Source organism: Puma concolor, chromosome D3 (genome assembly GCF_028749965.1).
Source record: "Puma concolor isolate L17-30 chromosome D3, mPumCon1.1.hap2, whole genome shotgun sequence".
Taxonomy (NCBI): Eukaryota; Metazoa; Chordata; class Mammalia; order Carnivora; family Felidae; genus Puma; species Puma concolor.
Genome location: NC_141678.1, coordinates 28,383,634 through 28,527,812, shown reverse-complemented (window position 1 = coordinate 28,527,812; position 144,179 = coordinate 28,383,634). Strand labels below are relative to the sequence as shown.

At 44.7% G+C, this 144,179-nt stretch overlaps 3 protein-coding genes across 4 annotated transcripts in view; all 3 read right to left on the bottom strand.

Moving 5' to 3' along the window:
* Positions 1–3,006, bottom strand: part of GSC2 (goosecoid homeobox 2) — a 4,264-nt gene extending 1,258 nt beyond the window's left edge. Inside the window, exons 1-2 of the mRNA XM_086682273.1 lie at positions 2,276–3,006; positions 1–1,733 (exon numbers count right to left, since the gene is read on the bottom strand). The exon at positions 1–1,733 is cut by the window's left edge and continues 1,258 nt beyond it. Coding sequence (XP_086538399.1) covers positions 1,629–1,733; positions 2,276–2,893 — 723 coding nt within the window. The 5' untranslated portion in view covers positions 2,894–3,006 and the 3' untranslated portion in view covers positions 1–1,628. The remainder of the gene's footprint in view (positions 1,734–2,275) is intronic.
* A 30,797-nt stretch (positions 3,007–33,803) lies between these two features.
* Positions 33,804–37,256, bottom strand: SLC25A1 (solute carrier family 25 member 1). The gene is made up of 9 exons (XM_025933258.2): positions 36,971–37,256; positions 36,523–36,630; positions 36,264–36,363; positions 36,047–36,185; positions 35,486–35,570; positions 35,239–35,343; positions 34,919–35,034; positions 34,757–34,830; positions 33,804–34,537 (listed from the first exon to the last, which is right to left on the bottom strand). The coding sequence occupies exons 1-9, from the start codon at positions 37,053–37,055 to the stop codon at positions 34,423–34,425; spliced, it is 927 nt and encodes a 308-aa protein (XP_025789043.1). The 5' UTR covers positions 37,056–37,256; the 3' UTR covers positions 33,804–34,422.
* A 483-nt stretch (positions 37,257–37,739) lies between these two features.
* CLTCL1 (clathrin heavy chain like 1) lies at positions 37,740–141,153 on the bottom strand. Of its 2 annotated transcripts, XM_086682272.1 has the most exons (33): positions 140,849–141,152; positions 129,524–129,731; positions 117,058–117,326; positions 99,818–99,979; positions 97,347–97,460; positions 92,697–92,870; positions 91,289–91,486; positions 90,074–90,274; positions 89,821–89,973; positions 89,089–89,211; positions 87,624–87,761; positions 83,943–84,107; positions 83,197–83,377; positions 81,697–81,860; positions 80,217–80,342; positions 79,536–79,678; positions 78,923–79,157; positions 76,562–76,684; positions 73,575–73,720; positions 63,288–63,471; positions 60,966–61,158; positions 60,236–60,393; positions 54,089–54,253; positions 52,636–52,743; positions 49,765–49,932; positions 49,539–49,688; positions 45,980–46,111; positions 45,502–45,612; positions 45,063–45,233; positions 42,163–42,384; positions 39,088–39,163; positions 38,495–38,534; positions 37,740–38,278 (listed from the first exon to the last, which is right to left on the bottom strand). In XM_086682272.1, exons 1-32 carry the CDS (start codon positions 140,888–140,890, stop codon positions 38,515–38,517), a joined length of 4,923 nt encoding a protein of 1,640 aa, XP_086538398.1. In that variant the 5' UTR covers positions 140,891–141,152; the 3' UTR covers positions 37,740–38,278; positions 38,495–38,514. The 2 variants fall into 2 exon arrangements, with proteins under 2 accessions (XP_086538398.1, XP_086538397.1); XM_086682271.1 differs by lacking the exon at positions 38,495–38,534 and having other exon boundaries at positions 140,849–141,153.
* Positions 141,154–144,179: the final 3,026 nt, after the last annotated feature.

Below are 144,179 nucleotides of genomic sequence, written 5' to 3'. Positions count from 1 at the left end.
GGAATTGGAGTCTAAAAGAGGCAGTGATAAAGCAAGGAGAGAATGGAGAAGAGAGGGCCATGCCTGGGTCCAGCCTGCAGGACACCTATGTTAACGGGCAGCTTGTAGGGGTGAACCTGCCAAGGAACAGCTAGAGAGAAAGGAGAGAAATCAGAAGGACAGTATAGCCACTGGCCCCTTGAAATGGAGCTCTGATCATGGCTGCCCTCTACAATGACAAAGAGCCAATGGGGGGCTGGGGTCCCAGAGATGAGGGTGTTCCAAACTGCAGGGAAGCTCTGCAGGAGGGCTGGGCAGTATCCAAGGATAAGGCCGGGGTTCGGGGGAAAAGAGCTTTGTGACAGCCAGAAGTGTGCATCCTGAGAGGTGGAGGTGAGTGCTGCTGTCCTGGAGGCATCCGGCAGTGTTAGAGCAGCACTGGCTGGGGACGTCATGCCTGCTCAGCTTCTGCACCTTTAATGAATGGACTGTGTCTCCTTTCAGATACCCCATCCCCCAATTTCTTCCAGGACCTGTGAGGAGGCAGAACATGGTCCCCAAGCCAGATGATGGTGTTAGGTGCCTTGAACCCACCGTACAGGCCTACTGGGGAGAGTGAAAGCCTCATTTTCACACTGTCCTTCACCCTAGGGCTGGGATGTTGGAGAGGAAAACAGATTTTCCAAGGCAGTGGCAGGGGGTGTGGTGCATCCTCCCCAGTCAAACCTCCTCTTGCCCCAACAGGATGGCAGACACATAGCGTGTAAATCCCCCAGAAGGAGGAGGCCAAGGATCTCTACCCGTTCAGTACCTAAAGGCCAGTGCAGACCCCCAGGGTGCCAGGCCATGATCTGTGGGGTAGTCTGCTGTGCTGGGGAGCACAGAAACTGAGGACTCACTGGGCTGTGCTCCCCAAGACCAGCTGGCCCCCACCCCCTGGATGTGGGAGTGAAGTCATGGTGGACTTCGAACTTTGGACTGCTTTTGTGCCGTTTGTAGTTGCTTGTTTATTTCCCAGTATCCAGGCAAGGCTCACAGAATTAAGGGGCAGGGTAGGGGACTTCTGGAGATGACCTCATCCAATGTCCTTATCCTATAGCTCTGGACAGGAAGGCCCAGTGCAGGACATGCGAGCTGACAACCCCAGAATGCACAGAACACCCCCTTCACCCCCTTGGCCATGTCAAGAGACCTATGTCCATGCTGAGAAGAGGCGGGACATCAGCATACCCCAGGAGGGAGAGGAGGATTCTGGGCCCTCCTGACAAGGGGATGGTTCCTGTCCTGGAGTTGGTGGGGAGTTGAGGAAGCTTATCTGCTCTGTGCCCTGCTCCCAGCAACCAACAACCCCCCACCCCCACCCCGCTGCAGCTCCCGGGGAATCTCCCCGACCCTAGTCGCTGGAAAGGAGAGCACCTGGAGATGCTCAGCGTTCCCTCCTTTCCTGGGGCAGGTGGCACAGGGGGTGGGCACGGGAGCTTCTCTGCTGTCTGGCAGAGAAGCTCCTGCCTTGAGCACTAGCTGCAGGATGCAGGAAGCCTGCAGGCGGGAAGAGGTGTCCTCTGTCAGCACCATTTCGGGTCGATCTGTCCCCTCCCTGAGCCGGCCCCAAAGGACCCGGCCAAGCCCGGGAGTAGCTCCCAGAGCCATCAGCAGCTCTCCTTTGCGGGCTTCTTGGTTCCGGGGAGGAGCCTCGAGGTCGCTGACGCGCGCTTCTGATGTCGCCACTTGGCCCGGCGGTTCTTGAACCAGACCTGATGAGCAGGAGGGACCGCTCAGATCCAGCCCTGGGACCCGCGTCCCTCCGGACTCTCATAAGTGGACCAGGCAGGGCGCTTCCCGACAGGGATACGGGCAGGAGAGGGCTGGAGAGACGGCACGGGGGCAGCGGCACCCACCGTCTCTTAACCGCTGCGGCTCGGGCTGCGGGACGAGGACCACTTTCCCACCCGGACCAGCCCTCTCTCGGCGTGCCTTCCCCCTCCCCCCCCCCCAAGGTGCTCTTTCCGAGCTTCCCAAATTCGGGCACGTGAACGCGCGTCTCATTTATCAGGGAGAATTAAAAAGTTTAAGCCAAAGTTAAAGAAAACTAGCCTTATCTCCCCTCCAGTTCTAGTGACACTTTCCGACACTAGCCTGCCCCGCCCGCCCTCGCCCCGGAACCGGCCCTGCGGCCCACTGCGGTTCCCGGGCCTCCCGCGCCTCCCGCCTTCGCGCCAGGGCCATCTTTTCAAAAGAAGGAGGAAGGAAGCCAGCCCGCTCGGACCCTCTCGCCGTCTGGCGGGCGGGCACCCACCTCCACGCGTTCCTCGCGCAGGCGGATGCGGCCGGCCAGGCGCTCGCGCGTGCCCACGTCGGGGTACTGATTCTGCATGAAGAGCGCCTCCAGCGCCTGCAGCTGCTCCTCGCTGAAAATGGTGCGGTGGCGCCGCGTGCGCCGCTGCGGGCCGGGACCGCCCGTGCCGGGCAGCGCCCCCGGGCCTCCCGTGGGCGCAGCCAAGGGCAAGGGCGCCGCGGGGCCCAGCCTCAGCGGCCACGGCAGCCGCGCGCCTGCGGGGTGAAGGCGCGGTGAGGCGCGGAGCGGGGGCCGAGCTCCGCCCAGACCGCCCCGCGCCCGGAGGACCCCCGCGCCGGCGCCCGCGCCCTGCTCCCACTCACCCAGCCCGGAGGCCGGCTCCGGGGGCCCGCGGGGCGCGGCGCGGGGTCCGCAGCAGCAGCAGCAGGCGCAAGGCGCGGCCTCGGGCGCCCCGGGCTCTCCGGATTCCGCGGGGCTCTGGTGGCCGGCGGGCTGCGGGGTGCGGGCGGCCCGTGCCGGGGGGCTCCGCTCGGGCAGGTTGGAAAGGATGTGCTCGATGGAGAAGGGGCAGGGCCGCCCGGGGCCCCTTCGGCTCACCGCGCCCCCCGCCGCAGCCATGCTGGCCTGGCCCCACGGCCACCGCCGCAGGAATATATACGTCGGGGGGAGCGCGCTGTAATCCCCGGGCCGAGCGCGGAGTCCACGCGGACTAATCCCGCCGCGCCGGCCGGGGCGCGCTAATCCTCGTCTGCGGCGGCAGGAAATCCTTACCCGCATCAGCGCGGGGGCTAGCCGGGCCGCGGGGAGGGGGCTACCAGGAAGCCCTCAGCCCCGCGTCGGTCTTCCTGGCCCCGAAAGGCTGGCAGGACTCGCGGGCACGGAGGCTCCACGGGGAAGGCGCGGAGGGCCGCATCCCCCGGCCCGCGGATCCTGGCGGTCCTCGCCCCGCTTTGGGAGCAGCGGCCTGAGGACGCCCCGACCTTGAAGGCCCCCCGCCCCCGTTTGCCCTGGCGCCTCTTGGCCCAACGCTTGGGTACTTCCTCCTGTAGCCACCGAAACCAGGGCTAGCACCTAATCCCCTTGGGGACCTACAGAGGTGTATGAGCAAGTCTGGAGAAACCCACCAAAACTGCCAATCTCTTGGCTCCAAGACTGTTAGGCTCCAACCCTCAATGGGACCCAACTCTATTGGCAACCCCATGATCCCACTGCTCTTTGGCCGCCAACTCATTTCAGTGGCTTCCACTCATTTCAGAGCTGGGTCTCAACCTCCTGGAGGAAATGGGGGTGGAGCAGGAAGCCACCTCTGCTCATCACTGAACATGAAACCCCACTGCCCGTGCCCCCAATTCTCTACCTTCTCTACTGAGTCAGGGGAGCCTTCCAGACACCATCCAAGGGCCCAGTCCAGTGGTCTGGAGCGACCTCTCCTTCGGCTTCTTATATGTCCTGGAATCCCCTCCGAAAAACATTAAACACCCCTGCCCCACCCTCTTCATAGACATGCTTCTCAAGCTTGCATGGCTTGCATGGGCTGTCCACCTCCTTACTCTTCAGGCCAGTCCGACTGTCCACACTCTCCTCCCCTGATCCCAGGTCACGCTGCCCAACATTGCTGATGACTTGTACTTTGTGAAATTCAGTGAAAAGTGTTCATTTCAAGTAAGTGGCACTGAACAGCCAGCCAGGCACTTCAGCGAAAGACCCTCTTCTCTGGACCTCTGAAAAAGGTTAGTGCTCACAGGACAGAGCAACAGACTGCCTGGTTTATATCCCAGCTGTCACTTTCTGGCCATGGGACCTTCCATAGTGTCCTTCACCCCCCTGTGCCTTGGTTTCCCAATCTATAAACTGGCATCATAATAGCAATCTAACTCAGGAGGTGCTCTTAGGACTCAACCAATCACTGTGTGTGAAACATTAGAACTTGGTTGGGCATGTGGGGGTCCCATGAATGGTGGGTGCCATTGCAGGGCAATGCACCCACATTCCCAGCCTCTCCTCCCACCTCACACATCCTTGTTCAGACTCCTTTGCTGACTCCAAGCTGGTATCAGTGAAAAGACTTTGGACGTCAGGTGGCAGAACCTGCTGGCTCAACTCCTGACACGAGTCCTAAAAAAAGGACTCTTTATCGCCCAGTTTATTTATTTCGAGAGAGAGAGAAAGCATGAGTCGGGGAGGGGCAGAGAGAGAGGAGAGAATCCAAGCAGGCTCTGCACTGTGAGTACAAAACCCCATGTGGGGCTCGAACCCACGAACCGCAAGATCGTGACCTGAGCCAAAGTCTGATGCTTAACAGATTGAGTCACCCAGGCACCTCAGGACTTGTTAATCTACATGCTCAGTGAAGGAACCGTCACCTTTGTGAGTGGCTCTGCCACTCTCAGCCTGCCTCATGGTTACAATAGGGCTGCCACAGCCCTATACCTCCCATCTCTTCCCATGGATGCTGGGGGAAACCTCTCCCAGCACAGAACCTTCCTCATAGAACCGCATGATCACCATTAGTTCAGAGAGACACATGGGGAAGCACACGGGGATTGACTACCCATCAAGCTCCCTGGAGTTCTGCCAGGATGGGGGCAACAGAGTCAGTGATCAGGAAGATTGTGCCCTTCTCCTCCCAGCCCTGGCAGTTTCTCCATCCCTCCCCATTCCCACCCTGGGTGGTCACCTCCTGCAGCCTTGAAGCTTCAGACACCACCTCTGTGACAATGACTCCCAAGTTGATACCTCTGGCCTGACCTCTCCCTCTGCTCCAGGCTAGTATCTTCCAAGAACCTGTTCTATGTCCTGGTATTTCCTCACCTTGATAAATGTGTCACCTACCCACCTATCCACCTGGGTAAATGCACCATCTCTTCACCAGTCCACCGTGGTAAAGGGGCCCACCACCCCTTGGTGCCTTCCAAACATATCCAGGAATTCCTTGGCCCTTCTCCCTTCAAGAACTGAAATCCAATTCCCTTCCCCTTGAACATGGCTGGCCTAATGACTCGCTTCTAACCTCCAGAGTGCAGAAGGTCGCAGAAGTGACACTGATTGCTGAGGCCAGATTGGACAGCTAGGTGACACCGCTCCTCTCTCTCCCTCATCTTGGGATGCTTGCTCTTTGAGCCAGCCACTGTGCTGCGAGGAGCCACCAGCAGCCCCAGGAAGAGGCACATGCGGAGGTATTCCGGCCAGGAGCTGCAGCTGAAGGGCCAGCCAATGGCTAGCACGGAGCATCGTGAGTGAGCAAGGAAGCATTAGGGGTGGCTCCCGTCCCAGCTACCATCCACTGTAGCCGTAAGACAGTCCAAACCAAGCTAACGATAGAGGAGATGGGTTATGTGTTCATAGCACTGAGTTTGAGGTGGCCTGTTGCGTAGCTCTGGATGACCAGATGGGTTCGGTACCAGAATAGGATGCTGCCGATACAAACCCTAAGTCACACGGCATTGGCCTTGGGACTGGACAGCGGGTGGGAGCAGGAAGGACCTGCTGGGACTGACAGTGGGGTCTTAGAGGGAGGTGAGAAAAATCGTACTGGAAGATGGAAGAAAGGAGACCCTTGGTGTGGAGTGGCAAGAAGCCTAGCAACATTGCCACCTGTAGTAGCACAAGAAGTAGGACAGCTCCCCTATGGGTTAGATGGTCCAGCTGAGGAGATGTCCTGTGAATGTTTAGAGGAGTTCTGTTCCTCATTGCCAAAGCCTGGAAACAACTCAGATGCCCGTCAGCTGGTGAGTGGATGAATACGCCACGGTCCACCACACCAGGGAGGGGCCCAGGGTGGCAGTGAGCGACACACGCAACAGTGCAGGGCCACGTCAGAAGATTGTGCTGAGTGGGAGAAGTGGGTCTCAGTAGGCTCCGTACTGCGCGAGTCCATTTATATAACACTGAAAATGGCCACAGGTCTGGGGAACAGGTCAGTGGTTTCGGTGGGGAAGAAGAACCGGGGGGGGGGGGAGTTTTCTGGCTAGCACCTGAGGGAGGCGGAGGGGAGGGTGAAATGCTGAGGGGGATCCTGGTTCCATCGCAGCCCGGTGGGGTCTGAGACCACCTTCAGTGAGGTCAGGGTGCACAGTCTCTCTCACTAAGGTGGCTCCCGTCTGGCCAATGCTCCAGAGAAAGGGTCACCTGCAAGTGACCAGCTCACACTGGGAACACTTACCCCAGCCCTGCCACACTCAGCCCCACATTAAGTTCATTGCATTTAGATCCCCAGGGTTCTGGTTGGGCACAATTTCTGTACATATATAGGAAAGGAAAGCTATTGGATGGGCTGTGGTCCCTGCTGCTTGAGTTAGTCCTGAGCCTGTAACCAGGTGCCATGTGTTTCCCGCCCCTCCCCCCCACCACCTTCTCTAGCTCCCCCTCTCCCAGGAGCACTTAGCACTTCTGAAGGTCTGGGTGCCTCACCTGATGACCCAGATGCTCATCCCTGGGGGCGTGAGCCCCTGGGTACCATGCCCTCCTCAGGTTGTGCTGGCTGTAATGGCCCATTCGGTGACAGCTGGGGAGGGGGACATCCAGTGGATGGGAAGATCAAACATCCCTGTTCCTAGGATCTGGATCCAGTACCCCTGCCAGCATGGGGGCCTTTTTGCTTGGTGGTATGAAGAGCCCAGAGTGGCCTGGTAGCTGTCATAGTGTATGTTTTGTGCCACTCATAACTGTGTTCCTGGTGAGATTACCCCCTTCAGAGACCCAGAACCTAACCTAAAGTTTCTAGGATGAGGACACAAATTTCCCAGTGGGGTCGATGGGAGTACCGGGGAGCAGGGTGTCCCACCTGGACCCCTGGGTCCACCAATTGAAAAGCTGCCACGTGTCACACTAGTTCTCTAGGTGCCTCTTCTCCAGACTTCCTTGTCTCTAAACTTCTCTTCTTGCTCTGTCCGCCACCCCCCCCCCCCAAAGCTACTAGCTCAACTGTTTACTGTGGCAAACAGGGCTCCGTATCTTCTTTTCCTAGACACTTTCCCCTCCTTACTACGTGGATGATACAGTGCCCTGGAGAAGCTCTACCCTTTGGAGGGCTTTCCCCTCACTGCTGTCATTCAGGGCCACAAGGGGGTGGCAGTCACTTGCTTGTGCAGCTTACCCGTGTCTAGATGTGCTCAGAGCTGATCCTGGCAATGCACCTCCATTGTACCTTAAAGTCTTGGTGCCTCTGACAGTATTCAGCTCTGATGAGCCACCTGACCATGTGGTTACTTAATAGCCCAAGGTCAGATGCTCAGTTCCTGTTGGGGCCCAGTAACATTCCAGGAACTGTTTTGTGAATGGCGTGTGGCATGGTCTCACTCGAGAACCCTAAGAGTTGGCACTGAAGCTCTCTCACTGGAACCTGCCGGAGGCCCCACTTGAAAACTTTCTCTGCCATAGCATTCGCCACGGGCTCCGCCAGACCCCTGGGCCAGGCACAGAGCTGCTTGTGCCAAAGCCTGGACCTGCTGCAGACCTCTTTCCGCTCTGCGCTCTGCGCAAAGCTGGCATGCGTGGAGCCAACAAACCGCTCATGGCAGTATTCCCAAGTACAGAACGTCAGGCCTCCCAAACCCAAAGAAACCTGCAGTGTGTACTTTCTTAGTGATAGGAGGTACAGGGCACAATTTGTCCTTTACTTTGAGGGAATGTTCTAGCATGGAACATCTAGCATAGGACCACTGGAGTCCTAGAGACTTGGTTTATCTTTTCATCATTGGGTTGTAAGAGCTCTTTGTATATTCAAGATACAAGTCCTTATCAGATATATAATTTGCAAAATCTTCTCCCATTCTATGGTAGTTTTCTACTTTCTTGACGGTGACCTTTGAAGTATAACATTTGAAAATGTGAATAAATACATTTTTTTCCTCTGCTTTTTTTTGGTTTGTTTGTTTGTTTGTTTTTAATGCTTTGGTGTTGTACCTAAGAAACCATTGGCTTGGGGCGCCTAGGTGGCTCAGCCGGTTAAGTGCCCAACTCTTGATTTCGGCTCAGGTCATGATCTTATGGTTTGTGGGATCAAGTCAGGCTTGGGATTCTCTCCCTCTCTCTTTTGCTCCTCCCTTACATGCATGCACATGTGCTCTATCTTTCTCAAAAAAATAAATAAACATTTTCAGAAATCATTTCCAAATCCTAGAGCATGAAGATTTACCCCAACGGTTTGCGGTTTTATAAAGTATATATTTTACAGTTTTAGTTCTTACACTAATTGATGTTGAGTGAATTTTTTTATGATTTTATTTTTTAAGTAATCTCTACTCCCAACATGGAGCTTGAACTCATGACCCCTAGATTAAGAGTCACATGCTCTACTGACCGAGCCAGGTAGGCACCCCTTGAGTGAATTTTTATATATGATGTGAGGTAAAGGTCAACTTCATTCTTTTGCATATAGATACCTAGTTGTCTCAGCATCATTTGTTGAAAAGATTATTCTTTTGCCCATTGCATTGTTTTTGCCCCCTGGTTGAAATTTAACTGACCATAAGTGTGAGGATTTATTCCTGGATTCTGAATTCTGCTCCACTGATCTATATGTCTATCCTTATGGCAAAACCATACTGTCTTGATAACTGTAGCTTTACAGTCAATTTTGAGATCAGGAAGTTGAGCTCTCTAACTTTGTTATTTTTCAATGTTGTTTTAGTTATTCTGGTTCCCATGAATTTCAGTGTGAATTTTAGAACCACATCTATGAGTTTCTGCAAACGGACCAGGTAGAATTTTTTAATATTTATTTATTTTTGAAAGACAGAGCGACAGAGCGCAAATGGGGGAGGGGCAGAGAGAGGGGGAGACACAGAATCTGAAGCAGGCTCCAGGCTCCGAGCTGTCAGCACAGAGCCCAATGTGGGGCTTGAACTCACGAGCCATGAGAGCATGACCTGAGCCGAAGTAGGTGGCTCAACCAACTGAGCCTAGACCAATTTGCGGAGTGTCGCCAACTTACCAACATTAATCCTTCCGATCCGTGAACATGGGATGTTTTGATTTATTTAGATCTTTAAATTATTTCATTACTGCTTTATAATATTTAGAGTATCTCGTTTTCACTTCTTCGCTAATATTCCTAAGTATTTTATTCTTTTTGACGTTATTGTAAATGGAATAGTTGTCTTAATTCTATTTTCCCATTGTGCACTGCAAGTGTATAAAAACACAATTGATTTTTGTACGTTGATCTTGTATCTTGCAACCCACTGGACTCATTTATTAATTCGAATAGTTTTGGGGGGATTCTTTTGGATTTTCTATCTACAAGATCATGTCATTTGTGAACAGCATTTTTACTTCTTCTTATACAATATTCATGTATTGTACTTCATTTTCTTGCCTAATGGCTCTGACTACAACTTCCAATACAATGTCAAACAGAAGTGGTGAACTTGGGCATTCTCATGTTGCCCTTAATCTTAGAGAGAAAGGATTCTGTCTCCATCATTAAGTATGCTAGCTGTGGATTTTTCAGACACTCCTTATCAGATTGAGAAAATTCATTTTTTAAATTTAGATACTTATTTGAGAAAGAGGGAGAGAGGGGGAGAGAGAGAGAGAGATAATGAACAGGGGATGGGCAGAGAGAGAGAGGGAGACAGAGGATCTAAAGCAGGGTCTGTGCTGACAGCAGAGAGCCCAGTGTGGGGCTTGAACTCACAAACCATGGGATCGTGACCTGAGTCACCGACTTCAAGTCGGACGCTTAACTAACGGAACCACCTAGGCACCCTGGGCAAGTTCACTTTTATTGCAAGTTGTTTTTGAGTGTTTTATCATGAAGGAGTGCTATATGATCCATCCAGTTTTTGCAAGGGTCAGACTAACGAATTAAATCGGGTTTTACTAGACATCAGCACCCTGCATCCTTTAGGTCTTTAGCCATGACATTAACCTCTGCTGTTCTTAAGATGCAGCATTAGGTTCTTTAATTTTTGTGGGGAGGTAGTTCAGGAGCTTTCACTTACAACAGAGATCTGACTCTAAAGATCAGAACCACTGTGGAAGTTCTGCCAAGTGAGAAATATGTGTGTTGCAAATATATATTCAAAAACTGGATGGGGCACCTGGTTGGCTCAGTCAGAAGACATGTGACTCTTGTTCTCAGGATCTTGAGAGTTCAGTAAATAAACTTAAAAAAAAAAAAAAAAACCTGGAAAAGTAATCAGTTCTCCATTTGTTACCTTATCCCCCACCCGATTCTAGCAGGGGGGCCATGATGGTATCTTGGGTCCCTGGTACCAGTATTAATGTGGAGCCTGCTGTAAAGTGATCTGGGTTTTCCAAGGTGCCTGAGTGGCTCAATCAGCTGAGTGTCCATCTCCTGATTTTGACTCAGGTCATGATCTCAGAGTCATGGGATTGAGCCCTACATTGGGCTCTGTGCTGACAGCATGGAGCCTGCTTGGAATTCTCTCTCTGACCCTCCTCCCCTCCTAAAAATAAATAAACATTTAAAAAAACTTTTAATGATCTAGGTTTTCCCTTTCTCCAGTATGCAACCACCTGAGTAAATGGACCCAGATCCTTTCACAGAAGGATTAAGACATCACTCCTATAGATACACTTTTCATGGTGTTTCTGGATCCTTACCCATGTGAAGGAGACTTCAGTAGATGAGGTCTGAGCCTGAGAACTGGCTGGAAATTGGGCAAAGGATTGTGACATTCCCTGGGTCCAGTGATCTCAGCCTTTTGCTCTTCTATTATTTATGTATGTTTGTATGTATGTATTTACGTATTTATTTATTTGAAGGGAGGAGAGAGAGACCAAGCAGGGGAAGGGCAGAGGGAGAGAGATAGAGAATGTTAAGCATGATCCCACAACCCTGAGATCATGACCTGAGCCAAAATCAAGAGTCTGACGATCAACCAACTGAGCCACCCAGGTGCCCCATGCTCTTCTATTATTATTATTTTTTCTAATGTGGTAAAATGTACACAGCCTAGAGCTTACCATTGTAATGATTTTTTTAAAAATTTTTTTAACGTTTTATTTATTTTTGAGACAGGGAGAGACAGAGCATGAACAGGGGAGGGTCAGAGAGAGGAAGACACAGAATCTGAAACAGGCTCCAGGCTCTGAGCTGTCAGCACAGAGCCTGACGTGGGGCTTGAACTCACGGACCGCGAGATCATGACCTGAGCCGAAGTCGGCCGCTTAACCGACTGAGCCACCCAGGAGCCCCTGTAATGATTTTTTTTTAATTTTTTTAACGTTTATTTATTTTTGAGACAGAGAGAGACGGAGCATGAACAGGAGAGGGTCAGAGAGAGGGAGACACAGAATCCGAAACAGGCTCCAGGCTCTGAGCTGTCAGCACAGAGCCCGATGCGGGGCTCGAACTCACAGACCGCGAAATCATGACCTGAGCCGAAGTCGGCCGCCTAACCGACTGAGCCACCCAGGCGCCCCCCCCCCCCCGTAATGATTTTTAAGTGCACAATTCTGTGGCATTAAGTATATTCACAATGTTGTGTAACTATAGTCACTCTCATTTCTGGCACTTTCCATCATCCCAAACAGAAGCCTTATACTCATTAAACAATAACTCCACATTTCCTCCTACTCCCAGGGCCTGCCAACTAAGGGTTATGGCTGAGTTCCACTGAATGCATATGCCACATTTTAAAATCTGTAGGTGGATATTTGGGTTGCTTCCACCTTCTGACTATTGTGAATAATGCTGCTGTGAATGTGGGTGTACAAGTATCTGCTTGAGTCCCCGTCTTCAGTTCTTTGGGATACATACCTAGAAGTGGAATTGCTGAATCACGGTAATTCTCGGTTTAGCTGTTTGAGAAACCACCGCATTGTCTTTTCATGGTAGCATCGCTGTCTTACATTGCCACTAGCAAAGCGCACGGGTTTCAATCTATCCGCATGTTTGCCAACATTTGTTATTTTCCAGTTTTAAAATTTATAGTCACTGTAATGGATATAAAGTGGTATCTTGTGGTTCTGAATTGCATTTCCCTAATGATTAACGATGAGTGTCTTTTCATGTGCTTCTTGGCCGGTTGTATGTCTCCTTGGAAGAAATATCTATTCAAGTTCTTGGCTCATTTTTTAAATTGGGTTATTTTGTTTTTGTTGAGTTTACTTATATTATTTTTCCCAATGTTTCATTATGAAAAATTTCAAACATCCAGAAAATTTGAAAGGTTTGTACAGGGAACCTCCATATCCTCACTACCTAGATTCTTGGATTAAGGTGTTTTTTTTTTTTTTAATGTTTTATTTATTTATTTTTGAGACAGAGAGAGACTGAGCATGAGCAGGGGAGGGGCAGAGAGAGGGGGAGACACACAGAATCTGAAGCGGGCTCCAGGCTCTGAGCTGTCAGCACAGAGCCCGACGTGGGGCTCGAACTCACGGAGTGTGAGGTCATGACCTGAGCTAAAGTCAGACGCTTAACCAACTGAGCCACCCAGGCACCCCTTGGATTAAGTTTTTGCTTTGTCACCTATGTATGCATGCATCGGTTACTCCACCTGATGTTTTACGCATTCCAAAGTAAGTTACAGACATCAATACACTTCATACCTAAAATCTTCAACATGCATATCATTAACTAGATCAACATTTTGCAATCAACATTTGATTGCAAACTTAAGGTAACATTTATATATAGAGAATTATACAGATCTTGAATGTACCACTTTGTGAGTTTTGACAAATGTATACCCCTGCACTATGCAAACCCCTACCAAGAGATAGAATATTTCCATAACTCCAAAAACTTGCTTTATGCTCCTTCTCACATAGTCACCATCCCCTCCCCACCCTCAAGAGGAAACCACTGCTCTGTTTTTCAACATAGATTAATTTTGCCTCCTCTGAAAGCTCATTGAAATGGACTCCTACAGTACGATCTATTCTTGTATAAGGGGCCATTTGGTTAGTATAATACATATTTTTAAACTTTTATTTGCATTTATTTTATCCAGAATTTACTCCCGGGCCACAAGTTTTGTTTCTTCAGTTTTTTCTGGGATATCTTTTTCTTCCATGCAACCTCCTCTTCTGGTTTAGGAACAATCTGCTCCTTTTCAATAAAGATCGGCTCAGTGTGGCAGGAAGAGCTCATATATGGGTCAGTCCAAACATGACCTCTGTAAGTTCTGCGCTGCATCTTGGAGTTTTGTTCATCTGAATGTGCTGCTCAATAACCAGAGAATCTACATCCAAACCCTTAAGTTCAGCATTACTCTTAGCATTTTTAAGCATGTGTAGTAAAAATTGAGCGCTCTGTTTGAGCCTCTGGTTCTGTGTCCAGCCCCACTCTTTGGCCTGGGCATACCTACCAACTCCACCATTGTAGTAACAGAATGGCACACATTGCTTCTATAAAGTGACAGTCTTCAGATACTTGGTGGCTTTTCAGATATGCATACCCTTGATGGCCTGGGCAGTTTCGCGTGTGTTCTTTCTTTCTTTCTTTTTTTAAAGATTTTATTTTTAACTAATCTCTACATACAACCTGGGACTTGAACCTACAGCCCTGAGATCAAGAGTTGCAGGGGCACCTGGGTGGCTCAGTCAGTTAAGCACCCAACTCTTCATTTTGGTTCAGGTCATGATCTCACAGTGTGTGAGATTGAGACCCGCGTTAGGTTCTGCCCTGCATGGGATTCTCTCTCTCCCTCTCTCTGCCTCTCCCCTGCTCGTGTGTATGTGCACCCGTGCTTGCTCTCTCTCTCTCTCAAATGAATAAGTTAAAATTTTTTTTCTAAAAAAAAAAAAAAAAAAAGAATTGCATACTTCACCGACTGAGCCAGCCAGGTGCCCTTCATGTGCGTTCTTAAAATTTTTTTTAATATTCATTTATTTCTGAGAGAGAGAGAGACAGAGCATGAGTGGGGGAGGGGCAGAGAGCGATGGACCGCAGAATCTGAAGCAGGCTGCAGGCTCTGAGCTTTCAGAGCAGAGTCTGATGTGGGTCTCGAACCCACGAAATGTGAGATGAGATCATGACCTGAGCCAAAGTCGGACACTTAACCGACTGAGCCACCCAGGCGCCCCTATGTTCTTAAAGTGAACATGAAGATTTGAACATCTCGATTTGCATGATTTTGTAGTTTTCTGGGTCAAGTGAATAGCGGACCATTTTCAGAGATCACCTCAGGCTGCTTATTGTGAGTTCAGTGTAATATTTTTAACAGTCATCCATCTTGTTGTGTTGTTTTGTGCCAGTCTTAGCCTATCAATAACCGTGTTGTGGATGGACCAGCTCTTATGATTGTAAGATGCTTTTCAGCAATAAACATGAGGAAACTTTGGAAAAATAAAAATGTATTGCTTACAGGACCTGGAACTTACACAGCACACCTGGGGCCACACAGCAAGGTCACAGAGAGAGAGGGAATGCACACGGACCTGGGGTTCTGGTGAATTTATTTTAAAAAAATTTTGTTAATGTTTATTTACTTCTGAGGCAGACAGAGCATGAGTGGGAGAGAGGCAGAGAGAGAGGGAGACACAGAATCCGAAGTGGGCTCCAGGCTCTGAGCTGTCAGCACAGAGGCCCACAAGGGGCTCAAACTCACAAACAGTGAGATCATTACCTGAGCAAAAGTGGGCCGCCCAACCGATTGAGCCACCCAGGCACCCATTTATTGGTGAATTTAAAACATAAGAGCAGGAATGTAAAACATGGCAAGAGTTTAAAAAAACAAACAAACAAACAAACCCCCCCCCCCAAATGGCCCAAATGGTCATTTATCAAAATCAAACAAGATTTCTAAAAACAAAGGAGCTGCAGTGGAGGGAGGTAGCCTAGCTCTTTATCTAGTTGTGTGGCTGGCAGTATGTTTATTGGAGATAGCCATCTCTGAAGAGGATGCCTCAGCCATCAAAGCTTAAATCAGGCACTCACATTACAAAAAAGAAACCCAACTGTCAGGGCTTACACTATGTGTGTGAATCAGAAATGTTTTCTTCTTATCACTGGCTAGTACTCCTTTGTTGTGAAGATAATTTCCTGTTTTCTAAAAATGTTATAATTTTACAATTTTTAAATTTTTTTTAAATGTTTATTTGTTTTTGAGAGACAGACAGAGACAGAGTGCGAGCCGGGAGGGGCAGAGAGAGGGAGATGCAGAATCTGAAGCAGGCTCCAGGTTCTGAGTTGTCAGCACAGAGCCCGATGCCGAGCTCGAACCCACAAACTGTGAAATCATGACCTGAGCTGAAGTCGGACGCTTAACCAACTGAGCCACCCAGGTGCCCCTATAATTTTACATTTTAGGTTTAGATCTACAATGGTTCTCAAATTACTTTTCGTGTATGGTCTGAGGAAGGAGTTGAAGTTAAATTCTTCCCATATAGATAACTAGTTGTTACAGCACCATTTATTGAAATAATTGTCCCTTCCTTATTGCATTTCATTGGCACCTTGTTAAGGAGTCAATGGCCATGTAACTGTGGGTCTGTTTCTAGGTTCTCTGTTCTGTTCTATAGATCTACTTATTGATCCTTATGCCAGTAGCACAGTTGATTACTGTAGCTTCACAGAAGGTTTTGAGAAAAGCATAGATTCTCCAACTTTTTATTCGTTTTCAAAATTGCTTTGGATATTTCAGGTTCTTTGTATGCCAGAAAATATTAGAGTTGTCTTGTTACTTTCTTCAGAAAATGCTTATTGGGATTGTGTTTAGAATTAGACTGAATCTATAAATCCATTTTGGGAGAATGGACATCTTAAAAATATTGACTTTCCAAATCTGTGAACTTGGTATCTTGCTCTCCATTTATTTATGTCTTATTTAATTTCTTTTAAGGTGTTTATTTTATTATTATTGTTTATTTTGAGAGAGAGAGAGAAAGAGAGCGAGTTGGGGGGGGGGGCGGAGAGGGAGACAAAGAGAATCCCAAGCTCAAACCCACAAAACCGGAAACCGCGAGATCATGACCTGAACCAAAACGAAGAGTCAGACACAACCAACTGAGCCACCCAGGAGCCCCTATGTCTTTGTTAATTTCATGCAGCAATATTTGTAGGTTGCAATGTGATGTCTTGGAGGTTTGTTGTTCTATTTATTTCTAAGTATTTTATGTTTCTTGATGTTATTGTAAATGAAATTGTTTTTCATTTTCAATTATTTGTTACTATTACATAGAGATATAGTTAATGTTTGTATATTAACCTTACATCATGACTGCATTAGTTTGCTAGAGCAGCTATAACAAAGTACCACAAACTAGGTCATGTAAAACAACAGAAATTTATTGTCTCCTCCTTCTGGGGGCTAGAAGTCTGGAAAAAAGGTGTTAACGGGGCCATGCTCTCTCTGAAGCCTGAAGAGAAATCTTTCCTTACTCTTCAAACCTCCTGGGGTTTGCTGGCAATATTTGGCAGTCCTCGGCTTGAAGCTGTGTAAGTCCAATTTTTGCTTTTGTTGCCACATTGCATTCTTCCTGTGTGTCGGTCTTCACATTGATGTATTCTTTTTTAAAATTTTCTTTAAGTTTATTGATTTTTTGAGAGAGAGGGAGAGAGAGAGAGAGAGAGAGAGAGAGAGAGAGAGAGAGAAGGGGAGGGGCATCCCAGGCAGGCTCCACACTGTTAGCAGGACTGATACAGGACTCTAACCCATGAACTGTGAGACCATGACCCAACCTGAAACCAAGAGTCAGACACTTAACTGAGTCACCAAGGCGTCCCACACTGATGTATTCTTATGAAGACATCAGTCATGTTGGATTAGAGGTCCACCCTACTCTGTTAAGACCTCATCTTGGGGCACCTGGGTGGCTCAGTCGGTTAAGCATCCGACTTCGGCTCACGGTCCGTGAGTTCGAGCCCCGTGCCGGGCTCTGTGCTGACAGCTCAGAGCCTGGAGCATGTTTCAGATTCTGTGTCTCCCTCTCTCTGACCCTCCTCTGTTCATGCTCTGTCTCTCTCTGTCTCAAAAATAAATAAAATTTAAAAAAAATTTAAAAAAAAGACCTCATCTTAACTAATTACACCTGCAATGATCTTATTTCCATAAGGTCACATTTTGAGGTATTGGGTATTAGGACTTCAACATATATTTTTTTTTTGGGGGGGACATAATTCAGCCTTGCTGGTTTCATTTACTAACTTATAGACCTCTGTAATTTGTTTTTGTAGATACTTTGAGGTTTTCTTTTTTTTTTTTTTTTTTCAAATTTTTATCAGGTCTGCCATTTATTATTTTTTTTTATTATTTTTTTTTAAATTTTTTTTCAACGTTTATTTATTTTTGGGACAGAGAGAGACAGAGCATGAACGGGGGAGGGTCAGAGAGAGAGGGAGACACAGAATCGGAAACAGGCTCCAGGCTCTGAGCCATCAGCCCAGAGCCTGACGCGGGGCTTGAACTCACGGACCGCGAGATCGTGACCTGGCTGAAGTCGGACGCTTAAACGACTGCGCCACCCAGGTGCCCCAACTTTGAGGTTTTCTATATGAACGATTATAACATCTGAAATACCATCTGTCTAGTTTTACTTTTTCTTTTACAATATTATAACTTCGATTACAATATATCTTTTTCTTGCCTTATAGAATTGTCTAGACCTTCAGTACAATGTTGAATAAAAATAGTGACATCAGGGGCGCCTGGGTGGCGCAGTCGGTTAAGCGTCCGACTTCAGCCAGGTCACGAACTCGCGGTCCGGGAGTTCGAGCCCCGCGTCAGGCTCTGGGCTGATGCCTCAGAGTCTGGAGCCTGTTTCCGATTCTGTGTCTCCCTCTCTCTCTGACCCTCCCCCATTCATGCTCTGTCTCTCTCTGTCCCAAAAATAAATAAAAACGTTGAAAAAAAAATTAAAAAAAAAATAGTGACATCAAACTTCCTTGCCTTGTTCCCAACCTTGGAAGGAAACACCTCAGTCTTTAAGCCTTAAGTGTGATGTTAGAGGCAGGATTTTCATATATGTAGCAAGGATTTTATTTTATCTTAAATGTTTATTTATTTTGAGAGAGAGAGAGAAAGAAAGAGAGAGAGAGAAAGAGAGAGTCAGGGAGGGGCAGAGAGAGAGAGGGAGAGAGAGAATCACAAGCAGGCTCTGCACTGTCAGCTCAGGGGCTCAACCCTACAAACTGTGAGATGATGATCTGAACCCAAATCAAGAGTTGAATGCTTAACAGACTGAGGCACCGGGTGCCCCAGATGCAGCAACAATTTTAAAGCAACCATTATAACTATGTTTAAGGATATAAAAGAAAATATGCTCATAATAAATGATAAGATGGGAATCTCAGCAGAGAAAAAGAAACTTCAAGAAAGAGCCAAGTGGAAATTCCTTAATTGAAAAATACAATGTTAGAAATAAAAAAATGTACTAGATGGGCTTAACAGCAGAAGGAAGGTGACAGAAAAGTCAGTGGACTCAAGATAGAGCAATATAAACTACCCAACCTGGACAGTGGAGAGAAAACTGATTGATTGAACAAATGAACAGAATCTTAGGGATCTGACAAACCCTGCAGTAGGTCATAGGACCTATCGTACTTGTTCTTGGAATCCCAGAAAAAGCAGAGGGATAATGGAAGCATGTATTAGTTTCCTATCACTGTTGTAACAATTTTTCACAAGCTTGGTGCTTTAAAATAGTACAAATACATTATCTTACACTTCTGTAGGTTAGAAGTGTACACAGGCCCCACTGGGCCAGGGGTCAGCTGCATTCCTTTCTGAAAGAAAATCCATTCCCTTGCCTTTTCCAGCTTTTAGAGGCTGCGTTGGCCCCTGTCTCATTCCCTCATCTTCCAAGAAGGGGATAGTGGTTCACTTCCTTCTGACAATTGCATCACTCTGACTTCCTCTGCCCCCTCTTCCACTTTTAAGGGTCCTTGTAATTACACTGGATTCTCCCGAATACTCCAGGATACTCTCCTTACCTCAAGGTCCTAAACTTAATCACATTTGCAAAGTCTTTCTTTGCCATGTGAAAAAACTACATTCACAGTTTCTGGGGATTAGGTTGTAGACATCTTTGAGGGGACCATTATTCTTCCTACCCCAGGGAGGAGAAAAATATTTGAAGAAATAATGGTTTTGCTTTTTAAAAACTTAATGGAAGACATACATTTACAGATTCACCAAGGTCAGCATCCCCCAAACAAGGTAAAAACAAAGAAAGCACAGTTAGGAGCATCATGGTCAAACTGAAAGCTGAAAATGAAGAATAAACATTAAAAATAGCCGGAGAAACATGGCACATTATATACAGGTGAAGGACATGAATGTTAGCTGACTTTTCATCAGAAATGATCGAAAGACAAAAGACAAAAATGGAATAGCCTCTTTAATGTGCTGAGTATGGAGAATAGACTCATACATCCAGAATTCTATTTCCAGCAAAAAATATCCTTCAAGAGTGGAGTGAAATAAAGATATTTTTAAACAAAAACTAAGGTTATATGTTATTTGCACACCTGCACAGCAAGAAGTATAAAGGAAATTCTTCAGGCTGAAGGGAAATGATAGGAGATGGAAACTCAGATCTCCATGAAGAAAAGGAGAACATCAGAAATACTAAATATGTGGGTAAGTATAAAAGACTATCTTTTTTCTTCTTATCTTAAAATGATGACTGGGGCATCTGGGTGGCTCAGATGGGCATCTGATTTCAGTTCAGGTCATGATCTCATTTGTGGGTTTGAGCCCCACATTGGGCTCTGAGCTGACAGCACGGAGCCTGCCTCAGATCCTCTGTCCCCCTTTCTCTCTGCCCCTCCCTAGCTTGCACTCTTTCTCTGTCTCTAAAAATAAATAAACACTTAAAAAATAATGTTTATAAAACAAATATTATAATTTTTACCTTTCAACTTTCATGTTTATAAATATAATTATATCTCAAAAAACAGAGGGTGTGGCAGCAAACAGAACCATGCAATCTCAATGACATTTTACATGACATAGTACAATATTAACTGCAATTAGACTGTGAAAAGTTAAGATGACATATTGGAAGTCCTATAGGTACCAGTAAAGAGGGCAAAGTGGTATAGCTGAAAAGCTAATAAAAAATGGACTTCGAAAATGTGCAAACATGAGTTAAGAAGAGAGAAGGCAGGAAAGGAGGAATACAGTACTAAAAAACAAGGTGGGGGGGGGACAGAAAACAGCAAATAGCAAAACAGCAAACAGACTTAGATTCAGCTACAGTAACAATTACATTAAATTTAAACAAAACAAACATTCCAACGAAAAGGAAGACATTGTCAGACTCAGACTGAATTCTTAAAAAAAAAAAAACAATTAAGATTTAAGTGCATGCTGCCTACAAGAGATGCACTTCAAGTGTAGACACTGATGGACTAAAAGTAAAATCATGGGAAAAAAGACATACCACAAAAACACTAATCTTAAGAAAACTGGAGCAACCAGGGGCGCCTGGATGGCTCAGTCGGTTGAGCATCAGACTTTGGTTCAGGTCATGACCTCACAGTTTGTGAGTTCAAACCCCACATGGTGTTTGCTGTTAGCGCAGAGCCTGCTTCAGATCCTCTGTCCCTCTCTCTATGCCCCTCCCCTGCTTGCACTGTCTCAAAAATAAATAAAAAACATTAAAAAAAAAAAGCTGGAGCAACTATATTTCCATCAGAAAAAGTACACTTCAAAGGGTGCCTGGGTGGCTCAGTCATTTAAGCTTCCGACTTCGGCTCAGGTCATGATTTCACAGTTGGTGAGTTGAGCCCTGCGTTGGGCTCTGTGCTGACAGCTCGGAGCCTGGAGCCTGCTTCAAGTTCTTCTCTGCCCCTCCCTTGCTCACACTCTGTCTCTGTCTTTCTCTCTCAAAAATAAACATTAAAAAAAGAAAAAGTATACTTCAAGACAAAGACTATTTATTATGAGACATAAAAGGAGATATTTCATGATGATAAAAGGGTTATTAATCAGGAAAATCTACAATCCTAAATGTGTGTCTAATAACTGATTTTTAGAAAACATTAAGCCAGAAGTGATGGAATTAGTGATATAAATAGACAAATTAATAAGCATTCTTGGAGTTCCAACTAGAATAAATCAGTAAGGTCATTAGTGATCTGAGCACCACCACCAAACTCCTGACCTAATTGACATTGATGGAACATTCCACCTAACAATGGAAGAACATATTCTTTCCAAGTACATGTGGTACAGTCATAAAGACAGATCATATGCTGGGCCATAAAAGTCTCAATAAATCTAAAAAGATTGAAATTAAAAAAAAATTTTTTTTTCAACGTTTATTTATTTTTGGGACAGAGAGAGACAGAGCATGAACGGGGGAGGGGCAGAGAGAGAGGGAGACACAGAATCGGAAACAGGCTCCAGGCTCTGAGCCATCAGCCCAGAGCCTGACGCGGGGCTCGAACTCCCGGACCGCGAGATCGTGACCTGGCTGAAGTCGGACGCTCAACCGACTGCGCCACCCAGGCGCCCCAAGATTGAAATTTTATAGAATGTTGTCTACCCAACAATGGAATTAAGTTAGAAATAGATAAAACCAAAAAATATGCAGAAAACCTCTAGATATTTGGATGCTAAACAACATACTTTTAAATAATTTATGTGTCAAAAAAGAAATCAAAAGAAAAAGGAGCTATTTCAAATTTAGTGATAAAAATACAATGTATCAAAATTTGTAGTATGCAACTGAAGTAATGTTAAAGTGGAAATTTATGGCTTTAAAAGAAGCTATAGGGACTCAGTTGGGCTCAGTGAGGGCTCAGTCGGTTGAACATCTGACTTTAAAAAAAAATTTTTTTTTTCAACGTTTATTTATTTTTGGGACAGAGAGAGACAGAGCATGAACGGGCGAGGGGCAGAGAGAGAGGGAGACACAGAATCGGAAACAGGCTCCAGGCTCTGAGCCATCAGCCCAGAGCCCGACACGGGGCTCGAACTCACGGACCGCGAGATCGTGACCTGGCTGAAGTCAGACGCTTAACCGACTGCGCCACCCAGGAGCCCCAACATCTGACTCTTGATCTCAGGGTCGTGAGTTCAAGCCCCACCTTGGGCTCCACACCTACTTAAAAATAAATAAAAATAAAAGAAGCTATAGAAATGCTTTAGAAAAGGAAACATAAACCAATGACATAAAGTTCTGGGTTAAGTACAAGTAAAACAAGATTTAAAAAATAAAGTAGAAGGGCACCTGGGTGGCTCAGTTGGTTGAGTGACTGACTCTTGATTTTGGCTCAGGTCATGGTACCAGGGTCATGGGATTGAGCCCCGTGTCGGGCTCCTTCCTGAGTGTGGAGCCTGCTTAAGACTCTCTCTCTCTCTCTCTCTCTCTCTCTCTCTCTCTCTCTCTCTGTCTCTCACTGTCTCTCCCCTTTCCTCTGCCCCTCTCCCCTATTTGCACGCACTCTCTTTCTCTAAAATAAAAAAATAATAAAGTAGAAAGAAGAAAATAACAAAGAGTAGTATCCAATAATATATAAAATAGGCAAACAAGAGAAAATTAAAGCCAATACATGTTTTTTTAAAAAAGATCAGCAAAACAAACTATACTCAACAAGCAAGAATGAACACAGATTACCCACATCAGAGATGAAAAGGGGGACATTACTGCAGACTCTGCAGACATTAAAAGGAAAATAAGGAGGGGTGCCTTGGTGGCTCAGTTGGTTGAGTGTGAGATTCTTGATTTAGGCTCAGGTCATAATCTCACGGTTTGTGAGTCTGAGCCCTGTGCTGGGCTTTGCTCTGGAAGTGCAGAGCCTGCTTGGGATTCTCTCTCATTCCCTCTCTCTCTGCCCTTCTCCCAAGCTCTCTCTGTCTCTCTCTGTCGTGTGTGTGTGCACATTCTCTCTCTCTCAAAGTAATAAACTTAAAAAAAGGAACTATTATGAACTTTAATAATAACGTAGAATTAACTACAGTTAATATTCTATTTTATGATAAAATGTTGGACAATTTTTTTCCCTTAGATCAGGAATAAGAATAAGGATGTCCACACTCACTACTTCTATTCAACATTGTCTTAGAAGTCCTAGCCAGTGCAATCAAGGAAGAAAAAGACATAAAAGCTATGAAGATCAAAAAGGGAAAGGTAACACTGTCTCTATTTGCAGATGACATATTACTTATGGTAGGAATGTAAAAAAAGAACAACTACTATAGAAAATAGTACGGCAGTTTCTTATGGAGTTAAAGATGCACCCATTCCACTCCTAGCAATTTATCCAAAAAAGTGAAAATGCAGACTTGTGTTTGAATGTTAATAGCAGCTTCAAGCAAGAAATAACCCAATGTCCCACAGATTGATAAATGAATAGAATTAAATACAATGAAATACTACTCAGAAAAGAAAACTATTGATATAAGTACAACATAGACAAATCTCATAATCATTTTGAGTGAAAGATACTGGTCCCCTTCCCCCCTAAAATAATACATACTATATGTATCTTAAAAGTCTATAAAATGAGAACTAGGAATTTTGGAAGTGATGGTTTCATGGCTGTATACATATGACAAAACTCACCAAACTATACATTTTAAATGTATGTGGTTTATAGTAGTTGGTGCCTTAGTAAAATTGTCTCAGTAAAATCATTAAAAAAAAAAAAAAGCTGTTTGCTAATTCCAAAATCTAGATCATCTTGGGGCTGGGCTTCATTGATTGGCTTTCCTCTTACACATGAGTCATTATTTTCTGTATCTTTGTATGTCTGATAATTTTGGATTGTATCCTGGACATTGTGTATGATCTATTGTAAAGATTATAGTTTCTGTTATGTTCCTCTGAAGAACACTGATTTCTTGTTTTAGCAGACAGTTAATTTGGCTGAATGAAAACTGTAAAATTTGTCACCCTGGTAGTGTAAGGCAGCGGAACTCTTTGTCCCATTATTTTAGCCTCAGCTGGGGTACTCGAAATCTGCTCTGTACATGCATAGTTCAGGCATTACCCAGAGATTTGGGCAGAATTTATATACAGAGTTTGGGGCTCTCCCTCTTTGGCTCTCTCTTTGTGACATTACTTCCCTCACTTTTCAGCTGCTATGGTTCTGAAGTCAGCCTCAAATTGAATGCCTCTCAGAAACAGTATTATCTTCCAGGCTCTGGTCATATTCTAGTCACTCTTACTGGGGACTTTCTGCTAATGGAAAACTCATGTTTTCTTCCATGTGTTGACTCCCTATCCAACACTATGCCTGCTCACTATCCAATGTCTTCAGATTTTAAAAAATATATTGTCCAGAGTTTATCATTATTATCCATAGGAGGATTGGTCCAAACCTAGTAGCTCCATGTTTACCAGAAGTGGAACTCTTCTCACTCATTTTAAATATTTTTTGAAGCTTATCTAAGTTGCTAAATACTATTCTTTAAGCCATCACTATAGATCCTGTAGTCTAAGCCTCCTTGACTATTATTCTATCTGGCAATCAATAGAATAATTTCCACTTTGCTCCTAGCAGTTAATTCAGCACCTGGCACCTGCTACTCTAGGATCCTGTCATCTCCTTTCCTACTAGGAAGCCAGTTCTGTAATGGCATCTTCCACATCACCCATGGAGGACAGCAGTGGCTTCTCACAAGTGCACTCCTTTGTGCACTTCAGGCCCTCCTGAAGATCTGGGGGAGCTCACAGGCAGCTTGTAACTTTTCTAATCATAAACCCAATTCAACATGCCCCTTTTCTGAGTCTTCTGACTTCTTCCTTTGCATTTTTTCATGGCTGTTCTAGCATCTCTCTTTTGTTTGTTGTAGACCATGACTTTTCCCAAGGGCCATCCAGGCAGCATATAGGAATAATTGTTTCTTGGGGTTCCTGCCAGAGTCTCCTATGTCACAGGAGAGTACCCATATGTTGACCAGCTCTTCCTTATCCATTTTTGTGTCCTACTCCCTTGATCCATTGCCTTCAGGATCCACATATCAAGGCATCCTCTTCTGGTTCTTGCCAGCTCTGCTCAGACAAACCTATAGCTCCCTTGCATACCATCTGTGCCCTCTCAGTGGTCCCAACATTTCAGTTAGTCTATGCTGAGATATGATCCTAGTTTGGGGTGTGGTGGCCTACAGGGGAGGTGGGGGTAGACCCAGAGACAAATGTTATCTGATAAGGTGTCTGCCTCTTCTGAGGTGTGTGCAGAGTTCTCATGTAAGGTGGGGCCATTTTATTCACCAGAGGTTTCAGGGGAGTCTGGAGTTCAAAGTGCTCAAGTGCATCCACCCAGATATCCTCACTCCATGTTAGGGTTCCATTTCTTTACCATCAGGGCCCTAACTTCGATGCAAAGAGGCTTGTCTAGGTTGAGCTACCTACTCTGCAGTGCCTCATGTTCATCTTCCTCAGGCTGCAGTCTCTTGATATGTGCCAGGTGGCCTCTGACTCTTACTGTTGATTAATATCTTTGAACTTGCCATGCTCTTTCCTCAAGAAGTCAATAATACTTTGTGACAGCCACTTAGCCCCTTAGCTTTTGTAGTTACCATTTCCTCCTTACCTCTCTAGTGCCGGAGAACTGCACCAGCTACTGCCTCCCTTTCCACTTGTCTCCCATCCCAATTCTCCCAGATGACAGTTTTCACCATCACACTGCTATTCAAGCCAAGGGCTATTAATTCTACACATGCCATGAGTGATGGTCTCTCACTGCCACCCAGCTGGTTAGTGATGCAATTTCAGAGTGCCATTGTTAGAGTCAGTTTCCTGGGACCACCCACTTCTGGTACCAACTGTTTTAGGCCAAGTTCCCTAGGAGCAAAGCCTGACATAGAGATTCTTATCCAAATGACTTATTTTTGAGGGTGTGCTCTTAGAAGGAGTGAAGAAATCTGTATTAGTTTTCTAGATCTTCCTTAACCAAGTCCCACAATCTTTGTGGCTTAAAACAACAGACATTCTCCCACAGTTCTAGAGGCCAAATGTCCAAAATCAAGGTGTCAACAGGGCTGTGCTCTAGGTGAGACTCTGTTCCGTGGCTTTTTCTTAGCTTCTAGTGTTTCTGGCAATCCTTGGTGCCCCTTGGCCTGCAGATGCATTGCTCCAATCTATGTCTATCATTACACCATGTTCTCCCTGTGTGTCTGTATCTTCATGTGGCTTTCCCCTCTCTGTGTGTCTGCCTCTGTCTCTTCTCACTTTTTTTTTTTCAACGTTTATTTATTTTTGGGACAGAGAGAGACAGAGCATGAACGGGGGAGGGGCAGAGAGAGAGGGAGACACAGAATCGGAAACAGCCTCCAGGCTTTGAGCCATCAGCCCAGAGCCCGACGCGGGTCTCGAACTCCTGGATCGCGAGATCGTGACCTGGCTGAAGTCGGACGCTCAACCGACTGCGCCACCCAGGCGCCCCACTCTGTCTCTTCTCACTTCTTATAAGCATGTCAGTCATACAGGATCAAGGGCCCACCATGACCTCATTTCATTTACATCTTAATTACATCTTCACAGACCCTACTTTCGGATAAGTTCACATTCCATGGGTACCAGGGCTTAGAACTTCAACATCTCTTTTTTGGGGGACACAACAGAAGCCTAGGGTAACCATTCTGGTTTGTGCATTGAAATTTGCCTCCTGGCAAACTCTTTAGTGTCAGGAAACTGAGATGGTTGGTCACCCTGAAAGCAGGACAGGGCAGGGTAAGGAGTGGAGAGTGCTAAACAAGATAGTGGTCTTGGTTAGGGTCAGTTTCCTGTAATCCAGTAAGGAAGCACTGGGGGCTTCACAGATCTGAATTGCCTTGAGGCAAAGCAAGGGTCAGCCTTTTATACCCTATGCCAGTCAGTTTTTGGCTGAGCTCTGTCCCCAGCTGCTGTGTGGGAGGCTCCATCACCAAGGGTAGTGTTCCAAGATGGAGGCAGCTGTGCTCCATTAGCTGCCAATACTCAAAATGGCCGGACAAGTGGGCTGACCACCAAAGGGATCTGGACAGAGCCCCAGCTGCCTCCAGGATGCCACCCACAGGCGCACACACATCCACTTGTACCCTTGGTAGATGGTCCACCTTTCTACTTACCCACCTGGATAAATGCACATCTAGACACCCGTTCACCTTGGTAAATGCACACCTGTCCATTCAGGTTAAGTGGCCCAACCATCCACTTGTGCACCTTGTTAAATGTTCACCTACCACAGAGCCATCCAATCCTCAAAGTGCGTGAGCCTGCGCAGAGGCAGCAGTGATCTCTACAAACACAAATCCAATCATAGTGCTCCCTGGCTTCAAATCTCAGGATAAGAGGATCCTGATGATTAGTCCCCTGGTCTCTGTGGTCTTTCAGCCCCTGGACTCTGCCACTTCTGTCCATCTGCCCCATTGGCCTCTCCCTGCTCTCTTGCTGCCCAGGCTCCAGGTCAGCTCCTCCAACAAGCCGAGCACACAGCCAGCTCGGCCTCTCTCAGCCCCACCCTGGGGCTCAGAGGGGTCCTTCCTGCTCACCCCACCTGCAACACTGGAGACCTCAGGTCCCCTTCCCCTGCACATGCTCCATCAACAATCCTAGACGACACTGGATGCTCTCACTTCTGTTTTCCACACTGAAGAGCAGACCCGGCTGCTTCCAGGACTGGTCAAAGCTGGTCAGTGCAAAAAGAGAAGGGCAGTTGGGGGAGCAGGGCCTTTGGGGGATCGGGAGGTGTTGAAGGAGTATCAGGGGCCATGGGAGGAATAGATCTGCAGATGAGCTGTGAGAGATCATTGGCCTTGGACAGTCAGAGACTGGAGTGCAAACAGGCCTAGCAAGGTCCAGGGTGGGCTTGGGAGTTAGGTTTCAGCAAGTGCAAAGATGGTGTGGTGTCAGAGGGGAGGGAGTATGCGGTGGCTCAGCATCCAGCAGAGATGGCAGCCAGGGTGGAAGCAGGGAGGGGGTCCTCAGCACAGCTCAGGGCTGGGGAAGACAGACTCAGAATGGAGGTCAGGAGTCTGGCTCCTTGAGGCAGCACCCCTCTCTCTTTCTCCAGCCTTTCCTCCTACCACCCCTCCCCTTCCAGGACCCCCTTTCTTGCCTCCCTCTCAGGCCAGGCAGACAAGGCCATCAGGATTCCCCTGATTGCTTTCTTTCATCCCGGTGCCTTTCTCTGCAGCAAACGCCACTAATGCCTCCTTTATCACGGAATTAGGGGATTTAGGGCCGATGGCACAAAGAGGCCCTCGATAGCGGCCGTAATCAAACGCCAATCGGCCTGATCTTGAGCGGGATGGGGAAGAAAGCGAGCGCCGGGGATTAGCGCGGGACCGAGGCCGGGCCGGTTAAGATAGTATCAGCGCAGCCACGGGGCTGAAGCCGCCGGGAGGGCCTGGCCGTGGCCGAGGAGAAAGGCCGGCTTAGTTGCTCCGCGCCAGGGATTCTGAAGCCATTAGCGGGGATTAGCGCCTGGGTTAATCTGCTTTGGCAGCTCAATTGTCAGCAGGGAGCGCGAGAGTGGTGGAGGACACCTTTGGCTGGAGTGGCCACGGGACCTCTGCAGTCCAGGCCCAGAGGCTGGTCTTAGTTTCCCCAGCTGACTGAGCTAAGCTTGGTTCTGAGGACCGGAGGGAAAGATGCACACCCCATCAGGACAAAGGGCTGATGCATGGACCTGGCTCACTTGGTGTAAGTGGAGCCAGGCTTTTGGCTCCAGCCTTCGCCTTTTCCAGGCCTCTTGGGAAACCAGGGGACACAGTCCCTGACCATCCTTTCCTCCCTGGCCACCCTTCCCTTCTGTCCTTCCCATCTTGTTTGCTGCCTCCGCCATCCCTCAACCTCTGGCCTTGATCACCCCTTGGGAGCTCTGGGTGACAGCTTCCCCACTGAGTTTGGGTTCCTTAGAAAAGCACCCTCCCCATCATGCATGGCCAGGAAGCAGGTCAGACTGTGCTGATGGAGACAGGTGAGGAGCCACTGCTTGCAGACCTTCCATCTTTCCTTTAGGGGTCCCTTCTCAAGGTATGGATCCCTGAGGGGCTTATTTGCTGATTTAGTCATGACTGATGTGATGCCACCTGCTGCCTCTCCACAGCTTATCTCCAGCCCCTTCTCATTAGCTGAGGCAGGGTGGGACTGTGTAGGCGTGGGCCTCCATAGATCAGTCCTTTGTCTCTGCTGGGGTTTTCCCCTCTGAGAAACAGGGCTGACTGAGAAGAGGAAAGGTCTGGCTAGGAGGCATCACTGTACAGTTGTGCAGCCTGTACTCACAGGTTCCTTCTGTGAGGGAACCCCCCCCCCCGAGGGAACCCCCCCATGCCCCTTCCTGGGTTGCTAATGAACAGGCCCCTGGAGTGGGAGACTCAGAGGGGTGTCTCTGACCATAGGCCTCCTCCTCCTCCATGGGGATGCGGCAAGGACGCTGTCTTATAGGAGTCCATGGCTGGCAACAGATAGCTGGTCTGAAGCTGGCCAGGCAGGCAGGATGGGGAGGGAGATAGCACTGGAGAGGTTGGTGGAGCCCTCTTGGTCCCATCCCCTGACCCTATCCCCTTTCTCATGGCTGAGAATGGGGCATTGAAGTAAAAAGATGCAGAGGGAGAAAAACACACAGTCGAAAGTCCTTTCTTCCTTCACTTGGCAGACATCTCACCAGCCCAGGCTGTGTGGAGTGGACACGGGTGAGCCACATGGGACTTCCTCACGCGCTACTATGTCAGCAGCCCTCGGCAGCGTCCAGCGTGGGCAGTCGGTGGTGGCCGGTTCTGGCGCTTCAGTGCCTCGGGAGTGGACGACGGTGGTTGGGCTATTCTCACGCCTAGTGTTGGGGGGCTGCAGGAGAGGTTAGGGCAATGGCAGTGAAATACAAGGGCCAGGGACTGGTGGCAGTGACCTCGATCCGCCTCCCGACACCCTGGCGGCTCAGACAGCACAGCCGACAGAAGCCGCTGGCCCGTGCCGCGCCCCCCGGGGAACGCGTGCGCGAGCCTACGCCAGCCGGGAGCGCGCCCGTGACGCCATCAGTAAGAGCCGCACTGACTTCTGGACGCGGGTGTTCCCGGCCTCCGGCAGCCTCGGCTCCACTTTGGGCGCGTGCGGCGTATCCTGCTCTCACTGCCTATCCTCGGGAAAGCTCCCGAGGATACTTTTTGCGCCCAGAGGCCCCTGTTCCCGGACCTCCCAATGAGGAGTGCTGAGAGAGGCCCTGATGGGTCTGCGGCCTTTAGCAGCCTGCCCGGGACGCAAACGAGTGACCATGAGTGTGGACCTTCCTCTCGGTCCTGGCAAGCACAGCCACTTTCCCGTGACCTGGTCTGACCGGCCAGATAAGCCTCCGAGTCACAACTGCGGGCAGTTTATTTACCTTGACCCCATCACAGCCCTGGGGCGGGGCGGGGGGGGGGGGGGGGGGGAAAGCCCTCGCCAGGTCATCGGCGGCGTGGGTGGGAAAGGCGCTGCGGGCTTCGGTCAGCCTGTGTAAGGGTGCCCAGGGACGGACAGACAGACTGGCCAGAGAGCTTCGGCGACCCCAACCCGATCAGCGTGGGAAAACTGCCCAAAGCCCCAGTGTCTTCAGTGCTTTTCAGCCAGGGGTTGGGTGGCAGGCTACATTTGAGCACCGCTTAGGAGCAGAGGGGGTGGGATGGTTTATCCCTTGAAGTCATTTCAAGAAGACACCCCTGTGGCCGAGCCTCCCAGGTCAGGCCTACTTAGTGTAGGATTAAGTGGGAGGTGGGTGTGGCCTGCCGGGAGACAAAAGTGACAGCGGTTGGGGAGGGTCAGGGCCTGACCCAATCTGAGCCGGGAAGGCGGGGCGGGGAGTTTGCCCTCAGGGATATTTGCCAGATAGGAGGGGAGATACATGACCACACCAGGGGCCACCAGGTTTTCCTTGGGTCACGCACATTGTTGGTCTAGGTCGAATTCATTTACAGTCCTGAATGTCGTCTGTGGCCCTCCCATTGTTCTTTCAGGCATTTCTTCATTGTGCATGCATCCCTGTCCTTGTCCCTGGGGTGTTCAGTCCCTGTTCCCAGATTTTGATGTGGCAGGAGCTTCTTAGACCCCCTGATTCTGTGCCCCTTACCAAAGACCCTCGTCCAAGGAATCTGCAAATATGTAGGAAGTAAAAGGACAAGAAAATACTCTGGCATCCTCAACTGAGATTGTGTTTGCTATAAAGGCTAAGAGCACACCCCGAAAAAACAGAATTCTCTTTGTTGGGTAAAAGGAGACAGACCTATTTGTCAGTAGTGACTGGCTTTTTTGTGTACTAAACTCTGATTGCCATTCATCACCTACACAAGGACATGGAAAAATCCAGGGGATGCCTGTGCAGTAGTGGCAGGGGTGGCCGGTGGGTTCAAGGAAGCAGGGAGCAGGGAAGACAGCTGCTTGAGGGCCTCTGACTAAAGGGTGCAGAACACTCATCTTCAGTCTCACAGTGGTGAGGACAGTGCTGGAGGTTGGCCAAACCTTGCCCCAGGAGTAGCCACCACCTCAACCTCTGCTCCCTTGCCTGGTCTCTGAGGCCATTGTCCCTCCTGGACACATTACATTATGATCCCAGGCTTGAGGCCATTGTAGATGGTGAAGGCTGCCTGTGGCTTCCAGCCAGGCAGAGGCTCTGGCTGTGGATGGGATATGGAGGAGTCTCCACACTCCTCAGCTTACCTCTCTTGATATGCAGACCCAGCCACCTCCTGGGGTCCCCTCCCCCCCCCCAGCCCCCTCCCCCACACCGCTGGTCTGTGCGCCTATGTTTGTGGAGGGCCAGGCTGGAAGTTGAGTCTGTTCTACCTCCCAGTTACTTGGAAGATCTGTACACATCTCTACCCCTTTACCCCCATTACCACAAGGGCAAGGGGCAGCTGCCATCAGCCTCCTCTCTGCAACTTATGAGGTCTTGGTTAAATGCAGCTGGGCTCCTTCCAGGTCCCTGCCTGCCTATTCAGCTGCTCTCTGCCTGCTCACTTCCCTCCAGCCTTGCTGGCCTTCTCTCAGCCTGGACACCACAAGCACTTTCCTGCACACAGGATACCCCTCCCCTCCTGTTCCCCTTCCCTCAGGTCTTTTCTCCAAGAACTGAGGCTGCCTACTAATTCAGGTGATAAATGAAGGGGGTGGGGTTGCCTCCACCAGGGTGGGTGGCTCTTTTGTAATCACAGCCCCTGGGGACTCAGATCCAGTTTAGTCTTTTCTGGCTGGGCTACCTGCTGTCCATGTAGTGCTGTGTGACACAGGAGAGGAGACCTGGATGATTGTTCATGGGTGGGAGTCCACATGCCCTACTGTCAGTGCAGCCTCAGCCCCATCCTCTCCGTGAAGGGTGAAGGCGACAGGCCTCTGGGATGCTGGTGTGCAGTCAGTGAATGGATACCATTCCTGGAGGTCACTATTGAGGTCACTGAGTCCCCTCAGGGCTCAGCTGCTGGGCTTGGCCTGCTCTAGAAACTCCTGAACTTCTGCAAATAACTTCCTGTAACCCCAAGAAAAAAAAGCTACATGTTCAAGGGTTTACGGTGTTAGACATTGTTCTAAGCACCTTATGGGGATAGGGTGGGTTCTTCTGTCAACCCAGTTCATATTAGGAAACTGAGGTTAGGTGACTTGCCCAAAGTCGCATAGTGACGAAATGAGAAGCCAGGGGTCTTTCTGTTCCCTACCACTGCCCAAAGATGCTGCCTGCTGTATATCTTCCTAGCCTTGGTGGCCTGTGCCACAGGCCAGCACTACCCATCACAACAGCAAAGTTCCTGAGGCCCAGAGCCAGTGGCTTATGGCTGAGCTTGCATGCCCTGTGTGTGGGGGAGACAGCCTGTGGCCCCCGTGGGCAGGCAAGCTTTGCTGTGGGGCCCTTTCTCCTCAGTGGTGGCCAAGATTGGTTTCTCCTGAGAGCATTGAACACTCAATGTCACACAGCCAGTCCTTCAAAACTGTTTCCCTTGTGCCCCCTAAGCCCACAACTGGCCCCCAATCTGTCCCAGATCTCCTGTATCCCCAGAGTCTAGGGATCTGGGTGTTGTGTAGATTGTGGGGGTGGGACACTCTCCCCTTAAAGGAGCAGCTCTAGAGACCAGACCTGCTTACTGACAGTCTCTGTTGGCAAGTTATTTCCCAGTCTGAGCCAAACCCTTGAATGACTCTTACCCATGGATCATTTGGACAGGATAGTGCCTTCTGCCCCCACACAGCCAGGGGCCCTGGTTTATCCCATCCTACTGTAGGGTCAGCCAGGGTAAAGGAGTGAGGAAAGGCCCCCTGCTCAGAGACTCAGGGGACCAGAAATTGGATGCCCCAAGCACTTCCCCAGAAACAGATCACTTCACAGAGAAACCATGGCGGGGGTGGGGGGGGTGGGGGGTGGGGTGGCGCGCCCAGCAGCACTCTCTCCCAGACTCAAACCCTGGTGTGGGGCAGTTCACTCTGCCCACTCAGTACTGCCTTCCAGGTGACCCTGAGGGCATGCCCACCTGCTGACCCTGCAGGACCTAGCTCACAGGCCACAAACATGGCCTGGACAGAGTCTAAATGTTTCTTGGTTTGATGGTGCCAGGTCTCTTGGGGGCTAACACTGGCCATAGGTGGCTTACCCACTGGCCTGCCTGCTGCCCTGCGTCCTTGTCAGTGTCCTCAGGTGAGGGGGTATGCCTGCTCTTTGCAGAGGCAAGGCCGTCATTATTCACCTGTGCACAGATGGGCCCACACAGGGACAGGAAGCTACAACAGGATCCGGTTTATTCGGCCTTGGGAGGGTGGTCCTGAGAGTGGCGGGTGCCACCCTGTCCCGGGCAGAGGGAGGGCCCAAGGGCCAGTTAAGGCCAGTGGCGGGAGAAGCAGGGGGCACATAGCCCCTGGAATGCGGCGAGGCCAGGCTGAGGCCCGGAGGCAGCTGTGGTAGGCCGGGACAGGTGCCCCTGCTGCCCAGGGTGGAAGGCACCGGGCTGGGACCGGGCCATGGCTACAGGGCCGTGGACCCAAGCCACATGGGCACCCCGGGGAAGCGGGGCACAGGGTCACATGACACAGAACATGAAACACAGGCACACGGCTCATGAGTAAGCACATGGACAAGTGGGCACAGATTCACAGGCCAGAGGGTCACCCAGCCTTGGCCAGACACATGGACTCAATGGTGGTGTCATACACACCACAGGGGACACACGGCACTAAGGGACATGTGGACTCAATGGCTACAGGGTACAGACCCAGGCCACGGAGTGCAAGGAATAGGGAAAAGGGGCCTTTTGGCACGACTGCACTGGAATCGTGAGACGAGGGCAGTGGGGACTGGTCTGGAGGTGCCTGGGGGCAACCCCCATGCAGACCCCCTAAGGGACTCAGTCTGTCTTCCACACTTTGTTGAGAAGCTTCACCACTTCATCATAGATGACAAACACGATGGCCACATCCAGGCAGACCCGGCCCAGGCGGGGGATGGTGCCCTTGTAGAATCTGGGGTTGGGGGGAGGTAGGAGGTGAGGAGGCAGAGGAAGTACAGTGTGCCTGGGCAGTGAGGGTGGGTCCTGACATTGGAGGGACAAGGGCAGGTGCCTAAAGGTAAGGAGCCCTAGGGGATAGCCTGGGGCTGGCAGCAGGAATGGGGTGAGGCCCGCTTAGAAGGCCAGGGAGGGTCTGGGGTGGGGACCACAGCCCTGCCCCTCCCCCACTCACGCCTTGAGCCCCTCATTCCTCAGGATCTGCAAGCCACAGTCCCATGTGTTCCGGTATTTGTGTGCCTCCAGGCCCTGCAGGACAGCAGCACAGCACAGGGCTCAGTGGCTAGCCCAGCCCCTCGTAGCAAACCCTCCACCCCCTTCGTGGTCCCACCCCCACCTGCATCCGGGTCTTGATCACATCCAGAGGAGTGTTCCCGAAGACACTGGCTGCGCCAGCAACAGCTCCAAACACTCCGGTGATCAGTGGGTTCATGGGCTTGTTGGGGTTGTCCCCTGGATGTGGGTGGGGGTTGCAATCAGAAAATGATGGGAGGGCAAAAGGGAGGGTTCTTCAGGGCTAGGAGGAGCATGGACCAGAGCCAATGAACATGGGCGCCCCAGGAGGCAGGGTCCTGGCAGAGAGGACTGAAGAGGAAGAGCCTAATTCAGAGTGGTTGGAGGTGGAGTCTTGGGGCAGCGGACCCAACAGATACATACCTCTGTACCAATTGCGCAGGGAGGTCATGACGAAGAAGCGGATGGCCTGGTTAGACCCCTGCTTCAGCACGGTGGCTGTGAGGCCCTGGTAGGTCCCCTTCAGCCCTAGGGGCAGGTAGGCATGGGAGTCACAATGGGGCCTTCGTGGGGGAGTGGCACACCAGAGCACCAAAGCAGGAAGGGGAAGTGCAGGCCGGCCTGGCCAAGGTACCTGACCCTACCTGAGGAGGAAGACATTACAGCTCACCTTGTTCCCGAATAATCTCCCTGACCCCATGGAAGAATCCTCTGTACTTAGGGTTTGGGGAGGTCTGGTCGTGGATGAACTTCACCTGTGAGAGGGAAGCAAAGGCACTGGCTTCCAGGACGCCACTGAAGGGCATACCTGGCCCATTGGCTTGCGGGCCCAGGGCCCACAGAGATCAGACCAGGGCTGGCGATGCAGCTCTTCACCTGGAAAGAGCCACCCAAAGCCACCGAGGGACACAAGGCCCCAGGAAACAAGAGGGTTGGCCTTACTAAAGAGTCTCTGCAGTTATGTTTGCTGGTATTTGCCACAGCTTAGGCAGTAAACATGTGTTATCTTATGCTTTCTGTTTATAAAAGCTTTTTAAAAACCCTAACGTCAGTTGTCCCATTGCCTTCAGGACAGAGTCCAGTCTCCACAGGAGGCCCTTCCTGCACACTCTGCCCAGCTTCTGCAGGGCACTCTCTACCTCGATGGTCTTCATGGAGCACTAGGGCAGGATGGTCCCCGCCACCCCATCACCCCTCTGCACACCTTATCATCTGCTGAGACCCTCCCCACCTTGATGGTCTCCATAGGGCACACGACCACCACGGCTTCAGCCACACCGGCACCCAGGCCGCACAGCAGCCCCCGTGTGCTGTCCAGGCGTCCCTGGGGATCTCGCATGTGGTTGCTGAGGAACTCAAACATCCCGAACCTGGGAATGGGAGGCAGTGGGATGAGAAGGGCCGCAGTCGCCGGGATGCCCTCCCTCGGCCACCGGAGACCACCTCACCTGACGGCCGCTTTGGGGATGGAGCCGTAGAGCAGGGAGCTGAGGCCTCGGTACAGGCCCAGGACGCCATGGCTGCGGACCGTCTGCCGCACGCAGTCCCCTGGAGGAGGGGGCGTTCAGCGACCCTCTACCGCCCTAGAGACCACCTTTCGCACCTCCCCACAGCCCGCCTCGTTTGCCCCCCGAGCGCAGGGCCTGGCCGTGCCCTCCGGGTGCCAGCCCTCTCGGTGCCGTCCCCTGCCAGCAGCCCTCTACTCACCGATGCCCCGGTACCGCGGCGGGTGCGAGCGCTCGTCCAGCTGCAGCTGTGTCTTTACATATTCGGTGGGGAAGGTGATGCAAATCTCGATGCCGCCCGCCAGGCCGCCTGCGGAGACCAGAGACCCGGACCCTGAGACCACCGTCTGGCCGTCGGACTGCCCCGCCCACCGCCGCTGGCGCCTCGGCCCCTCCCCCGCCCCGGACTTTGTCCGGCTCCTCTGGTGTAGGGGAGGCCCGGCAGCCTCCCCCACCCCACCCACGTTGTCCTGGCTAGGCTCGGCGGGACGACACGCAGGCTGAGTCCCCACGCTCTGGCTGAGGACCGGGGCCGCGCCCCCCGCCCGACCCGGAAGTGAGGCGGGGCCTCGGCGTCCCGGGCCCACCCGGAAGCGCGGCGGGGCCGATGGAGTGGGCAAGCCGGGGGTCCGCGTCCCGGAGGGGCCCACCTGCCAAGATCGCCTTCCCTGGGTGCGTCAGCTTGGCTTTCCCAGACGCGGGGGCGGCGGCCGCCAGAGCGCGGGGCGCGGCCATGGCAGGCGGGGAGGCGGGGCGCCCGGCGTCGGCCTCGGGTCCGAGCCTCCGGCTCTCGGCGTTCGGTCGGCGGCGGCGGCGGCGGCGGCGGCGGCGACGACAAACGGTTAGGGCCCGGGGGGCGGGGCGGTCGCGTCAGCTCCCGGGCTCCGCCTCGCGTGGTCCGAGCCGGGCCCCGCCTCCAGCCCGCCCTGTTTTGCCGGCCGGGAAACTGAGGCCGGGGCGGGGCAAGCGAGGCAGGCGCCTGGGCGGGGTCGACAGCCCAGCCAATAGCGGAGCCCAGGGTCCTTGGGAGGCGGTGCTGTGCCGGGCCTGGAGCTGTGGGTCAAGGTGCAGTTTCTAAAACCCGCCCCGGCATCAGGCAGAATCCGGCACGAGAAGGAGCAGGTCTCATTGCATCTGCCTGAACGACCGGATCCCCGGTTGGGGGTGGAGAGAAGGGCCGACCCACCCCCGGGGACACAAGGAGCTAGCCCCATCCCTGAAGTTTGGCATTCCCACACCCGACGGTCTGTGAGGCTACCACTCCCGCTACGGGATTTGGAGCTCCGTGCAGAGCTTGCAGGAAAAGACCCCCAATATACCCTGGCTATCTCCCCCTGGGCAGACGCAGGTTCTCATCCCCAAAGAGGCCCAGCCAATCTTTTGTCCCCTGCTACCCACACCAGCACCAAGCAGGGAAGCTTTGCCTTGATAAACCGACTTTAATATTCATGATCAGTAGGAGGCTCAGAGCTAGTTAGAAGGTTCGTTCAGTTGGGTCTGCAGAGTGGCCTGGAGGGGGCAATTCTGCCAGTGCTGAGTGAAGACCAGGTGTCCCTCCCACCAAGGGCAAGAAATCCTCGGGGAGAACGCCCCAGGAATGCCTGGCTCCAGCCAGAGGACCTGGAGGCAGAAGTCCACCCAAGTTGGTCTTCTTGGGCAGTGTCTCCCCTGGCCTCCTCAGGGTATTCCGGATGGCTCAGAGGCGGCCATCCCTGGGCCTCAGCAAAAATAAATAATTTCCAGGTGTCCCTGCCTCCCATCAGGGTCCTCTGTGCTTCTGCAGTGACATGCTCCTTGAGGTTAATAACCCCATAGAGGCATGTTGCCGCTGAGTGCCCACTACACGCTGAAGCCGTACACAGGAGGCTGGGCGAAGGCAGGTGCAGCAGCATATCCATAGGGGAAGCCAGCAGGGGCAGGGCCTGCAGCAGGGCCTGCTGTCAGCATCAGCTGCTGGCCTGCAGAGGGAGAAGCAGAGGGTGAGCAGAGCTCCTGCTGCCCAGGAGAGGACAGGGGCCCAAGGAGCAGCATGGCAGACCAGCCCTGACCACCCAAGGTTCAGGCACTGGAGAACAGGTGCCTGGGGGCAAGGACAGTGGGAGTTGCTGTTGTGGGGCCAGCCACAGAGGCTGGCCAGGCTAGAGGGTAAGCTAGTCCCAAAATGGGACACTTACTTAGCTCAACTGGCTGGGTCTCAATCATGCCCATCAAAATCTAAAAAAACCAGATTGACATTAATGGTGGTGGTGATAGGGGCACAATGACCCTGAAGAAGACACAGTTGGCAGGAGACTTGAGACCAGGCTCACATGCTGCGTGCTCACCACACCCTCAGGCCTTTGTTAGTCCTGCAATGCACTCCAGAACCCAAAGCGCCTTGGTGCAGTGGACACCAACCAATTTGTCTGCTCAACAGCCAGGCCATCCAGGCAGGCTCTCAAGTCAAAGCCACCAGCAGCCTTGCTGCCTGGGACCAGGCAGAGCAGCACACAGCAGCGGCTCAGAGTTGGGCAGTTGCTAGGCACAAGGAACAGGCAAGGGCACCCTCACAGAAGGCAGGTGCCCTCAGAAAATGGAGGACAATGGCCATGCTTCTTCAACATTCCTGGATACACTGACCTTCCCCACACCCAGCAGCCACGTGGTCTTTCTGTCCCCCACCCTGTCCATCCCCTCTCATCAGAGACTGAAGCCCAGTCAGGGAATCACTTTCCCTACTCTTCCCTCCCTAGGAACAGGGGACTAGGGGCAATGGGGTGCTACCTACCAAACAAGAGAGGGGTGGGCTCCACCACATGTTCCTCTTGCTTACGTAGGCTCTCCGAGGCATCCAGTCTGTCTACCTGCAAAGAGGCAAGAGCACTCGAGTGCCTGCCTGACAGGCTGCCTGCAGTCTGGGCTAGGAGGTGAATGTGGGGCCAGGAGGCAAATACACAGCCTCCAGGAAAGTCAGAGCTGAGGGTGGTTACAGGGCAGATGCTATATCTGCAGTGACCCCTGATCCACAAGGTGAGGCCTCTGTAACTGGGTAGACATGGAGTGCCCACTGGGACCCTGGTGACCCCTAACTGCTATTCCAGCCCAGTGCTTTCCAAGTGGGCACCTGGCTGCTTGGTGCACGAGAGCAATGGCCAGTGACTGCAGGCTGCACATGCAGCACAGCTCACAGGGCTAGGTTCTCCTCTGGATACAGGGGCACTGCCAAGACAATGTAGCACTTCTTACATCCAGCTAGTCCAGGCTGCCCACCCCTTCAGAGGAGACCAGTCACCTGATATCTGGGACATCCCACCTGGCAGGGAGGATGTGTCACCTTAGAGGTGGGGGCAGGGACAGCCATCAGAGGTCAGGCTGCCTCCCTGCTCTTCCTCAAGGCTTCACAAGGGGCTGTCCTACGTGGTACCCACAGGCTGCAGCAGACACATGGATGGAGAGGGAACAGAGCAAAGTGGTGCCAGGGACCTGAGGAGCAAACAGCACTATGCGAGTGGGGGCAACAGCAACTGTGTGTCTGGGACCCCCCTAAACAAGCACTCAAGTCAGAAAGAAGAAAAAATTATGTGCCCTGTGTACACTCAGGCCTGGGAGAGATCAGGCTAGGCACCAGAACCCTAACAGAACAGCCCTGTCACTGGCCCTGTACGCTCCCTTTCCCTCCCTTTCCCTCCTTGGGACCAGAGCTGAGGTGAGGAAGGAACAAGACAGTGCAATGGACTTGCAATCTATACTCTCTGCCTTCAGTTGGCTGACACTCAGGCTGAGGTCTAAGCTAGGCCTGTACCCTCCACTGGGAGAGCCAGGGGGTTTGGGCATGTGAGTTTTTCTTAGACGGATGGCCGTCAAGCTTCCCAAATGAATCAAGAGGCCCTGGGTGAAGTTCTTCAGTCAGGAAGGGGTGTGGTCTTCTTGTCTGGGCCCTTCCACCTCCGAGCAGTCTAGTCTGTCGGGCCCCAGCCCAGATCCCAGAGCTGCCTAAGAAACCCATATTGAGCCCATCCTATCCCCAACATGATAGGCACCAAGCCTGGTGCTGGTCGAGAGGCATGTGGGGCAGCAGTGAGACCAAGCGCCACAGTAGCTCTTGCCTTCTTCAAGGACTAGGGGATATGTCTGGGGACCCTGGGCCAGGGAGCAGGTCCTTCCAGCAGGAAGGCAGCTTTAGACCAAATACACTGTCCCATTCTGAATTAGCTATGCAGTCACAGTGTTGACCAAGGTGACACGGTTGCCAGGATGACCTCCATCACTACAGAGAGGGAGTGTGTTCCCCCCAAGTCCTTGGGGCTCCCTGGAGGTCCCAACCCCTGCAGCAATGAAGGTCTGAGTGGCACGAGTTCCTCTTATGTTAACTCATGGGCCTTGACTCTAGGAAGAGACTCAAGCCATATGCATCCTTCTTTATTCTGGAGCACAGCAGACAAACTGCTTCCAGGTTAAGACAACTTCTGGATGGGAAAAGCAGAAACCATGCAGCACTTTCTGAAGACAAGCTCCAACACAGCACAGACACTTCCTTTAAGGAGCTGCCATCCACTATAGTTGAGGAACGAGGGACTCTTGTAAATCCAACCAGTCTATGTCCCCTAGTAGCCTGAAGATGGTCAGCACATGGTCAGCACTATCTCTCCCCATCCCCTGAAGAGTCCTGGGAGACCTCCCACTCAGATGTGCTGTGTAAATGGGACTAGGACACACTCTGGCATTCCCTCCTCCAGCAGCAGGGAGATGGCCTTGCACCCCTTGACAGGGGCTGGGCAGCTCCCAGGAGGCTCTGCAAGTGGCAGACAGAGTAAGCCCTTATAGGCCAAAGCTGGCAGCCAGACCCCACCACCACCCCACACCTGTGCTTCTTGTTTCTTCCATAAACCCCACACTAACTCCTAGAGGCCACCCCCCTCCCTCACACTACTGAAAGAGGCCCTAGCCTAGTGGCTTCTTGGCATCGTGGGGTGTCCTTGTGGCTAGAAGAAGGATAGGTATATGGCTGGATGGGCCAGTAGGTGCTGCTGAGTGTCAGCTTTTCTGCAGCCTTAGAAACAAACCAGATTAGGTGACAAGGGTCTCTGGACAGTGCCTCAGCTAGGTCCCAGACAAGGACCTAGGGCTTCAACACACAGGGAGAGTTAAAATCAGATACTCTCATCTTGTCAAACAGCTCATCAACCTGCAAAGAAAGCCAGAGTGGGCCACCAAGGCCACCAACTGACATCTAGAGTGGCAGAAGCAACAAAGTAAGACATGAATATGGCCTCAGGACCAGGGAGACGTGGGTATGAGCCCATGTCTTCATCTATCAGCTTTGGATCCGAACCCACATCTGCAGTCATAGAGGGGATGACTACCTACCTGTCAAGGTGTTAACATTCCTACTAAGTGCTTGGCAAAAGGGGGGTTACCACGACAGGTCTGCCAATGAATGCACCCCAAACTCCACTGGAGGCGTGCTGAGAGGTAAACAGACCACACAGAGCCCATGGACCGTGTGCTGGAGCTCTGCCAGCTGGTGCCTCACTGTTCTCACCCCACAGAGCCTTGGTCTGTGGGCGAACACACCCACTGTGTGCCCTGGCAGTGTGCGGGAGACCTGATGCAAGTCCCCTGTGGGGAGGGGCTCAGTTCTACCCAGAGCCCCCAAGGTGATTTTCTAGAAGAGGTTAATATTAGGCACAAAACACTCAACTGTGAAAGCACGAGGCGTCTCTCAAAGGTGGACAGGGCTGGTTGGACAACCTGGACTGGTCCCCCAGAGGCCACGGGCCATCAGAGGACCTCTATAGACCTGAGCTAGAGTCATAGCTGTGCCACATGGTGGCAAGGGAGCCACAGCAGAGCCCACACTTACTTTGCTAAGGTACTCTCTCATCACCTGGATGAAGTAGGGCATGGCCAGGTCAACGAGGTTGTGTCTCCAGGCCAGCTCCAGCACCACATCCGGAGGAAGCAGGTCGTAGCAGGTGAAGAGAGAGGCCGCGAAGCACTCCCGCTTGCCCTCTTCCAGGAACCACTGCAGCAACTTCTCGGCCAGCTCGGCATCTCTAGACTCTGCAGCATGCTGCATGGCATCCTGCAACCAAGGCAGACGCACAGCTCAGGTCCACTCTGCCTTGTGCTACCTGAGGCACTTTCTGAGTTGGTAGGACACGGAATGGTGCCAGGCCCCACAAAGGACATCCTCGCCTGCAGAGGGGTCCCTGTGCCTCGGCTGCCCTCTGGTAGGCTGGAGTACCAGCTCCAGGAGAGCCATGGAGGGCACCAAGTGTACTCCTGGCAGCAGACTCTCACAGACCTGCCGAAATACCGAGAGGGAGGTGGCACACATGGGTGCAGGTGCCCTGGGAGACAGGCTCTGGCCTTGCAGCCCTACTGGCATGCAGAGGGGGTGCATGGGGTTGCCCATTGAAAGGGGATGGTAACAGAGCTAGCAAGGCTCCAGTAAAGGCCGGGGTTATTATGCTTGGGTCAACAACCAGCGCTACCCTTCTGGACTCAACATGCAGCAGCTACAAGGGATAAAGCCAGTGCTCAAGAAATAGCAATTTTCCCTTTCTTCCTGACATAAAAAAAGTACCTTCAAAAGTCCCTAATCGCTTTCACATTTGCAGATTTGTCTAAAACATAAAGAATCATGCCGCCTAGTGATAGCCATCAATAAATTAGTAATTTCTATTTTCTAGCCACAATGGTGAGAAATCAATGACCTAAACTCTGCCAGTGTACGCGTTAGCTCTCTACCTCATCCCCATCCCTCAACCTCCTTCCCAAACCACTGGCAGCACTTGCCAGGGCTCTGCTCCAGGTCCTTGCCCTGCCCTTCACTATCCTTAGCCTGTGACTATACCTCTGCAGAGTGTTCTTCACTCATGGGCATGAGGGCCCCCTAACCCTCACTTTCCCATGTCCTGACATGTTCCCTCATGCCCCTCTAGTCTTGTGGCTCCTCAACAGTCCCAGCCTCCCACATGCAGTTACTCTGCCAGCTCCTCAGGTAGAGTGCACACTCTCCAAGGTGGCTGCCCTGATGGCTGAGTGACCACTGGGCTTTTACACCCAACCTCTGCAATCTGGAAAGCATGCTTATTGTCTTACAGCTGTCCTAGAAGCCAGCACCGGCCACTCACTAACCCCCCAGGTGGCACACTGTGAACCACCCATCCTCCCAGGACTTCCATGCAGGGTGGGCTCTGCTGCCAAGGCATGGCTGACACTTGTGTGTAGGGTCGGGGCCTGTGCATCATAGGCTCTGTAGCACCACCTTGGCCTCCACCTACTAGATGTAGTACCACACCCTCACATGTGACAACCAATCCCCTGGGGGTCAGAGTCACCCTTGCTGAGAACAAGGGTATTGGAATGTATGCCAACATTTTTCTGCCTGTGGCTTTGTCCTTGTGGATTCTCTTCGTGGCACACGTTGCTCGGAGTGGGACTGGTTTGGAAGAGGACAAATGCCCTTTTGGCAGTTCTCACACACTGCTCACTTGCTCATTGTCCGATTGGTAGGGGTCATGCACTCAAGATGCTGGCGTGCACACTGGCAGGTTGGGGCAGCTGGGACCCCCTACCTGGGGGCAGCTTCCCTCTGGTGTGTTGGAGCCCTGCTGCCACCTCCCAGAGTCAGCGTCTGAGTACCCTGATGAGCTGTCTGTGAGCTCCCTCTGCAGGGTCCTGTAAGCACCCCACGAAGGACCACGAGCACTGTCACGAAAAGTGAAGAGATGTTACCTAACAGTCCCAAACTGGAGGTAACAACTTGGGATGAAGCCTGACATGCCCCTGATGTCCAGAGTTCTCTGGCCTCAGCCCATGTGCTATGAGAGAGAGATGCATGCCCACATCCTAGGAAGGTACTCAGGGATGCCAAGGACAGTTCTGGGATTAACACCTTTAGGTGAAGCTCGTGGCCTTGAGAAAAGGCTTCTCAGGGGAAACAGCACATGGAACCCTTGGAAATCAGCTTAGCCGCACAGCACATTACAACAATGGCCCTCTTGTGCAACTGCACTTTACCCCACTGGGGAGATGTTGAGGTCAGGTGGAATGAAGGTAATGCCTTCAAGGGCCTGGGATCTCTCCAAGCAGCCCACCCTGGCTTTCAGATGCCCAGATCCAGATCCAGACCTGAGGATGGTACTTAGCCACTGCTTAAGGGCAGACACAAGTATTTTGAATTTGATTTTCACTTTGGTGTTTTTATTCCCCACATATGGATTGATCAAAAACAAAATAGGTGCCAAGTGAATGCTGCCACACTGTTTGGGACAGAGAAACTCACAAACAACTGCCAGGAAAGATTCAACTCCATGGGAGCTATTCTTTTGATCCAAATACCATTTTAAAAAAATGTTATTTATTTTTAGAGACAGTGAGCAAGAGAGAGCACATGTGCATCCGTATACACAAGCAGTGGAGGGGTAGAGAGAGAGGGATGAGAGAATTCCAAGCAGGCTCTGCGCTGACACGGGGCTTGAACTCAAGAACCATGAAATCATGACCTGAGCCAAGACCAAGAGATGGAAGCTTAACCAGTGGAGCCACCTGGGCGCTCCTTAATCCAAATAACTTTAAAGAAGCTCTATATTAATGACAGATAAGGATCCTTAGTCTGTGTTCTAAAAACACTTCCTCCTTAACATAATCCTCCCTGTCGCCCCACAAATGTCTCCTGGTAGGGGGCTGTGACCATATCACACCCCCCAAAACATCAGGAAGCACACAGGGTGGGGAGGTCATTGGGACACCAACCTTGTAGAGATGGTCCTTCTTGCAGAGCTCCACGCTCTGGGCCCACCGGTTGTTGCCCTTGTATAGATAAGCTGCAATGCGCCTGAACTCAATCAGCTGGTGCTTCTCCAACCTCTGTGCCAGGGCAATGTTGTCAAAGTTGTCGTAGGCATCGATAGATGCCCTCAAACCCTAGAAAGATGTGGCCTTTCCGTGGGTGAGGGACATAGTGGAACAGGCAACCAGGAATTACTCACTGGCCTCAGCAAGGCCCCTCCCCATCCATCCGTGGGGCCTATGGGGCCCACAACCCTTCCTCTGCAAGGTCAGCCCTCTGAGAAGAGGGCTAGTACAGAGAAGGGCTCTCTAGTCCCCGAGTGCCCAACACTAGCTGCATGGGTCCCTGAGGCACAGGAGGAGCTGCAACTTCCCTCTGATAGAACACACACCCCACACCCACCTGGTAATCCTCCTCTTCTGTCAGTAGGTGGTTGAGGGCCTCATTCACACTCTTGTTGTTGTGGCTCTGGACTGACCGCAGGTAAGGCTTCACTAGGGGCAACTGGCCTGCCTGACGAGTCAGGAGAATGGTTAGGGCACTTGGGTAAGTCATCAGGGCACTAAGCTTGGGGCCCCAAGGCACACTGATGGGCCAGCGTGTACAGCCCAGTTCCAGGTCTCCGGGACACCTACAACTGGCATGCTCTACACACACTAACACATGAAGAGCTGCCTGGGTTACTGAGTAAATGTCAATTTCATTTATGAACATTTTGGCTGAAATACAAAGCTACATCTGAAACCTAAAAGCAGTTTGATACATTTAATATTTACATTTGCTGGGGACTGATTTAAAAAATTGATTATTAAGGTACTATCATTCACATGACCTTGGCCCAACACACCCTTCTCTGGCCCTGGAATGCTGGCTGACTCACCTTTGAAAAGAAGCCAACAGTCCGGGTATGGTCCAGCCGGGGTGCAAGCACAAGCAACAGGTCATTTATGAGCAGAGGTTTGTAATCCAAATAGAACTGCAGGGCTTTATAGTAGAGCTCCACATTAGCAACCTGCAGGTCAGGGAAGAGCTGAGGGTCAGCCCATGTCAATCCCCAGGTTGCCCCACTCACCTAAGATGCCGTACAATCCACCAGAACTTCTGGTTTTTGCCCAGGTGCACTTTATTAGTGAGGCTGGACTGCCCCTTTTAAGACCAAATGTGCCCCTTTTCCCATCTCTGTGACATTTTTCTCCTCAGCACTTGCATCTCAATGACCTAAGAGGCTGGCCTTTGTTTCCTGATTCATTGCAGTATCTGACGTGGGGTTGATGCTCAGCTAGTATCTGATGAGTGAATGCATGAGGGGTAACAAGCCAGGATAAACCCAAACACCAAAACATGGTTTTATCCAAGCAAGATTCCCCCAGTCCTCCCTGGGAAGCTCAGGCTGAGCAGCAGCAAATCCTGTTATGTTTCCACTGCTCTCAGACAAGACACCACGATGTTCAGACCAGGTACCCTGGTAGGCAGAGGAGGGCTGAGTCTCTCCAGGCTGACCCTGTGCCCCCAGGAAGGCTACCCTCCCAGGCTTGCTGACTGTAGGGCCTTGTGTTCAGAGGAGAGCAAGGTGACTCCTGCCTCCAGAAGGACTGTGCCAGGTTAGTGGTGATGAGCATGTCCAAAGGAACATACAAAGGTGCAGGGGTACACACAGGGCATGGCAACACTAGAGCCATACTGGGTGGAGGGGGTGGGCGCATGGGAGCTCTCTAGCAATACCAGGTCCAGGTGAGCTAGCAGCAATGTGGGCCCGTGACATCTGCAGACCAAATGGTGGAGGAAGATGACTGTCCATAGCTCTGCCCATTACTGGTACTCTTGCTGGTTACTGACTTTACCCTCCTCTCCCCTCCCTATCTTAGATGTGCCCCTCAGAGCAGAGCAGTCACTGTCACCACAGATTCTGACCTAGAATGGCTTCAGGGTCCCTGGTGCTGCCCTTGTGGGTGCAAAGGAGAGCAGTGCCCCCCACCCCCTCCCCTGGGCATACTGCACAGAGCTCTCGAACTGCTAATCTTCCGGCCAGGCCCTTTTACTCAGTGGTATCTGGACCCGATCAATGGTCGCCAGCCAGACTAAATGTCTAATAAGCAGAAAGGACCGTGGGGACATAAGGTGGGGTGGATGGGCAAGGGCACACTGGATAACTTTCCTTGACTTTTGATCAAGTCCTTGCAGCCTTCATTAAAGCATGACCAGAGTGTCCCATATCGTTCTGGTTGGATGGCTTAAGACAGAGCACAATTGGCCATGCTCTTCCCCCACTGCAGTGGCTGTGAAGCTGGACAAGAGCCGGCCCCACCACTCTGGGTGTCGATCAATGGACATGTGTTGTGTTGGACCAAGCTGGTGATCTGGAGGCATCTGGCACCCTCTAAAGAATCCACTGCTCCCATCTAGGGCACTGGCATCTGCACAGCACCCTCCTGTGGAGCCATGTACCAGGATGAGAGCACCAACACAGCCATACCCACTTGTGCAGTTGGTAAGGATGGCTACTACTACCCAAGGCCTAGGGACAGGGCATTATTCCTATTTTGAAGAAAAGAAAACTGAGGCTCAAGGGTGACCAGCTAGGGTGCACTGGTTCCTGACACTGCGCTACCTGTGAGAGGCACCTGCTGTTGGCTGGGCACTTGCCACTGAACACTTGGCAGGCAGGAAACATGTCCATTTTACGGATGGAGTCACCGAGGTTGATAGTGATGACACCAGCTCAAAGTGACAGAGATAGCAAATGGCTGAGCCAGGATGTAACCCTGGTCTATGTCACCCCTGCTTGGCCCTCCACCACTCAGTCCTGTGGCCAGGCTATTCTAAAGCTCTCCTGTTGTGTACCCACAGTACCAACAATGTCCTCTCTGGCAGGCCACCATGCCTGCTGGTGTCCTCCACCTCCTTTCTCTCCTCCACATGTTGAGCTCATAGGAGTCTCCCACATGGCAGACAGGCAGAGGCACTGGTGTTGTACTAAGAACAGAACTCAGCTGTCACCTGCATGAACACTGTTTTCCCACAAGACACAGTCTCGTCCATGAGCATGTGACCTGGGACCCAAGACGCCATGCTGACCTCCATCTCTCTTTAGGAATCTGCTGATCCTGACCACCATCAGGGTAGATTGCACTTGGGTCATGGGCCACATCAGCTGCCTAGACAGCTCCAACGCTCCAGACACCACTAAGAAACAAAAAGCACTGCCACCTCAACCATGGCACATCATCAACTTTAAAATGCACCCTGATAGCATTCAAGTTAATGTGAGAAAAGCACACCTAGAACTGATCAGGTATGTGTTTTCCAGCATGTTATTCATGTGTGCTAGGGCCTTCTCTTCTATTAGCCTGCCCTTCCATTAGCAACCTGCAGACCCTGTACAGGGTAGGATGTGTGTCAAATGGCCAGTGATCTCACTGATTATGCTGAATAGCACTGATGTGTGTGACCTCAGATGCTAAGACCTGGGTAGGTACCCCACCTGTCACCCACACCTCCACTCAGCAGTCATATGTGGAACAGAAGACAGATGGCCCTCTGATCCAGATGTAAGGAGCCATGCCCCCACCTTGGGAGCAACACGACAGAGACATGGTCAGAATGCTATCTTTCACTGACAGCAAACGGGAGACCTGTGGGCAAGTTATTCATGAAAAGCCACTGGAACAAAATGAGAACACTCAAAGCAAAAGACCCAGAGACTGATGACAGAAAGCTTCACCTCCTAGGCTTCTAATATACACACAGAGCTCACAAAGAAGGAGAGGCTTGGAGGCAAGGCCCACTCTGATCCCAGAAACAAAACAGCAGAGGCCCGCTTGGTACATGTCCCCAGACCTGACCTCTTCCAACAGTATCTGGCAGCTAGTGAAATAGCTTGGCAAGCACCCTGGTTTAGCATGACTAGACTATGGGAGGATAGAGGCTCCTAGGAAGAGTGGGGACCCAGAGGCCAGTAGATCTGGGCTCATGACTCCACCTCTGTCAGGAGCCTGTGTTCTCTGGAGCTGGAAGTTTTGGAGGGGGAGATATAAAGAAAAAATATGCCATAAGGTAGAAAATATGAAACAATATGATAGGAAATGATATAGACCGGGTCTGGAGGTGGGAGTCCCTCCAGAGGGCAGAAGGAAGAGCAAACGCCAGGGTCTGGCTGTCCAGGACCCTGTGTGAGAGCAGGGTGGGGAGAATGGTCCTGGACCTCACCCCCTGCCTGTTGCCTAGCTGTGGGGCCCTAGGCCAGTCACTACCCACCCTAAGCATCTGTTCCCTGTTCCCTTTGTGCAGATGGAATCACCACCACCTGCACAGAGGGCAGTGAGACTCTGACAAGATGATGGCAACATGCCCTGAGGCACACACACTGGCATTTGGCCCACCCGCCCCCAGGACAGGCTGGGCAACAGCAGGCAGGAGCTGATGCTTGGGCACTCTCTTACCTTGGCAATGACATCCTTGAATTGCCCTTCCCTCCAGGCATCAGTAGGGTGATTGATCATGGTAAGGACGGCATTATCGTACTCTTCGTACTTGTCATAGAGGAACACCAGCTCTGCCCAGAGGTGCGCCTGCTCTGCAGCTCTCAGCACCTGCAGGGACAGCCATGGGTTGGGCTTGTGCCACACATGCACATGGCAGCTAGAACCCCGAGGATGGCTAGATTACCTTTGGGATGTTGACTCGGGACCAGAAGAGCTCCAGGTGCTCTGGCATCTTCTGAGGCTTGAATTTGGAGTAGAGGATGGCCAGTTCTGTGAACATGCCCATGTGGGCCCGCTCCAGGCCCAGGGCTGCCTCCAGCAGGGAGATCAGTTCCTCAAAGTAGCCCCGATCCTGACAGACCAACAGATATGCTTGGGGTAGGGGTAAATGCACCTGGGGTGGCCAGCCTTGCTCCCTCTCAGTTATACACTCTGGTTCCAGCCTGCCAACATGCCTGAGCTCAGTCTGACTAGTTCCCATCACATTAATGCCGGAAAACCTCAAGGGTCATCCCCAGAGGGCTATTTCACACCCTCCTCACTCCCTGTCTTCACTCTGTGGATAACCTTGTTCCTGCTTCACTGAGAAATGGAAGCCATCAGAAGCAAAAGCCTATGTTGACCCTATTAGCATCTGCACCTGTTTGTGTTCCTGCTTAGGATCCAGCCAGCCTGGAACCCAGGCCCCAGCTCCTGCCACCTACTGGGGCTGCTGGGCCAGCAATGGTCTTCTTTTCTCTTGGCATCAGCTTTTCCCTCCACAGCTTGCCTTTAGCAAACATCCTGCTAATTCTCCCATCCAGAAATAATCTTTTTTAACCCCATGGTCCCTACCAGTGCCATCCCATTTTTCTACTCCCTTTTGTAGCAAGTTCCTCAGCAGGACCCTGTCTGGCTAACTGTCCCTCCCTCCTGTGCACAGCTACTCAGATGCCTTGTTCTCTGGAGCTTCTTCTTACTTTATCCCAACCCATGCTGGAGGGCCCTGGACTCGCTTTCTGCTCTTCTTTATCTGCTATCACCCCTCATGACCTCACTTAGTTGTGTGTCTTTATGTCCCATCTGTGTGTCCTATTTCATTTCTCTAGCTGGGTTTCTTCTCTAAATACCAGGCCCTGTTTCCATCTCCCACCTCTGGCACCTCTATATGAACATCCAATTGGCAGTTCAAACTTGGTATGTCCAAAACTTAATCCCTGTCCTTCCCTTCCACCAGCCTCTGCCTTTAGTCTTCCCCATGTCCACTGGTGAGAACTCTATCTCTAGTTGTTCAGGCCCGAAATAAATGGAGTCATCCTGGACTTTTCTCTCTCACCCACACACAATCCACTAACATATCAATTTGGCTGCACACTTAAAACACCCCCCAAACCTGATCGCCTGAGCACTTCTAACCCCACATCACCTGCCCCAGTGTTCTCCCGGCTGCCACCTGCCCCCTCCCCCTTTCTCCCTGCCCCAGGAAAAGTCTATTCTCAACATGCAAGCCAGAATGGCCCCTTACCTTCAGGTCCTATGTCCTGCTGTGAGTCCTTCATGATGATCTGTGTCCCCCAGGGCCCTTCCTCAAATACCTGGCACATTCCTACCTCTGGACTCTGCCCTGGCTGCTGACCCTACCACTCAAATATCCCCATGACCAGACCCCTCAATTTCTCCAGGTCTCTGTTCGGTTTTGGCCTCTCAGTTAGTATGACCTTGACGGCCCCTTCATGAAGCTCTACCCAGGCACTCCATTGTCGCTGTTACTCATCACTTCCAAACATGACGTTTGTTGCCTGTCAACCTCACTGAATGTAAATTCAACTGAATGTGGGTTTTTCTGTTATGTACACTGATACCATTATCTAGAATAATGCCCAGCACATGGCAGGTACTCCACCATTTGCTGAACAAATGAAGTATTCTGTAAGCCACCAAACTGCTTTATTACTTTCTCTGTTTATAGTTTTACTTCTCTAACTTCTGTGGAATAGGAAAGCATATGTCACTAAGAAGTCATCAAGCTTAGCTTGGCATTTTATTTTATTTTATTTCTTATTTTTTTTAAGTTTATTTATTTTTGAGACAGAGAGAGACAGAGCATGAATGGGGGAGGGGCAGAGAGAGTGGGAGACACAGAATCGGAAGCAGGCTCCAGGCTCCGAGCCATCAGCCCAGAGCCCGACGCGGGGCTCGAACTCACGGACTGCGAGATCGTGACCTGAGCTGAAGTCGGACGCTTAACCGACTGAGCCACCCAGGCGCCCCTAGCTTGGCATTTTAGACTCCAGTGGTACCCACGCTCACAAGCTCACAGGCCCCTTGAACCCTGTGACTCACTAAGTTCCCTCCAGTCCTTATTGTCGACTCAGTGAGAGAGGCTGGGGCTTGAGTTCCATGGGAACAGTACTGCTGAGCAAAATCAAACCTTTAGTCTGCTATGCTGATTCCACCAGGTATGACCACACAGTTCCAGGACTCCCATAAGCAGAGGCCCAGGCCCCAAACACACTGATGTGTGTCAACCACTTGACAGTGAAACTTAACTATGACACTGACACGGACAGCTTCCACCCTTCAAAGTTCTCCTGGGGTTCCCTCCCCTGGACTGTCACATGTCCTCTGTCTCTATGGCACCTGATAATCATACCCTCTGTGGGCCACACACTCTGGGCAACTGGGGTATAGGTTGTGGCTCTGCCATGACTGGGTCACAGTGTTCCCAGCAAGTTACCCAATGGTTATCCACATGTGCAAGCCACTGTCTGGGCTTCTGAAGGTCCAAGGACACAAGAGAAGGGGGCGTACTCCTTTTGTGTTAAAACTCCATTTGTGTTAAAAACACAAATACCAGCCAGCAGTGAGGTCCAAGAGATCTAACATACCAATGTGATTTATGGACAGCATATGGATTTATGTCTAGCACATGAAAAGGCTTTCCCATAGAGACAGTGCTTTGTATGCCTACCCATGGATGTGATAAGGGAATGAGTGTCTCTTTATTTGGAGCATTTAAGTCTCACTAATCATCTCCACTGCCAGTAGAGATCACTTCTGGCCAGAGACTAATTACCTGGTAATAGCGTATCAGCTCCTCCAGCTCATCTGCGTGAATGACAATGTGAAGACCACACAGTTGTGCAAGGCGGAACTCCTGCCCATCCACGCATGCAAAGCATACCTATAGGAAGGAAGGCCAGACAGCATGAGTGTTCCCAAGACAGGGCACAGTGCCACAACAGCTGGCTTCCAGGGATGCAACTACAATGAAGAAATAGCAGCAAACAGGGTTTTTAAAGTTAGATTCTGAGTAAGTAAATAACTGAAAGGTGAGCTGTGTGAGACTGGGAGGAACAATAATGACATTTCTAATCTGCAGGCCAAGGGGGTGTTTGAGACCAGAGAGAAGAGGGATCATGAATTACTTCTATCCCCTGAGATGTGGAGGTCTCTCTGGGTGACAGGGAAGCAAAGCTGGAATTTCAGGTTTGGGACTTGAAAACAGTTTTACAAAGCTCAAGAATAACTGTCAATGGAGCACAGTAGATCTGAGTACTGTTTATACAGGAGGAGCTTTCATAAATATTTTTTAAACTGAACTTTTGTTTTAGGCATTCTGCAGTATGGGCACTTAATGACAACAAGCTCTGAGAAGTGGAAGAACCTCTTGGGCTTCTGCTCAAAAGGACTCAGAAAGGGCCGTTAAGCTGCTCTTCTTTCAAGGCCTAAAGAGAGACCTCATACCTATAGGCAGAGCTGGCAGAAACCCAGAAAAAAAAAAAAAAAAAACACATAACCCAGCGAAAACTGGTCATTACCCTGAGACACAATTGTTACTCACTATTTTTCTTGTTATATAGCAACCACCAGATCTCTCTCTCACATACTCACAGAATGGAATTACACTTGACATTCTACTTACTACACATTTCTCACAGAATACTTGAAACCTCTTCTTCTGTAACCTCCTGTTCATTTTGGTAGCATTGCAATATGTACACTATTTAGCCATGCCCTTGATATTGGACATTTAGGTGGGTTTTAATCTTTTATTAAATAATACTTCAGAGATTCATTGAAGCTAAATCTTTTGCACTTCTCTTTACAAACATTTTTCTACTCTCAGAGGATTCTGATATCATCAGAGAGCTCGCTATAAGACAACATGCCCTACCAATTTACTACAAGAGACCAAAATGCCAACTTACATTGATTATACCACTAATAAGGTCATACGATTTTAAAAAATATTTTAAATTATGATATGACTTCTCATACTGATAATTCCATGCTATTAAGACAACTTCTGGGAGATGATTGGTCGAACACAGGGTTCTCTAGGGCCTTTGCCTCAACCACAAATGCTAGCTTATGAGGGTCTCTGAGCCTTCCTGAAGACTCAGAATCCTGCCTGGACAAGACAGGCATCCAGACACATCCCAGCTGGCACAAGGGTGTGGAGGAAGGAAGGATAAGGCAGGAAGGCCTGGGAGACTAGTGGTCTCCTGGAGACTTCCTATGCTTACCTCCTTCCACGTCCGGGTGCTGTTGGCTTTGCGGCTGCTGTCCACGGCTGCCTGATACTCTCCAAGGTGGACCAGGGTGGAAGCCAGGCGGGCAAAGTTAGAAACACTGCTGTAGAGCAGCTTGGCAGCCTCATACATTCCCTCCTCATAACAGCGGTCTCCAACCTATGAACAACCGAGTAGCTTTCTGAGCCCTTCTTAAATGGTAAGATTCTCTAGAGTTGGTTTAAAGTTTCTAAGTGACAGGGGTGTTCTCAAAGAACACGGGTATTCTGTTTTCAAAGAAGATGAGTATCTTTCTGATTACACAGCAGCCTGGGCCACCACAGAACTTCTGAAGAAGGAAGTGTGCCACTGAGCCTGTGGTCTCCACCTACCTGCTCCTGTGTATACTGGCTGTCATCTCCCACATCTGTACCCCAGTAGGCCTGGCCTCAGAGCTGTGCTCCTTGCTGCTTCAAGGCCAGTCCCCTCCTCCCCACTAACAGCTGCCCACCAGAGAATAGCCTGCCAGGGATCACACACCAGCCCTCGTTCTTGCTGTCATCCACAGATCTCCCTCATTTCGAGAGGGCTTTAGCTTTCTTTGACTACCTCTGCTCTGAGGACCTGTGTTCCTCATGGCAACAGGGGGTTACTATCAGGTGCCACCCCTGGGAAGCCTAGCACAAGAACCCATTCTCTGCCTGCCACCTCCCTTCCTTTCCAGCTTACCGCCTCCAGCACCCCACCACTCCCATCTATACCCTGCCAACTCTCCTCCCAGCTTGCCAGCTGTTGGCAAGCCATGTGACTCTCCCCTCACTCCCTTGGTTATACTTGGCTTTGCTCACTCAGTCAAACCCCAGTCCTATTCAGAGTGGTTCTCTGTCAACTCCACACCTGGGACTGCAGAGCTAAATTCAAACAACTGAACCCCAAAGTGCTGCCCAGGCTCTCTTCAATTTATGACATGATCCCAGAGGAGCTCCCAACACTAGCAATTCTCAACCCAGGTACTTACTCCTTGTACACCATTTCCTATCTCCCCTCCCCAAATCCAGCAGCTCAAGCTGAGTGCCTGGCTTCCCAGCCCGTGAGGAGACAGACACAATCAGAAGAACCCTTCCATAAGCACTAGGACTGAGCCTTTCCCCTAGCTGCATCTGTGGCCCTCACCTGGCCACCAAATCCAACTCCATTGTGCACATGACCCCAGCCCCTCTCCTCTGTAAGCCCTGGCAGAGATTTCTCCCTCTGTACTAAATCACTCCTACAAGCTTAAGGAATCACTGTTGTTTTCCCCAGCTCCAAACCAAACCAACCAATCTTCACTGAGATCTGAGTCCAGCTATCAGCTACCATTCTGCTTCTACTCTTTCCTTCTGAGCCACATTTCTTAGAAGAGATGTTTCTTAAGAGTTGTTCCCAGTTTCATTCTGTCCTCTTGGGCTTCTGCAATTAGGCTCTTGCCGACTCCCTAACAGGGTCACCGCTGCTGCATCTCCAGCTCAGGATGCACAGCATCTGGCTTACCCATCACTCTCCCTGACAGACCCCTACTTGCTTCCCTGTACAACCCCTTGCTTTTGTGTCCCCACTCCCAGCCACTTTCCAGCTCAATTTTTCCCTGTTGGGGTGCCTGGTCTCAGGCCTCAGCCTCTCCCCACTGCACAGTGTCAACTGCACACTGAAGGCTGCTACATTTATAGCTCTTGTCCCAAATTCTCCTTGGAAATTGTACTCCTGTACCCAGTTGGACAGATGCCCATGGAAGCCGAGATCGAACTTGTCTGCATGAGTCCTGACTGCCCCCAAGGCAGGCTCCTACATGGCCCCCACCTCAGTAGGCACAAGTCCATCTGTCCAGGACTGTCTTATGCCCCACATGGCATAGTTGCCTCACTCCCCCTTCTCACTCACACTCCACCAGCAACCCAAGCTTACCACCAGCTCTCTGTCACTCACCTTAACTCATTTCTCTGAGTGGCCATTGATTCTGGCCTGGGCTACTGAACAGCCTCTTATCTCTCTCACTGCTTTTGCCTCTGTGCTTCAGTCTGTTTTCAGGACAGCAACCAGAGGAGTTCTATTAACCCTTAAGACCAGATCATGGTCTCCTCTGCTCAGAGTCCTCTGGTCTCACCCAGAGTGGAATCCAGAATCCTGCTGGTGGCCCACAAGTCCCGACGTGCCATGCCAAAAAACCCACCTCTCCCCTCTTTGGCTTGAACTGTGAGCCCGTGTTTGACTGTACTGCCTCAGTCACCTGGACTACCTCTGCTCCTGCAACACACGCAAACACGCCTCAAGGCACCCCTGCACAGGCCGTTCTCTCTGCACTCAGGCCTCCTCCCCCAGAGGGATGCAGACTCAAGAATTCACCTGCAGGACACCTTCCTAGCCACCTGTCTAGAAGGGCACCGCCCACCTTACCACATCACCTGTTCTACACTGCCCCACCTCCCTGCTGCACTTTTCTTCTAAACACATACCATTTAACACATCACAAATTTCTCAAATGGATCTTAAGATCCACAAAGGGAGAAATCTGACTACTATTGTCACACCTGCATCCACAGTCCCTACCCTGGCATATGGCAGATGCTCAAGAAAAGTTTGTTGAATGGATGGATTAATGAAGTATTGTGTCAAAGTTTACAATCCTTTAAGACTGTTGTTACTACCAATTTATAGACAATCCAGGGAAAATGAGTTAATTGACATCATGGGAATGTAGTCAGCAGAAGCCAGACTGTGGGAAACATAAAAACAGGTGGTGGGCTGGATCTGGCTGAAGTGTACTGAGCCCACCTTGGAGGACTGTGGAAGGCAGGGAACAGGGCCTTAGGGCCGCCATGTACAGAGGCGAAGAACAAAAAAAGCCATCTGGGCTTCCCAGTCTGGCCAGCTTCCAGTGGGAAATACCTTCTGTGTGACCCAGGGCAGCATCTCTGGCTATGATATATAATAGGCTCACTAGCCAGGAGAATTCTATTATGAATTCAGAGGGAGATTCTGGACAAGGTTTCATTTTTCCTTTTTTTTATGAATATAATTTATTGTCAAATTGGCTTCCATACAACACCCAGTGCTCATCCCAACAAGTGCCCTCCTCAATGCCCATCAGCCATTTTCCCTCTCCCCAAATCCCTCATCCACCCATCCACACCACTCTCTGTATTTAATAGTCTCCTGTGGTTTGCCTCCCTCCCTTTCTGTTTGTATTTATTTTTTTCCCCTTCCCTTCCCCCATGGTTTTCTGTTCAGTTTCTCAAGATCCACATATCAGTGAAAACATATGATATCTATCCTTCTCTGACTGACTTATTTCACTCAGCATAATACCTTCCAGTTCCATCCATGTTGCTGGGGACAAGGTATCATTTTCTAATACCTTTATTAATTTTCTGATCATAAAGGTAATTATAAAAGTTATGGTCACCGATTAAAACAAGACTTGGCAAACACAGGCAAGTGAAAGGAAATGGAATAGTACTGCCCAATCCGTAACCCTGAGTTCTTCACTATCACCACCTGGGACATTTTTCTAGGCAGGTAGATACGTTCATCATATTGTACATGCAGGATTTCACTCAGCTGGAACTTACTTTGAAAGGTTTTTCTATCACAAACAAGGCTCTAAATACTTGTAATGGCTGTATTATATTCCATTGGTGGATGTTGTTTACTTATTTTCTTTTTTCGGACACTGGCTTTTAATTGTTAATAGTATAAATCATGCTGCAATAATTAAGTATTTATATGTAAGGCTCTGTGGGCCTTTTCTTCTTTCTTCGGATTTATTTTTACATCTAGACCTATGAGGCCCATGATTAGGAATATACATATATTTAAAACTTTTATGCATTAGATGAACTGATACTTTCCTTTGTGCTTTCTTTCACTGCTTATATTCTTTTTTTTTTTTAATTTTTTTTTTTTTAACATTTATTTATTTTTGAGACAGCATGAATGGGGGAGGGGCAGAGAGAGAGGGAGACACAGAATCGGAAGCAGGCTCCAGGCTCTGGGCCATCAGCCCAGAGCCTGACGCGGGGCTCGAACTCACGGACTCCAAGATTGTGACCTGAGCTGAAGTTGGACGCTCAACCGACTGAGCCACCCAGGCGCCCCCCACTGCTTATATTCTTAAAAATTCCTTCCTTACACAAAGATTCAAATAAATATTTAAAACTTTTTTTAAGGAAGAACTTCTCAACTTTTTTTTTTAACATTTTTATTTATTTTTGAGACAGAGAGACAGAGCGTGAGTCAGGGAGGGACAGAGAGAGAGAGAGGGAGAGGGAGACACAGAATCCAAAGCAGGCTCCAGGCTCTGAGCTGTCAGCACAGACCTTGATGTGGAGCTCGAACCCACAAACCGTGAGATCATGACCTGAGCTGAAGTTGGATGCCTAACCGACTGAGCCACCCAGGTGCCCCAAAACTTCTCAACTTTTACCTTTCATCTGGAATTTTAATTATAAAATTACATGATGAACTTTTAAGCCCTTTTAAAACCCCAACCTAGGGGCGTCTGGGTGGCTCAGTCGGTTAAGCGGCCGACTTCGGCTCAGGTCATGATCTCACGGTCCGTGAGTTCGAGCCCCGCGTCGGGCTCTGTGCTAATAGCTCAAAGCCTGGAGCCTGTTTCAGATTCTGTGTCTCCCTCTCTCTGACCCTCCCCCGTTCATGCTCTGTCTCTGTCTCAAAAATAAATAAACGTTAAAAAAAATTTTTTTTTTAAATAAAACCCCAACCTAATTTCCAGTTAATTGGTTCTTACTCTGAATTAAAGAATCAAAAGTCCACTTTTGTGTTATTTCAGTAAAGTGTGTGTTTTCTTTTAAGAGGGGTTAGAATACATTCCATTATCCCTTCATCTCTATCACTTTTTCTAGGGGTAACACTTTACCTGAGGAAATAGCAGACTTTACAGTTCTTCAGATCTTTTTTTTATTTAACATTTTTCCTTAAGTTTAAACATTTTTGTGTTATTCATTTTTTTTTAAAGTTTATTTATTTTGAAAGAGAGACAGAAAGGGAGAGAGAAAGGACGAGTAGGGAAGGGGCAGAGACAGAAGGAGAGAGAATCCCAAGCAGGTTCTCTGCTGCTCTCACAAACCATGAAATCGTGACCTGAGCTGAAATCAAGAGTCAGATGCTTAACCGACTGAGCCACCCAGGCTCCCTGATGTTACTCCTACTTTAAAAAATATTTTTGGGGTGCTTGGGGGTTGCTTAGTCAGTTAAGCATCGGACTTCAGCTCAGGTCATGATTTCAAGGTTTGTGGGTTTGAGCCCCGTCGGGCTCTGTGCTGACACCTCAGCAGTCTTGACACTGCTTTGGATCCTGCATCTCCCTCTCTCTCTGCCCCTCCCTTGCTCATGCTCTATCTCAAAAAAATAAACATTAAAAAAAAATTTTTTTTTTAATTTTTTTTTAAGTTTATTTAGTTTTGAGACAGAGAGAGACAGAGCATGAACGGGGGAGGGTCAGAGAGAGAGGGAGACACAGAATCGGAAGCAGGCTCCAGGCTCTGAGCCATAAGCCCAGAGCCCGACGCGGGGCTTGAACCCATGGACCGCGAGATCGTGACCTGAGCCGAAGTCGGACACTTAACCGACTGAGCCACCCAGGTGCCCCTAAAAATTTTTTTAAAAATATCTTTGGGGTGCCTGCGTGGCTCAGTTGGTTAAATGGCCAACTTTCGTTCAGGTCATGATCTCACGGTTTGTGAATTCGACCCCCACATCAGGCTCTGCACTGTCAGTGCCTGATTGGGATTCTCCCTCTCTGCCCCTCCCTGACTTGTGCTCTCTCTCTCTCTTAAAATAAATAGACTTTAAAAAATATTTTTCCCATTATGTTATTTGATAATTGCTGACATATGGAAAAGCTATTAATTTCCAACATATCTGTTTTACCTGGCCAATTGCTCAGTTCAATTTGCTCTCCAGCAATAATAGCTAGAACACTGGCACATAGTCCTGACACTTTCTTCTCTAGGAGAATCATTCTGATGTGCACAGCCAGTGGCCTTAACTCCCATACCAGTGACAGTAATAAAGGACTTAATTCACTGTGTGGCATATTTGAGCCACTCTAGGGAGAAATCCCTGAACCTATGTGCAGCAGTTCATGGTCCCCAGGGCATGACCTACCTGTTGGATGTGGGCATTGTTGGGTCCATTAATACAATCTTCTAACTCAGACAGGCGACCAGTTTTAGCCAGGGCAAAAATAAGTTCAGTCTCTATATAGGATTCACGGCCCTTTTTCCTGGCCATCTGTAGGAATTTCACCAGATCTTCCCAATTGTCTAAAGACAGAAAACAAAAATAGGTTAATTCAGAGCTGCTAAATTTAAACAGGAGGCTCAATTCATCCCATTCTGTCCTCAGCTAAGACGTGTAAACATCTTTGTTTGCCTGATAAGTAGAACTCCATCCCAGGTGGGAGAAACAGAAAGGGCAGAACCACATGGGGGCTGACCCTGAGGATGGGAACTTCCATTTCACCAAGTAAAGACCTCACCAGGAAACAGGATGCTTATTCCAGCCCCTGGAGAAGTGAGCACCACAGTCAACTGGAAAGGCCAGAAGAAGCTCTGGGTCTAAGTTTCTGACCTTAAGATTACCACGATAATGCTATCCATTGTGCTTAAACTGTCTAGTCAACCAAAGAGCTAGTATCTAGTTAACATTCAACTGAAGACTAGTGTCATTAACAGAATTTAACAGTTATTTCAGGTTCTTTCGAAAAATTTTCATTCAGCAGTGTCTCCAGTATCTCTAGATGTATAATATGTGCAGATTCCTGGGAGGGTGACATCCTTGTCTTGCCAGGCTTCACACCAGTGAGAAGCAGAGCCCTGGGGAGAGGTTAACTTACTGCTCCTACTGGCTGCCTGAACGACTTCCAAGTAAGAGGAAGGGTCGTCAGCTCTGATGTAGGAGTCGATGGCTTCCTTCACCAAGTCTTTCTGGAGCTGGGCGCAGGCCAGCTGACTCCACACAGCAGGTTCATTGCATCTCTCCGCAAACTCGTATGCTCGGTCTAGGTTTCCAATGTGCTCAATCAGGACCTAGGGGTTACACAAGAGGGTTCTCGTTCTCCACAACACACAGTCAGCTCCATGGAGTAGATGGATTTTTGTTCAGTTCTACATTTTGCCTAAAGCTGCATGACCATTTCAATTCAGTCCAAAGCAACTGGGCATTAAGTATTTCTTAGATGATGAATGGAGGGAAAGGACAAGATCTATTATATAGGAGGAATATGCCATGCAGAGAAGAGACACTCCAATGAAAAGGCATGAAGAAATGGACAGCCAAGCTAAGCTTTTTGGGCCAGGAAGAGGACATGGAAGTTGCCTCCTGATCCTGGTAAGATAGTACAATGGGACATATAGGGTGGAAAAAGGCTCAAAGAGCTACTATAGGGAGTGAGATAGCTCATCAGGCAGAAAACAGGCTTCAAAAATGAACTATTGGGACCTCATTAAGATAAAAATCTTCTGCAGAGCAAAGGAAACAATCAACAAAACTAAAAGGCAACTGGCCCAATGGGAGAAGATATTTGCAAATGACATATCAGATAAAGGGGTAGTATCCAAAATCTATAAATAACTTATCAAACTCAACACCCAAAAAACAATTCAGTGAAGAAACAGGTAAAAGATATGAATAGACACCTTTCCAAAGAAGATATCCAGATGGCTAACAGACATGTGAAAAGATGCTCAACATCACTCATCAACAGAGAAATACAAATCAAAACCACGATGAGAGACCACTTCACACCGTCAGAATGGCTAAAATTAACAACTCAGGCAATGACAGATGTTGGCAAGGATGCAGAGAAAGAGATAACCTTTTGTACTGCTGGTGGGAAAGCAAACTGGTGCAGTCACCCTGGAGAAAAGTACGGAAGTTCCTCAAAATATTAAAAATAGAACTACCCTACAACCCACCAACTGCACCACTAGGTATTTATCCAAGGGATACAGGTATGCTGTTTCAAAGGGGCACATGCACCCCAATGTTTATAGCAGCACTACTGACAATAGCCAAAGTAGGGAAAGAGACCAAATGTCCATTGACTGATGAATGGATAAAGAAGTTGTGGTATACACATACATACAATGGAATATTACTTGGTGATCAAAAAAAATGAAATCTTGCCATTTTCAACAGCGTGTGTAAAGCTAGAGTATATTATGCTAAGTGAAATAAGTCAGAGAAAGACAAATATCATATGATTTTACTCATATGGAATTTAAGATACAAAACAGATGAACAAAAGCGAAGGGAAGCAAAAATAATATAAAAACAGAGAGGGAGACAGACTGTAAGATTCTTAAATACAGAAAACAAACTGAGGGTTGCTGGTAGGGTGTTGGGTGGGCACAAGGCTAAAGGGGTGAGGGGCATTAAGAAGGACACTTGTTGGGATGAACACGGGTTGTTACATGTAAGTGATGAACCACTAAATTCTATTCCTGAAATTATTATTACACTATATGTTAACTAACTTGCACTTAAATGAAAAAACAAACAAACAAACAAGAGAACACAGGCTTGAAGGACAGTCTGGAGGGCTGGGGTACAGCAGTTGCCCCTCCCCACCACATATAGTTTTGATCTCACAGCAAGGCCACAGACCATGTATGAACCAAAAAGGGGGGCTTATAGATCTGAGATTTCATAAGGAGATACAGAAAAATGGTAAGGGAAGAGGCAAGGACATAGAGAATTTTGGTAAGACAGCAACTAAAGTGATCTGTCCTGTGGTTTACAATCCATTTGGAAATAAAACCAGAAAAGGCCAACAGACTGGGAGGAAAGGGAGGAGGGTTAAGGGAAGGGCTCTTGGTGGGGTTGAAAACGGGCAGGAGGGCTGGCAGGACTGCTCTAGGGAGTTGAGGCAGCAGAGGGTGAAGGACTGCAGCAGTCACGTGTGAGGGCCCCTGACAATCAGAACACCTCAGTCACCAGGGCTGACCACACAACCTTGCATCAGGAACCCAAGTCTAGGGGAATGACCAGGAAGCGGGGATAACTGCCAGACAGCAGGAGCACCTAACAGAGAAGAAGCCAACAGGCTGGGAAGATGGGTTACTGTTGAGGAGCAGAAAAGAGCACAAGAATCTGAGAGACATATCGGACAACCAGAAGGCACTAGGGTTTAACATGAAAGCACTCAGCAGCTCACCTGGATTGCTGATGCATTCACATCAAACTTGCGAAAGATGGTGAAGGCCTCCTCATACAGTGCGCTACTAACGGCGATGTTCGCAATGTCTGGGGCATCGTAGTTGTCCAGGCGGCTGATGTATTCCATGACCCGCGTGCGGTCTGCCTTGATGGCAGTCAGGATCAGCAAATTCTGGAGATTCCTGAGAAGGGGTGGTCAGCACAGTATCACAGGAATGAAAGCTGTACACAACACTCTTTCGAAGGTTGACCAGCCCAAGACCTCCAATTTAAAAATATTTAAGGGGTGTCTGTGTGGCTCAGTTGGTTAAGTGTCCGACTTCAGCTCAGGTCATGATCTTGCAATTTGTGAGTTTGAGCCTCGTGTCAGGCTCTGGATAGCTCAGAGCCTGGAGCCTCCTTCGAATTCTGTGTCTCCCTCTCTCTCTGCTCCTCCCCCATTCACACTCTGTCTCTGTTTCTCAAAAATGAATACATGTTAAAAATAAATTTAAAAAAATATTTAAAATACACACACATTATTGGTGAATAGATACAATAGAATATTTATGAAGTATATGTGGTCCAAAGTCTTGAGAAAGCACCAGCTAGGAGAAATCAGAGCACCCCAATCACTGGAGGGCGGCTGTGGGTTCTCTAGGAGCTGCCTCTGCTCCCACTTCACAGATGCCTATTTTCCTGAACTGTGCCTCTATTAGTTCTTTGTGGTTCTTTATAGTTCTACCATATAAATTGTGTATATAAACAATATAGGTGGTTTTTCATGTTTTTGAACTTTAATCATACTAAATACATTCTTATAAAACTTGTTTTCTTTTGCCTTATTAAAAAATGTGGGAAAAATGAATGTAATGCATATTAAGAATCATAAAAAGAAAAATAGCATGATTATCATTAATTGATTCAGAAAAAGCATGTGACAAAATCCAACACCCAGTAATGATAAAGACCCTCAGCAAACTAGAAATATAAGGAAACTTCTTCAATCTGATGAAGGCCATCTACAAAATATCCACAGCTCTCAATAGTGAGAGACCAAATGCTTCCCCCTAGGATCAGGAAGAAGACAAGGATATCCACTCTCCCCTCTTTTATTCAACATTCTACTGGAGGCTCTAGTCAAGGCAGTTTGGCAAGCAAAATAAATAAAAAGCATCTAGATTAGAAAGGAAGAAATACAACTGTCCCTATTTGCAGGCAACATGATTGATAGAAAATTCCAAGGAATCTATAAAGAAAAAAAATTCTAGGACAAATAAGTAAGCTTAGCAACATATCAGGATACAAGGTTAACCATTAAATTAATTGGGGTTCTATATACCAGCAATGTACAACTGTAAACAAAAAAAAACCCCTGTACCTATTTACAATAGCTCCCAAAGCATGAAATATTTAGGTATAAATCTAATAAAACATGTACATGATCTAGATACTAAAAAATATAAAATGCTGATGAGAAAAGTTAAAGATCTAATGGAGAGACATACTGTATTCACACTAAACATAGTAAAAATAGCAACTGTCCATCCCCAAACTGGTCTACAGATCTCATGCAATTCCAATAAAAATTCCAGGTTTCCCTGTCAATAACAGACAAGGCTAATTCTGAATTTTGAACAAGAATAAAGTTGGGTCTTTGACAAAGCAGGAAAGAATATCCAACGGAAAAAAGACAGTCTTTTCAACAAATGGTGTTGGGAAAACTGGATGGCAACATGCAGAAGAATGAAACCGGACCACGTTCTTATGCTGTACATAAAAACAAATTCAAAATGGATGAAAGACCTAAATGTGAGACAAGAAACCATCAAAATCTTAGAGGAGAATACAGGCAGCAACCTCTTTGACCTCGGCTAGAGCAACTTATTACTAGACACATCACTGAAGGCAAGGGAAACAAAAGCAAACATGAACTATTGGGACTTTATCAAGTTAAAAAGCTTCTGCACAGTGAAGGAAACAATCAACAAAACTAAAAGGCAGCCTACAAAATGGGAGGAGATATCAGGAAGTGACATATCTGATAAAAGGTTAGTATTCAAAATCTATAAAGAATTCATCAAACTCAACACCCAAAAAACAAATAACCCAGTTAAAAAAATGGGCAGAAGACATGAATAGACACCTTTCTAAAGACATCCAGATGGCTAACAGACACATGAAAAGATGCTCAACATCACTCATCAACAGGGAAACACAAATTAAAACCACAATGAGACACTACTTTACACCTGTCAGAATGGCTAAAATTAACAACACAAGAAACAACGGGTGTTGGCAAGGATGTAGAAAAAGGGGAACCCTCTTGCACTGTTGGTGAGAATGCAAACTGGTGCAGGCACTCTGGAGAATAGCATGGAGGTTCTTCAAGAAACTAAAAATATAATTACATTATGATCTAGCAATTATACCAGTTGGTATGTACCCAAAGGATACAAAAATACATATTCAAAAGGGGTACATGCACCCCAATGTTTATAGCAGTATTATCAACAATAGCCAAACTAGCAGATGTGGAGTGATGGGCATTGAGGAGGGGCACCTGTTGGGAGGAGCCCTGGGTGTTGTATGGAAACCAATTTGACAATAAAATTGATAAAAAAACAAAACAAAACAAAACAAGAGCCAAACTAGGAAGAGAGCCCAAATGTCCACTGACTGATGAATGGATAAAGAAGATGTACTATGTGTGTGTGTGTGTGTGTGTGTGTGTGTGTGTGTGTGTGTGTGTATGCGTATATCTTTTATATACACATGCGTGTGTGCGTGCGTGCACACACACACACACACACACACACACACACACACACAGGAATATTACTCAGACATCAAAAAGAATGAAATCTTGCTACTTGCAATGATATGGATGGAGCTAGAATGTATTATGCTAAGTGAAATAAGTGAATCAGAGAAAGACAAATACCATATGATTTCACTCATATGTGGAATCAAAGAAACAAAACAGATGAACGTATGGCAAGTGGGGGGAAAAGAGAAGAGAGGGAAACAAACCACAAGAGACTCTTAATGATAGAGAACAAACTATGGGTTGATGGAGGGAGGTTGGTGGGAGATAGGCTAGAAGGGTGATGGGTACTAAGGAGGGCACCTGTTGTGAGGAGCACTGGGTTTTATATGTAAGTGATGAATCACTGAATTATACTCCTGAAACCAATACTGCACTGTATGTTAACTAAAATTTAAATTAAAAAAAAGAATAAAGTTGGAGGAATCACACTACATGGCCAAGTGATTTTTGGCAAAGATGCAAAAGGAATTCAATGCAGAAAGGACCCAACAAACAATGCTGGAATGACTGGATATCCACATGTAAAAAAATGAACCTCAAGCTTAACTTCATACATTGTTGGATGCCGGACCATAGATTTAAAGGTAAAATGTAAAACTATAAAACTTTTAGAAGGAATCCAGAAAGAATCTTTGACCTAAGATTAGGCACAGAGTTCTAAACACCAAAACACAATCCATACATAAGAGAAAAGTTTATGACGTGGACTTGATCAAAATGCAAACTTTTAATCTGCAAATGGTGCTATTAGGAGAATAAAAAGACAAGCTCCACACTGGGAAAATATACTTGCAAATCCCATATAAAACCAAGGGGTTGAATTCAGACTGTTTAAAGAACAAAACTTGGGCGCCTGGGTGGCTCAGTCGGTTGAGCAGCCGACTTCAGCTCAGGTCACGATCTCGTGGTCCGTGAGTTCGAGCCCCGCGTCAGGCTCTGTGCTGACAGCTCAGAGCCTGAGCCTGCTTTCGATTCTGTTTCCCTCTCTCTCCCTGCCCCTTCCCTGCTTACACTCTGTCTCTCTCGAAAATAAATAAACATTAAAAAAAATAAAGAACAAAACTTAACACTGAAAAACCGAATAACCCAAATAAAAAAGAGGTGAAAGATTTAGAGACTCTTCACCAAAGAGGATATATGGATGGCGGGTAAGCACAAGAAAAGTTGTTTAACATCATTACCCATCAGGGAAATGCAAATTAAAACCACAATGACATCCTGCTATACACTTATTAGAATGGCTAAAATTAAAAATACCATTAATACCAAGTGCTAGTGAAGATGTAGAGCAACTAGGATTCTCTCACACTGCTGGTAGGAATGCAAAATGGTACAGCTACTCTGGAAAACAAAGTTTAGCAGCTTCTTAAACAGTTAAACATACATATAACAAATGGTTCAGCAACTGCTAGGTATGTGCAAACAAAAATCTGGTCACAAACGTTTATAGCAGCTATATTCATAGGCACCCCAAACTGAAAGCAATCCAAATGTCCTTTGATCTGCATATCCAAGCAGATATGCAAACTGTTGTACACTCATACAACAGAGCACTATTCAGCAATAAAAGAGAACAAACTATTGATGCACACAACAACTTGGATAAATCTCAAAGGTGTGAAAGAAGCCAGGTCTCAAAAGATTACACAGTATGTGATACCTTTTACATGACATTCTTGGAAAGGCAAAACTAGAATGATAGTGATAAATGACAGATGGTGACTGTCAGGGGTACAGGAGCTACAAATGTAAAGGGCAGCTTGCACAAGTCAGTTTCACAGAGTCAGGGAACTGTTCTGTACCCCAACTATGGTGGTTACTTACATGAATCTAGGCATGTGTGAAATTCCTAGTACTGTACATCCTCACAAAAGGCCAATTTTACTGTATAATAATTAAAAAGAAGGGGGGAAGAAGGGAAAAAAAGTATTAAAAATTAGGTCCAAGATTCACCCATGCTGTTGGATAAGCATTAATTTCCACTGTGACAAGGTACTCCACTGTACGACAGTACCACAGCCCTTTTACTGATGGGTGTCTGGACTGCTCTGAGATCTTTGCTACTGGAAACTGTGCTGTTTTGTGCATTCTTGCATATGTCTCCTGATACATGTGAGCTGAGTTTCTTCAGGGTTCAGAACCAGGAGTGGAAACACCTTCTAACACGTACTGCTTTCCAAGAGGAACAAAACATTCCCAACAGGGCATATAAGAGGCCCAGCTGCTCGACATTCTCATCAAGGCTGATTAGGAGAGCTAGATCCCCACTGCTCTGCAGGAGGAAAGGGGCAGTACACAGCGGCCAGACTGTGCTTCCTTGATGATTGATGAGGCTGCAGTCCTGCCTTAGACTCACGGGGCTATCTCTCCTCTTGCTGAAGGACCATTCAAGTGCTTTGCTGAGTTTTCTATCAGGTTGTTATCAGGAGTTTTTCTTTTATTGTATGTTCTGTTTCTGTTTGTATGCTAGTTTCTGTTGGTTCTGTATGTTGCAAATGTCATCTCTGCTTGTAGCTTCCCTTTTTCTCATCTTAGTATGATAAAGTTCTTAAGTTTAACATAGTCCTATTTTGCAAGTTTTTCACAAATGGTCTATATATTTTTGCAACTGACTTAAGCATTCACAAATATATTCTTCTTTTAAACGTAAACTCTAAAAACATTATAGTTTTAACTTTTATATTTAAATCTTTACAGAGTATAGGATAGGGGTCCAATTTTAACTTTCACCCACATGGGTAATCAATTGTCCCAACATTATTTACTGAAAGGTCTATTACTTCCATCTGCACAGCCAGATGTTACAAGTTAAGTTTTTTACATATGTGTGGGCATATTTTAGGGTTCTTTGCTCTACTGTTATGGTCCGTTTTTCTATTCCTTGCACAAACCACCATGTCTTAATTTAATTTTATAATTATTCTAGATCAGAGTAAGTACCTTGTCATCCCAAAACCTACTCTCACATCTTGGGTGATCTATTATTTGTGTTAGCAGCATCTTCACTATTCTTGGCCTTTTATCTTTTTGATTTAAAATTTATTCTTTTTGAAAAATTTTAAATGTTATTTATTTAATTTTGAGAGGGAGAGTGAGAGACAGAGAGAGAGAGAGAGGAAGGGGCAGAGAGAGAAGGAGATAGAGAATTCCAAGCAGGCTCCGCACTGTCAACACAGAGCCTGATACAGGGCTCAAACTCAGGAAACGCGAGGTCATGAACTGAGCTGAAACCAAGAGTTGGATGCTTAACTGACTGAGCCATCCAGGCACCCCTGATTTAAAATTTAAAATCTTCCTGTCAAGTTTCATAAGTAAACAAATAGAGTGTTTTAGGGTATTGCAATGAATTTGAGTGATGTGGGTAAAACTAATGTCTTTCAAGATGATGTGATCATTCATGAATTTACATCAAGTTGTTTATAATGGTTGAGTGGACAGATTGTAGAAGTTTGCTCTTTCATTTATTTGTCTTCTGATTTTCTTTAGTAACCATGTCTACTTGTTGAATATATGTAAATTCATTCCAGTAAGCTTATAATTCATATTTTTATTTTATTTTTAATTTTTAATTTTTTGATTTTTTAAAAAATCTTTTTTTAATGTTTATTTATTTTTGAGAGACAGAGACAGAGCACAAGCAGGGGAGGGGCAGAGAGAGAGGGAGACACAGAGCTCAGGCTCCAGGCTCTGAGCTGTCAGCGCAGAGCCTGACACGGGGCTCGAACCCATGAACCATGAGATCATGACCTAAGCCAAAGTCAGACGCTTAACCCACTGAGCCACCCAGGCGCTCCAATAATTCACATTTAGAAAAAAAGTTTACTTATTTGAGAGAGAGAACGAGCAGGGGAGGGACAGAGAGAGAGGGGGACAGAGGATACAAAGCAGCTTCTATGCTAACAGCAGAAAGCCCAATGCATGGCTCAAACTCGAGCCATGTGAGATTATGACCTGGGCAAAAATTAGATGCTTTAACCAACTGAGTCACCCAGGTGCCCCAAGCTTATAATTCACATTAACTGTCACTAGTTATATTGTTTTTATTTACTTTAAGAAATATATTTAGTATTGTCTTTATACTTTTTAAAAAACAATTTTTTTTAACATTTATTTATTATTGAGAGACAGAGAAAGAGCACGAGTGGGGGAGGGGCAGAGAAAGAGGGAGACACAGAATCTGAAGCAGGCTCCAGGCTCTGAGCTGTCGGCACAGAGCCTGACACGGGGCTCGGACTCACAAACTGCGAGATCATGACCTGAGCTGAAGTTGGACGCTTAACCGACTGAGCCACCCGGGTGCCCCTATACTTTTTAATACACTCATTTTTTATATATACTTAAAAAAACCTTTTTTCAAGTTCATTTATTTTGAAAGAGAGACCAAGCAGGGTAGAGACAGAGAGAAAGATGGGAGAGAGAATCCCAAGCAGGCTCCACACTGCCAGAGCAGAGCCCTGACCTGAGCCGAAATCAAGAGTTGGATGATTAACCAACTGAGCCACCCAGGAACCCCTTATGTATACTTCTTAATATACTCATTTTTTAAAAAAGCTTGGCCCCTCAACGCAGGGCCCAAACTCACAATCCTGAGATCAAGACCTGAGCTGAGATCAAGAGTCAGATGCTTAATGACTGAGCTATCCAGGCACCCCTCGTATATTCATTTTTTAAGCTAATTGTTCTATTAATTACCTGGAGAGGTATGTTAAGATCTCCCCATATGGTGAATTTGCCTGGGTCTTCTTGCAGATTTGTCACTTTTTGCCTGACATATTTTGAAGCTCTATTATTAGGTATATACAAGTTCAGAATTATCTTTCTGGTGAACTGAGTATTTCATCATTCTATACAGTAGTCCCCCACATCTGTGGGTAATACATTCTAAGATCCCCCCGTAGGGGTTTGAAACCACAAACAGTACCAAATCCTATTTTTTGTTATTTTTTCCTGCACATACATACCTATGATAAACTTTATTTTTCTTTCATTAAAAAAATTTTTTTAATGTTTATTTATTATTGAGAAACACAGAGATAAGCAGGGGAGGGGGCAGAGAAAGGGGGAGACACAGAATCCGAAGCAGGATCCAGGCTCTGAGCTGTCAGCACAGAGCACAACGCAGGGCTCGAACCCACAAACTGTGAGATCATGACCTGAACCGAAGTCGGTCACCTAATCAACTGAGCTACCCAGGTGCCCCTGATAAACTTTATTTTATAAACCCCAGGCACACTAAAAGATTAACAACAATAACTAATAATAACATAGAACAATTATATCATAAATGAAAGTTAGTGAATGCGGTTTCTCGCTCTCAAAATATCTTATTGTACTGGACTCAGCCTTCATCTTGTGATGAAGTAAGATGATAAAATGCCTAGGTGATGAGATGAAGTGAGGTGAATGATGTAGGCATTGTGACACAGTGTTAAGCTACTACTCTACTTCTGACACACTGTCTGCTTTCAGACGGACCATGGTTAACCATGATCACTGAAACCATAGGACGTGACATCACAGGTAAGTGGGGGACTACTGTACTGGCTCTTTTTACTTCAACAATGGTTTTTACCTTAAAGTCTATTTTGTATGATACAAATAAAGACCTTATAGTATATACATATAAACATAAAATGTCATAGTATATTAACATACAATGTCAGTATAATACCAGAATTTTTAGGTTTGCATTTGCCTACCTTTATTTTTTTATCTCCAACTTCTCATTAACCTTATGTTATACACTCTGAGCCATATCATCCCATATCCTTTGGCTTCTACTGAAGCTGCTCAGAAGTCTGCTAATTCATATTTCTTTATAGGTAATCTATCTTCTCTCTGGGTGCTTAAAAAAGTTTTTGTTTTTGTTTTTGTTTTTTGATGTCCCACAGTTTTGCTATAATGTGTGTAACGGTGGTTTTAAAAAATTAATCCTCCTAGGGTGCCTGGGTGGCTCAGTTGGTCGAGCTTCCGACTCTTGGTTTCAGCTCAGGTCAAGATCTTGCAGTTCATGGATTTGAGCCACACACTAGGCTCTGTGCTGACAGCATGGAGCCTGCTTGGGATTCTCTCTCTCCCTACCTCTCTGCCCCTACCCTGCTCACACACTCTCTCTCAAAACAATAACTTTAAAAAAAAAACCCTTAAAAAAATTAATCCTCCTTGGGATTTGCTGGTCTCCTGAATTTGAGAACTAAACTATCAGTTCTGTTAAAATCTCCATCATTTTCCCTCCAAACAGTGTCTCATTCCCTGTTCTCTCTGAGGCTCTGATTAGGTCTTCCTTGAACCTGTGCACCTCTTAAACTCTTTCACATTTTCCATCTGTGTGTCTTGGCTACATTCTTACAATTTCTTCACATCTATCTTTCCATTCATTTATTCTCCAATGCCACTAAACCCATTTAGAGTTTACTTCAAATCCAACTATGTAAATTTATTTTTATTTATCAAAGTTATCTGGCATTTTAAAAAATCTTCTTGATATTGTTTTTGGTACTTAAACACATTACATTCAATTTTGTATTCTGTGCCTGATAATTCCAATACCCATAGTCCCTTTAGGCAGATCTGAGTCTACCCTGTTTTATTGCTAGTTCTTACTAATAGAACCTTGTTTCCTTATGCATTTTGTCAATATTTTTACTATTAGCTCATTATTTCTTGGAATGTTATCTCAGAATTCTCTGAAGCCTTGCTACAAGGCAGGCTCTTCTTCCTCCTTTTTTTTTTTAATGTTTACTTATTTTTGAGAGAGAGAGAGAGAGAGCATGAGCAGAGGAGGGACAGAGAAAGAGGGAGACACAGAATCCAAAGCAGGCTCCAGGCTCTGAGCTGTCAGCACAGAGCCCTACGCAGGGCTTGAACTCACGAACTGTGAGATCATGACCTGAGCCGAACTTGGACGCTTAACCAACTGAGCCGTCCAGACACCCCTGATAATGAATTTTAAAGTGGAGATAAATGCTGGATGTGACCATACTGAAGCACATTTTATTACTTCCAAGGTGTCTGTCCTTGCTGTTGTTTCGGCCTAGAATGTTCTTCCTACCCAAGCTCCTACTCATCATACTTCTACATTACATCTCCAGCAAATCTTCCCTAATACATGCCCAGATTTAATTTTCTTGACATTTGCTTTCAAACTTTTGTTCATGATTTCAAGAGTGTAACATACTTGGGACATAGTAGCCCCTAATGAATATTAGTTCCCTTTCTTAGCAGTGAGGTTAAAGAACAATGCAGGCCAGAGCAGCAAGAGGAAGGACAGTGTCCTGGAAAAAGCAGGATTTAGGTTGGGTTAGAAGATACAGGTAGGTCTGAAGATACAGAACACAGTGAGAAGACTGGCTACATGTCTGAGGAGCAGCCAATAAGGCTGGGCAGATAAGGTGAGACAAAACTGTAATGAAAAGTGAACATCAGGCAGGTGCTTGAATCTGACTGAGTTAGCAGCTACCCTCAGCATACCCTCACCTGTGCTCACTAAAGACTGAGTTATCCAGAACAATCTTCTCCAGCAGCTCAATCAGTTCATTAGGCAGATCAGCTGTCATGAAGGCCTTGACAGTGACTGAGACCTCTTCAGGATCCTGTGTTTCTGACAATGCTGTCTGTACCACCTGGTTTTAAAAATCATTTGAAAGAACTTGGTTAGTTAAGTCAATTCAAGACTATCCTTGAAGTTAAACAGAAGAGAAGGATACCTCCATGGTAGTCTGAAACAGACATAGGAGAACATAGGAGATTTCTCAAGGCAAAAAGAGAAGGTTGTCTAAAGGCATTAGTTTCAGGGATTCTGTTTGCTTTATTTTGACAATTAGTTTTTCTCTAATTGGGGTTAGACTCATCTCTGCCCCAATGACCATACTGTAAATTTACTCCAAAGCCAGTAAGAGTGCACTAAATAGGTAGCTGAAATGCATGTTTGCTTTCATCTTTGTTTGTTTGTTTGTTTTTTTGGTCACTGTTCATAGCAAAATGGCTTCCATTTCTGTAATGAAGACACCACTCTTTTTTTTTAATGTACTTTTTTTTTTCTTTTTTAAATGTTTGTTTATTTTTGAGAGGGAGAGAGTGCAAACGAGGGAGGGGCAGAGAGAGGGGGACAGAGAGCCAGAAGCAGACTCTGCACTGACAGCAGTGAGCCCTACGAAGGGCTTGAATTCCCAAACCACAGGATCATAATCTCCTAAGTCTGATGCTCAACTGACTGAGCCATGAGCCACCCAGGCACCCGTGAAGACACCATTCTAATGAAGGTCTTGCTAGCCTAGAGCACCACACTGCTGAGGTCCAGCCCACTTCCAGGCATGAAGTAGAATGTACCCTGCACTACAGAGCCCTCAGAAACACGCCCTTAGAGAAAGACTGACAAAAGCCTGGCCATACACCCCTCATCCAATTATGGGTGTCTCACCTACAAGAAAACTCACAACTGGGGGAAAAGACGTTTCTTTCTTTTTTTCCTTTTAATGTTTATTTATTTATTTTGAGGGAGAGAGAGCATGAGCAGGGGAAGGGCAGAGAGAGGGGGTGAAAGAATCCTAAGCAGGCTCCGCGCTCTTAGCACAGAGCCCGATGTGGGGCTCCAACTCATGAACGATGAGATCATGACCTGAGCTGAAATCTAGTCAGACGCTTAAATGACTGAGCCACCAAGGTGCCCTGAAAAGACATTTTTCTAAAAAGTACACTTCCCAAATAACAGCAGGCTAGATGGCCAGCTTGTTCTCCTTATGTTTTGTGCCAGGGGCCTTTGGTGACTTCGGGATCAGTTTTGCCAAGTTTCTGGTGTTCATCAGGGGTAGGGAATAGCAATGCATTAATGAGAGAGAACAGACAGCTCAGAGAAGGTATGACATAGCTAATATGACATCTCTGGCCACAAACTTTCACACTGCAAACAGGAGGGCTGCAATGGAACCAGAATCAAAGTCAGCCCAGTTCACCTTGCAAGTGGCCACTGTATACTAAATGGCACCATAAAATACAAAAGTTCTTCTGAGGAGTTTATAACAATCCTAACAGTTATGCAGAGGAGTTTGAGAAAAGGGGCTATCAGAGAGATAATTAAAAGGGTATACTTGAGGGAAAGGAGAAGTGTGACAGCACACAGAATTCATCCAGAGTAGGAAGTACCATTTCCTGCCATCATGGTATCTGCCCATTCTTAAAAACCTTAAGAGTACTTTAAATACACACTGGTTGTTTTAAGGGCAAAAATATATTTCTACCACCTATTTGAGTCAACAGGATGCCTAACCTAAGTTACCTCAGGAAGTTGCTTTTTCTAAGTAAACTTTCCATAATAAGCTTCTACTACAGACCAAAAAGCAGTCTGCCACTGCCATCATGTGGTCCCTCTAATTAGAGAGGCACAGTAGGTGAATGCCTCCAGGAGGCGGCTATGAATATTCAGTCACAGCAGATATAATGAGAGCACCAGCAGCTTCACAGACACAGGGAGACCAAAAGGTAGCTGCTGGCTTCAGTTCAGTGCAGTGTTAAAGCTGCTCATCCCTGTGCCAATGCAACATGACCTACAAGACATGCCAGGTCAACACCTGGAGAAACACCTGTTGTCTGTGAATTTGTAGATCTCTAGCAGAATCTAAGCCTACTCTGTCCCAGGCCCTTTGCTGCTCAATGTCTTTGTCAAGTCTCAATGAATCTGAGAGATGGGTAAGTCCAAAGTTGATATAATAAGATCCAAAAGAACACAGGCTTCTATCCATCTAAAAGTGTTCCAAAATAAAGTTGATTAAGAAAAGGATAATGGCACAGACATGAGGAACAGTGGACAGAAAACAAGAAGGTGAATTCAGTGGAGATACAGGTGAAGCCCAACAAGTGCACCTAGTGGTTGGTAATGCATACAAAGGAGTTGGGGCACTTTAGCTGATCCACTCAGGACTGGAGCCCACTTGTTGGGGCCAGGATATTGTTCCTACTTTGATCTTAGCCCACTTCCAAATAGTGTGCCCAGCAGACGGTGAGGATGGTGAAGTACCATCTGCTACCCGAAGCTTCAGGAAGCCCAGTGAAGCCTGCCAGGCTGCACCCAGGAAGAGCCCTGGCCTTGGCATTGTGCCCCAGCTCCAAGAAGGTGCTGGATGGTCACAAGGGTGCAGGGGTTCCTCAACAAAGGCAGATCTAGCTGAGACAACCTTGAGAGCCACTTACCTTGTGTCAATGGGGACTGAGCTAAAAAAATACTAAGGATCCAGCATGCGGTCATGCCATTAGATATTCCTTTTACTGGGGTAGCACATTCCCACTTTGGAGATCAGGGCCAACTCTACTCTAATCAATGAACAACTCCAGAGAAGATTCACAAGATTGTCTGGTCATGCATCTAAAGATGTTTCAGACATAACGTCACAACTAGTCACTTTGGCCACATGATAATGAGAAGGCAAAACACATGCATGCATATATACACTCCCATTTCCATTCCTCACCTGGTCAATCAGCTGTCGCCTGGAAGGGTTGGTCTCCTCAAGGACATGAGCCCAGAGCTCTGGATCTTTCCTGCGCACCAGGTAACGGGCCTCACTTTTGAACAGAGAATTCTCATTGCAAACCTGAAATGAGCATACTAGTGTGTGTAATGCAAACAGCCAACCAATGGACAATTCTGTGGGGGACCCACTCCAGTCAGTTCCCTCTGTCCCTGACACTTGTTTGGTGTCAGTTGGAACCCAAGCGAGTAATAGGACTTTGACACAGGATGAGCAGCATCCCAAAGGGGTGACAATGAACTCCTCAGAGCAATATGTTACCTCAAAACATGAGTTTCTCAGTTTACAACAACTTAAGAGTGGGTATGGGTGTGTGGCAGCTCCTCTCAACATCAACCTGTTGCCCTAAAGTGGTGCTGCCCAGAACTTTCTGAGACAATAAAAATGTTCTAGGTCTATGCTACGGAATGCAGTGTAGGAAAGAGAAACTAAGTTTTTAATTTTTAGCTAATTTAAATTTAAATAGTCACCATCTCTAAAGTGTTATCAGAATAGCCCAGAACTGGTATAAAACAGCATATATGCTACAGTATTTCAAGGCCTATAAACTTTCTTTTTTTATTTTTAGAGGGAGAGGGAGAGGGGGAGAGAGGGAGTGCACACATGCACAAGTTGGGGAGAGGGGTAGAGGGAGAGAGAGAATCCTAAGCAGACTCCACACTTAGCACAGAGCCTGACATGGGGCTTCATCTCACAACCCTGGGATCATGACCTGAGCCAAAATCATGAGTTGGATACTTAACCGACTGAGCCACTCAGGCATCCCAAGGCCTATAAACTTTAAAATATGCTTTCATTGATCGAACTTGAGACCCTTTTTTTAGTGCTCTAATACATCTCCAAGAAACCAAACACCCACTTGGACATTTCTTTTTTTTTTTTTTTAATTTTTTTTCAACGTTTTTATTTATTTTTGGGATAGAGAGAGACAGAGCATGAATGGGGAAGGGGCAGAGAGAGAGGGAGACACAGAATCGGAGACAGGCTCCAGGCTCTGAGCCATCAGCCCAGAGCCTGACGCGGGGCTCGAACTCACGGACCGCGAGATCGTGACCTGGCTGAAGTCGGACGCTTAACCGACTGCGCCACCCAGGCGCCCCCCCACTTGGACATTTCAATGTGTGAGACACTTGCTAAGGCCTGGTGGGAATCAGACTGGCTGGGTACCAGATGCCAGGCACAAGGCTAAGTACTGCGTGTGTGTCCACGGGCTGTTCACACATGCATGGCATGAGGCCAAGAGCAGGCCTACTCTGGCCTGCACTAAAATCTTACTTCTCCTTCTGACACATCAGACCTTAATGAACATTTTTTTTCTTGTCTGAATTCTGCCTTACTAAAAGGCTATGTCTACTGTGTATCACCAGATAGGACAGATGGGTGCAAAGATCCCTGAGAGGTCACTGAACTGAGCTTTAATAAAAAGGTGGTAAATTCAGCCAAAATGTGGCTTATGGTATCAAACTAAAGTCCCAACTTCACACAAACCTGCTCCCTCGAGGCAGGTGCTATGTCAACCCAGCCTGCCACTTGCATGGCCAGTGTCAAAAGCCAGAGCAGGATGAGAAACTGTTGCACTGCTCTTGAGTTTTGGCTCTGTATGCTTGACTCTCCTTCCCTGGTTGCTGAGTTTCTACCATGTTGTCAGATATTCTGAGATGCTCAGAGCAAACAGACCAACTGCCTATGGATCTTACAGTCAAACAAACATTGGGTGCACCTACATGAGATTTCTGGAGTTTTAGGTCACTATTTGATACTTAACTAACTGAATACATGTAGATGCAAGCCAGGACTAAGGAAAGTAGACCTGGGGGGTTGTTCCAAAGAGGGGCCAGAAAGAGCTCTGAGGTTGGGAAGAGTTGGTGAGGGCACGTGTAAGAAGCTGCCCTAAAAAGAAGAGCAGGTAGTGCAAGGGCAAATGGGACAGAGGCATCCAGGATAGAAAGGCAAGAGGGGAGGCAGTCAGACTGGCGAGGACAGGGTTGCAGTTCACAGAGGACCTCCTGAGTCAGGCTAACAGGTTGAATTCTGCCCTCAGGACATTAGGTAACAAGGAGGACTGCAGCAGAAGGCTGACAGGTCAGACTCAGGGCCAGCCACACCTATAAGTACAATATACAAACAGGGCATAAGCAGGTAGCAAACAAGGCATCTGAATTAAAAAGAAACCAAGTTGTTCATGGAAATGTAACAAATGACCTGCAATTGTGGGGCTCAGAGGAAGCCCTCATGAGCCCCCACAGAGCCTGCATTTGAAGCCAGAGCAAAACCTGGCAGTTAAGTCTATCTGCTGCCTACCTTGATGAGCTCAAGGTCACACTGCCCCCGCTCATAGGCAACGCAGGCCAGATGTGGGTCCCGCTTCTCACAGTAGCGGCCCACCACGCGGCTGTCATAGTAAGCATTTTCTCTCAGGAAGCGCTCGGGGCTGTTGTTGCTGTCGATGTAGATCTTGGCAAGAGCATTGTGAGTGGCAGGCTCTTCACAGCCTTCGTGACTCCGGGACTCCAGCCAGGGAAGAAGCAGCTTTAGCCTTTGAAAGAAGGAAGAACACCTTAAGCGTCTCAAAACTAACATTCAAAACCTCCAGGGCAGACCCTGAACTGTGAAGGTTGCTTCTAGAAACAAACAAAAATCTCATTCCATTAACCTCAGGTTGTTCTAGGGACCAAAACAGACTTGAGTTCCAAACTGATTTCAATTGTTAAGTTTTTCCCAAAGATCTGCAATACCAATAGCAAGTAACTCACTACTGGATCTAAGATTTGTTACAAGAAAGACCAGCTACAGAGACAGTCAGTCTTGGGGCCTGGAGGCTAACTGAAAAGGGCTCTCAGGAAATTAGTCATAGGCTTAACCACAAACACTAGAACCCAGGGGCAAGAGAAGATACCGAGCTAGGATCCCTTACCTGTTTCTTTTTTCTACTTCAGCCACCAGCTCATCAGTGGAGAACTGTCCTCTCACCACCATGATTAAGTTTTTAATTACTTCCTCAGAACAATCCACATCAAGCAGCCCTCCAACCACAGCAGGGATCCGGCTAGGGTTGACCTAGAATGGTCAAGGTGGTGACTTCAGTGCTGCAGGCACAGGTCACTGATACAAGTCCCCAAAGATTTGGACAATGTGGCTGTCTGAAAGGGCTCTTGTGGTAGATGGAATGCAAACTGTGAAGCTCTAGTCCCTAATGTGACTGTATTGGAAGAATGGCCTGGAAGGAGATAACTATGGTTCAGTAAGGTCAAAACGGTAGGGCCCTAATCAGAGAAAAGGCCATATAAAAAACACAGTGAGAAGCTGGCCATTTGTAAGCCAAGGAGAGTGGTCTTAGGAAGAACCAACCCAAGGTGGTAGGGTCAGCACCTTGATCTTGGATGTCTATATTCTAGAATTGTTAGCAATAAATATCTATTGCTTAAGCCACCCAGTCTGTGGTATTCTGCTATGGCAGCCCAAGCTTAGATACCACCAGTCTCAGATACATTCAGGGGTCAGAGGCAGCCTCTCAGGTATAGACTATTACCAGCAACCAAGGCACAAAGGCAGCCAGGTGTCACCTGGGAGCCGGCAGTGATGGTCTCAGCAGTACCTTCTGAATGTAGATTTCGATGTACTTCTGCAGGTTGTTGCGGTATAAGTACAGGACGAGGTCATGTACAAAGTCAAACCGATCACACACGATGATGAGAGGAAGCTGGTCTGTGAGCTTGGCCTCCTGTGTAATGGAAAGCACAGAACAAGGCAGGCAGTGAAGACCCCACAGAGCTAGATTGCAGGGACCATGAATCAGCACAGAGATGGCACTGCTTCTGTTAGCAGAGTGGCCCCAAGGAGACTCAAGGGTGAGACTTTGTTCTAGACATGCTGCTATTTTAAGGTACATGTATTTGCTTTTGGGGATAAGGTGTTTGTCTTGGGAAACAAGTAACAGAAAGACAGTACTATTTGGTTAAAGAAGAAAAGAGCTCTGCTAAATTTGGCAATAACATTCCAAATTAGTCCAAAAGCCATTATCTTTTGGGTTAAGACAAGCAGCTCACTCATTATGTATAAATCTGACCCAGACCAGGCACCAGAAAGAGGACCACTTTTGAGAACACTTGCTGGTAGGGCTGCCTTTCTGGACAAGCTGCCATACTCTATGGAACATCGGCTGCCTGTGCAGGGCGCTGCTGCCTACCCTGCAGTCCACCACAATAATGCCTCCCCTCATTTGGCCATACCTACATGACACTTCTCAGGTTCTCTTGCACCCTTGCAGTTCTGGGCGTGGCCATGTGTTTCCTCCAGTGGAATGAGAATTGAAATGGCACATGCCACCTGCAGCCTCACCCATAAAAACCACCTATGCCAGGGGCGCCTGGGTGGCTCACTCAGTTGAGCATCGGACTTCGGCTCAGGTCATGATCTCACGGTCTGTGAGTTCAAGCCCCGCGTCTGGCTGTGCTGACAGCTCCGAGCCTGGAGCCTGCTTTGGATTCTGTGTTTCCCTCTCTCTCTGACCCTCCCCCATTCGTGCTCTGTCTCTCTCTGTCTCAAAAATAAACATTAAAAACATTTTTTAAAAAACCACCTATACCAGCTTCTCTGAATTTTCCTTCCTTCCAGTTGACTAGGAAGGCAACACTCAAGGTGGTAGGCTGAAGATGGCAAAATAGCCATCAGCCTAGTCCTTGAAAGATGGTGGGAAAGCCACCCACTTACCTCTACATCCACCCTAATCTGTGCATCAGGAAGAAATACACTTCTTGCTTTTTATGCCACTAGCACTGAGTAGCTTATTTGTTTCTGTAGACCTTCCCAACCTAATTAACAGGGGCACAGTTGGGATGTTGCTGAAACATAATGCATCGATAAACTAACTCCCTCTATTCACACAACAAATAATTAAGAGTACAGCCTCAAGGGCTGTAAAATGAGCAGTGGACTCCTATAAGAATTTTAGGCCAAAGTAGAGCTCTGCACTAAGGATCCAGGGAACACTGGTAGAGACAAAGCCAGCTTTCCAACTCTTGGGCAGCTGGCTGATGGTTTGCTCAAGGAAGGAGGCGATGCCAGGACACACTCACCTTCAGAAAATTCTTCACCCGCTCTGCGTTGTAGCAATTACTCTCCCGGCATATCCTCTCCACCTCCTTGATCTGTCCTGTCTTACAGGCAGCCTGAATGTATTTCAAGTGCACATCTGGATCTTGGCTGAAGTTCACAATTGAGCCCAGGAAGTAGAAGAGGCCTACAAAGAGAGACTGTTCCATCTTATGCCCTCATAATATCCACCTGCTTTCTCCACAGTCACAGGCCACTTGCCCTTGGCAGCCCAGCCCACAACAACAGTGCTTCAGTCTCCCAGCACCCATTACCCACTCACAACTTACAAAATCTATGTGAAGTTCTTTTGCTTTGGCATCTCCTCCAAATAGCTGGTCAGATTTCCATCAAATTTGGGAGGAATGTTCTTGTGTGAAATACTGTGTGCATATGGAATCCATCGGGGGGGGGGGGGGGGCGCCAGGCATACCCTAGGTGGTAATCTTCAAGAATAATTCAAATAGGCAACTTAAGAGGGCTGTGTGACTGCTGCTCTAAAAATAAATGCCAGGGACAGGAAAGCAGAGGCTTCCAATGGGAGTCTCCAAACAGAGTCTGCTCCCTGACATTGAGCTGATGGCACACATGGAGCCACTGCAGACTGGGGTGCATGGTGAGTCACAGAGCAACACTGTTCATCAGAAGCTAACCATCTCCTAACTGTCACAGGAGCTGGCCAGGAGGTACTGGTGACAACAGCAGGACAAGATACACCAGAGAAGACCACTTTCCCTGAGGAGGAGGTCATCGGTTATAACCTGAGGAAGGAACCAGAACCCTGAAGGCAGACAGTTCCCACTAACCTTACTCTATTGCCATCTCCCCGCCCAGGGCAACCTAATTCCTGCTGCAGCCTTTCCTGCAATGGTGTCTTGTGACAAGGGCAGCTCCCTGAAGGCAGCTCTTGCCTTCACTCCTCTAACATCCCAACCTCACTGGGCACAGGGCAGTGGCTTAACACCTCACTGGACAAATGCTCTGCTTCTGTCGCTGCCCCAGCCTGTCCCCAACAGACCCTCATCTGGGAAAGCCATCCTCCTACCAGCAAATTCTTGGTGTGATGCCCACAAGAGGGCAGGAAGCCAACCACAATCAGGCCAGCCAGCCTAGCAGCCACACATTGCTCAGCCACCATGGGACTGTTACTCAGGGGAAGCCAAAGGGGCCACCCCTCAGAACCATGCATTCTAGTGCCACTGGCTCAGGCTTATTGGTGAAGACTGTGTGACAGATGCTCAGTTCTACAGAGGCTCCAGGGACACATGGGGGATTCTAAGTGTCCCCACCCCAATGCCAACCAACTAAATGCTTCCTTTGCAAATGCCAAAAAAGCTACCTAAGCTGGGTAACACACTAGACAGCAAAAATCTTCTGCCATTGACCAACACATTGGCTTGGCTTGAAGGAAGTCTGTGAGGTTGGGCAGGCAGACACCAACACCTGAGCAGAAGGTGCAGTCGGCTGGAGGGTGTGAAGTTTACCTTCGTAACTCTTGAAGGATTCAAAGAGCTCCACCAGGGACTGTGTGCCCAGCTGCTCATGGTACTTGGAGGCTACCTGCACACACAGCTGAAGGTTCTGTCTGATGCTGGCAGACAGCAAAGCATGAAGACACGCCAAAGAATCCTCCACTGACAAGGAGCCAAAGAAGCTGACGAGCCACTAGGAAGCAAGGAAGAGTTAATCCACAACTAAGTACCATCTTAGATGTTTCCAACACTGGCAAAATAACTGGATCAATTTTTCCCACTGAATGTCAAAAATACAAAGAATTTTCACTTAAAAGGACTGTGGTAAAAAAGTAAGAGCTGGGAGTAAACTCAGGATAACTAACCTTAATAGTCATCAAGCTGTCACACACCCTGCAAAACCCCACAGGTGATACTAAAACTTATTCTGTAAATGTAAATGTAATACCTATTAGCTTCTGCTAATAGTTTCAGACAATCCTGCTAGAGCTGTCAATGTTAATAGGTTTTCTCTGTTAGGCTAAGTCAAAGGTAGAAAATGGAAAGAAAGAGGTAACGTGGGTCCAGATGCACGGGTGAGCAAGTGAAGCTTGTGTGTGGGTTGAATGAAAACTGTGTATAGTAGTGATGAGGCTCATGCACAGGGAATACACATGCCATAGTCCCACAACCACGGACACAGGAAATTTCAGGAGCATGTGACCCTAATGACAGATGTGTGCCAATCACAACAGGAGTGCCCCAAGGGTGCACCATACCTCGGGATTGAGGAGGTGAGTGTGGACCACAGCCCTCTTGATGTCATACAGGTCAGTGTAGTGCTCCAGCGCACGCTGCAGGAGGCCTGCCTTTTCACAGAGCTGGGCAATGTGGGCCCGATCATAATGGGTAAACATCTGATTTCCAAGAATGGCATCTGCAACCTATGAAATGGTGACGTCAGGAAGAAAAACTGAACAGTGGCAATAACTTTTTAAGAACAGCTGCTCAACACCCCCACGACACAGCTCCAGAACAGTGTTCATGAAACAGAAGGGCTTCAAAAGGTCTAGATCCTTGCCCACCTCTGAGCAGAGCCCTAGCCATCCTTCCAAGTCACCTGGGCCTCTTCGAACAAGGCTCTGTCCTCCTAGGTGCAGAGTCAGATGTGTATAATAAGGCTGAGGCCTTGCCCTAAAGCATGTTACTGGGATCAGTCCAGGCTATTGTTCCGACTTTTCAGCCATCACATTTGTACAGTTTTCTGTGGCAAGGTCATGGTCAATGTGAGGGCGTGAGTCTATGAAGGCCTCCTTCTTTAATGAGCTCAATCCTTGGACTAGCAACAGTCACGATTAGACCTGGAAGTAATAAATCCTACTGGTGTTCACAAAATTTCTCCACTTGGTTAAAGGCAGAATTAGGTGTGAGTGGGGATGTCTGAAAAACAACTAACCCTCCTGGACAGAATTTTGATGAGGCTTAACATCATCTTTAAATAAGCAACCTCTGGACTAAGAATGAGTGGGTCAACAACCAAACTTGACTCTCAGTATCTAATAAGTAGCTAGTCTTGATGAGACACACACTCTTTCCCATTTCTTCCAGGATATGGAGCACAAACCAAGTACATGGTGACCACAGACCTAGCCTAATACCATGTTGTTCCAGGATAATGTACATTCTGGGCTCTCTGCAGAGGAAATCCACACCAAGTGCTGAGAGCAGGGTTTTGTAATATCTGATGCTTATCTGATGCCCCCACCCTTTGTTTCCTTAAGACTTGTCCTTACTATCCTCTTTTTTAAAAAAGGTTCCCCCTTATTATAGTAATAGTGCAGTTTAGAGAACTCAAAAAACACGGAAGGGCCAAGAAAGAAAATATCATCCAGCCTCTGAGATCCAGAGAGAACTGCCCCAATGTTTTGGGCATTGTGCCCATTTAGCCTACCCCGCTTTAGGGTTTGGGCTCTTCTTAGGGTCTATCTGCTCAGTTCCTGAATGGTGCTTAGTTTCTGTTTCAAAGCTTGCTAATTAATTAATTAAAGTTTATTTATCTTGAGAGAAGGGAGAGAGGGAATCCCAAGCAAGCTTTGTGCTCCAGCAGAGAGCCCAATGGGGGGGGCTCGAACTCACCATGAGATCATAACCTGAGCTGAAATCAAGAGTCAGACAGTTGGGGTGCCTGGGTGGCTCAGTCGGTTAAGCATCCGACTTCGGCTCAAGTCATGATCTCACAGTTTGTGAGTTTGAGCCCCACATTGGGCTCTGTGCTGACAGCTTAGAGCCTAGAGTCTGCTTGAAATTCTATGTCTCCCTCTTTCTCTGCTCCTCCCCCGCTCATGCTCTGTCTCTCTCTCCTTCAAAAATAAATAAAAACATTAAAAAAAAAAGAGTCAGACACTTAACCAACTGAGCCACCCAGGCACCCCTTTCCAAGCTCATTTATTAAAAACTATCATCACACATAATCATCTGGTCATAAGAGTTCAACAGGACAGCAAACAGCAAATTAATAACACTTTTGTTTCCTAGAGGTGGGATATGACCCACACAACAGCAGCTAACTTGTGGATTTGAATAACCTGAAATCACAGAACAATATAATTAACAATTATTGTTTCCTAATCAAAAAACAATATATGATTATACACAAAAAGAAATCGGAAGACAAGTGAGTAAAGAACAAAGTGAATGACAATCCTGTCCACTCAGACAACTGTGGTTAACAGCTTGATGTGAATTTTTCAAACTCCTTTCCTGCATACATATCCAAAATTAACCAAAAAAAGAAAAGGCATATACATGTGATTTAAATCACAGCCCTCCTGCCAATTTTCAGGTCAAGAAATGCACTGCCACAATGAGATACCACTTCACACTCATTTAGGAGAGCTATTTTTTTCCAACTTATTTATTTTTGAGAGAGAGAAAGAGCTAGACTGGAGGAGGGGCAGAGGGAGGGGGACAGATGATCTGAAGCTGGCTCTGCGCTGACAACAGAGAGCCTGATGTGGGGCTTGAACTCTCAAGCCACGAGATCATGACCTGAGCCAAAGTTACATGCTTAACTGACTGAGCCACCCAGGTGCCCCATATAGCTATTATTATTATTTTTTTAATGTTTATTTATTTTTGAGAGAGAGAGACAGAGCATGAGCAGGGAAGGGGCAGAAAGGGAGACACAGAATCTAAAGCAGGCTTCAGGCTCTGAGCTGTCAGCAGAGAGCCCAACATGGGGCTCAAACCCATGAACCATGAGATAATGACCTGAGCTGAAGTCAGATGCTTAACCTACTGAGCCACCTAGGTGCCCCTAGATATTATTATTTTTTAAACATACACAGAAAATAACAAGTGTTGGCAAGGATATGAAGGAATTGGAATACTCATATATTGTGGTGGGAATATAAAATGGTGTAATGCTTGAAATATAGTATGGTGGTACTGCAACAAGTTACATACAGAATTACCATATAATTTGGCAATTCCACTTCTGGATGTATGCCCCAAAGAGCTGAACACAGGAACTCAAACTGATACCTGTATACCAATACTCCTAGCAGCTCTATCTGCAACAGTTACAGGGTGAAAGCAACCCAGTGTCATCAACAAATAAACAGGTACAGAAAATGTGGCATACACATATGGTGGAATATTATTCAGACATAAAAAGGAATGAAATTCTGATGTATGTCACAACATGGATGAATCCTGAAGACAATATACTAAGTGAACAAGCCAGAAAAAAGGACAAATATCATATGATTCTGCTTATATGAAGTATCTAAAATAGGCAAATTCATAGAAACAGTAAGTGAAACAGGAGTTACCAAGGGCTGAGGGAGGGAATGGGGAGTTACTGCTTAATGGATACAGATTTTCTGTTCATGATTATAAAAAGTTCTGGAAATATACAGTGGTAATGGTTGCACAATATTGTGAATGTACTTAAGGTCACTAAATCATGCACTTAAAAATGGTTAAAATGGTAGGGGTCCCTGGGTGGCTCAGTTGGTTAAGCATCTGACTCTTGATTTTGGCTCAGGTCATGATCTCACAGTTAGTGGGATCAAGTCCCATGTTGGGCTCTGAGCTGATAGCGTGGAATCTGCTTGGGATTCTCTCTCCTGCTCACGTTCTCACTCTCTCACTCTCTCAAAATAAATAAACATTTTTAAAAAACTCCAAAAAAATGGCTAAAATGGTAAATTTTGTTATGTGCACTTTACCACAATGAAGAAAAGAAAAATGAAAAGAAAAGATATCCCAGGTGCAAAAGTCTCTATGAAAGTTTTGCACCATGGATTCTAGAACTTTCTTGCAGGAAAGTCTTAGAGAGTGCCCCCTGAGGCATGAGCACATCCCAGCCCAAAGCCACTGTGTTCAGGTGTGCAAGTCCCACAGAGAAATAAAACAGGCGCTCTGTCCTATGGTTAGAGCCTAGAAATGTCACTTGCCTGGGGTGCGTGAATCAGGTTCATCTCCAACAGGCGCGTCTGGAGGTGCCCCTCAGCTGGGCGATTATTTTTCAAGGCATCCAACAAGAAGGAGGTACACTGCTGAATTAAACTGTTTTCCATGAAAACGTCTACAATCTGAAACAGATTGAAAGCCACATATTTACCCAAAGGAAACTATTTTATTTTCCTATTCAGATAGCTCCTGAAATTGAATCTCATTTAGAAATTCAACCATTAGTTCCTTCCTTTGCATTTTCTCTCTCTTTTTTTTTTTAGTTTTTATTTTAGTTTTTTAGTAATCTCTACACCCAATGTGGGGCTCAAACTCACAACCCCGAGATCAGGAGTCGCATGCTCTGCTGACTGAGCCAGCCAGTTGTCCTGCATTTTCTCATATTATCAAAATTCAAGTAATTCATAGCCATTACTTTTTAGGTAATTTTGTGAAATTATTATCACCCATATCATCCTCACCAACAGGGCATTTTTACTCAAGTAAATCAAAGGAAGTACTTTGAAGGGATTCAAGCAATCTTAACAATCTGTTACTTAATCAAATCCTAGAGGCAGTCAATACCTGGTGTCTAGCCCTTATACTCTCATTATTCAGGCACAGTTAGGAAATTGCAAACACTGACTTAGACATCGATCATTAAAGTTAAATAGAAGTTAAAGAATAAGACTTAGTAAGAAGTGATATATAGGTAATGAAGTTACTGATTGTGTAACTGTTTCCATATTTAAAGTACAGGAGAAAGTTTTTATTAAAAATACTTTAGAAATATGAAATATAAACCAGATGTAATCTGGAGTCTTCTTTCCCCTTGGTATCTATGTAAATTTGGCTCAAACCCTTTCAACATGATCTCCAAACTACCTGCAAATTCCACTATGTATCAACCCAGTATGAATGCACTTATATCTATACAAGCTGTCGGTTTTGCCTTGCTTCAAACTTTGTTACATATCTCTCTGTATTACCCAGAGCCCATTGTACCCAGTTTACTGAAGGTAACTTGACATGTGTTTATGTCTACACACTAAGTGTGTTATGCTGAAATAATGGTCTCATGTTCACCTAACTCCAGGTGAGCCGAACACCCACAGGATGAAAGTCTACAGACCGGAGAGCACTTACCGTAACCAGTACACAGAGAGAGTTCAGGTGGCCTTAGTCAGCAGAGGATAATGAAGTGGGGCTACCGTTTTAAAATGACATCCTTGCTCCCCGCCACCAACCACCACACAAAAGAAATAACATTCTCACAACCTGACAGATGAATCCTCTAAAATACTTCAAAATAGAGGTAAGCGACAGTATTCAAATAATAAAAGAATAGAAGACAAAATACATCAGATTTTTTAGACTGGAGGACACTGGTAAGAGAAAAACAAATAAAAAGGCATCTTCTTGACAATTATACAAAGCCATAAAAAGCTATCCCAAACAACTCATGCTCACCTGGTCAATATTGGCCAATGGCTCCTCATCTCGCACTAGCATTTGAGAAAACTGCAGGCCCTGGTCTGGACTGATTCTCATCACATTCCTCAGTAAAAAGATCCAGTCTGGGGTATAGCCAACCTAGAGGCAAGGGAACACCCATCAAAAAAATAAACAAAACACCTTGAGTATTTAAGAAAAAAAGCTCCCATCCTTTGTTTTAAACCTGTGTTTACAAAGAAATGAGGAGCAATATTAGCATGCGTATGTGCAGTATCTCTGCCAAATACAACATCCACTTCAAGGCGCTGCCATGTATGCAGAGACACAATCAACTACACAAACAGCCTGGACCATAAAGAAGTCATCCAAACCAGTGTGCAAGCTCTGACTAAACCCAGCACGTCGTCCAGTGAGCTTTGGGCACAAGCTGCAGTGGAAGCCCGCCAAAACATGGATTTAACACACAGACGGTGCTGAGGGGCACGAGGGAGAAGGGAGAAAAAGAAAAAAATTACAGGAAAATCCCCAAGTGGAAGGGAACTGGAAGGACTGTAAAAATAAGACAGGAAAATAAAAAACTGAAGAGAATAGAATCATTATCACTGAATGACAGATGCTAGCAGCAACACCGACAACTCACACCAAAGCACTTCCAGAGAAGGAAGGGTATTTTATAAACTTCAGAATCAGCAACCACCTACCACAAATTAATTATCTGTGAAATGCTAATGGTTAGGCATGTATTACCTTTTTGGCATAGAGGACAATTTTCTGGAATTGGCCTGTTTCTGCAAAACACTGGATAACCTTGCTTGGCACATTTGCCCGAAGATACACACTCAGAGCAAGTGTAGGGTCAGCAGTTTTGACCAAATCTCCAAGTTCTTCTGAACACTCCAGCTGTGGTGTGCCAAAGAGAGAGGGCAAGATTAGGACCAGAGGAACCTGTGATCTAGTTTAATAACTGTGCTGAGGGCTGTGATTTCATAAGTGTTTGTACCTTATCTTCTTTCAGCCACTTTTCTAAGAGTTGCTTGCGACCCTGCTGAAGCACTGGACGGCAAAGTTCTAAGGATTCAAGTTTATTGAGCTGACCCTGGTCAAGGAGGATTCCAAAGTACTGGAGCAAAGGAGAGGCCTGCCCAGGCTGGGCGGGAATACTTTGGAACTTCCGAACTGTGTCACTGGTACGCAGGACTCCCTATGACAAATAGAAATGTAGGTTGTTATGCTGTACTCAAAGGCTGTCCCTTTACTTAACTCCCTTGTATTAAAAAAAAAATTGCTGGGGTGCCTGGGTGGCTCAGTTGGTTCAGCAGCCAACTTCAAAGTTTGTGGGTTTGAGCCCCATGTCAGGCTCTGTGCTGACAGCTTGGAGCCTGGAGCCTGCTTCGGATTCTGTGTCTCCCTCTCTTTCTGCCCCTCCCCAACTCACCCACAGTCTCTCACTCTCTCTCTCAAAAATAAATAAATATTAAAAAAAATTTGCCGATGGAAATTCCACACAGAATTGTCAGGGACAGAAAGTCCTCTACCAAGGCAATGGCTTCCACCTTCAGCAAAAACCACAAGCACAGCGAGTCTCAGTCTCACAGGTGATTTCTAGGAAGAAACTTCCTCCCCAGCATGCTGCAGTGAGAATTAGGCTTTTAAATCAGCCTGGCAATAGTGAAGTTCTACCATTATTATGTTCTAATTCAAAATACTCAAAAGTCATGCGTGAAGACTAGAAATGGTTTGTTCATAAGTATCCCTTGAAAGAAGAAATCGTTTCAACGAAAAGCAACTCAAAACCCTTTATTTACTTAGGAGCAGATCTAGGCCTGGACAATTTATCCTAATGAAATAAACAGAAAAAAATGCCCTCAGCAGTACTGTTACACTCTAGATGAGCAGAGAAAGTCGAGAGCAGAACATGACTAAATAAAACAGGGTACAACTACTTGATGTATAATACAGCTCTGTATTTCCTAAGCTAAGAAGCTGCATGAGAAATATGCATGTATGTACGTAGATGAGAACTGGAAGAGAATAAAAAAATGTTGTTGCAGCAGGATTGTGCTTTTTGTTGATTTCTCATTGTTGTCATGCCATTGGCACAAATTTTAAAGCTAAAACAACTAACAAAACAGCAAGACACTCCAACATCAGTAGTGGAATGCTTTTATAATTTATTTCACACTCAGATTGGTACACAGTGTTGTAGGGCCATTACCTTTGGTGCAGATGCTGCTACTTTGGCGGCTTCAGCATAGCTCCCCTGTGCAAAGAGGGTAGTGAATTTTCTCACGAATAACTCCTCCGCCCCAGCCAAGTTACTACGAATGGCCAAGCGCAGACCAAGGTCTGGATTTTGAAGCACACTGGTTGCATAATTCACAATGTTATCTTCCTCGACACAAACTGACAGCACCTATAAAGACCCAACAAGTGAGACTGGCCTAGCCTAGAAAAGTGCTCCATATACACATACTACTACATCCTGCTCTCAGGTACTGCAGTATCAGCAAAATTCTAAAGCTCAGGCTGAGTATGCCTAGAATGTTGGCTCTAACAGTGACAGAATGTACAGGAGCCAAACACCTAATGGCAACACAACAGAATATCATGGTAGAGACACAGCATGGGATTCCATGTAGTTATTTTAAAAGACTATAAAAATACCAAGTGAGAAAAAAAATAAAGTTGCATGGACATTGACCAGTGATGTGTTCAAGATGATCACTCTGCCAAAATGACCTATTTGGGGGTGTGGAACCGACAGTTTTTCTTCTTAAATGTTCTTTTTTTTTAAAGCACAGATTTTCAGGGCGTCTGGGTGGCTTGGTCGGTTGAGCGTTTGACTTTGGCTCAGGTCATGATCTCTCAGTTTGTGAGTTTGAGCCCCGCATCCGGCTCTGTGCTGACAGCTCAGAGTCTGGAGCCTGCTTCAGATTCTGTGTCTCCCTCTCTCTCTGCCCCTCCCCTGCTCACACTCTGTCTCTCTCCCTCAAATAAACACTAAAAAAAAAAAAAAAAAAAAAAAGCACAGATTTTCTTCTATTAACTGTTTTTTTAAACTTTAGTTGAGAGGGGTGCCTGGGTGGCTCAGTCAGTTGAGCATCCAACCTCGGCTCAGGTCATGATCTCGCGGTCTGTGAATGCAAGCTCCATGTTGGACTCTGCTGACAGCTTGGAGCCTGGAGCCTGTTTCAGATTCTGTATCTCCCTCTCTCTCTGCCCCTCCCCCACTCATGCTCTGTCTCTCTCTCTCTCTCTCTCTCTCTCTCTGTCAAAAATAAAACAAACATTAAAAAAAATTTAACTTTAGTTGAGAGAGGTAATTTAGGTAGCATAGTACTTGCTTTTCAACCCTCCCCAATCAGTATGTGTCTGGCCTGGTGTGTATCAGAACTGCTGCTTCACTGAGAGAAGCTTCATGCAGTAAGGGAGCTACTCTCTTCTCAGAATCGATCCTGTGTTAGGAGTGATATAAAGTAATGGCAAGAAGTAGAAGGGAGACATGGGTATAAGTTGAATAACAGGAGGTAACTATACTTGACCACTGTCTTGGAGGAGTAAAAGTTAAGCTCTAGTCCCTAGTGAATGGAAAAGGTGGGAGATGAACCCTCCAAGTTCCATACCTGTCCCTTTTTGTTGACACCAATAATTCCAGAAGTAGATTCATGTGGAGCAGTGACAAATATCGTGTCAGCACTGATACGGTTCATGTAGATGCACACGCCAGACTCTAGGTCATACATGTGAAGATAGCCATATTTCGTGATCAAGTAAATAACACCATGTTTAGCTCCAATCTATAGGAAGATACAGAACAGATAGAAAGAAGCCAAATAGGGCAAAAGAGCTCACAAATGATGAAAGATCTTGAGTTATTAAGCCCAAGAGATCACTTACTATTGGTGGGGAGCATTATGCTGCTGAGATGTAGATCCCAAGTTGATTCCAGTCAAGTCCTACCCACTTGAGAATAGTTTTATCTTTTTTTATTTTATTTTTTTAATATGAAATTTATTGTCAAATTGGTTTTCATACAACATCCAGTGCTCATCCCAACAGGTGCCCTCCTCAATGCCCGTCACCCACTTTTCCCTCCCTCCCACCCCCCATCAACCCTCAGTTTATTCACTTGAGAATAGTTTTAAAGCCAATACTTTGGCCAACTCTTCTCAAATAAAGGTCCAATAAATTAGGCTATTCATTTATCCTTCAGGTATAACTATCCTCTCCTTACTTCCTTACCAAATCCTTTTAGAAGAAGCTGCAAGTTCATAAAATCAGGGGAAAGTTCTGGAAAAAGACCTCATACACTGTGTTCACATTTCAGCTTGCCCTCCACCACCATTTAGTAACCTTTGACCTTTGCCAAGTTGTATTAACTCCTACAGAAGATTTAACACATGAGAAATTCTGAAGGGGTGGGAGAAAGACTGATTAACTTGCCAAATTAAATTATTGTATGGGGCGCCTGGCTGGCTCAGTTGGAAAAACATGTGACTCTTGATCTCAGGGCTCTAGTTCATGAGTTCAAGCCCCACGTGGGGTATAGAGATTACTAAAAACAAAATAAACTTTAAAAAGTTATTATAAGGGGGCTGCCTGTGTGGCTCAGTTGGTTAGGCATCCAACTTCAGCTCATGATCTCACAGCTCGTGAGTTCAAGCCCCATATTGGGCTCTGTGCTGACAGCTCAGAGCCTGGAGCCTGCTAAGGATTCTGTGTCTCCCTCTCTCTCTGCCCCTCCCCCACTTGCACGCTTGCTCACTCGCTCTCTCTCTCCCCAAAATAAGTAAATGTTAACAAAAAAGTTATTATAGGGGTGCCTGGGTGGTTCAGTTGGTTAAGCATCTGACTCTTGATTCTTGCAGTCGGTAGATCAAGTGCCCCACTGGGCTCCACACTGAGTGTGACCCCTGCTTGGGATTCTCTTTCTCTCTTTCTTTCTCTTTCTCTCTCCCTCTTGCTCCCTCCCTCTGCCCCTCTGCTCCCCCTTGCTCCTCTGATTGTGCTATCGTTCTCTCTTTCTCTCTCTCTCTCTCTCAAAAAAAAATTATTATGAAACCTACAGTAATTTTATTTGTTTGTTTATTTTAAAAATTAAAAGATCTCGGGGCACCTGAGTGGCTCAATTGGTTAAGCATCCAACTTCAGCTCAGGTCATGATCTTGTGGTTCATGAGTTCGAGCTCCATGTTGGGCTCTGTGCTGACAGCTCAGAGCCTGGAGCCTGCTTCAGATTCTGTGTCTTCCTCTCTCTCTCTACCACTTGCTGCTCACACTCTGTCTCTCTCTCTCAAAAATAAATAAACATCAAAAAAATTTTTTTTAATTTAAAGATCTCCACTGCAAGATCAAGAGTCACAGCCAGCAACTGAGCCAGCCAGGCGCCCAAAACCTATCATTATGTTACTTTATTTTATTATTTTACTCTATTATTTTTTTTAATGTTTATTCACTTTTGAGAGAGAGAGACAGAGAGTGAGAGGGAGAAGGGCAGAGAGAGGGAGACACAGAATCTGAAGCTGGCTCCAGGCTCTGAGCTGTCAGCACAGAGCCTGACATAGGCCTGAACCCACAAACCATGAGATCATGACCTGAGATGAAGTTGGAGGCTTAGCCAACCAAGCCATCCAGGCACCCCTCAAAATTATAGTAATTTTAAAAGTATGGTAGGGGTGCCTGGGTGGCTCAGTCAGTTGAGCGTCCAACTTCAGCTCAGGTCATGATCTCGCAGTTTGTGAGTTCGAGCCCCACGTTGGGCTGTGTGCTGACAGCTCCGAACCTGGAGCCTGCTTTGGATTCTGTGTCTCCTACTCTCTCTGCCCCTCCCATGCTCATGTAGTGTCTCTCTGTGTCTCTCAATAATAAATAAACATTAAAAAAATTTAAAAAATCAAAGTATGGTAGTAAAAAATAAAGTGGGGTACTAGCATAGGAAGAAATAAAAACAAACAGAACTGAGAATCTTGAAGTAGAATCAAACATATAAGAATTTAACATGAATGAGTAGGTATTTCATATCACAATGTTAATATAACCAGCTGGCTATATGGGGATACAGGATGAGGGTAAAGAATTGGCTCTCCATCCTGTTCTTTATCAATGTAAATCCCAGATGAGTCAAAGATTTTTACATAACAAGCAAATAAAACTGGGGTTCCTGGGTAGCTCAGTCGGTTAAGCATCCAACTTTGGCTCAGGTCATGATCTGGCAGTCTGTGAGTTTGAACCCCATGTTGGGCTCTGTGCTTAAAGCTCAGAGCCTGGAATGAAATATGGCCTTTTGTAGCAACGTGGATGGAACTGGAGAGTGTGATGCTAAGTGAAATAAGCCATACAGAGAAAGACAGATACCATATGGTTTCACTCTTATGTGGATCCTGAGAAACTTAAGAGAAACCCATGGGGGAGGGGAACAAAAAAAAAAAAAAAAAAAAAAAAAAAGAGGTTAGAGTGGGAGAGAGCCAAAGCATAAGAGACTGTTGAGAACTGAGAACAAACTAAGGGTTGATGGGGGGTGGGAGGGAGGAGAGGGTGGGTGATGGGTACTGAGGAGGGCACCTTTTGGGATGAGCACTGGGTGTTGTATGGAAACCAATTTGACAATAAATTTCATATATAAAAAAAAAAAAAAAAAAAGCTCAGAGCCTGGAGCCTGCTCCGGATTCTGTGTCTCCATCACTATCTGCCCCAACCCCACTCACACTCTGTCTCTGTCTCTCAAAAATAAACATTAAAAATAATTTTTTAAAAAGCAAATAAAACTAAGAAAGTAATAGAAGAAAATATGGTGAATATTTTCTTCACCTTGGGGTGTAGAATTCTTTTTAAAACATGACACCAAAGCCACATAAAAATGCAAAACTTCTACAAGGTGGAACACACTCAAATAAACTTCTGTTATGACTATGAAAAAATATTTATTTGAAATACATCAGGCATTAGTATCCAAAAACTACAGAGTTCTTACAAGTAAGATAAAGACCCCCAAGAGAAAAACTGCCAAGATCAGGAAGAGGTAATTAACAAGATGCATATGAGTGGTAAACTCATTCCACCTCGACATTAACCACAGGAAGGACATGAAGCTCATTGGACACTGTCCAGCTATCAGGGAGGTGGTGGCAGGAGTAGGAACTGGCCAGTGTGGTTGTACACATGCCCCTGACGCAGCAATTTCACATGTGGCAGTTTATCCTTGGACTGATGCACAAAGATATATGGATAATAATGCTCCTAGAAGCATTCACTATAAATACCCAATGGGGGATTGTCTAAATCAATTAGGGCACATCTACAGAAAAGATAATATAGACATTAAAATATTATATGCATTTTATTGGAGTGGTGTTGGTCTGCAACATAGTGAGAAAAGGTCATAAAGCCCAAGGCCAGTGCCAAGCCATTTCATAAGACTCTATTTGCATATATGTTTGTAAATGTATGCATACAAAGATACTTCCAAAGGGGGCAGTCACAGTTATCAGTGGGGTAGGATTTCAGTGGATATTTAATTCTACTATTATGTTTATTGATATTATTGGAAATTAATGGACAATATGTATTTTTGTAAGATAGAGAAAAGGTCAATTTCACTTTGTGGAAAAAAAACTGCATTTGATCACATACTATTTCTAGAAATCTAGCTTAAAAATATTAAAAAATTAAAAAAAAAAGCATCATTAAGTATTGTCAAATATTTGAGAACAGAAAAAAGCAAATAACTAAACTATCCTACAATTATACTACATCCCTAAAAATAAATGTTTACTTCCCAAGATATTAACAAAGAATGGCATACCTTATAGAAATGTCTATGATGTACTGAGCAAAAATGGGGGGGGGGGTAGACTGTATGATCTTACATATATAATGTGATTCCAATTTTGTTCAGAAAAGATGTATCTAACTTTTTAAATATAATAAATAGTGAAATCTTTGATATATTTTACAGCCAATTGGTTCAGCTAGAGAAGACTGTTTTCTTCTTTATATTTTTGTACTACAGTGAACATTTAATCTTTCATAATAAAAAGGGAAAGGTCTGGGACTTCGGTATGTGTCAGACAAAGTCCTGTTTGTAGAAAAGAGTGCTCTTTCCAGACTGTTGTTAAGGCAGCATGAGTTAAAACATGAACACTGACATTATCTTCTCTGTGTTCTAATGTATCTATTTGGGATTCTTCTGAAGCACAGGAACCTATTAACTGCTGTTCCCCTCCACCCAAGATCTGTGATTTGTTCTAACTCACGTAGCAGGCAGCACATTCATACCTGCATAGCCACTGGGAAATCAGTCTGAGCCTCTGGAGGGAAAAACACATCCACAGCTTTCTTTACAAAAGGCTGGTTTCCTGCTGCAGGCTGTCCGACTTCGATTATGTGCAACTAGATAAGAGATTTAGGTCAATCCAAGGAAACATATTGGTGGCAGACTAATGCTAACTAATGTACAGTTAAGTACAGCCATAGTCCATGCTCTGTAAGACTAATGATAAAAGTTACATTCAAACAAGACAAGAAAATCTCTTGGTTGGAGTGCTCATGCTATTCACTAACCTACTGCCCGCTACCAAGGACAATAGGAAAAACCAATGCCAGGAAACCTGAGCAAAGTTTAGTTCTAGCATGTTGGCTGAGTCACTTGCCCCCTCTCTGGCCATTAGTGTGAATGCCCATGAAACAAGGGGCTCTCCTGGACATGGGCTCAGGCTAACACACATCAACTGACAAGATCATGTAACTGAATGCCAAACTCACAAGACAGTTGATCGTGCCAAAGGCCTGAGAGTTTTTTTAAGGTTATTCTGGGGGGCATAAAAATCCTTGGAGAATCGGAAAGAATGACAGTGGACAAGGAGTTCTGTCCCTGCTTTTATCAGAACAGCTTCAAGTTCCTCTCATCTAATAAAAAGGTACCACAGCTAGAAACAAGTCTGGGGAAAAAATCATGAGTGGAGGTGGATCAGAGACGTGAAACAATGAGGGTTGGAGGGGGTGCCCATTAGAGGAAACTTATGAGTATACACTTAGTTTGGATTTGGCCTAGCAGAGAGGGAGAAGGGAAACACCAAAGAGGCTTGAGGCAAGCAGAGAGATGGGCTAGAAGGGGAGGGCTGATGTAGCAAGTGAGCAGGGGCCACTGTGAGTTAAGATGCAGGGAGACTGAAACTCCTGGCATACAGGCACTTTAAGAGAAATGGTAGTTTGGGGAAATGCTTTTTGATGGGTGGAGTGGGTCTGAGGACCTATTCTCTAACCCAAATATGGGTAACAAGAGACTCATGTGCTACAGATGTGAGACTTGCTAGAGGCTGGACAGTGGCAACACAAACAGAATGGAGCTTGAGAACTCTGCTTTCTTGCTTAAGAGTTGGGAAGGATGGTGGCACTGCCAACAGAAGTGGGGGCCTGGGTAAAGAAGCCAGGCTTCTTTGGGAGGTGGTGAGAGAAGGGCGAGACTATGGACAAGTGGTAACTGCCTGTGAGAAAGGAACAAGTAACTGGAGTGCAGACAAAACTGGGATCCATATGAGACTAGAGAGCCATAAGTGCAGCTGGGCTGGATTAGAAGGAAGGCCTGTGCAAAGGGCACAGGCTGAGGAAATCACTGAAGGGACCCCCACCTGCCACTAGGGCAGGGGAGGAGAGATTCAACCACAGAATATAGGTGGCTGTTGGGACAGCTGCTGTGGGGGTCTCTGCCATGAAGACTGCCCTGAGGGGACCAGCCTGCCTGACATCTGAGTGCAGGAGATAAGCAGGCACACCTGTCTTACAGGGGTGCTTGTTCTGTGCTCTTCTTCACAGGCAGCTCGGCCAGGAAGGGTTCTGTTCTTTCAAGGGTGACTGTGGCTGCCCGGCTGTCTGTGACGAGGTAGAACGCCTCAGTCTAAGGTGACAGAGTAGGCTGATATTTTTGCCTGACTCCTATTTTTCTATTGGTTCTCAATTAAGGAGGGCATGATATTTATTAAATGAGAGACAATTAGCCATATTCAAGATGAGGAAGTCTAGGAAGCCACATACTGATCCAGTGCTCTTCTTTGGGGAATACTTCAGGGCTAGTGACCAACCCAAAATAATGAGTTCAGGAAGTATGATAAGAGTATACTCAGATAAGGACCATGTTTTCAGGCCACTTTCCAAGTGAGTGATGCAACCCTGGAATCGCAGGTCTCACTGACATCATGAACTCTTAGACCTCACAGCTCTGCCCATGGCACTCCTGCCAAACAGATGCTAGCCATGCACTCGAGCCGAATAAAACTCAACTTGCTCCCAGAGCATGGCCTTCTCCTTGCAGCTCCCACCCCAACCCCAGCACCTAGGGAGAACCACATAGGACCTGTGCCTTTCGTTAGGATGGCCTACAGTGGTTCTTTCACAGCTGTCGCCTCCATGAGACTGCTGTGTGAGAGCAGAAACTATGTGTGCCTAGCCCATGCTCAGTAGACTTTGTCAAAGAGGATTTTTAGGGCAAAGGGACCAATTAATTGATAGGTGACTTCACGTCACTGACTTTACAAAGATTGGCTGTGAAACCACCAACATGTACAATAGATGAGTTGTTCTAAATACTGTAAAAGCCTTCATTTATACGAAGCACCTGCAGACTATTCCCCACTCCCAATTATAAACTGGTTTTGGATCGCTGGCTAAGTGGCTACCAATTTACACTGTACAGACTCTTAACAGTGACTCAGGACACTTTTCTAAGGGAGAAAAGAAAGTGGAGATCTTACCTTGCCCCCTGTGGGACTACGTACAGCAAAGCAGAAAAGGGTGGCAGGCTTGGCATTCCCTTCGCTCTTGAACTCTGCAAAAGCAGCAGCATGGCCTTCTATGGGTTGTGAAACTTTCCTATCCACAGAGTAGAGTTGCATTGCCCCAACTACACGGTTTTGCTAAGAAAAGACATTTTGCAATGAAAGAGAAAGAAAAGAGAAGATATAAATTGTTAAATGTTCCTAAAATGAAAGTTTCACGTTGACCTAGTTTCTCTAATAAAAAATAAGCCTATTAGATATTAAAAGACATGATAGAACTCTAAATTTGATGTGTAAAGACAGCTGCAAACACCAGGGAAAAATTATGACTTCAGAACACTAAGATAGATGGTCCCAATTTGTTAAATGCAAAATGTGTGTATACATACAGGTATGCATATATGTATGTTTGTGTATATTTGAGTGCACGTACAAGGTTTGTATATGTAAATAAATACATAAATATATAAATACACACACACACACACATTCTACACACACACATGTAAATATTCATTTAAAGTAAGTCTTGGGAGGGGCGCCTGGGTGGCTTAGTCGGTTGAGCATCCAACTTCGGCTCAGGTCATGATCTTGCGGTCTGTGAGTTTGAGCCCCGCGTCGGGCTCTGTGCTGCCAGGTCAGAGCCTGGAGTCTGCTTCGGATTCTGTGTCTCCCTCTCTCTCTCTCTGCCCCTCCCCTGCTCATGCTTTGTCTTTCTGTCAAAAATAAATAAAACATTAAAAAAATTAAAAAAAAAATAAAGTAAGTCTTGGGACGTGCACCTGGGTGGCTCAGTCAGTTGAGCCTCCCACTTTGGCTCAGGTCATGATCTCGCAGTTCATGGGTTCAAGCCCCACGTTGGGCTCTGTGCTGACAGGTCAGAGCCTGGGGCCTGTGTCTTCCTCTCTCTGCCCCTCCCCCCATTTGCACTCTGCCTCTCTCTCTCTCTCAAAAAAAAAAAAAAAAATTAAAGTAAGTCTTGGGAGGACAAACTCTAAAGTATAAAGAGTAATTAAATCAGGAGATTATTGGCTAATTTTGAAAATTGGGTTTTCTGAAATTTATAAATAGCAAAAATAGTATTTAATAAAACCCAATAAAGCTAATATCTTTCATAAAACTTAGAACTTACATTTTCTAGCAAAGAATTTCAATACATTTGTACCCAATGTCAAGTGCTCAAAAAGCTAAGTAAATGAGACATGACAGCACCACAGCTCAAGCTCTTAGACCTCAACATTCAAATAACCACCCCAGCCAAATGAGCCCTATGCAATCTGGGTAAAATTCAGATCCTTAGTGTATCTGCCACCTACCCCCATGCCTTAAAAAGGGAAACAAAGGCAAAAAGGTGGGGGGGGGACAAAGGCTTCAACTTTTTTCTTTTTAAAGATCCTTTCCTTTGTACTTTTTTTTGTTTTTTAATTTTTTTTAAGGTTTATTTATTTTTGAGACAGAGAGAGACAGAGCATGAACAGGGGAGGGGGAGAGACAGGGAAACACAGAATCTGAAACAGGCTCCAGGCTCTGAGCCATCAGCACAGAGCCTGACGCGGGGCTTGAACTCAGGAACCGCAAGATCGCGACCTGAGCCCAAGTCGGACACTTAACCGACTGAGCCACCCAGACGCCCCTCCTTTGTACTTTTCTACTGGAAGACTTGTGTGAAAGTACTACACAAAATACCAATTCATGCTACAACATGGATAAACCTTGAAAACATGCAAAGTGAAAGAAGCCACTCACAAAGGCCACATATCATGATTTCCATATATGAAATATCCAGAGACAGAGTGGACCAGTGGTTGCCAAGGGCTGGGAAGAGGGAGAAGTAGGCGAGCAACTTGTAGATAAATACAAATGTGTACACTCTAACAACAGAATGAACAAGAAAATTTTTAAATGAGAGTAAGTATAGGATAAGACTTCCCCTGGGAGGGTGGGAAGATTGGAGATATAGAGATAATGCCTTTGAGTCCCAATGCTAGAGAAGACTAAACTAAAGCGAAGAAGAAAAGAAGCAGCAGAGAGAACACCTCAGATCAAGACAGACCTGGATTCTTTCACTGCCTGTCCTCATGGACCCACTCAGAGGCGACAGGTGTAGCCTTGGGTCTGTGACCTGCTTCTGAGCCTTAGGCTCCTGCCTGGTAAAGTCTACCTCATGGGGGTGCTGAGTATTATGTGTGCTTTGGGAAAAGGCATGTTGAGGATCGTAGCTGACAAAGATTGAATGCAAAAATGCTTTCTTTTGTGCCAGGCACCATGTGAAGGGCTAAGGATAAGAAAGTGAATATGGGTGCCTGGGTGGCTCAGTTGGTTAAGTGTTGGACTTTGGCTCAGGTCATGATCTCATGGTTTGTGGGTTCAGGCCCTACATTGGGCTCTGTGCTGATAGCTCAGAGCCTGGAGCCTGCTTTGGATTCTGTGTCTCCCTCTCTCTCTCTGCTCCTTCCCAGCTTGTACACTCTCCCTCTCTCTCTCTCAAAAATAAACATTAAAAAGTTAAAAAAAGGAAAAAAAAAAGAAGAAGAAAAAAGGAAAGTATGACCCAGACCCTTCCCTTAAGGACACATAAGAGTTTCTAGCAAGGAAGCAAGAAATACAGGGTGCTGACTGCTATGAGCCAGGATAGAGTGAAATGCTGTGACCTCACACAGTCTGTTGAGTCAGGGAAGGCTTCCTAGTGACACCTAGGCTGGAGTAAGAGGTCACAAGGTGAAGAGAAAAGCTCTAACAAAGGGAAGTATTTGCAAATGCTTAGACAGGGGTAGGCAAACAATGGCATGTGGGCCAAAATCCACCCTCCTATCTCCTGTCTCCTTACTATTGAGATTAAATTCACGTAACATAAAATTACCCATTTTAAAGAGTTCAATTCAGAGACACTTAGTACATTCACAATATTGTGCAACCACCACCTCTATATGGGTTCAAAACATTTCCACTATTCAAAAAATCCCTGTGTATATTAAAAGTTAGGGACCATCTCCCCTCCCCCCAGCCCCTGACAACCACTAATCTTTTGTCTTGTAGATACCTAAATATTTCATATAAATGGAATCATAAAATATGTGACCTTTTGTGTCTGACTTATTTCACTTCAGTGAGGTTTTCAAGGTTTATCCATGTTGTAGCCTGTATCAGTACTTCATTCCTTTTTAGGGTTGAGTGGTATTCCATTTCTGTATAGATTTTGGTTTATCCATTCATCCCATGGTGAACTTTTGGGTTGTTTTCATCTTTTAGCTATTACAAATAATGCTGCTATGAATATCTGTGTATGGACATGTTTTTGTATGGACATGTTTTCATTATTTTTCCTGGGTACATGCCTAGGTGTGGAATTGCTAGGTCAAAAGGTAACTTTATGTTAAATTTTTTGAGGAACCATCAATCTGTATTCCACAGGAGCTGAATCATTTTACATTTCCACTACTGATGTACAAGGATTCCAATACTCCACATCCTTGCCAATACTTGTTATTTCCCATTAAAAAAAATTACAACCATCCCAATGGGTGGTACCTCACTGTGGTCTTGATTTGCAATTCCCTAGTGACTATTGATGTTGAACATCTTTTCGTGTGCTTGTCAGCTATTTGTGTATCTCTGGATAAATGTCTGTTGAACTCTTTTTGCCCATTTTAATATTGGGACATCTTATTGTTGAGTTACAAATGTTCTCTATATTTTCCAGATACTACACTCTTCTCAGATATATGATTTACAAATATTTTCTTCCATTCTGTACGTTTGTCTTTTCACTTTGTTGACAATTTTGATTAAGTCCAATTTACCTATTTTTTTTTTTTTGTTGATTATGCTTTTGGTGGTATACCTAAGAATCCATTGTCAAATACAAAGTCATGAACATTTCCCATGTCTTCTTCTCAAGGGTTTACAGTTTTGCCTTTTATATTAGATCTTTGATCCATGTTGAATTTTTATATATGGTATTTGGTAGGAGTCCAACTCCATTCTTTTGCATGTGAATATCCTGGTATCCTAGCACCATTTATTGAAGAGGACAGTCTTTCCCCACTGACTGGTCTTGCCACCTCTGTCAAAAATCAATTGGCCATAAATGTATGGGTTTATTCCTGGACTCTCAGTTCTATTCCACTGGTCTATATGTCTATCCTTGTGCCCACAGGTTTGTTGTTGTTGTTGAATGCTTGTGTGAGTAGTAGTATAAGAAATACATATTTAGTCCTTGTCCCTGGCTCCTGACACAACTCCTAAAACCCTTGTAATTTCCTAAGTGATATGAGTGATAGGTGGATCTTTGTCAGAAAAAAAGCTTCTAAGAACCTTGGAATCTCCGGAGTGATTAGAAGTGTTTTTTGTAGGCTAATGAGAATGACTGGTGGCTGGGGGGTCTTAGATAGCTTCAGGATGGGGTCTCGTCACCAGAAGGACCAAGGCATACTTAACAGTTTTTTCAGCCTCACCCCACCCTGACCTCCAGGAAAGGGAATGGGTCTGGAGACAGAGTTAATCACCAATGAGCAATGAAAATCTCCATAAAAACCCCTAAATTTTAGAGTTCAGAGAGTTCCTTTTTAATATACATCCTTTTTAATGAACCAGTAATAGTAAAGTAACTTCCTGGGCTATATGAGCCATTCTAGCAAATTAGGAACCCCTGATTTACAGCTTGTTGGTCAGAGGTACTGGTGGCCTGGGCTTGAGGCTGGCATCTGAAGACATGGGGGCAGTATTATGAGATTGAACCCTTAAACTGTGGGGTCTGTACTAATTCTTGGACCTCCAGCTGATGTCCACAGAGAATTAGAGAATTAGAGAACTGTTTGGTGTAGAAAAGCTAGCATCTTTGGTGTCAGAAGTATAGTGAGAGTAGCAGCTTGGATTTTTTTATTTGTTGGTTTTTATTTTTGTCAGTAAAACACAAATAAGTAACATTGTGATTTATAATCTTTTATTTATTTATTTTTAAATGTTTATTTTGAGGAAGATACAGAGCATGAGTGGGGGAGAGGCAGAGAGAGAGGGAGAATCCCAAGCAGGGTCTGCACTGCCAGTGCAGAACCCCATATGGGGTTTGATCTCACAGAGATCATGACCTGAGCCAAAATCAAGAGTCAGACGATTAACTGACTAGGCCACCCAGGTGCCCCACAATCTTTTCTTTTAAAATATTTCTCAAACATGATGATCTCCTTATAAATAAGTATGATTCCTAAAGGTATTTTTAACAACTTTATTGAGATATAATTCATATATCACATAATTCATTCATTTGAAGCATACTATCCAATGTTTTTCAGTTTATTTACAAGATTGTACAACCATCGCTAAAATGTAATTTGTAGTACTTTCATCCCTTAACAGAAACCTCATTTAGCAGTCAATCCCCATTCCTACCTCCCACATTCCACCCCCAGTTAAAGCAACTACCTACCCATTTTTGATCTCCGTAAATATTCTGAATGTCTCATAAAATGGAATCATACAATATGTGTTTTTTTGTGTTGGTATCTTTCACTTAGCTTAATATTTCCAAGGTTAAACATGGTATAGCACATATTAGTAGAGTTGACACTTGAGCAATGTGAGGGTTAGGGTCATGGACCCCTGACACAGTCAAAAACCTATAGCTTTTGACTCTCCAGAAACTTAACTACTAATAACTGTTGACTAGAAGCCTTAGCAACAACATAGTCAAAGAGCATGCATTTTGTATGTTATATGTATTATATACTGCATTCATTACAATAAAGTAAGCTAGAGAAAAGAAAATGTTAAGAAAATCATAAGAGAAAATACATTTACAGTACTATATTGTATTTACTAAAAAAGATCCATGTATAGGTGGACCCTTGTAGTTCAAACCCATGTTGTTCAACAGTCAACTGTACTTCATTTCTTTTTATTGTTAAATAAATATCACACTGTATGGAATATACATTTTATTTATGCATTTATCAGTTGATGAACATCTGGGCTGTTTCCACCTTTTGGCTAAAATAAATAATGTTGTAACTGATGGCTACCAGAGGGGAGGTGGGAGGGTGGTGGGAGAGTAAAATGGGTGATGGGGATTAAGGAGTGCACTTGCTATGGGCACCAAGTGTTGTACTGCAAGTACCCCTGAAACTAATATAACACTGTATGTTAACTGGAATTTAAATATAAACTTAATAAAATAAATAATGTTGCTATGAACAAATATTTGTATATTAGATTTTAGTAACAATTTTTATCTTAAAGTCTATTTTATCTGATATTAAGATAGCCATTCAGCTTCTTTTGGGCACAATTTACATGGTGTATCTTTCCCATTCTTCTTTCAACCCATTGTATCTTTGAATTTAAACTGTGTCTCTTGTAGACAGCATAAATAGTTGGATCATGGGTTATTGTTTTATTAATTTTTTTAATATTCTGCCAATCTCTGGGGAGCCTGGGCGGTTCAGTCAGTTAGGCGTCTGATTTGTGGTTTTGGCCCAGTTCATGATCTCACAGCTTGTAAGTTTAAGCCCTGCATCAGGCTCTGCACTGACAGTGCAGAACCTGCTTGGGATTCTCCCTCTCTCTTTCTCTCTCTCTATCTGTCCCTCCCCTGCTTGCATGCTCTGTCTCTTTCTCCCTCTCAAAATAAATAAATAAACTTAAAAAAAAAACATTAAATATTCTGCCAATCTCTGCCCTGTAAGTGTTGAATCCATTTAATGCAATTACTGATAAGGTAAGATTTACTTCTGACAGTTTGCTATTTGTTTTCTGTCTTAGGTCTTCTTTGTTTCTCTATTACTTTATTACTACCTTCTTCTGTGTTAAATAGAGATTTTCTAGTGGGTCATTTTGATTATCTCATTATTTCTTTTACGATTTTTATAGGTCACTTTCTTAGTGGTTGCCTCAGGATTATAATTAACCTCTTAATTTATAACAATCTAATTTGGATTAATATCAATATAATATCTATAGTATACAAAAACTTTGCATCTTTATAGCTCCATTCCTCCTTAGTTTTGTCATACAAAGTACATTATTCATATATTTTATCTACCTACTAACACAGATTTATAATCATTGCTTTAGTAGTCTTTTAACTCACAAGAAAAAAAAAGTCAAAATCAAAAACTATACTTATGCAATCTTTTATATTTTCCTATATAGTTATTCATACCAGTGCTCTTTATTTATTCATGGGTTTGCATTACTGACTTGGATCCTTTCACTTCGACCTGAAAGATTCTCTTTAGTATTTTTTATAGGACAGATCTATTAGAGACAAATTCTCTCAGTTTTTGTTTACTTGGAAATGCCTTAATTTCCCCTCCATTATTTGAAGAATAATTTTGCTAGATATAGAATCCTTGGTGGACAATCTTTCATTGTTTTTTTTAAAGCACTTTGATTATATCATACCACTGGCTTCTGGCCTGGATAGTTTCTGATGAGAAATCAGTTGTTAATCTTATTGAGAGTCCATTGTACAAGATTAGTTTACTTCTTTATAACTGCTGTCAAGATTCTTTGTCTTTTTTTTTTTTTTTTTTTTCAACATTTATTTATTTTTGGGACAGAGAGAGACACAGCATGAACGGGGGAGGGGCAGAGAGAGAGGGAGACACAGAATCGGAAACAGGCTCCAGGCTCTGAGCCATCAGCCCAGAGCCCGACGCGGGGCTCGAACTCACGGAGCGCGAGATCGTGACCTGGCTGAAGTCGGACGCCTAACCGACTGCGCCACCCAGGCGCCCCAAGATTCTTTGTCTTTTGATAGTTTAGTTATGATATATCTGGGTGTGGATCTCTCTGAGCTTCCTCAATGCATAGATTAATGGTTTTCATCAAATTTGCTAAGTATGGGGCCATTATTTCTTCAAATACTCTTTCTTCCCCTTTCTTTCTCTCCTTGTGGGACTCCCAGTATGTTTATGTTATCCTACTCAGTGGTATTCCACAAATCTATGTGCCTTTTTTTTTTTAAAGCAGGCTTTATGTCCTACATGGCGCTTGAACTCACAAATCTGAGATCAAGACTTGTATGCTTTACTGACTGAGTCAGCCAGGCAACCTCTAGGCTGTTTTTTTTTATTATATAATATTTTTTGTAATTTTGTTTTAGAGAGAGAGCACGCAAAAGCTCACATATTCATTTTAGATTCATTCTTATTTAAAATTTTTGATGCAACTGTAAAACTCACTTTTTTTGAATACAGTGTTATTGATGAATACACAATAATGAATATACAATGTGGATACACAATGTTACATTACTTTCAGGTGTACAACACAGTAACTGAACAAGTCTGTATGCTATGTGTTTTTCCTAGTTATTTATTGTTATGATTTATGTGGGGAGACACTGTTCTCACATTTTCCTTTAGTTCTTTGGGTATGCTTTCCATTAGTTCTCTGAACATATTTAAAACAGCTGACATAAAGTCTTTTTGAAAGTAACTCCAAGCCTGGGCTTCCTCAAAACAGTCTCTATTGACTACTTTGAGTATGGGTTATACTTTGTTTCTTTGCACATTTCATTTTTGCTGTTGTTGTTACAAGCCAGGTATTTTTTTTTAATTTTTTTTAAATGTTTATTTTTATTTTTGACAGAGAGAGAAAGACAGAGCATGAGCAGGGGAGGGGCAGAGAGAGAGGGAGACACAGAATCCGAAGCAGGCTCTAGGCTCTGAGCTGTCAGCACAGAGCCTGACGCGGGGCTCAAACTCACACTGTGAGATCATGACCTGAGCTGAAGTCGGACGCCCAAGCGACAGAGCCACCCAGGCGCCCTGCAAGCTGGGTATTTTAAATAACATAAAGTAACAATTCTGGAAATCAGATATTCCCCCTTTCCTGGGCTTACTGTAGTTGTGTGCTCAGCACATTTTCTGAACTGATTCTGTAAAGCTTGTATTCTTTGTCATATGTGGTCACTGCGGTGTCTACTCAGTTTACTGGTCAGTTAATAATTTGAAAGAGATTCCTTAAATAAATGCCTTGAGTCTCAGCCTTTGCTGAGATTGTGTGTGTGGGTTGAGACATGTCTTCAATATTCTGACAGGCAGCTTACAATATTACTTTAGCCTTTACATCCTGCCTGTACAGAGCCTCGGGATCAACCAGAGGTGAGAACTTAGGCCCTTGTCAATTCTTTCTTGGGAAGGTGCACAGCCCTGTGCATGTACATGGTCTTCCAGATTCCCAAGAATATATGCTGCAGCTTTTGAAAGCCCCCTATAAACACCTCATTCCACAGCCTTCTTTCTTTTTAATTTTTTAGTCAGCTTCTTATTTGCCTCAACTACTATCATTCCCACAGGCAGCTGGATGTTAAACAATTGCTACTGATGGTGTATGGTAAGTGTCCCAGGAGATAAGGCTGTTTGCACGGAGTAAGAAATAAAAGACAAGGTCTGTGAATGGAGATTTCCAAGAAATTGCTAGACATGTCAAATAAGGACATTTATCTGGGAAAGGTGCTTTTGGGGGAGCTCTAAACCATTCTTGCCTCCTTTAGAAGCTATTGCTGTATTTCACCAATTTGTGGAGCTATTGGTTCTCAAGGCTATCAACAGAAAGCTGTACGAAGGGGAATGGGAATAGCACAAGATAAAATGTCACTACACTTGCTGTTCTGAGATACAGCAAATGTTCTGAAATAAAAGTTCTCTGGATTTTTGTTAAGCCTGTGGTTAACTTCCAGAACTCTGAAAAAGTTGACTTGAGAATTTTTGCCAATGTTCTCACTGCTTTTATGGAGCAGATTTTCAAAGGTCCTTTCTCCACCAATCCTGATGTTCTGTGTATAATACTTTGTGTGGATGTATATCTCATTTCTCTTGGGTATATAACTAGGAGTGGAATTCCTAGGTCACATGTTAACTCTACATTTAACTTTTTGAGGAACTGCCAAACTATGCTGTGCATTTTACACTTACATTAGTAATGTTATGAGGGTTTTGATTTCTCTACATCCTTGGAAACATTTGTTATTGTCGATCTTTTTTATTATAGCCATCCTAGTAGGTATGAAGTGATACCACATTTTATGTTTGTTTTGCTTTTTAAAGTAAGCTCTACCCCCAATGTGGAGCTTGAAATCATGACCCTGAGATCAAGAGTTGCATGTTCTAGTGACTGGGCCAGCCAGGCGCCCCTCACATTGTGGTTTTGATTTGTATTTCCACAATGACTAATGATGTTGAACATCTCTTCATGTGTTACTGGCCATGTAGATAGCATGTTGGAGAAATACCTGTTCAAAGCATTTATCCATTTATAAAACGAATTATCTGCCTTTTTATTATTGAGTTGTAAGAGTTCTTTATATATTCTGGATACAAGTCCCTTGTTAGATATCTGATTTTTGAAATATTTTCTCCAAATGGTTATTTTTTCACTTTATTGATGGTATCATTTGTAGCACAAAAGATTTTGTTTTATCTGTTTTTCTTTTGCTGCTTATGCTTTTGATGTTGTATCTACAAAGGTTCTGCTTAACTCAAGGTCACTAAGATTGGCTCCTATGTTTTCTTCTAAGAGTTTTATAGCTTCAGCTCTTACATTTGGGTCTGATCCACTCTCAGAGGTAGGAGTTCAATTTCATGCTTTTGTACATACAGATATCCAGAGTTGCCAAACCATTTGTTGAACAGACTATTCTTTCCTTCACTGAATTGTCTTGGCATCCTTACCAAAACAATCAACTGACCATAAATGTAAAGGTATGTTTCTGGACTCTCAATTCTATCTCACTGATCTAATATGTCTATTATTATCTTTGTACTGTACTATCTTGATTACTGTGTGTAGCAAGCCTTGAAATTGAGAAGTATGCCTCCTCTTACTTTGTTTCGTTTTCATCAAGACTGTTTTTGGCTGTTCTGAGTTCCTTGCAATTCCATATGAATTTTAGGGTCAGCTTGTATAATTTCTACAAAGAAGTTAGCTGGTATTCTGATAGGGATTACACTGAACCTTCAGATCAATTTGGGGTGTATTAACATCTTAAAAATATTAACTACTATGAACATGAGATGTTTTCCCATTTATTTAGATCTTCTTTAATTACTTTCAACAGTGTTTTATAATTTTAATATAAGTTATACATATCTTTTGTTAAACTTATTCCTAAGTATTTTATTCTTTTTGATGCTATTATAAATGGAATTTCATTTTTTAATGGCTCATTGCAAGTGTATAAAAACACAATTGATTTCTGTATATTGATCTCGCTTTCTGTAACCTTACTGTACTTGTTACTTCTAGAGTTTTTTTTTATTGGATACCTTGGGATTTTCAACATACAAAATCATGTCATCTGCAAACAGAGATAGTTTCAATTATTCCTTTCAAATCATAATGCCTTTTATTTTTTTTCTAATTGCTCTGGCTACTTCCTAGTCCAATGTTGAACAGAAGTGGCAAAAGTGGACATCTCTGTCTTGTTCTGATCTTAGGGGAAAACTTTCAGTCTTTCACTATTAAGTAAGATGTTAGCTGTGTGCTTTTCTCAGATGCCCTTTATCAGGTTAAGGAAGTTCCTTTTTATTCCTAGTTTGTTGAACATTTTTATCAAGAAAGGTGTTAGATTTTATCATATGCCTTTTCTGTGTCTGCTGAGATGACCATATGGTTTTTGTCTTTTATTCTATTAATATTATGCATTATTTTAATTGATTTTTGGATATTAAACCTTACCTTGTGTTCTTAGACAAATCCCACTTGGTCATGACATATAATTCTTTTTATATGTTGCTGGATTCAGTTTATTAGTATATTGTTGAAGATTTTTACATCTATATTCAAAGGAGATAACAGTCTGCAGTTTTCTTTCCTTGTGATGTCTTTGTTTTTTTATCTGGGTACTACTGGCCTCAGAGGATGAACTGAGAGGTGTTCCCTCTTCTACATTTTGGAAAACTTTGTGAAGGATTAGTACTAATTTTTCTTTGAATATTTGGTAGAATTAACCAGTGAAACCATCTGGGTCAGAGTTGTTCTTTGTGGGTAGTTTTTTCATTACTAGTTGACTGTCTTAACTTGTTGTATAGGCTTATTCAGATTTTCTATTTCTTCCTGAGTCAATGTCAGTAATCTATGTCTTCCTGGAATTAGTCCTTTCATCTAAGTTATCAAATTTATTTGTATACAATATTCTTAGTATTCCTCACTAATCCTTTTTTTTTCCTCACTAATCCTTTTTATTTCTGTATGGTTTGTCCCACCTGTTTTTGTAAATAAAATTGTACTGGCATGAAGTCATGCTCATTTACATACTGTCTATGGTTGCCTGTACTAAAACTTCACAGTTGAACAGCTGTGACAAAGATGGTATTTTTTTGGCCCCAAAAGCAAAACACATTTACTATCTGGGCCTTTATAGAAAAAAATATGCTGACCTCTGGCTAAAAGAAAAAAGTAACACTTGAAGTACTCTGGTCAAACTGGAGCAAAAGGCTTTTGAGAAAGTATTAGAGGCAGGTATAAAGTGTGGAATGAACGAACTGTGATCTAGTTTTATAAGTCTTAGCTCAAAGCTTCATTCCAACCCCTCAGACATCATCATTTCTGGGGAAACAAACACATTTCCAGATCAGATTCAGTACAAAGATTGAGCTTCATGGAATAAAAAGGAAATTCAAAAACAAAAAGTATTTTGGGCAACTAGGGGAAGAGTAACAAAGGCTATACTGTGAATAATTTTGTTTCTGGTTGAGGTCCTATAATTCTAGGGTACTCTTTCTGAAAGCAACATAAAGGTTCAAAATGCGTAACTTTCCCCCTGACTCTTGAATAGCATGAAAGGCTATCGAAGAGAGATCTTCCAGCTCCCCTCCTGTCTTCACAAAGGGAGAGTAAATCAATTCTTTCTTTCTTTTTCTTTCTTTCTCTTTCTTTCTTTTTCTTTCTTTCTTTCTTTCTTTTCTTCTTTCTTTCCTTTCTTTCTTTCTTTCTTTCTTTCTTTCTTTCTTTCTTTCTTTCTCTTTCCTTCCTTCCTTCCTTCCTTCCTTCCTTCCTTCCTTCCTTCCTTCCTTCCTTCCTTCCTTTCTTCTTTTTCTTTCTCTTCTCTTCTCTTCTCTTCTCTTCTCTTCTCTTCTCTTCTCTCTTCTTTTCAAGGGTGAGGAGGGGCAGGAGGAGAGGAAGGGAGAGAATTCCAACCAGGCTCTACACCCAGCATGGAGCCCAAAGCGGGGCTTGATCCCATGGCATGAAATCATGATCTGAGCCAAAATCAAGAGGCAGATGCTTAACTGACTGAGCCACAAAGGTACCCCCAATTCTTTTTTTTTAATTTTATTTTTTAAAAGTTATATCCAAATTAGTTAGCATATAGTGAAACAATGATTTCAGGAGTAGGTTCCTTAATGCCCCTTACCCATTTAGCCCATCCCCCCTCCCACAACCCCTCCAGCAACCCTCAGTTTGTTCTCCATATTTATGAGTCTCTTCTGTTTTGTCCCCCTCTCTGTTTTTATATTCTTTTTGTTTCCCTTCCCTTATGTTCATCTGTTTTGTCTCTTAAAGTCCTCATATGAGTGAAGTCATATGATTTTTGTCTTTCTCTGACTAATTTCACTTAGCATAATACCCTCCAGTTCCATCCATGTAATTGCAAATGGCAAGATTTCATTCTTTTTGATTGCCAAGTAATACTCTATTGTGTATATATATATATATATATATATATATATATACACCACATTTTCTGTATCCATTCATCCACTGATGGACATTTGGGCTCTTTCCATACTTTGGCTATTGTTGATAGTGCTGCTGTAAACATGGGGTGCATGTGTCCCTTTGAAACAGCATACCTGTATCCCGTGGATAAATGCCTAGTAGTGCAATTGCTGGGTCATAGGGTAGTTCTATTTTCAGTTTTTTGAGGAACCTCCATACTGTTTTCCAGAGTGGCTGCACCAGCTTGCACTGCCACCAACAATGCAAAAGAGATCCTCTTTCTCCGCATCCTCGCCAACATCTGTTGTTGCCTGAGTTGTTAATGTTAGCCATTCTGACAGGTGTGAGGTGGTATCTCATTGTGGTTTTGATTTGTATTTCCTTGATGATGAGTGATGTGGAGCATTTTTTCATGTGTTGGTTGGCCATCTGGATGTCTTCCTTGGAGAAGTGTCTATTCATGTCTCTTGCCCATTTCTTCACTGGATTATTTGCTTTTTGGGTGTGGAGTTTGATAAGTTCTTTATAGATTTTAGATACTAACCCTTTATATGATATGTCATTTGCAAATATCTTCTCCCATTCTGTCAGTTGCCTTTTAGTTTTGCTGATTGTTTCCTTCGCTGTGCAGAAGCTTTTTATTTTGATGAGGTCCCAGTAGTTCATTTTTGCTTTTGTTTCCCTTGCCTCTGGAGACATGTTGAGTAAGAAGTTGTGGCCAAGATCAAAGAGGTTTTTGCCTGCTTTCTCCTCGAGGATTTTGATGGCTTCCTGTCTTACATTGAGGTCTTTCATCCATTTTGAGTTTATTTTTGTGTATGGTGTAAGAAAGTGGTCCAGGTTCATTCTTCTGTATCTCGTTGTCCAGTTTTCCCAGCACCACTTGCTGAAGAGACTGTCTTTATTCCATTGGATATTCTTTCCTGCTTTGTCAAAGATTAGTTGGCCATACATTTGTGGGTCCATTTCTGGGTTCTCCATTCTGTTCCATTGATCTGAGTGTCTGTTCTTGTGCCAGTACCATACTGTTTTGATGATTACAGCTTTGTAGTATAGCTTCAAGTCTGGGATTGTGATGCCTCCTGCTTTGGTTTTCTTTTTCAAGATTGCTTTGGCTATTCAGGGTCTTTTCTGGTTCCATACAAATTTTAGGATTATTTGTTCTAGCTCTGTGAAGAATGCTGGTGTTACTTTGATAGGGATTGCATTGAGTATGTAGACTGCCAATTCTTTCTTTTCATGCCAATACCATCTTGGAAATTTACCATGACAGCATGTGTCATATAGGTTTTACCTGTCTGTGACTCTCTCACAATTCATCTCAGCATCTGCAGGCTCTGTGTAAGGTACACTCCTCACCCCTCACATCACAAACATTAGCAACACCTGAGCTGTCTGCAACCTCTGCCCACCATAAGGGTCAGCAACATCCAAATCCTTTCAGTGGAAAGCCAAAGGAAGAGTTTCCAGAAAGGAGAAAAACTCCATAAACAGCATCTAATCTAGGGTTAGTAAAATTCCCAAGAGGCAATAATTCCAGCTAATAGATGATACACCACAGAAAATGGCCTACGTGTAAAATTACTCCTTTTATGGAATCTGGGCAATTAGACCCAAACAAACTGTTATGGGTGAACTATTATAATGTTATGTCACATGTAGAAGCAATGGGAATATCTATTATTCCAGATGTGATGTGACGTTTCCTACCAATAATATTGTCATTCCAGCTTAACTCTCAGCCCTGACAACCAGAAGTAACTGGGGCTGAATGGAAGCCATGGGCCTATCACGGAAAGGCTCTGTGGCTAAGCAAGTCCCTTAAATTACACCAAAGAACCCCCAGATCATCTGAGGAGACAAACTTGTCAGTGTAATACAAAGATGAAGGGTTAGAGCAGAGGTTCAACTCTCCCTCATCTATGCCTCATTCTGAGACAAATGCTAGGCCATCATCCAACTCTCCTCTCCCTGAGAGGCATCTCATGCACCTCCAGGTTCTAGCCATTTTATCTCTAAAATCTCAAGCTTTGCCTCAGGGTACCTGGCTGGCTCAGTCAATTAGAGCATGCAACTCTTGATCTCAGGGTTGTGAGTTCAAGCCCAACGTTGGGCATAGAGGTTACTTAGCAAAATAATAAACAAACAAATGAAAATAAAATCTCAGCCCTTGCATCTCCAGTTCATCTCTAGGCTCACTTCTTCTGGGCGTTGCAGAGTGGAGGAGACTTCCAAAGTGGAGAGAAGTACTCCTTCCAGCTTTGCTCACTCTTCACCCTTCTCATACATGTCTTTACTCCAGAATACACTTTATGGCTTTATTCCTGTATCTGCCTGTCAACTAGCTTCCCAGCCTCCAGTCTTCATGGTGGTCCCTCCTCAATATCACTGACAGCATTGTTTCTATCCCAACACGCTGCAGAGAAGGAAAATAAATCATATCACTCTCACTTTAAAACCCGTTGCACAATTCCCACTGCCAGCAGCATGTACCTCAGTCTTGCCCCCACCCATCTCTCAGCCTTGCCCCTCTAGCTGTCTCTTATGCATCCCATAGGTATCAGCCAAGGTGGATGACCCCGGACTCAAAGAAAGAGCCATTCTCTTCCACTTCCATGCCTTTGCACACACTTTCCTTCTCAAGTGCACTTTTATAGCCGCCAAAATGCAGCTTAGAGGCCCCCTCTGTTATGAGCGCTTTCTCTTACAGCTCCCACAGCACTTTCTTCGAATGTCTGACAGTTCTCTAAGTGCTAGAATTCCACATTTATACTTTCCCCACTAGGCTAAGGAAGACCATTCAATGGCTAGAATTAGCTAATAAAGATCTAAGACCAACATCCTATAGTACCAAGTATCTGGTAACTGAATTAGCCCCCAGGAATGAAAAAAGGAAGCACAGCAGAAAGTTACTGCTTTCATTATAAAAGTATACGAATTAGTAACATTCCATTAAAGCCCTAAAAAAGCCCCAAAACTACTTCCCATAAATCTATAAATTCCAAGTGCCTCTACAAAATTCCTCAACAATTCACTTCTCAAAACTGTGCCAGAAATAGTTTATGGAATGAATATCAGTAACCCAATGGAATACAGTATAGTTAATGGGCCAAAGTTAAATTACAATTCTTTTTTTTTTTTTTTTTTTTTTTTTTTTTTTTTTTTTTTTAATTTTTTTTTTTTTTTTTTCAACGTTTATTTATTTATTTTTGGGACAGAGAGAGACAGAGCATGAACGGGCAAGGGGCAGAGAGAGAGGGAGACACAGAATCGGAAACAGGCTCCAGGCTCTGAGCCATCAGCCCAGAGCCCGACGCGGGGCTCGAACTCACGGACCGTGAGATCGTGACCTGGTTGAAGTCGGACGCTTAACCGACTGCGCCACCCAGGCGCCCCTAAATTACAATTCTTATATGACCCAAAGTTTGGATTTCTTGTCAATTTCTAATTCTTTTAGGCTGGGACCTATTTCCTCTGCCTCACACCTATACCAATTTTAATATTACACCTTTACACTCCATCAGACCAGTCCCTGAAGGCAGCCAAAAGCTTACCTGAGCTGAGATGCCAACGAGGAGCAGCCACTTCTGATACTCATCAGTCCGGTAGTGGATCATCTGGCACCCTGCCAGACTGGCATGTCTATCAAACATCTTCACAGGCTGAGAGTCACCTTCCATGCTCCAGTGGTAGACTGTTGTCTCAGTCACAAGGGCAACAGTATTCACAGAGACCCATTTCCAGAAAATCACCTCTTCTGCCATGGTATGAGACTTCATTTTACTCTTCATTTCAATATTAAAGATTTGAAGTGTCTTTCCAGCTAGTATTTGATGTGATGGAGATTAGAGAAAGATAAATTGAAAATCTGAAAGACAAATTCTTACACTCTTATTTATTTATTCATTTATTTTTATTTAAAGTTTATTTTACTTATTTTGAGAGAGGGAAAGAGAGAGAGAGAGAGAGAGAGCGAGCACAGGAGGGGCAGAGAGAGAAGGAGGGAAAGCAAACCCCAAGCACTATAAGCATGGAGCCAGATATGGGGCTCAAACCCACGAACAGTGAGATCATGACCTGAGCTGAAACCAAGAGTTGGATGCTGAACCAACTGAGCCACCCAGGAGCCCCCATATTCTTATACTCTTAATTCTGAATCCTTTTAATATTATTTTAAGTTGTAAAACTTACAGCTAATCTGATTAAGAGGGGAAAGAAATTTGCCTGAGTAGTAATTAACCACACCTTGATGTCTCAATATTGAGAAGAGCCTCCTTCAGAAGAATGTAAAAGTGTGTAAATGTAGAATATATGAATAACAATCATAAATCAGTGCTTTTGTTTTTTATTTTTAATATTTATTTATATCTGAGAGAGAGAGAGGCAGAGCGCAAGTGGAGATGGGGCAGAGAGAGAGGGAGACAGACTCTGAAGCAGGCTCCAGGCTCTGAGCTGTCAGCACACAGCCCAATGCAAGGCTTAAACTCAAAAGCCATGAGATCATAACCTGAACCAAAGTCAGACACTTAACTCACTGAGCCACCCAAGGTGCCCCAGAAATTAGTTCTTTTGAAGCAACTATCAAGTGAATCAGTTTTAAATTGATTTTTTCTAGTTTTAAAATATTTTTTCAGGATAAGGCAACAACAATAAGACAATCTTTCTTTGGCATCTCCAACTTTCAGGAAAGAATACTATCATCCCTTCAAATTAAACAACTTGTCCACATAACAGGGTCATTTAATCTTAAATTCTAGATCAGTGCTGTTAAATAGAATTTTCTACAATGTTGGAAATGTTCTGTACCAGCACTACCCAGTACAGAAGACACTAGCTACATGTGGCTATTAGGCATTTGAAATGTGTCTGGTAAGACACATTTAAGGAAAATGAATTTTTACTTTCATTTAACTTTAATTAATTTAAATTTAAACAACCTCATGTGGGTAGCACCCAACAGGGCAACTAGGTTCTAGACAATAGGCTTTAGTATCCATCCTCTGGTAAGAGATTCATATTGTTTCCACCTCTGATAAAAAGCGGAGTTTTGATCTTTGTATCTATGCAAAACTTAGAACTAACATGAAATACTCTTTCCCCCCAAATTAGGACCAATGCAAGGATTATTTGACCACTTTTTTTTGGGCACTGTACAGGATATCCTAGCTAATGCAATAAGGCAAGAAAAGTAAAAGGCATAAAAACAAACAAACAAAAAAAGAAGTAAAACTGCCTTCATTCACAGACAACATAACTGTTTACAAAGAAAGTCCTAAGGAATCTACCAAACTACAAAGCATTATCAGCACTAATAGGTGAATATAACAATACTGCAGGATATGAGGTCAATATACAAAAATACCAACAGAATTTCTGGATGCCAGCAGCAAACAATTTGGAAATAAAATTTTAAACAGAACTGTAGTATCACTAAAAAGGAAAAAAAAAATCCCTCTCAATCAAGAATCCTATATCCAGAAAAACTGTCCTTCAAATATGAGGAAGAAATTAAAACATTCCAAGATAAACAAAAGCTAAGGGAGTCAGGTACCACTAGCACTCTTATAAGAAACGCTAAAGGGATTCCTGCAGGTTAAAAGGACATTAGATAGTAACTCAAAGCCATCTGAAGAAATAAAGATCTCAATAAAGGTAAATACATGGGTAATTATAAAAGCTAGTATTATTGTAACTTTGGTTTGTAACTTCATCTTTTGTTTTCAACATGATTTAATAGACTCCAATATTAAAAAATCAGTGAGTAGTCTAAAAACTAGTATTATTGTAACTAGTCTGTAACTATACTTTTTGTTTTCTACATAACTCAAGAGATGAATGCATAGAAAATAATAATTAGTTTATGTTTTTGGATACACAATGTATAAAGATGTAATTCTGCGACAATAAAAGAAGTGGGAATGGAGATGTAAACGAACAGAGTTTCTGTATGTTATCAATAGATACAAACAGAGAGGGAGGGAGGCAAACCATAAGAGACTCTTGAACACAGAGAACAAACTGAGGGTAGATGGGGGGGGTGGAGGAGAGGGGAAAAGGGTGATGGGCATTGAGGAGGGCACTTGTTGGGAGGAGCACTGGGTGTTGTATGTAAGTGATGAACCATGGGAATCTACCCCAAAAATCAAGAGCACACTTTACACACTGTAGGTCAGCCTATTTGACAATACGTTATATTAAAAAGATAAAAAATAAAAATTTTGCATAAAAAATGTTAAGCCAGTATAATTTCAAATTAGATTGTTATAACTTCAGAATGTTAAATATAGTCTCCATAGAAAACACAAAGAAAACAGCTGTAGAATATACACAAAAGAAACAAGAAAGGAGTTTAAATGTTTTCACACAAAACAAAAACAAAAACAAAAAACACCAAGTAAACATAAGGAAAAGATAGTAATGTAAGAAATGAAGGACAAAAAAGCCATAGAGTATGTAGAAAACAAATAGTAAAATGACAGAAGTCCTTCATCAGCACACATTAAATGTAAATGGATTAAACTCTCCAATCAAAAGACATAGACTGACAAAACAGATACAAAAACGTGATCCAACTATATGCTATCTAGCAAGACTCATTTTAGATCCAAAGACACAAAGAGGTCAAAAGTGAAAGGATGAAAAAAGATACTCCATGCAAATTGAAAGAGAGCAGAATGGTTAATTTCAGACAAAATAAACTTTAAATAAAAAAAATTGCAAAGAAACACATCATGCTAAGTGAAATAACCCAGTCAAAAAAAGACAAATATTGTATGATTCTACATATATTAGGTATCTAGAGTAGTCAAAATTGTAGAGACAGAAAATATAATGGTATATGCCAGGGACTGAGAGAGGAAGTTCCTCATTCCTTCCTCTCCTAGTTATTGTTTAATGGGTCCAGAGTTTCAGTTTTACAAAAGGAAAATAGTTCTGAAGGGGGATGGTAGTGATGGGTATACAACAATATGAATGTGCTTACACTAAAAAATGGTTAATATAATAAATTTCATTATATGTATTTAGCCACAATTTTTAAATATTGAAAAAAAAGTTGGAGATTTCAATACCCCACTCTCAATAATTAGACAACTAAACAGAAAAACATATTTGAATACTGCTGTCCAATTCAACCTGACATCTTTAGAACACATCACCCAACAAGAAAATATGTTCTTTCCAAGTATACCTGGAACATATTTGAGGACAGATCATATGCTGGCTATAAAAAAGTCTTAAGAAATTTAAAATTTGAAATCATATAAAATAAATTATCTGATTATAATAGAATTATTAGAAATCAATAATAAAAAAGTGGGATATTTCCAAATTTTGGAAATTCAACAACACACATGTAAATAACCCTTAGGGCAAATATACTGTTTTAAATGTCAAGATCTTAAAAGAAGATCTCAGCGGCTCCTGGCTAGCTCAGCATGCAACTCTTAATCTCAGGGTTGTGAGTTTGAGCTTCATGTTGGGTGTACAGATTACTTAAATAAATACTTTTTAAAAATGTACTTACAAAAGAAGATCTCAAATCAAGTAAGTTTCCACCTTAATAAACTACAGAAAGAGCCAACAAAACCCAAAGGAACAAAAATACAGAGATTAAGAGTAGAGCAAAACTCAAGGAAAAATAACAGGAAAGTAATACAGAAAAATCGATAAAACAAAAAATTGGCTTTTCACAACAATCAAGAAAACTGACAAACCTTAGACTGATCAAGAAAAAAAGACAAACCCAAATTACCAAAATCAGGAATAAAAGAGAGGACACCATTGGTGATCTTGAAGAAATTAAAAGGATTACAAGAAGAGTATGAACAATTTTATGCCAACACATTAGAAAACTTAGATGACTTGTATATAAATTCCTAGTAAGATAAATTACCGAAACTGACACAAGGAAGAAAATCTGAACAGATTTACAACAAGTGAAGAAGTTGAGTTCTTAGTTTAAAATTATCTCATAAAAGGGGCGCCTGGGTGGCGCAGTCGGTTAAGCGTCCGACTTCAGCCAGGTCACGATCTCGCGGTCCGTGAGTTTGAGCCCCGCGTCAGGCTCTGGGCTGATGGCTCAGAGCCTGGAGCCTGTTTCCGATTCTGTGTCTCCCTCTCTCTCTGCCCCTCCCCCGTTCACGCTCTGTCTCTCTCTGTCCCAAAAATAAATAAACGTTGAAAAAAAAAATTAAAAAAAAAAATTATCTCATAAAGAAAAACACAAACTCAGAAGGCTTTAACTGTTAAAGTTTATCAAATATTCAAAGACAATAGAAATATGAAGTCTCTCACAAACTCAGAAAGCAGAAGAGGGACCACTTCCCACGTCATTCTGTAAGGGAATACTAACCAAAGACAAAGTCATCACGAGAAAAGAATCCACAGACACTTATCACAAAAATGGAAGAGTCCTTAAAATATGAGTGAACCAAATCTAGCTATACATAAAAACAATTATACCCTATTACCAAGAGGGATTCATTCTAGGAATGCAAGGTTGGTTTGTCAATTCACATAATATATTACACTCTAAGGGCCCAAAACCATATGATCATCTCAACAGATGCATCAAATGCATTTGAAAAAGTCAACCCCTTCTCATGATAGAAGCTCTAAACAAAATAAAAATATAAGGGAACTTCTTCAACTTAATAAAGGGTTCATCTATCCAAAACCTACTGCTAACATCATATTCAATGATGAAAGACTAAATTACTTCCCCAATTTCAGAAATAAGTCAAGGATGTCTGTTCTTGCCACTTCTTTTTTAATTTTTATTTTGACAGAGAGAAAGAGAGAAAGAGAGAGACAGAGAGACAGAGAGAGAGAGAGAGAGAGAGAGAGAGGGACGGAGGGAGGGAGGGAGGACAAGAATGCACACACGCAGGGTAGGGGCAGAGAGAGAGGGAAAGAGAAAATCCCAAGCAGACTCCTTGCTGTCAGCACAGAGCACAACGTGGGGCTTGATCTCACCACCACAAGATCATGACCTGAGCCCATATCAAGAGTCGGACACTCAACCTCTGAGCCACCCAGACACTCATGTTCTTGCCACTTCTATTCTGCCAATGCAATGTTGAAATAAACTGAATAGAATCCAGATGAGAAAGGAAGATGTAAAACTGTCTATATGCAGATAACCATGATGTGGTATATCAAAAATTTGAAGAAACGCACTAAAAACTCTAAGAATAAAGAAGTTTAGCAATTGTACAGAATACAGATGTGTATATAAAAATCAGTTATAAAAATGGGTGAAGGGGAGTAGAAGATACAGATTTCCAGCTATGGAAGATATAAGTCCCAGGGATAAAAGGTACAGCATAGGGAATACAGTCAATGATATAATAGCACTATATGGTAACAGGTGGTAGCTATACTTGTGGTGAGCACAACATAATGTACAGACTTGTGGAATCACACTAAGTTATACACTTGAAACTAATGTAATGTGTATCAACTATGTGTATCATACTATATCAGGATTTGTACACTAACAGTGTAAAACAGGAACATCTGGGTGGCTCAGTCAGTTAAGTGTTGGAACTCTTGATTTTGGCTCAAGTCATGATCTCAGAATTGTGAGATAGAGCCCCATGGCTGAGCATGGAGCCTGCTTAGGATTCTCTCTCTCTCCTCTCTCTCTCTCTGCCCCTCCCCTGTGTCCTCTCTCACTCTCTCTCTAAAATAAAATAAAAATTCGGGGCACCTGGGTGGCTCAGTCAGTTGGGTGTCCGACTTCAGACCAGGTCATGATCTCACAGTTCATGAGTTTGAGCTCCACATCGGGCTCCGTGCTGGCAGAGCCTGGAGCCTGCTTCGGATTCTGTGTGTCTGTCTCTCTGTCTCTCTGTCTCTCTCTCTCTCCCCCCCCACCCCTGCTCATGCTCTGTCTCTTTCTCTCAAAAATAAATAAATGTTAAAAAAAAGTTTTTAAATAAAATAAAAATTAAAAAAAAAGGAAGTGTAAAACATCATTGAAAAAATTGAATATCTAAATAAACAGACATTCCATGTTGAATGACTAGAAAACTCAATATTGTCAGATGGCAATTCTTGCCAAATTGATTAATAAATTCAATGCAATCCCTATCAAAATCCTATCAGGCTATTTGTAGAAACTGATCCTAAAACTTAAGTGGAAATTAAAAGGACCTAGTTTCATAGTTTCAAAAACTATTTTGAAAAATATGAAGTTGGAATACCAACACTATCTCATTTCAAACTTACTACAAAGCCATAGGGGCACCTGGGTGGCTCAGTTGAGCATCCGGACTTTGGCTAGGCTCATGATTTCGCGGTTCATGAGTTCAAACCCCACAATGGGCTTGCTGCTGTCAGCACAGAGCCAGCTTCAGATCCTCTGTCCCCCTCTCCCTCTGCCCCTTCCCTGCTTGTGCTCTCTCTCAAAGGTAAATAAACATAAAAAAAAAAAAAAAAACTTACTATAAAACCATAGTAATCAAGTATTTGGCACAAGGTTGGGCATATGGATCAATGAAATAGAACTGAGTCCAGAAACAGGTCTATTTATATGGTTAACTGATTTTTACCAAAGTTGCCTAGATAATTCAATGGGGAAGAAGAGTCTTTTCAACAAATGGTGCTGGGACAACTGAATGCCCTTACCCCACTGAAAAAAGAAAAAGAAAAGGAAAAAAGAAAAAGAAAGAAGAAAGAAGAAGAAAGAAGAGGAGGAAATGAAGAAAAACCTAACATTCTTATCTCATGCCATACACAAAAAGTAACTTAAATCAGACTATGGACCTACATGTAAGCGTTAAAACCATAAAACCATTAGAAGAAAATATAGAAAATCATCATGACCTTGCACTCCTAGGCTAAGCATTCCTAGGTAAGACTCCAAAATCAAGATCCATTAAAGAAAAAAAGTGGTAATCCAGACTTTATCAAAAATAAAAAATGTTTTCTTCAAAAGATATATTAGGAAAATAAAAAGAAGAGCTACAAATTAGGAGAAAATATATGCAGATCACACAGTTGATAAATGATTTATAACCAGAATATACAAAGCACTCTTAAAATTCAATAATAAGACAAATAAGCCTATTAAGAAATGGGCAGGGCCACCTGCGTGGCTTAGCCAGTTTAAACATTCCACTCTTGATTTGGGTGAGCCCAATAAGTGAGTCATGATCTCACAGTTGGTGAGAATGAGTCCCGAGTTGGTCTCTGTGCTGACAGAGCAGAACCTTCTTGGAATTCTCTCTCTCCCTCTCTTTCTCTCTGCCCCTCCCTCGCTTGTGCTCACATTGTCTCTCTAAATAAGTAAACTTTAAAAAAAAACCCTTTAAAAACTGGGCAAAAGATTTGAAGACATTTCTCTAACAAGATACACGAATGGCAAAAAAAAAAAAAAAAAAAAAAAAAGACATATAAATGACAAATAACAACATGAAAAGAAAAGACACTTAACATCCTTAGGCATTACAGAAATGCAAATTAAAACCACCATGAGGTATCCATAGGTAGCCTCTGGAATTACTTTAATAAAAAAGACAATATCAAGTGTTGCATACATGTTACAAAAACTAGACTCCTCATACACTGTTGGCAGAAATGTAAAATGGTACAGTCACTCTAGAAAACAGTTTGGTAGTGCCTTAAAGAACTAAAAAAATTTACTGTATGATCCAGCAATTCTACTCCTAGGTATTTACCCAAGAAAAATGGAAATACACATCTACAAAGACTTGTAGGAAAGTGTTCACAGCAGCGATATTCTTAATGGCCAAAAACTAGCACCAATGCAAATGTCCATAAACGGATAAATGAATAAACAAAATGCGATATATCCATGGAATAATAAAGTTGGAATTTTACTCAACCATAAAAAGGAACTAACTACTGATACAAGTTACAATGTAGATGAACCTGAAACATAATATGCTAACTGAAGGAAGCCAGATGTAAAAGATTGTATATTGTATGATTCCTTTATTTGTAATGTCCAGAAATGGCAACTCTACAGAGTCAGAAAACAGATCAGTAGCTGCCTAGGGCTAAGGATAGAAGTGAAGAATGACTGCAGACAGGAACAAAGGAACTTTCTGGGATAGCAGAAATTTTCTAAAACCAGAGCATGGTGATAGTTCCACAACTCAATAAATTTTTTAACACTGACTTTTATTTTTTATTTATTTTTAACTTTTATTTATTTATTTGAGAGAGAGAGAACGTGTGCAGGCACTTGGGGGAAAGGCAGAGAGAGACGGAGAGAGAGAATCTTAAACAGGCTCCATGCTCAGTGCAGAGCCCAACTCAGGGCTTGATCTCACAACCATGAGATTTTGACCTGAGCTGAAATCAAAAGTCAGGCGCTTAACCAATTGAGCCGCCCAGGCACCCTGACAACTCAATAAGTCTACTAAAAGTCACTGAACTGTACACTTATAATAAATGAATTTCCTGGCATGTAAATTATACCTGAAAAAAATGGTTAAGAAAGAAAAAAGTGACTGGATTAGAAGTTCAACTATAGGATAGAGGTACCTTTTAGTTTCAAATAGCCTGGGATCATATAAGAAATTTCCTCTAATTCAAAAACTTGTCAAGTTGTCACTAGACTAGTTAAAAAGGACTTGTTTTACATGAGGTACAAAATATTTAGTGACACAAAAAGAATTAAAAAAAAAATAAAAGAGACCAACCTCCTCTGGGAATCAATCCTCTGTCAGATTCCAATTGTCAGGGTGAAGGATGTGCTACCACAAGGGGGTACCATCCCACCACCTCTCCCCTCCCCACCTGGGTCAAGTGCTAACTGCTAGGCTGGCACTGTATAGCCTATACTCAATCTACCTCTAAAAATTAAGGGGAAAGGTAGAGTTTGTAAAAAGAAACACAAATGACTACTCAAAGTGCTATGTTTCATAATAACAGTAAGAAATATACTCGGGCCAATAATGCAAGTAGTCAGGAAACTTTTTCTTTTTAGGGGCATACAAGATCTCTGTCACATATTTGTCTGTTTTTACAACTTTTTAAAAATATATAAACCATTCTTAGCTTGGGGCTGTACAAAAACAACAGGTTACCTATCCCTCACTTAGAGTATTAATGTTTCATTAAGATGATGAGCAACAGATGAGGAATTCTACCCCCATTTCCTGTCAAGGGTAAAAATGTATCTCTGGTTTTAAAATATTCACTACAAAAGCATCAGTAGAGACAGTCTGAAGAAAGTGTGGTAAGTGAATCTGCTCCAGGCTTCTCCAGAAGGATGGGCAGTGGCATGGGCTGAGGACCTCAGGAGCTCTCAGCCAGATAAAAGGACAGACTGCAAGGCAGACCTTTTTAAAAAAGAGGTACATCTCATGAAGAGCCCTTTTCCCATCACAAGACTTCACCAGCCAAAATGGGTAGTCTGTGAGATTTAAGACCAGGACCCTTGACTTCACTTTCATGCTTTCACACTGGCACCTATGGAACTAAGTCATGTGAAACAATAAAATTATAATTAAATCATCTCTGTAATTTAGCCACTGTACAAATATCTTTTTTTTTTTAAGACACTTTTGCTTATTTTGGTCTAGGGTCTTTGAAACACACCACCACCACTTGCCAAAAAATTGTACTACAAGGGTCCAAGGTTATCCTAACAGCCACAAGATTGTAATAAAAACAGAATACTTAAAATTATATAACTTTGGTTCCACAGCTCACACTTCCTCATGCAAAAGAAAATAGCAGTCAACTGCCATAGATGAAGCAATTCATATGAACACTGAGAATGAAAAAAAAAAAAAAAAAAAAGAGCAGCGCCTGCCATCAGGAAGCTGGCCAGACCTCACAGTCAAACCATACTGCTCTCCTAGTGGACATAAACCATCTCAGAGGACACCAACCTCAGACAAGTCCCTCTGAGACCATGATAAAGTGAGACAAAGCAAGGCTGCTTCAGAATCTTATCTAAGTACAGACAAAAACAAGGTAACTGGGAAACCCACAAAATACCAAAAAGCCATTCTCTTGGCTGAAATGCATGACTGCTACTTCTTTAACCAATTCCAGCTTTATCCTCACTCTAGTCTGCCCTTCCCCTATAGGTAAGATTTACTGAGACACCTAATCATAAAATTACCCCCACTTTCTAACAGCATCCAATCTTTCTTTTTTAATGTTTGTTTATTTTTGAGAGAGAGAGAGAGAGAGAGAGAGAGAGAGAGAGAGAGAATGGGGGAGGGGCAGAGAGAGGGAGACACAGAATCTGAAGCAGGCTTCAGGCTCTGAGTTATCAGCACAGAGCCCAATTCGGGACTCAAACTCACGAACCATGAGATCATGACCTGAGCTGAAGTCAGACATTTAACTGACTGAGCCACCTAGGTGACCCTAACAACATCCAATCTATAGCAAACTCCTGTTTCCTTAGACCATCCCCCAAATCACCCAACTGAAGCCCAAATCCTACAAAAGTTTTTTTCTAACACTCTCTATTAATACTGTGACACCTCCCAGCTCCCCATGGTGTGATTTCTCTCTCACTTAAACAAGTAGTAAACCCAACTTGTTCAACTTCGGGTGTGTTGCCACTTTGGTTGGAGGGATTGAGAGCATGTAAATACCGAGTTCTCTCCACTCTCCTACCACACTCCAACAACTCCCTCTAGGAGATCCACAGTGCACACCGGTATAGAGAATCATATTAGAGGACCAGGAAGACTAAATTGCTGGTTGTCTCTCAGACCCGCTTAGAATACTAAACAGCAAACACCACAACAGATAAGGTCTCTCAAAAGTATTGCAAAATAGGGGTACCTGGCTGGCTCATTTGGTAGAACATGTGACTCTCAATCTCAAGAGTCATGAGTTCAAGCCTGACATTAGGCATAGAGCCTACTTTTAAAAAATTAATTAACTAAAAAAAAAAAAAAAAAAGTACTGCAAACAGAAAATGCAGAAGAACCAAAACAATCATGAAGAATCCATAGGGGTGCCTGGGTAGCTCAATCTGTTAAGCATCCGACTCCTGATTTTGACTCAGGTCATGATGCCACAGTTCAGGGATCAAGCCCCACATTGGGCTCTGCTTCGAATTCTTTCTCTCCGTCTCTCTCTGTCCCTCCACCAGGGGCACTCTTGCTCTCTCTCTCCAAATAAATAAACTTTTTAAAAATAAATAAATAAATAAATCCATAAAAGTTAGCAATTTCTTCAATTAAAATTAGTTTACATCGTTTACACTACATGTTCAAAAAAATACTTTGGTAAGAAATAGAGTTCACAGAAAAAAAGTCATTTGAATAAAAAAATTTAGCTATTTTTTTTTAAATAGAAAGGTTATAACTCCCATATGTCCATTTACCTACTGAAAGGACAAAGTAGACCCTATTTCTGTAACAAAACAGAAGCACAGGCAAAGCTAATATTTGGCATTCACAAATTTTAGCTCCAGAAAGAGTTTTCACTTTTCAAGGTAAGTGATAATACATTTTGCATTAAATATTAACAAGTCCACTATATACATAATCCTTTCAATTTGCCAAATCATAGATTCTATATTCTCAAAGTAACTAGAAGATTTCAAGCATCCAACATCCCCCTGAGTTCAGGGGAAGTAAAATTCTATTAATCAACAACTATACTGTCCTCAATGTGTTTCACAAGAGAAGCAGTACCTTGGCATACTCTAGGATCCCTGGAGCGCCACTGTAAAGCAGCCCATTATGAGCTCAAGGGCACCACATAGCCCAACTGGTAAACATGTGCAGAGTAGTATTGGCCTTTCCAGATGTAGCAGCCATGAGGATGAGACACTGGGCATGCACTCCCTCACGTATGTAGCAGTATGCATGATGTCACAAAAAGCCCAGGTGCTCATGGGCCTCTCATTAAATAAGGTATGCAAAACAGCCTTGGCTAAAACTTTTGTAATTAAGTTTAGGATTATTGATGACACTTGGCTGTAAATTTATTGACAGCTGTCTGATATGTAAGGTAACAAATCAGGTAAAGTGAGGTAAAATTCCTTTCTGAAAATACTATCAGGCTTACCTTTCAAAGCTATCACCTTAGAGGCTGGATTCATGATGGCACTTTCTGCAGAGATGGGCCGTCTGATTGGTGCCATTGGATCACTCATGTCAACAATCACTACCTGTGCCTGCTCACCAACCTTTTCTCGGACACATATAAACTTATCAGATTCCATGGTCAGTGTGCTGAATCCAATGTTGGCTGGATTAATTCCCAGGTTTTGGAGCTAAAGAGAAAAAGAAAACATTTGATTAAAATTAAGTTTTTCCTCTCTGAAACACAGTATATCTAGTCCATTATTTAGCAAAGTCTAACAGAAGGAAGAAAAGTAAAACAAGAAAACCTTGGGGGCACCTGGGTGGCTCAGTCGGTTGAGTGTCCAATTCTTGGTTTCCACTCAGATCATGATCTCATGGTTCATGAGTTCGAGCTCTGTGTTAGGTTCTGCGCTGACACCACAGAGTCTGCTTGGGATTTTCTCTCTCCCTCTCTTTCTCTGCCCCTCCCTTGTGCTTACTCTCTCTCTTTCTCTCTCAAAATAAATAAACTTTTTAAGGAAAAGGAGTTTAGAAAAAACTTGGCATTAAATAACTGAGGCAAACATAGACTTGTGTTTCTATACCTTTAATAGGTACAGGCAATGCATCAACAGTAGGCTGTGAGTCAAATCTCAAGGGGCTTATAATCATACAGACTGATGAAAACACACAAGAATAAGGATAATGCCAGGAAGAGGGAAAGATGCCTTGAGCAATACAGACAGGTAGACATCAGCTGGGAGGGGGTGGAGGAGCCCACAAAGAATAACTCACAGATAAACCCACAGTTGAGGAGAGCCTCAGCAAGAAGGTGGTCTTGGAGAGGTGAAGGCAGGGGAAAAGAGGGGAAAGGAAGAAAACAAAAACCAGTTTCTCCAAAAGCAAACAGTAACAAAGATCTAGCCAAGAGTTTTTCTTTTCCTTAAAGCAACCCCACATATCATATTTGATTTAATTTCTCAGTCAGTTTAAATATTTCTTGGCATGTCCAAGGAAAAGTCAACAGGTCTGGTACATCTTTGGAGGTAGATGGATTGCTTGACCTTGTGTAAAACTTAAATCAGGAACCTTTCTTCAAAGGTCACTTTTATACATAGTGCTTGGTTTAAATAAGAACCAAGTTTATTAATGAGATAAACTTCAATGAAAAACCCTGGGAAAACACACACTCAAGAGAACCATGCTTATATCTATAAAATTCCCCTGCCCCAATTTACCTTACAAGGCACCTTTGTTTCTAAACATTTTTCTGCTCAACCCAAACCTTACTGCTATTGACTAGACTCTTTAGTTACCCTGTGTGATCTTGTATAAAAGTTTACGCTAACAACAAAGATTGGGAACCACTTGTTAAAAATAATGATCAGGGGCGCCTGGGTGGCACAGTCGGTTAAGCGGCCGACTTCAGCCAGGTCACGATCTCGCGGTCCGTGAGTTCGAGCCCCGCGTCAGGCTCTGGGCTGATGGCTCAGAGCCTGGAGCCTGTTTCTGATTCTGTGTCTCCCTCTCTCTCTGCCCCTCCCCCGTTCATGCTCTGTCTCTCTCTGTCCCAAAAATAAAAATAAAACGTTGAAAAAAAAAATTTAAAAAAAATATAAAAAAAAATAAAAATAATGATCAGTCTTTAGAAGAAGCACAGATGAGGCTATTCATACTGCCAGTATAATTTTTTATTCTATCATTTTATTCCCCAATGAACTCCTTAAAAGCAAGGATTATATCTTATTTGTCTCTTGTGGTACAGATTCTAGCACATATTTAATATTCCAGCTGCTGAGCAGGCTGCAGGACAACAGGTCACCTTATCTGACCTTTCTGCTAACCCAGGAGGGAAGTATGCTATGCACAACTTACACTAGTACAACACAAGACTTTTAGGTTAAGAAATCTTCCCAAAGCCACAATGCTGATTAATGATGGAGACAGGTGTGAATAAAGCTTGTATTCTAAACCACAATACTGTCTTGTTTGAAATTCCCGTTTTATTTTCACACATCTGAAGCAGGAGCTTAATGTAGTAAATGCAGTAGTATAGTGAATCAAAGTTAAGACTTTCTCACAGCAAGTAATTTTCATACATTACTTTCATGAGTACTGAACACATGCTACCTGCTAATCACTAACTCTGAAAACAGTAAGATATATAAGATACAGTCACACCATCCAGAGCCCACAGACCATGGAGACTAACAATTATCAGTAGGTTGAACTATATGAAGTTGCTGATAGGGAGACAATGAAAAGTTCCTTTGGGGGCAGAGAGAGGGAGAGAAACAACAGGGTGAAAGAATGTTCCCAGGAGACCTACCTAGTCTTCCTTTTTTTTTTTTTTTTAATTAAATAAGCATTATACTATATAAGCATATAGTAACATTTGGAGAGCCCCCTAACACTCAAGCACCCAACACTGTTAAATCTTTACATTTCAAAAAAAAAAAAAATCTTTACATTTCAGAGCCATACACTTAAGTGGGCCTACATTTTCTAAATTTTCACTTTATTCTTAGTTTGGGGATGTTGGGTTAATATGGCAATATTCTGATTTCAACTCCAAATATCATCAAGAATTTGTACCCAATCTCTTGAGTACAGTAAGTTCTTAAATATTAATGATTATGTCCAGTTCCTTACACAAAAGCATATACACACATTCAAGGTACTTGGAAAAGGTAAAAGTACCTCACAAAGGAAGATGCTGTTTTAACAGCTGAGAACAGTGTACCCAAAAATAAGTCAGAGACTATTAGAACTAGAAGGAAGAAGGTGGTTCTCAACCAGGGGTAGTATCCTGCAGTCTCTGGAAACAATCAGGGGCAATCTGAATTGTACAATGACTATAGAACACTACTAGTATTTAGTGGGCTGGGGCCAGGCATGCCAAACACAGGACAATCCCACAAAAAAGAACTTTTAGATATAAAATAGCAAATACCACTGAGTTTTACTCTATATGCAGAAACAGAGTCCCAGAGAAGTGGTGTGCCCAAAGTCATGTTTTCTCATTAGTTAATAGCTACAACTAAGGACTCCTGATTCCTATAATAATTATTCTGAAAGGCAACACAGCTACACATTTAAAACAACGTATACACAAGTTAAGCAAAAGTACACAAGATATTATTTAATAATCTTTTTCAGTTCTTAAGACCTGCAATTAAATGAATCCAAATTCAAATCTGACACTGGGGAAAACATAAAAAGAAATTACTCATCCGACAACTCTGTGGTTTCTATATTTAAGGGGCTTAGGGACAGCAGTATGACTGGGAAGGCTGCAGCTGTGTTTATACAGGGCTGTTGGTGAAAACACCAACTGACCATACCAAAGAGCCAGAATGTTCAGTTGCAATAATATCCCAGGTTTTCATGTCTCTTGTCTCTGAAGATGCTAGTCCTTTCTCCTTCTGTATATGTCTCCTCAGGCTCATTCACTGCCTTATCACAGTGCCCATCAGGTGGACATTCAATAATTAATTAGTAAAGAAGTTACTAGTTTTAGGCAGTCAAGAAAATAATTTAATTTTTAAAAATAGATTTTGTATGTCAAACTTACCACAAGCTTTCTCTTAGCTTAAAGAGGGAGCCTTGTAAATGAGGACCTATGAAGAATGAGGACCTATGAAGAATGACACAGAGGTCTTTCCTAGAACTATCCTAAAATTCTAAGACTAGATTAGTTCAGAACAGTTTAAAAACTACATCTGTGTAGTGCTTTACAGAACCTCTCTCAAATTACACCAATGTAGGTTTTCTGTATTTTAAAACCAACACATAAGACCCTATATTTATACGTGTTAAATGTCAACTAGTTGGATGCCTGCCTGTCAAGATCTCCTTGAATACTAATTTTGTCACTGAACTTTGCTAGCCCAGCTCTGCGGCATCCTTCTTCAGCCAGCCAAGAGTTATGGTAATCTCTCCCTGGCATGGAGGCCACCAGCAGGCCTTAAGCAAGAGAAGCAAAAGAAGAAAATGTGGAATAGACTGAAAGCAACAGATTCAACAAAGAAAGCAATGAAATACTTACAGGATGGGGGGCGGGGCAGGGTGTCAACAACTACTGCCCCAGAAGAATATCAGTAAGCAATACTGTCAAATATATGATGCAATCTTTATATAATCTTAAAAGAAAGATCTTCAAATTCTGTTAAGTTACAAAAGTAAAAGGAGGGAATTTCATAGCAGGATTGAAAGAGATATGGTTTCCTTAATAGTGGTTTCTTCTGGGAAAAGGGACCCAAAGTTTGAACAGAAAGGTTTAATTGTCATTTATACTATTCTTCCTATGTGTATGTATTACTTTAAAACTTGTTCCAAGCAGACTTTGCCCCAGCTACAGAATGTTTAAGAAACTGGTGGAGAGGGACCTTGACTAAGATCTTAGTACATAATAACCCTTTTAATCCAATAAACTCAAAAAGTACTGAGAATCTTGTGCAGTTCAAGGATTCTGAACATTTAAATATGTTCTATGATCATAATTTATTCTTCCAAAGAGGACTTGCCCAAATTCATTTTATTCATTCATTCATATATAAAATACATATATATGTGTGTGTGTATGTGTGTGTGTGTGTGTATACACACACATACATACATACATACATACATACATACATACATACATACAGGGAGAGAGAGAGAGACAGCACACGAGCAGGGAGAGGAGCAGAGGAAAACACTCTTAAGCAGGCTCTATGCTCAGCATGGAGCTCAACGCAGGGCTTGATCCCATGTCCCTGGGATCATGACCTGAGCTAAAAGCAAGAGTCAGACGCTCAACTGACTGAGCCACCCAGGCACCCCTTGCCCAAATTCGTTTAATATTTGCTCACTTACCATACCACTGTTGTGGACAATCTCACAAAGGCTGACCCTTCCACACACCCTGGGTGACCACTTTGTAAATAAGAAAGTCAGAAGGTAAATGATTGGCCTAGTATCTACTTCCAATACAAGGATCATCAGTCTACCAACAGGCAAAATTTAACAGCTTACACAAGACCTTAAAAACATTTATATGGGTGCACAACAATTTCAGTACACAAAGAGCCTACTGTTGTTTGCCTTAGTGTACCAAAAACCGTTTCACAAAATGGCAACCTAAACCAAACATGTAGTAGGCTGTGAGTACACTGTCACCTTTCAGAGTGACTCCCCAGGGTCTCTCCAGCAGACGCAGGTGCTCATGAACTGTTTTCAGTTCAAGCTCAATCTACTCTTTAGAGTGCTGCCTTTCCTACTCACATGTAAAAGGCTTCAAACAACAAACTCTTTCTTTAATTATGAATGACTAAAAGATTGATTCAATCCAGCTGCGTGTGAGACTCATCTGGAAAGAAAGGCCAAAGTCCTCACTTCTCAGAGATTCTAATTTAGTGTTTAAGGTAGGCACCTACAGAGATGGGCTGGGAAGCACTGATTAAGACTAGTGACCACCTTGCTCCTATAAGTAAATTATATGTAAAATAGACCACCTCGGCAGACTCTGTATCTGTTTTTTGTTTGTTTTTTTATTTTTATTTAGACTCTGTATCGTTAAGAATATCACCTCAGAGATATGCTACATAATTGAAACCTTGAGGTAACATGTTTATATGTTCTCTGTTTATTGAGCTGTGCCACATTTCAAAACTCTTACAGCCATTCCTCTTCTGAATCAAGGTGTCATTAGTTCCTAGTCCTGTCTCTATTTTCAGCACAAACAGCAACAACCTTCAAACTTAGATATCCGAATATAAAAAAAGTTCAAACAGTACAGGGGCGCCTGGGTGGCTCAGTCAGTTGAGCAGCCCACTTCAGCTTAGGTCATGATCTCACCGTTTGTGGGTTTGAGCCCTGCATCGGGCTCTGTGCTGACAGCTCAGAGCCTAGAGCCTGCTTCAGATTCTATGTCTCCCCTCTCTCTCTGCTCCTCCCTTGTTTGTGCTCTGTCTCTCTCTCTCTCTCAAAAATAAATAAACATAAAAAAAAAAGTTCAAACAGTACATATAATACAAGAAAAATATTTCTGCAGAACTAGTCTTCCTCTCAAAACCAGGGTGACAGGATAAATAAAGCTAAATAAATTGCTGCAATCTTAAGCTGAAGTGGAAGGAATGCTTTATTACAATGCATTAGATATAAAAGTACAGCTTCTGCTTTGGGCACACTCCTGAAAAATTGACTGTAGAATAAAAGTTCCTATACACTGATTTCTACTTTCCCACTGACCATTAGAAAACTATTGTTTTTCCTCTGGGGAAAATCTGGCCCAAGAATTTTCTTTAACTATAGTTTTACAAACAAAACACAAAAATAATTCTTTTATGAGGGGCACCTAAGTACCTCAGTCAGTTAAGTGTCCGACTCTTGATTTCAGCTCAGTTCATGATCTCGCAGTTTGTGAGATGGAGCCCCATGTCAGGCTCTATGCTGACAGCATGGAACCTGCATGGGATTTTCTCTCTCCCTCACTCACTGCCCCACTTCCACTATCTCTCTCTCAAAAATAAATAAACTTAAAAAAAAAAAGAAAAGGATTTCCAGGGGCTCCTGGGTAGCTCAGTCAGTTAAGCATCTGACTTCGGCTCAGGTCACGACTCACAGTTTGTGGGTTTGAGCCCCACGTTGGGCTCTGTGCTGACACCTCAGAGCCTGGAGCCTGCTTCAGATTCTGTGTCTTCCCCTCTCTCTGTTCCTCCTCTGCTTGCTCTTGCTCTCTTTATCTCTCAGAAATAAACGTTAAAAAAATTTTTTTAAAGAATTTTCATATGAAACAAACCAAAATTAAAAACAGGAAAAAACCCAATTAGAGTCACAAATATTAAGTGATGTGATAGACAGAAACCATATTACTTAATGGAGCAGAAACAAAACGTCAGTGTGACAGGCAGGAGTACTCTCAACAAAGTAGACTTACAGTAAATTGTCACAGGTGAGCCATACGGAGTGTCTAGAAAGGCCTACCAACTTTGTCATTAGACAATCTACATTTTAACTAATCAGTCATCAGCTATACAAACATTTTAGTATGAAATTGACTTCATTCCTTCAAAGATCTCAGGGCCTATTATGTACTAGGCAGTGACAATACAACTGCAGATAGAAGGAGATCCTGAGCCTGCAGTCCAGTAAGGAAAGTGACCACTTATACACCATACAGTTACCTCCATCATGAAGGAAGCCCCAAAGCCATGGGGGCACACAGGAAGGGCTCCTAATTCTGACAAATCAGGGACAGCTTTCTGTCATTCAAGCAGATAGATACCAGAGGGCTAAGTAGGACTTGGCTGGGTAATGTCTGAGGGGAAGAATGTTCTGGAAAGAGGCAACAGCATGTGCAAAAGCCCACAGGTAAGAATACTGGGCTCCAGAGAAGGCCCTGGAGGACAAGATGGGGGAGCAGCAAGAGAGCTGAGCAGGTGCTGGATTAGGCAGGGCTTTACAGGACATTTGGGAGTCTGGCATTTTCATCCTGGAAGAAGGAAGCGTTCATTGATGAACTTTAAGCAGATGTTTAACCTCTGCGATCTCTTTGCCTGTGTGCTAGAAAACAGAGGGCAAGACTTGAGGTAGGTGACCAGAGACAAAGTTAGTGCAGTCATCTAGGTGAGGAATGTTGGCATAGTCCGGGGTCATATCAGTTATGATGAGAATGGCAGAATGATGCCCAAAATAAATAGAAAGAAGAACCAAAAGGTTAGGAAGAAGTCATGGCTGTCTCCTAGGTTCATGGCTGGACACTGGAGAAGATACATGTTTGGTGAGAAAGAAGAACCCTATTTTGGAACATGTTATGTTTGAAGAACCTACGGATCATGCAATGGCCTTATCTAACAGACAGCTGTCATAATGCCAATAACTGACAAGAACAGAACATTTTATTATGTACTGACACTGTCCCACACCTTATTTTATTACATTTATTAACTCAAAACCTCACAATAACTCTATGAGGTAAAAACTATACCTTTTATCTCTATATTACAATTACAGAGATGGAGGCACAAAATGGTTACAAAATTTCCCTAATTCACTTGACCAGTAAGGGCCTGAGTCCAGATTCAAATCCTTACATTTGGCTTCAGCCTGTGCTTTTCACCAAAGGCTGCTATTGTCTCTCCCACATGCATCTCTGAGGCTCAGCAAAAAATATGCAGCCTGCATGGAAACACTGAGTATATGGGAATACATACAAATCACCCAGTAGAGCATACAGAATGAAAAGATAAAGGGGCTCAAGAAAGACCCCAGGCATATGCCTAAGAAGAGCCCACAAAGGAAACTGGGGAGTGGGCACAGAGGTAGGAGAAACCTTTGGGACACTGTGGTATAACCAAAAGCAATACAGAAAGGGACATGAGGAGGCAGTAAAGCACAGTGTCAAATGCATCAGATGTCTGTGATGCTGGGGTTGGAGTTTATTATTTTTTTGTAGCAGGGATTGGCAAACTACAGACTGTTTTTGCATGGCCCAACTAAAAATGGGTTTTACATTTTTTATTTTATTTTATTTTTTTAAATTTTTTTTCAACATTTATTTATTTTTTTGGGACAGAGAGAGACAGAGCATGAACGGGGCAGGGGCAGAGAGAGAGGGAGACACAGAATCGGAAACAGGCTCCAGGCTCTGAGCCATCAGCCCAGAGCCTGACGCGGGGCTCGAACTCACGGACCGTGAGATCGTGACCTGGCTGAAGTCGGACGCTTAACCGACTGCGCCACCCAGGCGCCCCGGGTTTTACATTTTTTAGATGGTTTAAAAAAAGAGGAAGGGGGTGCCTGGGTGGCTCAGTCAGTTAAGTGTCTAACTTTGGCTTGGGTCATGATCTCACAGTTCATGGGTTCGAGCCCTGCATCGGGCTCTGGGCTGGCAGTGCACAGCCTGCTTGGGATTCTCTCTCCTTCCCTCTATTTCTGCTCCTCCCCAACTCATGCTTTCTCTCTCTCTCAAATAAATAAATTTAAAAAAATGTTTCTTATTTTTTAAAAAAGGGAAAAATGTGACAAGAGACAATATGTGGCCCTCAAAGGCCCAACATACCTACTATCTGGTCCTTTACAAAAAAGTTTGCATGACGACTTGTGACCTTGGCAAGAACAGGTGCAGGGGAACAGTGGAGGCAAAAATCAGACTGCAGGTTACTGAGGAATATAAGGGAAGTGATAGAAGGATAAAGTAATTCTTCCATGATGTCTAGCTGTGAGGTAAGAGCGTCAAGGAGATAGGAGAGAGGGAGAAGTTTGTTTGCCGTAAAGATGGAGGCGATACCAGGGAAGAAGCCACCACAAGGGAATGGATGAAAACATAGGAAAGAGAAGATGCTACTGAGCAAGGCCCTCCTAAAAGGGGAAGGATGTAGGATCTACAACACAGAAAAGAGGAGGAACCCCACTTTTGAGATAAAAGGAAGGCAGAAAAGAGTGACTGCAGACAAGTTTGTAAGGCTGCAGGCATGAAGGTGAGGAATATCTCAGTTCATGACTTTTGTTTCTCCAATCATCTGCTGCCAGCAAGGGGGAGTAACAGGATCAGGGATTTAAGGAACAAGTGGAAATTTTGAAATGTCTGCAGCTACAGAGTGTACAGTCTAGAAAAACAAGGAATGCAGAGCACAACACCCGGTTAATGCTGGAGACCACAAGCCACATTTACATGACCTGTATGCTGCAAGCCACAACTATTTTCCAGATAACAAAATGTATCGCTTCAAGAAATGAACTTCGATAGGAATTTAAATGCCTTGCAGCTTACTTGCCTTTCGAAGAGAACATATTTATGTGGCTAAAGCACAGGCTTTGGAATCAGAGATCAGGGTTAGAACCCAAACTGTCACTTATTAGTTGTGTAATTTTACTTGAATTACTTAACCTCTCTGTGTCTCAGTTATGAGAAAGATTAAATGAGATTTATAAAATACATTAATATAGTGATTTACAAAAGAAATGGCTCAATAAATGATCATATTATTATATCGTTATAATGAGCAACAATGATAGTATTTTGATATTTCACATTACTGTCAAGAGATGGGTATTCAGGAGACTTCTACCTCCACACAACTGCAGCTGTATCACTAACCAAGTGACCGCAGCAGGATACTCTGGTTATCAAGTTTCCAATCTGCATAATAAGAGGATCTGACTGTCACTATCAGGGCCTTTCCCATTTGGATAGAGTCAGAAGTGCTCTGTGCTGTGAAAACATGACCTTCCAATCCACCCCATTCCTTGGAATATCACTGTGTAGTACAAAGACCTGAGTCTGAATCCCTCTCTTGTTTGCTGAATGACTGGACCACTTATTTGACATCTTTGTGCCTTGATTTCCTCACCTAGAAAATAAAATAAATCACATGGATCTTATGGGATTGTGATGATTTAACAAAAAGCATAGAGACAATGGAAATTATTCATCTAGCCCCCACCTCCTCATCTATAAAATGAGAATCATATCAGCCTTCACAGGTGTGACATGTGCGTGTGATGTGAGTGAAACTGTACACTGTGCCAGTACAGAACCCTTGGTCAAACACAGGCAGCCAATCTTTATTTTCGTGAGGCACAACTCTATTAGGAGAACTTAAGATACAACAAACTGGGACCTCATTAAAAAGCTAAACTTGGGGAGGGGGTATCGCATTAAAAGGTGTCATGAAAACACACCATGCTCCCTTTTCCTCTTTGGTCACACGATTTGACCATCCTTCCCCACGAGACCACCCCAGTGGCTGGGGTAGTCAACAGACGCAAACTCAGGTGTAAGGGTCGAGAGATGCAAAAACGGGGAAATTAGGCTCAGACACAGATTTTACTGGTATAAAGCTTGCGACTAGAATCCGTGTGCACCGCTCCTCAGTCTGGTTAAAGCTCCCATAGGCACTGAAAGGGGACATTTCGGCAGATCTTCGGTTCCCATCACCCGGCGCTCTCAGCCTGCATGCCATCGAGGTCGGAGCCGCCCAGAATGGACTATCGTCGCTACCGGATAACGGGTTTCTGCGACCAGCACACCTGGCGGGGCCGCACGTGTGGGCCACCGCGCCCTCCCACTGCACCGGCCGGCGCGCCTCGACACCGACCAGCACTCCCGCCCCACCACCCGCCCCCCCCACCCCCCCGAGCCGGCCCGAGTCTGTGCGCTGCGTCGCCTCCACCCGAGTAGGGGTCGAGGGCCAGGGGCTGGAGGTCTGGGCAGCCGGCCAGTCAGCGGCTCCTGCCGGGTCCCTAGAGAGGTAGGGTGGCGGGGGGCGCGGCTGACATACGGAGCGCTCGACCCGCAATGGAGTCTGCCCGGCCTCGGTGTCAAGAGCCCAGGCCTCACCTGGAAGTGCTCCTGGAAGCGGATGGGGAGGATCTGCGCCATGGCGGGCGCGGTGCCGAAGTGGCGGCGGAGACAGAAGCGACGGTGGCGGTGGCTGCGGTGGCGGCAGCTCCCCTCACGCTCTCAGACGAGCGGCGGCGGCAGCGGCCGCGCAGGCGCATTACCCCGGCCCGCGTCCGGCACGCGCTCCCTACCGCATAGCCCCTGCGCGGAATCACTCCGCCCGCCGCCTGAGGGTCCGCGAAAAGTAGTTCCGCGCGTAGCCGCACTTCCGGCACCTGGGAGTAAGACCGGGTATGCCCTTCCCTAGGGTGGTGGTCACGGCTGGTGTGCGCGGGAGAGTGGAGGGGTAGTAAACTAACGCCTGGCCGATGGCCTGGGCAGGTGTGCGCGGGAAAGTGGAGGGGTTCCGGGCTAACCCCTGGCTAGTGCCCAGGAGGGTGTGCGCGGGAAGATCGACTAAGTCTCTGGCTGCCGCAAGCCAGTGCCCAGGACAGGTGTGCGCGGACGGGGACTAGGCGTGGGATGCCCTCAGCAAATTTCCTGTGGGATAGGGTTTTCAAACAGGTAAACCAAGACTCAGGAACTGCCCTTGCCTAGAGCCTTCCATATGTAGGGGGTGGCGGGCAATGGGGGAAGTTCTACCTCAAACTCTGGACAGTTAAGAGACACCCTTTTATTCAGGCACAGATGTCCCAAAACCACCGCGAAAGGAATCTCAGAAGTATGTGTACCCCGCTCCTGTAGGGAATCTTTCCTGGCTCATGCAGTTTCTAGACAGTGCTATATGAGAATATCAGTGCGGAGAGCCTGCAAAGATCACATCTAGCAGCAGATGACCAACCCAAGGCCACTGAGGGTCACCTGGATTGTCTGTGGTCACGCAATAGTAGTAGCAGTTCCGGAACTAGAGTCCACACCTGCTTTGCCCAGCGGTCAGTTGCTTTCTGAGGCACCATTTGACGATGTGTTTTGCATGCAGATGGCTCAGCTGCAAAAAAGAGGTTTGTCAGGGAAGGGAAACCTTTGGTATTCCGTGTACGCATTCCCACAGTGTAATGGATACCCTGTATGCTTCATGTTGCTCACTGGTAATTTTAAGAAATTAATAGTCAACCGTGAATGACACAGTGATTGTGCAATTATTTGCTTTATAATCTAGTATCATCCAAAAATGTGTTAAAGAAGAAAACAGACTGCTTACTTTCAAATTAAATCTCTTTTCCAATGTCAGCCAAAACCTTTGCAGACTGCCCTTTCAACATCTGTGTAGCCTCATCATCTAACAATAGAGCCGACTTTTGCCATGGGTAGTACTACTCAAATCTCTCCATGTTGGCAGTAATGCCTATGACCCCAAGTACTCTGTACACCAAATGCTTTAATATTAATAGTATCATTCCCTAAACTACCATCTTCCCCCCAGGGAGAGTGAGGCTTAGGGTCAAAACTAAAAACTTACATCCTAGAAGAATTTCAAGAAAATTGTGGTTAAGCAAAATGAAAGGATTGTTAATAAGTCTGGACCTCGCTGTGTATCCATACTTCTAAAGGAACTAAACATTCTGATTTAAGGATTCTAGTACTCTCACTGCTGGTGAGTGACTTACATATTATATACTTACATATATAACTGTATATACATATCTATATACATATATATATGCATATAAATTGTTCATCAGCAGTTCAAAAACTTGGATAATGCTGTGATGGAAGTGTATGACGAGGGCAATTTTGTGATATTTATGCATGTACACTTTAGTGTCCTACCAAGTGTATCTATTTTACAGTTACTCTTGCAGACCTTCATCCTACAAATAAAATTCCAAGGAAAATTAGCAGTTCATGGTAAAGATAGATAGATAGATAGACAGACAGACAGTCCCAGACACATAACCACTCAGGGAAACAAGCCACTACAACAAAGAACCAGGAAGACCAAGAAGCAGATACAGACTCACAAAAGTTGAGAAAATGAAATTATCACAAACAACTTTTTCATTATTATATTCAATATATTACAAGAGCTAAGCAACTGCTTAAAAATACTTGTGGGGAAAAAATACATGCAGGAAACCTGAAACTAAAGAATGACCAAGCAGACTTGAAAAAGAACCAAAGAGAAATTCTAGAAATGGAAAATGTAATAGAGGACAGTAAAGCCTTGGTACAATATTGTAAGTGGGCCCCAAATTCTCTAATTGTATTGTGAGGTAAAATGAGAATAGAGGAAGGACAAGGATGTGAACCGTATCAGTCAAAATCCAGTTAGGAGACAGAAACCACACTAGTTATTTGAACAGAGGGAATTGAATATAAATAAGAGTTAACATGAAATGAAATTATTAATTAAATAACTGCAAGGGTAAAATAAGAGCGCCAAGTTATCATGGAGTTACAAGTGTAGGAATTAGCTACCACTCCTAGAGCTCAAGGATGAATAGAAAGAACCTGGAAATATTCCAACTTAGAGGAAGTCCTCTGCAGAGCTGGAACTCAGGCCTTTGGGGAGAGGGGCCAGCGTTTCTAAGCCTAGAGGAAGGGTCTCTATAAGACTTGTACATACACTGCTAGTGAGGGGCAGTGGAGCCAAGACCCAGACCTCTGAGAAAGAGATGCCCTGAGGCTGGTTCTGTAAGTCTTGGAAAAACTTCAGACTGGATTCAGCCTCTTCTGTGAGAATAATCTGTTCTGTCTTGTTGAAGAAGTGTAGCTGAGGTGATGCTCATGGAAACATCCTGTAGTCACTCTTCAGTGTCCTGATGGTCAAAGTCTAATGGAATATCGGCCAGCACAGACATACAGTTTCCAGAGTCTCAGCCCCAGCACCACAAGGCAGTTTATATAAGCAGGGGGAAGGGGGGGGGGGCAGAAGGAAAGAGAGCTGAAAAACAAAACTTAACTGGCACAGGAAACAACATGTTGTATCCCAATTAAGATTCTCATTGGATTTTCAGATAAGTGAAATAAAAAAGCCCATAAAGGACTTCTGTTTCCAGAAAGCATCAGAGAACTAACGAGGGAATGAATAATTATGAAGCCAATATCCAAGAAAAAAAAGGAAATGAGAGAGGTTGGCCTGGCCTTTGGGATGCTTTTTCCTGAGGAGAATCTGCCAAGCCCAGTGGAATGACTGAGAAGCTAGGACTCTGAGCAGCATTTTTATCACACTTATAACCATAGGGGGACAAAGTTTAAGTCTGGGAACCATCAAGGAGGTACCCTCATGTATGGTTTGGGGACCACAAATTGTTTGGGATGCCATTCAAATCATGTTAGTCTTTGCCAGCAGCAAACATAAATTCTCTTGGGAGACAGATAACCTCAT

Coding starts and splice junctions, on each gene's coding strand:
- CLTCL1 (XM_086682271.1), bottom strand. CDS start 140,890: ATGGCGCAGATCCTCCCCATCCGCTTCCAGGAGCACTTCCAG. Junction 49,689..49,764: donor CCCGAGTCAACATCCCAAAG/GTAATCTAGCCA, acceptor CTGTCCCTGCAG/GTGCTGAGAGCTGCAGAGCA. Junction 45,234..45,501: donor CAGAAGAGGAGGATTACCAG/GTGGGTGTGGGG, acceptor ACATCTTTCTAG/GGTTTGAGGGCATCTATCGA.
- SLC25A1 (XM_025933258.2), bottom strand. CDS start 37,055: ATGGCCGCGCCCCGCGCTCTGGCGGCCGCCGCCCCCGCGTCTGGGAAA. Junction 35,344..35,485: donor GGAGATTATTCGGGAACAAG/GTGAGCTGTAAT, acceptor ACCTGCCCCTAG/GGCTGAAGGGGACCTACCAG. Junction 34,831..34,918: donor TGATCAAGACCCGGATGCAG/GTGGGGGTGGGA, acceptor GCTGTCCTGCAG/GGCCTGGAGGCACACAAATA.